General features: G+C 43.2%; 2 protein-coding genes and 1 long non-coding RNA gene across 6 annotated transcripts in view; 1 reads left to right on the forward strand and 2 right to left on the reverse strand.

The window, feature by feature from the left end:
* Positions 1–17713: 17713 nt before the first annotated feature.
* On the reverse strand, positions 17714–78820 carry GNB1L (G protein subunit beta 1 like). 4 transcript variants are annotated; one of them, XM_048514991.1, is made up of 9 exons: positions 78619–78819; positions 63432–63511; positions 48159–48300; positions 46315–46440; positions 43403–43565; positions 37459–37557; positions 30976–31191; positions 21933–22204; positions 17714–20563 (listed from the first exon to the last, which is right to left on the reverse strand). In XM_048514991.1, the coding sequence occupies exons 3-8, from the start codon at positions 48272–48274 to the stop codon at positions 21938–21940; spliced, it is 987 nt and encodes a 328-aa protein (XP_048370948.1). In that variant the 5' UTR covers positions 48275–48300; positions 63432–63511; positions 78619–78819; the 3' UTR covers positions 17714–20563; positions 21933–21937. The 4 variants fall into 4 exon arrangements, with proteins under 4 accessions (XP_048370948.1, XP_048370952.1, XP_048370950.1 ...); XM_048514995.1 differs by lacking the exon at positions 37459–37557 and having other exon boundaries at positions 78619–78820; XM_048514993.1 differs by lacking the exon at positions 63432–63511 and having other exon boundaries at positions 78619–78710.
* Positions 78821–114050: 35230 nt separating this feature from the next.
* The window catches only part of TXNRD2 (thioredoxin reductase 2), a 53209-nt gene continuing 23080 nt past the window's right edge, over positions 114051–144179 (reverse strand). The window contains exons 9-18 of the mRNA XM_048513907.1: positions 142735–142754; positions 141353–141444; positions 138022–138196; positions 128354–128490; positions 125217–125312; positions 124648–124740; positions 123369–123440; positions 122006–122103; positions 119078–119301; positions 114051–114407 (exon numbers count right to left, since the gene is read on the reverse strand). Of these exons, the coding sequence (XP_048369864.1) occupies positions 119178–119301; positions 122006–122103; positions 123369–123440; positions 124648–124740; positions 125217–125312; positions 128354–128490; positions 138022–138196; positions 141353–141444; positions 142735–142754 (907 nt within the window). The 3' untranslated portion in view covers positions 114051–114407; positions 119078–119177. The remainder of the gene's footprint in view (positions 114408–119077; positions 119302–122005; positions 122104–123368; positions 123441–124647; positions 124741–125216; positions 125313–128353; positions 128491–138021; positions 138197–141352; positions 141445–142734; positions 142755–144179) is intronic.
* LOC125442533 lies at positions 129282–129547 on the forward strand. The gene is made up of 2 exons (XR_007246009.1): positions 129282–129465; positions 129508–129547. It is a non-coding gene; the product is annotated as an uncharacterized LOC125442533 (long non-coding RNA).

A 144179-nucleotide genomic window follows, 5' to 3' on the forward strand; every position in this document is an offset into this window, starting at 1 on the left:
TTCTATTCAGGATTATTTCACAAGTGGCTTTGTTTTTTTTTTGAAAGCTCGTAATTGCTCTGTGTAACAAATACACAAAATGTAAATATCCAGAAAAATAATATTTCCACTTGCCTTAAAAATGTCGACCAACTTCCTGATCCTAAAGGATTTCATGGAAGTAGATGTCAGTGATATCAGTGGAACTTGCATTACATTAAAGTATTTAAGTTGACAGTGAAAAGTTCAGAAATAGTTCATTTTTTTTAACAGCACAGGTGCAAAGATATTTAGAGCAGGTCGCTGTTCTCAAGAATGCTTCCCTCATATCAGGATCCTAAAGCACAATAACTTGGGAATGGATCAGAAACTCCTTAGCACTCTGGGAGCACCGAGAAGAAAATGGTGATCATGTTCCAGGGATTCACACATGGCCCACGCTTAGGGTTGGATCCAACAACTTTTCTGTTAGTGAAAAGGAAGGATGGGCTTCCCTTTGATTCAGGAACGTATTCCAGAGGTTTCAGAATCTAAAATTAGGGAATCCATACTTCATCACTCTACCAGCATGGCCAATTGGCCATGCTGACAGAGGCTGATGGGAATTGTAGTTCCTGAACATCTGGAGAGCCGCAGGTTCCCTACCCCTGCCTTTGACTATGACTGAGAATCATGGGACCTGCATGGACTCCTGCAGGTGAGGTGGGATTGTAGCAAAGAAGGGAGGTGCACAAGATGGCTGCCCAAGCTGGATAGATCCAACCCAAAACGTGTGAAGAACTATTAAGGGCACTTAGGATTTGGTGTCTCAGCCATAACCCAATTTATCCTGCCCAGAAGTGTGGAAAGCTTTCCGCTCAGATCCATTCCTGATGCAGGCTTATCCATCTGCAGCTCTGAAGAGCTGTGAGCTCATTTTTCTTAATGGCAGCCTTTAAAAATATGCTTGCTATCTTGACCCGCATCTAGCCTAAACATACCCAGGCTTCAGGGTGTGACTTCCTTCTTCATGCCTCTTCACTCCAAATTCCACAGGCTTCTTCTTGCTCCAAAGTACATCCCCTGCCTCCCCTCCCCCTTCTTTCCTTCTGGAGATGCTGCTTTGCTACCATAGAGTAACTTCAGCCCCCTCCTCAGCCCTGGGCTCTCTGTTTCCTGAAGCGTCTGGCAACATTAAGAAGCGCAGGCAGAAGCAAATTTGTTCCTTAAACTTTTCTCTTTTTTACCATTGCAAAGTCTGAATTCATGATAAAATGGTGTGTGAGAAACATGCAACCTTTTTTTAAAAAAGGAAAAAAAATAGTATTTGCAGTGAATTGTGAGTTCTTTAAAGTATCCGACTAAACCATGCTGTTGAATACTGTTCTTAAGAAGACTGGTATAATATTGTCATGTGCGCATTGCTCGCGAGCTCCACATTGCTTGTCCATGTGCCCTTCTCGCTTGGCTTCTGTTATTTCAGAAGGGATTCCTTCCTGTCCGTGGATCAGTGCCAAAGCTGTTGGTCAAGCCCTTTTCACGATGTTGGTATATTTATTTTTCTTTCTTTCCGCAATTATGCAATTTGTGTTTTTCTTCTTTTTGATTGTTGCAGTGTAAGAAAAAAAGGCATTCAATTCAACCAAAGAGTCATATCTGCAAAGAATGTAGATAATTTGTAGATATTTGTAGATATGTGTAGATAAAAAAGTACCACAATTACATTGAAAGAAAGGTGGACAGTAACGTTTATAAAAAGTTTTCCTCTCCTTTCATTCTCCCTCTCTCTTTTTTATTGCACGATAATCCGGGTATTGTGACCTGTTGTGGGCTATGAAATCAATTTGCTGCTTTGAGGTGTAGAAAATCCACCCTGGATTTATTCTCGTTCAAGGGTCCCTAACATATTGGCCATTGGAGATTTAATTGGCTATGCTGATTTTTAAAAACATTGCGTTGGCAGCAGCTGACACCACAACAGAAGGATCTTCACTGTGCAACTGAAAGGAAGCTGCAGCCGACATTTTGTGGCTGGCTCCGATTCCTGCAGCGGCTATTTTGTGGCTGTGCCCACCACTGTTGAGATTTTTTTTACTCCTTAAAATAGCAGAGTACACGAAAGCACATAAATGTGGCAGAGAGTCACCTGATTTTTGTGATGCATTAAAACCGAGTTACACATGGAATCTCTTTATCTTTGCAAAACTAATATGCTTCCTTTATTGTAAGGAATTCCATTCTAAACAGGATAGAGTAGAGATAGGTTTGTAATCTAGTCTAACTAACTAGGTTGGATGGAGATGCAAGATCCATGCCCTGTCCTCATGGTGCCAAGATGGAGAAAAGAGGTAGTGCAGGGAGAGAAAGTGTAAAAGCAGAAAGAAGATAGTTTTCACCAGGAGTAGCCACCTGCATAGCAAGTGTATAGCAAAAAGAACAGCAGAATGGAAAGGATGTTTACTGTCCTGACCTATCTATCTCACTAAGACAGACTGGCAGGCCTAGATCTACTGACCAATCAGGACTTCAGAGTGCCATAAGGAGGACACCCTGCCCAATAAACTAATGTACTGGTGTGGATGGACCTGGGTCAAAGGGCAGGGATCCTCTCTGGCTTGCTTACCTGCAGTGCTGACTGACTTAGCTGGCAGCCTCCCACTATCTGGTGAAAACAGCAAGGAGGGGCCTCATTTGCCCTCATGTACAACTAGGGTTGCCAACCTCAAGGTAGTGCCTGGAGTTCTAAAATTACAACTGATCTCCAGGGGACAAATTTCAGTTCACCTAGAGAAAATGGCCACTTTGGAAGGTGGACTCTATTGTGTTATACCCCACTGAAATCCGTCCTCTCCTCAAACCCTGCCCTGCTCAGGCTCCATCCCCAAATCCCCAGGTATTTCCTAATCAGAGTTAGCCAACCCTAAGCACGGGCCTCTGTGGGTGGTACTTCTCATGCCAAGGATCATTTTGGAAGTCTGTCTGCCAGCAAGGAAGTAGCAACCCTGTGTTCACCACCTGCAAGCAGTTGTGGGATCCAAAAATTTTAATAACAGGTTCCCATGGTGGTGGGATTCAAACAGTGGAGTAGTGCCAATGGGGCATGGCGGGGCATGGCGGGGGCGTGGCCAGGCATTCCAGGGGCGGGGCATTCCTGGGCGGGGCTGTGGCAAGGACGCAGCCGCTGTGCCGGTCCTTGGATGGGGAACGAATGCACGCAAGTGCAGGCTGCCACGCACCTCCTGCTAGACTGCTTCAAGTTCTGCGCGCTACTGCTGAGGAGCAGAGGAGGGGCGTAACTAAGACAAAAATCACGTGGCAAAATCACCAATTAGTAACCCCCTCTCTGCACACACAAATAATTAGTAACCTACTCTCGGGAACCTGTGAGAACCTGCTGGATCCCATCTCTGCCTGCATGGTGCTGTATTTGATCTCTCCTCTATTGATTTAAATGCCAAGAGGCTAGTCACATTTTGTTCAGAATTTTCTCAGTCCCATCTACCTCGCAAGGTGTCTGTGGTCGGGACAGAAAGGGAAAGGAGTTTGTAAGGCACCTTACAGGAGAAAAAGCGGGGTATAAATACAAACTACTACTACTCTTCTTTTTCTGATTCCTTGCACAGGGGAATCAATATCTAACCCCACAGGTAGAACTTTCACATGGCCTCAGTCAGTGATCTTTTCCCCTGCAACCCACTTACACATCCTGCTATGCAAAATAGTGGGATTAGAAACTCAACAATGCATTCCTGGGAACAGAATCATCGAACGAGATGGCATCAAATACAAAGGTGGCTCTGAAGAAGTTGGACATGCACGTTGGAGGTGTGGAAGGAAGCTGGGGCTTGCAAGTCCAATCCCAAACAATGAGACAGGACTGTGAAGAGCTAACATTTATTTACACCTGAATCATGTCAAATGGGTATGAAGCAACGGAATAAAGCAAAGGAATTGGGTGGGGGTTGCTTAATCCTCCGCTACTCATGAAATACCTCCTCTGGCCTCTTTTCCAGAATTGTTTTTCTAATACCAGAAGCTAACCCAACTGGGAGAAAAACACTGTTTCGTTTTTCTGGCTTCAATGCGGGAAATCCCAGCAAAGGCGGCAGGAGCCATCCAAAATGCAAGCATGCGACTGAAGTGCCGGCGCCCTCTACAGAGCAATAGCTGCATAGCATGACAGAGGCGGTCCAGATGCTACGAAAGTGCTGAAAAGTTGCTGGGCAGGAGGAAGCGCAGCGAGGGGTTTCTTGTGCTCTGGAGGCAGATATGCGAAATGAACACAAAGAAGGCCCTTCTTAAGACCGAGAGAAGTGGAGGCTTTGGTGGGGTGGACGCCTGTTCATTTGTGGTCCCACCCCCACCCCCTTCTCCCAGAGACTTCACTTGGGAAACATTAGATAGGCATATAATCCAGTACCATTTACATCTGGCCTCAGAATTTAACAGTATGTTAACACTGTATGTGCTGAAAAGAAAGTTTTACAAAATCCCATATGACTGATTTACAATCTACGACTTCCTTCTGCCTCTGGGCTCCCCTCTTCACACTTCATTTGTAAACGTAGACATCAAATGCATATTACTTTCCTAGCTTGTGGGCCACAGCAGAGACGAAAGCATCAATAGATCCTGTTCTAAATATTGATGGCTACAGTAAGTTATAGTTAATAATGCTGATGTGTGAAGGGTTATTTTAGAGGGGAAGGAGAAGGCCTCTTTCACCATCAAAATAGCTGAATAGATCTAATTCTAATTCTGATGGAACCATTTACCCCCAAATCACCCCCTCTTCAATCTCTTTCCCCAATGTTCTGTTTTCTAAGACCCCAGAATTTCAACTTGGGACCTTTTGTGGACAAAACCACCATTCTGCCACTCAGCCTCTTGAGCATACTCCTTGGTGAATGTACAGTTCTGGACATGAACTCCAGAGACGCAGGGCTGAATACAGATAAGTTAGTGCTACAGTTTGACGGTTAGACAACAGAGGAGTTGCCCTTCGGTGCTTTCTCCTCCCCTGCACTAGAGAGCAGAAGGGACGCCCTGCTTCCTGAGTAGTTGGACTTCAATACTGAAATATGACAGTTAAGTTTTTTAAAACAAGGACTATATATAGGGATACAAGGCAACCAGGTATAAGCAGTTTGAGTATAATTTCAATAGGCACTTCATAAACCGTTCATAAAGATTATTCATAAAGATATATTGTGATTGTTTAACTGGATATAAAGGTAATAAACAAACATATAATGAGAGCATGTCATAAACATTGTCCATGAGGCACGAAACCTGCAATAGTCATATTGCGTTCCAGTCAGTTGAAAGAGTCAGTATCACCAATATTCAATGACAATGTTTATGACATGCTCTCATTATATGTTTGTTTATTACCTTTATATCCAGTTAAATAATCACAATATATCTTTATGAATAATTTTTATGAACAGTTTATGAAGTATCTATTGAAATTATACTCAAACTAACTGCTTATACCTCATTGCCTTGTATCCCTATATATACAGTCCTTGTTTTTTAGGCTTGGCTGGCCTCAAATTTTTCAGTATTGGTTTGACTGTATATATTTGCTGATCTGTTTAATATGTGCTGAATTCAATGCCAGTGCAATCAGACAGCACTGTTACGTCAGGGTAGCTGCTTGGCATCTTTCAAAAGGAAGGAGGAAATGGAACACTGGTCATAATCCTGTAAACTGGATACATAACTTTTTTGTGGATAGCACACTGGTAGTAGAAAGTGCCTTGAGAGTCACAAGTGACTTAAGGCAACCCCATTGAGTTTTCAGTGCAAGAGACATTCAGAGGTGTTTTGCAGACTTCTGTGTTGGGACCATGGGTTTCCTTGATGGTCTCCCATCCAAATACTAACCAGGGCTGACCTTCCGAGATCTGATAAGTCTGAGCTAGCCTGGGCCATTCAGGTGAGGGCAATAGTGCTTTAGCCTGGCCCCCCGAAATTGGTATTCCTAGGAATCCTCCAGATTAACAAAGCTGCATGTTTATTCTACAACAGTGACTCTGCTCAGACATGTTGGGAAACCATGTTTAATTAAACAAACTAGTGCGGTCGCCTGAATGCAGATCACTCTGCTAACTTGTCCTTCGAGTCAGCATCTAACCATAATTAAAATAAACCCTGCTTCTGCACTATGTTTGAATGGAGCTTTTTTTAAAAAAACTGCTTCACTAATTCAGTTGTTTCAAGCAATGTTCCAGGGACACTGGAAAAGTACTTCTCTTTGCTTTGCCCCTTACAGCTCTAGGGCTGTAAATGACACCCGCTGCTTCTCTCTCATCTTATTGTTCCAAACAGGGGTCTGCAACCTGTGGCTCTCCAGATGTTCATGAACTACAGCCCCTGGCAGGGGCTGATGGGAATGGTAGTCCATGAACATTTGGAGAGCCACAGGTTGCAGACCCCTGGTTCCAAATTATGAAAACTCAGTTTATAATAATTTGTGATACTGGAAATCCTCGCTCAGTGGACCAAGTGATCAGGAGAACTCACCAGGGCAACTTCCAGATTCAGAGGCAGGGGTTGTTGGGGGAGGAATTACACATTTGAATGCCTTCCCCCATGTAAAATAAAACCTGTAGAGAGAAAGTAAGCACATGATGAGAAGCTTTCTTCTAGACCACTTCCTGATCTGCTAGCTTTTTTATGTTCAGGGAGTATGTTTCCCTTAAAATATGCCTCGTGCCTCTCAAGTGTTGCCTCAGACGATTCTCCCGGCTGTCTGCTTCAGCTCTGTTAACAGACACTGCGCCTTGGCAGAGCCAGCGTTCCGCTTACTACATTTGCAAATCAGACACACATGCATGTGTAATATACCTATTATATTCCCTTTCATAGCCTATGACATTCAAACAGTTTGTATATGTCACATATGTTTTGCATATATGGACAACAGATTCGGCTGACTCCATCTGCAAGGAAATTAAGATAAATGGAAGTGTTTTTCCTCTTTCCATATGGGAAATTAAACGTGTTTCCAGATCCTTGTGAAAAGAAAAATATCAAGAACAGCCTATATTAAAATAATGACTATAAATTGCTCCCATTTATTTCCATTAAGCCTATACTTTTATAAACCAACAGCTATAGATGTGTAAGAGAAGAGAATCCCAAAATGCTGACATCTGAGGATTGCTGAGCCATGCAGGGCTCCCCAGGGCAGGAGGTCCACATTTGTCTTGCTAGATTGGGCACCATTTTGTAAAAAGGCGTACAGTCAAAAAGCAAAACTCCGTCAAGATGCTCATATGTCCTCAGGGTTTAACTCCCTTTTCCACCACACTCAGTAAAAAAGAGAATGGCTGTACATGTCAGACTCATTTAAAGAATGCCAGTATACTGTAGCATTTGGGAGGTCAGGCTAGGATGGGGGAGACCTGGGTTCAAATTCAGACTCTGCCATGAAACTTATTGGATGGCCCTTAGGCCAGACTAGAGTTGTCAGCAGGAGGACAGCAACCAACAGGAGACTCGCTTGTGAGAATCTCCAGTGATGCAATGAAGTCCAGCAAAATCAGAAGTGATGCCACAGCGATCCTACCACTGCAATGACATCACTTCCAGTTCTGATGGAACGGAGTGATGTCATCACCCCAAGATGCTGGCAATCACCCTTCCCATTTCCACTTAATTTTTTCCCTCTGCCCATCTGAGCAGCACAGGGAAAGACTGCCAGCTACAGAAACATGGCAACTCTAAGGCAGACACCCAACTCATCCCACAGGGTTGTTGTGAAAATAGAGGAAAGATGAGCCATGTATGCTGCTGCCATCCCAAGCTTATTTGGCGCAACGGAAGGTGGGAAGTTTAACATTTAATCAAAAGGCACAGCCCTAGGTCATGTGTGTTCCCATGTTTATTTTAAAGGATTATTCCCCACTTTTGCCCCCATTGATCATTTGTAAAGAGAGACAGTGTAGTGTAGTGCTTAACGTGTTCGACTAGGATCTGGGAGTAGGATCACCCGTCTCCAGACAGGGCTGGGAGATTTCCTAGAACTACAGCTGATTTCCAAACAACAGATATCCATTCCTTGGCTTTGGAGGGTGGACTTTATGGCATTAATCCCACTCAGACCCCTCCCCTCTCCACCCCTCCTCCCCATACTCCACACCCAAATCTCCAGGAATTTCCCAACTCAGAGTTGGCAACCCTAGGGGTTCCTCCAGACTTTACTGGGAAATCCACATTTATTTATTTATTTATTTATTTATTTGTTTGTTTGTTTGTTTGTTTGTTTGTTTGTTTGTTTATTCCGCCCTATCCCTGAGGGCTCCGAGCGGTGTACAACAAAACTAATACAAAATCAGGTTCGGGAGCAAACTATACAATTAAAACAACAGCAACCCACAGAGGCTCCATCCGTGTGGGTATTCGTTAAAATGTACTAAGTTTCATTAAAAACAATGGTTAATACCACAGTAGAAGGCGTCCGATAAACCCGTTTTCTTAAAACCCTCCCCAAGGGAACGGCCGAACTCCTCCATAGGAGAGTAACCTAGATGTAACAAAGCAGGGGCACCATACTCAACGGCTGGTTGCTCCAAAGGCCCAGCGGAACAACTCAGTCTTACAGGCCCTGTGGAATTCACCAACATTAAGGCAAGGGCGAAATAGCCACACTCTCCCCTTTAAATCACACACCCAGCCATTGTGTTATATGAGATGAAGAAGTATGGGTAAAAAGAATGACAGAACCAAAAAAAATACATTGATCTGCCTCTCGAGTATGATTTGGGAAGTGGCCAGTTCAACTTTTTGTTGTGCATAATATTAAATTTCTGCACAAGATTTGCAGCAATGACCCCAGTGAAAGGAATGAAGCATCAACAGAAACAAAAGCCAAGATTTCTAACACCTCTCCCAAAGAAATGACTCCCTGACCTCCATTGGTTTCTTTGCATTATATATGTATAAAAAGAACGAAACAAACCCCAAAGCTGCCACCTTATAGCTCACAAGAGCATTTTTAAACATTGAACAGAATGGGTCCAGCTCAGACATCATGCAAAACCTTGGTTTGATTAAATTGTAATTACTGTGATTGCCAAAATGTGGGTTGTCTATAGTTCATTAGGATTTGACACACCAGAATCTGAAAACTGCAATCTGAAGGTGGTGGATTCACTGCAGTTAACTGAAATGAGAGTTTCACAGGGTTCAAAATATAACAACATGAGAACTGATTTGAGAACTGTATTACCAACAGGATTTATGCTCCTTTCTGATAAGATAAAAATGGCTAAGCGTCTAAATAACTCTAATGCTGAAATCTCTGAAGCTGTTGCTACATTTTTACTCTGTGTACTGCAAGTTGTGCAATAATGATCTTTTTATTGTATTTGGAATTCATGACACACACCAGTTTTATGCCTAATAAAGGTTTTGGATTGGATTTGGAGTTTCACAGGATGTACCATGACAGACATCCTGGATCCTGGCACTGCCTTTGCTTCAATGCAGTCTCTGCAGGGAGGTGTGGTAAAGAGTGAAAATAGTAACAGCATTTGTTCAGGCAACCCAGGATCCGAGTGACTGTAATCTGTGTATGGTGTAGTGGTTAGAGTAGCAGATTTGGATCGGGGAAACTCCGGTTCAAATCCCCACTTTGCCATGGAACCTTGCTGAATCTAACCTCCCTTGCAGGGTTGTAATGAGGATCAAGTGGAGGACAGGAGAACAACATAAGCTGCTCGAGGCCCCTGCTGGTGAGAAAGGTGGCATATAAATGAAGTAAGTAACTCCTGGTTTCACATACTATTATTAAAAGATACAAGGGGTCTCAACTGAGCCGTTTTGTTGCAGCAACAGAAGCCAGAGTTTCTGTAAGGAATTTGACCACCAGAAGTGGCCTTACGCCATCAAGGCTGTGGCATTGTAACACCTGTCTCTCTCTGCAGTTGTAGGTTTTCCCGCCTTTTTTGGAGACTGAGCAGCCTTTCAGGTAGCGCGTGAAGGGTTTTAGCTTAAGTCTTAATATTGTCCCACACTATAGCAGGGATTTCAGTGGCTTATCTGCTTAGCCCAAGGAATTCCTGAAAAGTGAAACCAGCCTTTTTATTTAAAACACAACCTCCTTTTTAAAGGCACCAGTGAACTTGGGCAGGTTCAACATATACAAAGATTTATGGAACCCAAAGAGATATTAGGAGATATTTCAATAGATGAAAATCAGGCAGGAATAAACTATGTACAATCGTCAGTCCCAGTTACAGGCTTAGAGACTATTTAGTCTTTCAGACAGATTCCGCATGGGCCAAAAACAGCAGTGTGAAAACAGTGTGAAAACTGTGTAAACCTTTTATACCGTTTTCACACTGCTGTTTTGGGCCCATGTGGAATCTTCCTCAGTTTCTTAGATGTTATGAAAGACGTTTTTTTCCTAGCATGGTACCATCTTGGCTTGAATTACTGAGGTGTTTCACAGAGTTTCTGGGTTCTTGCAGACTGGTACCCTTTTTTTCAGTACACCTGGTCTATCCTCTGTTAGATATCCACTTTACAGAAATCTTCCTTGTGAGGTAACTTAAGCAGAACACTAATACACCAGACAGAGAATCCTCCTTTGAGTATAATTCCCTTTCTAACTGGCTTAGGGATTCTTCTTCTATCTCCCAGAAGGTACATTCCCTTCACCCTTTATTTATGGTCATTTTAGAAAGTCTCTCTCTCTACCATTCCACCTCAACCGAGGCCAAAGTAAATTTCCAGTTCTATGGTCTCTGTGTCTCTGCTCACAACATATGCTGACACACAATATATTTCAGGTCAGATTCACTCTCTGACTGAAATTCCCTCAGAGTAGATTTTCCACAGACACAGCGAAGGGATTGGATGTTCACTAGCAGGAAGCCAAATCAAATCTCCCTCATCTCCTTCCCTTTCAGAGGCCCCTTGCGCACATGCAGAATAATGCACATTCAATCCACTTTCACAATTGTTTGATAGTGGATTTTGATGTTCCGCACAGTAAAATCCAACTCCAAGGTGTTTTGAAAGTGGATTGAAAGTATATTATTCTGCATATGCGGGCCAGAGAGATAGCTCCGTCCTTTCCTGGTAGGTTGGTTGCTCCATCAGTCACAGCACAGATCAGCTTACTCCATCAGAGTGCTATCCTTCTCCTATGAAGATTTTTCTTTTCTTTTTGGGCTGCACTTTGTTCCTAGCTGCACTTTAAAACCTTATTTACCTACACAGCCCATCACAAAGGCCTTGGTTCCATTGTTCGCGCTGACTGGCAGTGGTTTTCCCTGGACTGCAAACAGATAGGGGACTCTGCGTCCTGTGATTGTTTAACCAGAGGCTGGACTTCCTGCCTTCTGCATGCAAAGCTGCTGCATTATTTTAAAATTTATGCAAATATTTATCATTCACTGTTCCCTCTGCTGCCTACAAACCCCCATTTCCCCCTTGTATTTATATGAGCAGTTCAAGATAATTAATACCACAGCATCCCCCATTACTATGTAAGGGTGTGAAAGCTGGGCAGTGAAGAAAGCTAACAGGGAAAAGGTTGATTCATTTGAACTACTGTGTTAGAGGAGAGTTTTATGGATACTGTAGACCTCCAAAAAGACAAATAAGTGAGTTCTAGATCAAATCAAGCCTGAATTTTTCCTAACGTACGGTGACCAGCCGTCCCGATTTTCACGGGACACTCACGCTTTTGCTTAGAGTGTCCCGCGTCCCGCCGGGCTTATGCCATTGTCCCGATTACGGACAATGGCCCGCAGCAGCACACTGCCTTTTGCGGCGGCGCTCCCCAGTCAGGGAACAGGGAAGCGCCCCAGAAGGTGCCTTCTGGGGCGCTTCCCTGTTTCCTGACTGGGGAGCGCCGCCGCAAAAGGCAGTGTGCTGCTGCGGGTGCGCGCGCGCGTGCGCCCCGCTTTCTAATACGAAAAATCTGGTCACCTTATCCAAACGGCTAAAATGACTAAACTGATTATTGTACTGTGGTCACTTTATGAGAAGATGAGTAACTGGAAAAGACAATAATGCTAGGAAAAGTTGAAGGTAGCCAGGAAAGAGGAAGGCTTGACATGAGATGGATTGACTTCATAAAGGAAGCCAATGGCCTTCAGTCTGCAAGGCATGAAGAAGACCGTTTATGACAGAAAATTTTGGGAGGACATTAACTTGTAAGGTTCCATAAATTGGAAGCAACTTGTTGGCACTAACACTCACACTCACCAGCAGATGCAGCCAGACCATCTGTCCACCTCAGTTCATATTGTCTACTCTGGCAGCAGCTTTCTAATATTTCAAGAGAAAAGTCATTTACAGCATTTTCAACTGGAGGATTGTCCTTGGGTTGCAAAGCTCTTTCCCTTAACATATTACCTAGCAAATTTCCTTCTATCCATTCAACCAGTATAATCTACTCCAACTGGCGCCACCTATTTTCTGGCCAGGGCCTTCTTTCCTAGCTCAGATGGCCATTCCTCCTCTCTGGTGGTTCTCTGCCAGGAGTTGAACCCAGCATCTTCAGGATGCAAAGCAGTGCCAGCTACTAGCTATCCCATGAGTGAGAGCCATTGGTCTGTACAAGATTAAGTATATATTAGCTCTACTGACTGCTTAACTGCCAACCACAAGAAAAGAGAAAGAGATGGAACCAGAAACAGAGGCGGGTGAACTTTCCTGGAGTCTTCTAGCAGCCTCTCACATATTTCTTCCATTTCAGCTCAGAAAGAGGCCTTTGATGATATTCTCAACCCTGCATGTTGGGAGCTACATCGAACCAGATGAGCTGATGAGATAAACCTGAAATATTTCAATGTCTCTATTTTGTCAGATGCCAAGCCTTGCAGGCTGGCAAAAGAACGGGCAGGTGTGGGGAAGAGAAAATAACTGTCTACTGGAAGAAAAACAAGAGACATAGTATTTCAGAAACCCAAAACCAGCTTCTAATATTTTCAGGCCAAATTAACCAGTTTACTTCCAGCAATAACACCCCAGAATTCACCCCTGATCTTTGAGGTTTGCTCAGAACCAGTTAATCTGGCTAATTGACTCAGGTTCCAGCAGCCAGGTTTTCAAAAAACTTGAGATATGCATTTGGCAAGGAGAGCAGTTACAGAATGGAGGGCGGGAAAGATATAGTGATTACGGTTAGATTGCCAGTAGGGTGTTTGTGTTGGTGTGCGTTGGGGGCGGGGGGTGGTTGGTAGAGCCAGGAGAAGTTTACAAAACTTCTTTTGTCTCCCAGTCATCTCTGCTTGAACTCCCCTTTCTCTCCCCTTCTAGAAAGCAACATGTACAGAAGTAGAGTTGTGGGGAGGAATTTGTAAGGATGCCGGGATTGTGGCCAATATCCCTGGCAGTTTGAGGAGTGGGGCAGGGATGGAAATGACGTTGCATGATGTGTGACATTCTCCCACTATAAGTGGGTTCTTGGCAACCCTAGACAGGGCTGGGGGCCAGAAGGGGAGGAGGGTTCTCTCCCTTCCACCTTCTCTTGAGTTTGCCATCTTCCCTCCCTCCCTCCCATAGCCATTGGGTGTCAACCTCCAGAACAATAGCTGGAGATTTCCTGGGATTACAACTCATTTCCAGGCAACAGAGATCAAGTCATCTGGAGAAAATGGTCACTCTGGAAAGTGGACTCTATGGCATTTATACCCTATTGAAGTCCCCTCCTCAAACCCCACCCTTCTCAAGTTCCACCCCGAAAATCTCCAGATATTTCCCAGCCTGGAGCTGGAAACCCCATCAAGTCCTCAAATTTGCAGGAAGAGGATGAGGAGAGAAGGGTATAGATTTATATACAATTATTACTTTTTAAAAAATCCAACTGTTACCCCAACCACCCAAGGTGATGCATACAGACAACCACACCCTGCTTCACTCATCCAGCAACCATGTCAGGTAGGTTAGGCTGAGAGAGGGACCTCAGTGTACTTCACAACACACTGGGATTGAACCCACAAAATCAAAGTTTAGCACTTGCTCTGCCATCTTTGTCACTGAGGAAGATAATGCAAGAGGGGAGTCTGTGTTTCCCGCCTCCTGTTTTCAAGATGGAAGCCTCTACTGATAGGTGGCTTTTGGTCACAAGCTCCTGCTCTGGTAATCCACTTAGTCCTCATCTCTGTTGTGATTTTTAGAACACGTCGACACACAAAGGAACTCCCTCACCTGGTGGTGGATCCAGATCCTCTGGGTTCACTTGTGTTCCCTGTGGGAATCATCTCAAGAGACATGAAAATGGGTTCCTGAGTAAAGCAGGGCTTTGGAATCTCTCGTACAGTTCAATGCATGTTCTTTTTGTAGCAACACTGCTGATCTAGACACCTTTTCAACTGCAGAATCATTCATTGTAACTGTGAAGCCTGATTTGTTTCTTTTAATTGCTGGTTGCTATGACATAGTGGCTTTACTACAGTGGTGGCGAACCTTTGGCACTCCAGATGTTATGGACTACACTTCCCATCAGCCCTAGGGGCTGGTGGGAATTGTAGTCCATAACATCTGGAGTGCCAAAGGTTCGCCACCACGGCTTTACTACAATATGGACCCAGATGCTTGCTACGTGTCTTTGGGCACACAGACACACATTCTCGGCCTAATTTACCTTACCTGGCTGTTGTGAGGATTGGAAGAAGGAGCTACAGACATCGCAGTGTCTGGGTGTGACTGTACCTTCTCTCTCTTTGGAATGAAGCATCAATGCACCGGCTGCATAGAGAGCGGATCAGCCTTCTATAGGTGCACTTTTGGTTTCCTCCTCTGAGGTATTCTGTCCCAGACTGTATTTTGAAGAAAAAGCCTGAGGAACAAGCCCTCTGTGGTGAATGTACATGCTTTTGTGCGGGACTTCCATCTCACTCTGAGCTGTTGTGGGGGTTTATTCCCTCCCAGTGCTATACATCAAGCATTTTTGGCACTTTAATGTATGGAAAGCCCACAGTTGAGATTGTCGCAACCTAATGCCTGCATAGTGAAGGGTTTTACCCATGTGATTAATGGTGTGAAATATATCTGGCCATGTTCTTACTGGCGGTGCTTTATTCCAGCTGTGCTGTAGAGCTCAGCTCTGTGGGAAAAGAACACAATCAATTAGGTATCAAGCGACTCCAGCAGAACTTTTTAAGCGCCGGGTTTCTCCGTCTTCACACAAACTGCACTTCTCAAGCCGATGTCTTCTTTGTGCCTCCGACTCAAAAATCTCCTTCTGTCCCAAACCTGGTCCTGTATCTGCCCATTTTATTTATTTTAAAGAACAATGCTTTGAATATATAGGGCAGTTGTTTTTAGAATGGTTCTGGTTGCCCCTTGAGATGAAAAAGAACCCAAACGATCACGGAGATTGGATACCTTTTCTACACAGATAAAAGGTCTGGGGCTTTTCAATCTACCCCCCACCCCTCCAAAAAAAATAATGATTAAATGGAGACCAGGAACAAAATTTATAAAATGACCTAATAGGGAAAGCAGTTAAAGGGAACTTCTCCTCCTCCTTGACCCTGAGGATCCTCCAATGAACTTGATTGTTCAGGATAGACAAAGGAATGTTTTCATGCAATGCATAACCAATGTATGGAACTCACTGGCACACAATGCAGTTATAGTTAGAGGAATTTCATAGAGCATGAATCAGATTCATGCATGGCATACAGCACTGTGTAGTGGTTAGAGTGCCAACCTTGGATCTGGGACAACCAGCTTTCAACCCCCATTGAGCTATGGAAGTTCACTGGGGGACCTTGGGCCAGTCATTCTCTCAGCCTAACCCACCTTGCAGAGCTGTTGTGAGGATAAACTGAAGGAGAATAGAACAGCAGAAGCCACTTAGAAGTAGAAGAGTTTGGATTTATACCCCCCCCCCCGCCTTTCTCTCCTGTAAGGAGACTCCAGGTGGCTTACAAGCTCCTTTCCCCTCCTCTCCCCACAACAGACACCTGTGAGGTTGGTGGGGCTGAGAGAGTTCTGAGAGAACTGTGACTAGCCCAAAGTCACCCAGAAGGAATGCAGGAGTGCGGAAACACATGTGGTTCACCACATAAGTCTCTGCCGCTCAGGAGGAGGAGTGGGGAATCAAATGTGGTTCTCCAGATTAGAGTGCACTGCTCTTGACCACTACGCTACATTGGCTGGCCTTCACTGGGGAGAAAGATGGGGGTACACTTGAAAATAAATACATAAATATTTGCCAGTAACTAGAACACTAGTTGAGAAGGTAAGGTGGTGTGGCATAGTCCAATCTAGTCAGACCCTGAAAGTTACACAGGGTTGGTTCTTGAATGGGGGACCACCAAGGAAGACTTTGGAGAGGATGATCTTTTTCTGGGGTCACCATAAATCCCCTGCGACCTGGAGGCACTTTTCACACATGGTAAACAGATTGTCTAGGATAGGTGAGGGATTGTAGCTTAGCCTTGACCTGGCATGCTTGCTTTCTATAGGCAGGGATCTATTTATTTCTTCTGGCAGGAAGGTGTATTCATTTACACGATGTAGTAATAGTGCAGCCAGATGTTGACTATCTTGGTGAGAATTAGACCTTAGAGCTAGCTTAGAGCTTTAGTTGTAGTGGATTTCTCAGGCACGGTGATAAACAGCCGTGCGTACACTTCAGAGCAACATGCAAATAGACTTTGAAGGCACAGGGAATAAGCAGTAATTTTGAAAACCGCACGTCCTGCCTGAAATATGTCAGTAATCTTGCAGTTGTTAAAAGCTAAAGCACGGCACGGTTTATGCAATTGGTTTTAATTAGAAAACTGCCAAGGGCAAGCTCGAATGCAGGAAATCTTTAATTGGTCTGCACATATAAATTACATTTTTTTTAAAAAAGTAAAGAAAACAGCTTCATAATTCCTGTGTTTCCAACAAATCTCAAAATGTAGACAAGTTTAGAAGCGCCCAAACCAGTCCCTCCCCCACAACGCATGTTTGCATTTAATCATTGGAAATGTTCCGGGCTGACTGCAGGGGATGGCTCTAGGTTTGGGCCCTTTTTTTTAATTAAGCAAAGTGTGAGGTTTTTACTTTACAAACGTAAAATAATGGGGGGGGGAAGCATCTTGCAGGGGGGTTTGAACATAACTGCAGTTTCAAAAAGTAGGTTATATTTACTTTCACTGACGTTTCAGTACTCAGGTCGTTCACAGATTTGGCCATGTATGCATAAAATTGGGGGAGTGGGGCCTAAACACCATTGGCCTGGCTTTGACATGCACGCACACGTCTTTATCAAGGTTGTCCTTGTTGGAAGTGAAGGACTTTACGCTGTTTCCTGCCTCAACCTACAGAGGGGGTTTTACTAGAGAGCTTAGGGATTTGACACCTTTACTCTATCATACTGGTTCTATCCCTTTGATGTTAGACTGATACACTCAGGGACTTCCTTCCTTCCGGCTTCTTCCTCGACCCTTTCTCCATTCTATTCCTACCATGCCTAGAGAGAGGATGGATGCTCCACGCATCCATCTCCATCCAGCTAGATTAGGATAGCATAGTGACTCTATCTACCTACCTTTCTATCCAGAATGGAGTTCACTAATAAATACTCTTTTTATTAGATTAGAAACTACAACTGACTGACTTTCTTTTTGTGTAAGCCTTGCCGCGACATTACGGGAATCCATCATCGCCACGTAAGCACGCCTGCATCGACGGTGGTAAGGCTTCTACAGTTCTAGCCACCTCGCGTCAGCTTGCTAACTACGAATAGGGATAATCTCCAACTACCAGGAGCACTTATCCCAACAATCCTCACAACCACCCTACAAGGCAGATCATCATTATTTCTGTTTTAGAGAGCAGTAGTTGAGGCAGGTAGAAAATCACTTATTCAAGGCCACGCTGTGAGTAGGAATCAAAGCCCATCTGAGCAGTGGCCTTGGATACTGAATTTCACAAGCTAAAGAAATGCCTGCAAACCTCCTCAAACGCATCCTGGCCATCCCCACCCCCCTGCCCCGCAGTCATTTCCTAAAGTTTTGGTCATAGCTACATTTGCCTAGAAAAGCAGAGATATACCTGAGTCTGTGGACTATATACCACTTGCACGCATCTACACACATACTCAAACAGTGTAATGGAGAGCATCGAGCCAAAGATAAGTCATTTTTTTTCTCCTCAGAAATCTTAATACGTGGGAGACCTGTGGATATATTTATTTGTGAGAAAAGGCTGTGAATAAAAGCGAGCATAAGACTGTCAAACTAGCACTGGGGACAGCCAGGTTCCCATTCTAGACAGGAGAGAAACCATGGGCTGATCACTTTTCTCTGAGCCTGCCCAACAGGGTGTTGTGAGGATGAAAACAGGGAAGCGTGCACACCATCTGGAGCTCCCCGGAAGAAGGGCAGAATTTTAAAAATGTGAGAAATAAATAGGAATCAAACTTTACAATAATTCATGATGACGAATAACCTAAATCCTTGCAAATGTTCAGTAGAGTTGTCATTTGTACCTTCCAAAGGGTTGCTTCAAATCATTTGATGTCAGAACCTGGGGCGAACAGGGTATGGGAGCTGCGCCTTCATAGGGATGACCTTGGAGATTTCCTTTCCTTTGGCAGCTCCTAGCTCTAAACACAAGTTCTAAGTCCTCCAGTTGGCTCAAGGGGGCAGAGGATAGGAACTTCCCACAACAGGAGGAAGAGCTTTGGAACTAATTGATTCATTCACAGGAAACGTCTGGGGGTCAGAGATCAGCGTCCCTTTCCGCTGTGATGAATAGCCCGTGTAATTGGTGGACAAATGCTGGTGTTCGAGATTTATTTCAATTAATTGAGGAACGCCAGTCGCCTTCCCATTCTAATCGCAGGATCTCAGCCACCCACTTGCTGGGAGGGAGGTCAGGTGCCTCAATTTAGCTGTCATGTTTACGAGACTACAGGTACCACGACTCACTCCTTTAGTTCTGCCAGGTGAGGGTCAGGGGTACATCATAAAGCTGTTTCAAGTCTGGATTTAGCACTGTAATTTGGTACTGGTACTGTCCACATTCAATTAGTCCCAATGACAATGGTGTACTGACTAAGAACAGCGTGGTGTTAAGTTTGATTCCCTACTCCTCCACATGAACTCTTACCTAGTAAACTGGATTTGCTTCCACATTCCTACTGTGTGACCTTGGGCCAGTCACAGTTCTTTGGAACTCTCTCAGATCCACCTACCTCGCCAGGTGTCTGTTGTGGGGAGAGGAAGGGAAAGAAGTTTGTAAGCCTCCTTGAGTCTCCTTACAGGAGAGAAAGGTGGGGTATAAATTCAAACACTTCTTCAAAATAGTTGGGGCACACCCTCGACCCCTACCAACACAAGAAGAGCTTTGAATTTTCCAACAAGAAAACGCATATGTTTCTCTGCCCCCTCTCCTTTGTTTTCTTATGAGGCAGATAGCGTAGAATACTTATGATAGCGTAGAATGTCTTATGATGCAGATAGCGTAGAATACTGCATTAGCAGTGATTCCTTCCTTCTCACCCAGGAGCCATGGACATTGGAGTTTGGGGTGTTAAGAGAAATCTGGCAGAGAGGCAGTAGCATCTGCACTAAAACCACAGTTCCCAGTATCGGGGTTGGGGGGGCCATGACCGACAGGTAGTATAGCACCGGCATCAATGTGTGAGACAAAGTGTGCCATCAAATCACATGTGACCCACTCTGACCCTGTTAAGTTCCACCTCATGGGGTATTCCAGGCCATTGCTTTCACATCCTGCATGTGAGCTCCCAAAGGCACCTGGTGGGTCACTGCAAGTAGCAGAGAGCTGGACTAGATGGACTCTGGTCTGATCCAGCTGGCTTGTTCTTATGTTCTTAAGAGATGACCAGAGATGGTTTGCCACTGCCTGTCTCTGCATAGCAACCCCAGTCTCCCTTGGTGGTCTCCCACCAATAATCAGCTTCAAAGATTTGTTAAGATCAGGCTAGTCTGCACTATTAGAGTTTGTGAGTGACAGCTGGTAGGAAGTATTTGTTATAGTGTTGGGAGACATGGGTTCAAATAGTCTGGCAGTCCTTCCCCCTGCCCTGGTTACAGGGAAGCTAGCAGAGAGTTTACCAACTGAAGGGCTGCTTCTATGAGTGGGCATCTTAACCCACAACCAAGTCCTCTGGAGGGAAGAGTTTTGTAACCTGGACTACAGAAGAAACGTCCAGCAAATCTCCCAAGTAACTCTAACCTAAGTAAAAAACACCCATTGACTTTAACTGTAACTGAAGACTGCAGCTATACCATCTGAGTGGTAGGACATGCCAGAATGGTCTCCCCTCCCCTGGTCCTCCAGCAAAGTTACAAAGAAGAAGTTGTTTTGGGCATACCACACACCCATTTTAAAATTACATTATTTTGCCTTTTTTTTGCAATAGCTTGAGAAGACACTTTGGATACAGATTGTAGTAGGGCAACAAGATGTCAATGAATGGATGAATCCAGGAAATGAGGCCCCCAGTCATGTGCCCTGGAAGGTGGGTGGGGGGGCAAGACCTGAGGTTGTGGACTTCATGTCAGAAAATGGGGTCTCTGTTCCCATTTACAAAAGTCTGACAAGGATAGTTTTCCTGCTGCCGCCATCGGTGTCAACGAGAACGATGTGTCCTACCAGCTTGATTCTCCTGTGAAAACATACTCTTGAAATTATTATTATTATTATTATTATTATTATTATTATTATTATTATTATTATTATTATTATTATTATTATTATTATTATTATTGTTTGTTTGTTTATTTGACTTTTATACCGCCCACCCCCTGAGGTCCCTTCTGAACATGCAGAAAAATGCACTTTCAATCCACTTTCAATGCACTTTGAAGCTGGATTTTACTGTGTGGAACAGCAAAATCCGCTTTCAAACAATTGTGAAAGTGTATTGAATGTGCATTATTCTGCATGTGCAGAACGGGCCCAAGAAGGGGAAAAGGCATTAAAGGGCTCTCCGGGATCTTTACAGTGACCCCAGCAGAGGCAGAAGTTTCTCTTCCTCCTCCTCCCTTTCTCTTGATTGATGGCAAAGCTCGGGGTGACAAGAGATAATGAAATCTGCACATGCCAAAGGCTGTCCCTTGCCACATTCTTGGCTGCTGCTTCCAGTTGAAAACTGCCAAGAGTGTGAACAAATTAAAGATGGCTCGAATCAGAATGTACAGGGAGGGGCAAAAGATAAAACCCCAAAATTCACATGCGCTGGGGGAGGGAACACACCTGAGCATGGTCTAATGTTGTAAAGTTTAAATCAAGAGTGCTTTGCATACATATCTCTGCAGAAATCTGACTGATTCAGCCCAGACTTTATCTGTAATCTTCATTAGGTTGGGAAACCTGCTTACAGAAGCAGAACTGTGACAAAACAGACAAGAGCCGTTGTCTGGTTGCTTCCTTCAGTTCAGTAAGTCCTGCTCCATCTCTTGCAACTGGCACTTGGTGGTGGAAAGGGCTGTTGAGCCACAGCCAACTTACGGTAACTATGTATTGTCGAAGGCTTTCACGGCTGGACTCAACTGGTTGTGGGTGGGCTTTCCGGGCTGTGTGGCCGTGGTCTGGCAGATCTTGTTCCTAATGTTTCGCCTGCATCTGTGGCCGGCATCTTCAGAGGTGTATCACAGAGAGAAGTTACACACTCAACTGGTTGTGGTGGGCTTTCCGGGCTGTGTGGCCGTGGTCTGGTAGATCTTGTTCCTAATGTTTCACCTGCATCTGTGGCTGCTGGCATCTTCAGAGGTGTGTCAGAGTGATACACAGGGGATGCCAGAGCCCTGCGAGAACCCAGAGGGTGGGGGAGGGGAACAGGGTGATCTGGAAAAGATTATATTTGCCATCTGTTTTTTCCCTAATGTATAGTACTGTATTTTATAGTACTGTAGTTTTAATTTTTGTATGGTTCCATTTTTAAGTGTTTAAATGAATTGTTGTGATCCGCCCTGGGCCCTGTGGAGATAGGGCAGGATATAAACCTAAAAATAAATAACATAAAATTTCCAAACCTCTTTCAGGTTTGATTATATATCGCCCAGACACTGATACGGTAATCTTTGGAAGCCGCGGCCATCAGTCTTTGGCTGGGATGACTGTGGTCTGAGAAGGCCACACAGTGGACAGCTGCAGTGTGATAGTCCAGTACAGCTAACGGTTTTAGCTTCTTCCAGCCAAAGATACGGATGCGGTAATCCCAGCCAGCAGTGGCCAAAATCTTCTTGTCTGGTCTGAGGGTCACGTCAGCAATTCCAGGATTGGTAAGCTGGTATGTCTGCTGAATCTGAGAAGAAAAAGTTATAAGATACTGAATGTGGCGATTTGAAGGGTTGCTAGATCGCACAGCTAGAGGAAAAGATGAAACAGGAAACAGAAACACTCCAAGGGTGTTTGGTATTGAGTATGGAAATGTATGTCAGCAAACAAAACAAGACAGTCTCTACTGCTATACTTCGCTGTCCCCCGTTGTATTCTCATTCTTTCACGACAGAAGCCTGCTGATCAGAGCGGTCCCACGTGTTTACTGAACGTGCGGGAGAGAGAATGAGCGTGTTGGCCTCACCCACGACATCCACAGTCAGTGGCTAGGGGCAACTGCGCAGAGGAAGTACCTCACAAACTGTCCCTTTCCACGATCAACAGCACAGCATCGTCGACCATGGGGAGGGAGAGGACCCTGAGGAAGAAGAGTAGGTTTTTATACCCCACTTTTCTCTACCTTAAGGACATCCAGCATGGTGTAGTAGATAAGAACAGTCAATTCTAATCTGGTGATCCAGGTTTGATTCCCCTGTCCTCTCTAAGAAGCCTGCAGGGTGACCTTGGGCCTGTCACAGTTCTCTTAGAACTCTCTTAGCATCACCTACCTTGCAAGGGGTCTGTTGTGGGGAGAGGAAGCCACTTGGAGAAGAATTTAAAAAGCTGGTTTTATATCACACTTTTCTCTATCTTTACAACTGAAATTAGCTTATAAATCACCTTCCCTTCCCCTCTGACAACAGATACCAGATTAGAGTCTGCCACTCGTAACCACTACACAACACTGGCTGGATGTGTTCACTTAAACAGATCAGCAAATATATACAGTCAAACCAATACTAAAAAAATCTGAGGCCAGCCAAGCCTAAGAAACATGGACTGTATATATAGTGACACAAGGCAATGAACTAATTGGTATATGCAATTAGTTTGAGTATAAAGTGTCTTCATCCACTTGCTGGAGCTGCTGCTGTCTACTACCACAATTCGTTTGAATATTTTCTACTCATTGAATATTGATGATACTGACTCTTTCAATTTATTGGAACGCAATATGAATGTTACAGGTTTCTTGCCTTATGTACAATGTTTATGACATCTTATACAATGCTTTTGAGAATTTGTTAATAAGTACAGTCCCATTACACTTCTTATTTTGCCTAAGTGCCCTCATTGTATGTTTTGTTGTTACCTTTATATCCAGTTGAATATTACTTATAATATAATCACAATATATCTTTATGAATAATCTTTATGAACGGTGTATGAATTATCTATTGATTTTATACTCAAACTAATTGCATATACCAATTAGTTCATTGCCTTGTGTCACTATATATACAGTCCATGTTTCTTAGGCTTGGCTGGCCTCAGATTTTTTAGTAGTGGATGTGTTCACTGCAAGCTGCTTGTTTGCTGCCGTAGCTCAAAGAAATCTTCTTGTACAGTGATTGTCTGGAAGTTTTTTTTCTCTTTGGCAGCATCCCAAGGTCCCATCATGATAAAAGTCTGAAGCCGGTGAGGTTGGGGCACAAATGCTGGACAGAATTTACTGTCTTTAATCTCTGCCCCAAATTCTCTGCCTGTGGACAGGCTTTCATTTTCATGACAAGAGAGAGAGAGAGGCTGTAACTCTGCCTCCCATATTCTTTTGCCAATGGAAACTGTAAATGTCCTCAAAGAAAAGAACCTTCACATATCTATATAATTTTCTATACTATACAGCGTGGTGTAGTGGTTAAGAGCAGGTGCACTCTAATCTGGAGAACTGGGTTTGATTCCCCTCTCTGCCACTTGAGCTGTGGAAGCTTATCTGGTGAACTACATTAGCTTGTGCACACATGCCAGCTGGGTGATCTTGAGCTCGTCACAGTTCTTTGGAGCTCTCTCAGCCCCACCTACCTCATAGGGTGTTTGTTGTGAGGGGGGCGTGGAAGGGAAAGGAGTTTGTAAGCCCCTTTGAGTCTCCTTACAGGAAAGAAAGGGGGGATATAAATCCAACTCTTCTCCTCCTTCTATAATAGAATTACAGCACAGGGAGAGCTATAGAGCCCCCTTTTCCTCTGTGTGGTCCTGATTCAAAGCAAGGCTGCACATTCTTGACATTTACATTTAAGAGACACCAGAAGCCCCGCGATCTCTGTCGTGTTTAGTTTGACCCTTACTCTGCCTCACAACTATGCTGACTGTGGAAGTCAAATGGAATTCTCTCACAACTAGGCTGACCGGGGAGTCGAATGGAATATGCAAAGCTGATGTGGAGACAGCTCTGTCGGATCACCTCTATGGGGAAGAGGGCACATGCTTGGTTTCCACTTCTTGTGCACAGATGGAAAAGTCATTCTGATCAACAAGCTACAAGAGTCACGTCCGGTTTGACAGGCCAAAGCGTTACAAAAGGAAGCCTACGATTGCCTTTGAGGGGTTGAGCTGTAAGTCATAACACGTGTGATGATCATCTTTCTTCCTTTTTTTTTAAAAAAAAATGCATTTATATGTTTCTGGTCCCTACCCACCTTGAGCCTTCAGAGGAAAGAAGCTACTTGGGAAAAAAAATGCAAACATACAATTTCAACCAATGTCTGGCTGCTCCAAAGCACAAAGTTGAAACAAAGATTTATAAATATTCAGAATTAGCAAAGATACTGAGATACTGCAGGAATCCCTGTGGGACATCCGTTCTTCCAGGGTTCCAATTTCTAGTGTTTATTTTACTTACTTATTCTGAAAATGTATATCCTGCCTTTCTATCAGTAAAGTCCCCCTGATTTAAATAAACACAGAACAAATCTTACATGACCACAACAAAAACATCAAATATCAGCTGAAAACAGCATATAAAAGAGAAGCAGAAATAAAACTAGTAAAAAGTCTGAAGTCCACAGCATACAAAAAAAAAATCAGGAATAATACCCCAATGTTCTGATTAATCTATCAATAAGACAGAGAATGAAAAATAAACAGCTCTAACAATTAAAAGTTAAACCCGTGAAGCACTCGGGGTTCTTGGGAAGGAGAGACTACAATGGCAGAAGGTTAATAGTTTACATTTACTTATGAAAATGTTAGTAATTCTGCAGTGAACACATTGCTCTGATTATTCTCGGGATCATCTAGTTTTTACTACACTGCCTTTTACCTGTGCCATTCCACTATACTTAGGCAGCTGTGGTTTGCCTTGTTTACTCATTTGATAATCCTAGTCCATTTACATTGCTTACTGGAGGTTTCATGCTGTATGATTACATTTTAGAAAAATTCTGTAACACACCTTGAGTCTCCGTGAGAAAGGTGAGCTATATATTTATTTATTTATTCATATAAATTTCTATACTGCCCCTCCCCTTTTGGGCTTGGGGTGGTTCACAACACAGTCTTAAAAACTACATAAAATGCAACAAACTGTAGAGATACAAAACAGTAATTTTAGTTTAAAGCCTTACATCCGAGACGACTAAGATGGCACTCCCTATAACCAACGAGTTTAAAAAGCCCTAAAAAAGAAGTGGAGGATGGAAAACAATTTCCGCCTGCTAGAGGGGAGGTGGCAATGGTGAGGGGGGAGGCCAGAGTTGATAAGCCTTTCTACCTCAATCATACACCTATTGGAATAGCTCCATCTTACAGGCCCTGTGGAATTGCATTAGATCCCATAGGGCCCAGGTGTCATCAGACAGGGGCTTATTCCGCACATGCAGAATAATGCACTTTCAAACTGCTTTCAATGCTCTTTGAAGCTGTGCGGAATGGCAAAATCCACTTGCAAACAGTTGTGAAAGTGGTTTGAAAATGCATTATTTTGCGTGTGCGGAAGGGGCCAGAGTGTTCCACCAGGCCTGGGCCCACTTCCATGGGGTTTATGGACAGCTTATAGAAAATCTATTCCAAACCAGTGTATGATTAATAGAAAACTTCTCAAATTCATAAAACCATTTTAAACAGTTAAGCGCAACAAACTACAAGCACCCACAGAGATCCTGAACTTCCATCAAAACAAAACTGCCTCATGGACCTTCCTGAAGGACTTTCTGGCCTCATCTGGAAGCTGCTGGAAAGAAGAGGGGCCACAACCAAGGAGGCTGGCAGATGAGCCAAAGCAGAGATCACATCCCTACAAGAGGGAGCAGCCAGAGCTGCTGGGAAGAACAAAGTTGTCATGCAATTTCACACAGGGACAGATGGCCTTTTAAGATGCCACACTGCCCTTCAAGTGTGTGAGGCAAAGGATTAACACGTTGCTTCCTAATGTTAAGAAGGGGCTGTGGCTCAATTGTATAGCATCTGCTTGGGATGCGGAAGGTTCCAGGTTCCAATCCCCATCATCTCCAGTTAAAAAGGATCTGGAGGTGATGCGAGAGACCTCTGCCTGAGAGACCCAGGACAGCTATTGACAATCTGAGTAGACAATAATGACTGAGACGAACTAATGATCTGATTCACTATAAGGCAGTTTCATGTCTGTGTTGAAACTTGTAGGCTGCTGACTCTTTCTTTCACTCATCGTACATCAGAAAGCTGGTGCTTGTTGGTGGCGGCTTTCTGGGCAAATGCATTTGCAGTCGTTTAACATCTGGGCAAAACCATGACCGTTCAGCCACCCGAGGAAGGCTCCTGCACGCCTCTGCCTCCACCTAAACCATTACCCTGAAATTGCATCAGCCTAACCAGTTCCTTCCCTCCCTGACAGAGGCGGCCTCCCCATCAGTCTTGGAAGTGACCGATGAAGGCTCCGGCGAGCCTCGTGAGGATAAGAAGGGCTAGCTTCACTGGCTCTTCACTTGCACACTGGAACAACGCCACCCAAAACAGAGTTGCTGTGCCGTCATTGCGTCACATCTTTGGATAGTTGGTTGCCGGGCCGGAGCCGCTGAAACTCTTCAGAGTAAAAATAATGTGCCACTGAGTGGTTTTTCAAACACCGCCATTACCTCAGGAACATGGAATGTCAAGGGAAAGCCCCATCTGGTTCGTATTATTAATCCAGTAGTGGAGAGGGTGGAGGAGAACAACTTTGTGCATTTGTGTCTTGGAGTGGGTTTTAGTACTTTTGTTGGGCAGACAACTGATCAGGGAAGGACAACATTAGGAACGTGGTCCAGAACCAACGTTGCACAAAAATGGATTGGGATCACTCACTGCAACGATATCTAAAGCTGTTATTTATCAAGACACCAGTCGCCGTCAAGTACAATGAACAAGGTCACTGAGCTTCGTCAAGGGCTCGAAATGAGAATATCCCTAGCTCACAACATGCATGACTGTACTGCGAGTCTCGCTACTTTGCCCTCAGATTTTTACTGGGTTTATACGCAAAACTGAGATATATTACAAGCGTGACAAGTACCTACTGGCCACCAACAAGATCATAGAGAGGTCAGGAAGCAGGCCATTGACTCCTTTTCGTCCAGCGAATTCAGAAAATAAAAATCTGATCTGTTCTCCTAAGACCGCACCATTTCAGAATGTATATATGTAAAAAGGGGAGAGGGGTCACGTATCAAGAGTGTCACAAATGTTATCTTGTGGAAAGGGTTAATACTGGAGAAGGCTAGGTGACAGCTTTTCTTCTTGGCAGGCTAACTTTCGTCCCACAGAAAGATTTTCATGTTGGGGGAATATGTAACAAGGCAATCCTGTTATCTAGAATGTGCGATTCAGCACTACTGTGACCAATTGACTTCATTGGAAGTTATTCCCTTATAAGTATGCACAGGACTAGAGTTTCAATTTTGTTTTAAAAATGGCGACTATGTTAATTTATCCACACTGCAGATATCTAGGCATTGTTGAAATGACAGAAATACAGAGGGCTCTCACCTTTTTGCATATTGTTTACTACCCATGTGTGGCTTCTTTGGTATTGCAGGAATACGACCTGGAATCTTGCCCTCAATGAAGCACTACTTAACCTTTTGGCATTGACACTTTATAGATCAGCGTACAGATTACAGCGTGACAATTACCATCTGGTGTCATTATCTTCAAGTCAACCACCACCATCAAGTACAATTAGCTCAGGAGGTGGGATAATGAAACAGCTGTTTTGACAAACGGCAATGCTGCACTGCTCTTGCAATTTAATAAATCACCTTTCCTACTATAGACCGGCATGTCCAAAGAACCCCAACCAAGACTTCATTTCAGATCACAAAGATCCAAATCCCATTAGAACGGTTTATTTTTTTGTTTATTTTTTAACTGGGTGACCCAAGATGGCTCAATGTATCATAGAATCATGAAAAGGGACATGAAATGGGACATTAATCCCTCCTTTTTAAAAAGAAGAATGTACCGGTAGCCCATTCTATGTCAGAAGAAAAGTTTGCTTTAAAAACAAAACGTATTTTTTTAATAAATGGTGTAAAATGATCCAGAATATAGACTCCATATTTATTTCCACATTTTTAGTTGCCATTCCAACCAGAGGTGCTTAAGGCAATGGGTAAATTATAAAACCTGATGTTAATGAAACACTTTAAATTCCCAATAAAATATTATTTAAATACCAGAATGATCTAAATAAGAAACCAACCCACACTAAAAACCATGCCCAGCTCAGTTCATACCTGAAAATAAGTAAACTTTAGCTGATAATGAAAACTGTAAGGGCAAGACATAAGTACATTAAGGAATTCCCTACTATGCTATATAAATACCAAAAAAAACCCAGACAAAAGGTTAAAGGTAGAATGTGTTTCTTTAAAAACATATAAAATTATGATGCCAAAAATTCTATGAAATTGGAGACAAGTACGGGGGGTGGGGGGGGGGGGGAGAAAAGCTTTACATTCTCTGGATGTTTGTTCATATATCAAGACCTGTCGAATTTCCAGCATCTGAGAGCAGCACATTTTTTACAGGAAGAATGAAACCCTGAGCAATGCAATTAGTCCATTAACTGCTGTTTGATGCTATCTTCCAGGTTTACAAAAATGGTGACAGACACGTGCTAACTAAATGCAAAGACAACCTCCAGGTTTATGGTATGCTTCTAATGTGACCTTGAGAATTAGAAAAAAAAATCCTCCCCTTAATGCATGGAACAACTGTGGATTGCATCTTACCACATGTAGTAGGCCCAAAGCTTAATTAATTGTCTGATGGATACTGGTATTTTCAGAAGTTAATATAGTCTCAAGATTAGCAAAAAAATCCAGATCAAGAACTTGCTTTGCTGAATTTATTTCCAGTTGAGTTACACATAAGGTAATCCTCAACAGAACTATATCCTTCTAAGTTCATTAAAGTCCATGGGCTTAGAAGACTGTACCTCTGCTTAGAATTGCATTGATATCCTGATAATAGGCAACTGATGAAAGGTGTAAAACCAGACCCGTCTCAAACAAGGCAGACATTCCCTGAATATTTAGTAAATGGTAAATTAATCCAGAGAAAAAAAGATCTTCAAAAACCAGACTGATGAGGACTAAATATGCCCTCAAAAGTATGAAATGTTGGGGAGTGCCAAGCATCCGCTAAAGAAAACGGAAGAGAAAAATTAGGTTCCTTAAGTCCCTCAGAGATTAGAGAACTCTAGAAGGGAAGATTCTGAGTGTGAAGGGTAGGATTTCCCAACTGTGTCTTCCTACAATTCCTCATGGGCCCCAGGTGGTTATATTTCTAACAGCTGGAGTTTGAGAAGTTATATTTCTAACAGCTGGAGTTTGAGAAGTGACGGGAGTCTATAGCTTCGCTTGTTTGAACAGGTATGGAAACTTGCTCTAGCACAGATACGTTGGTTATTGTAGTATCTTTATTATCTTACATTATTATAGGCTGTTTCCGCACGAAGGCGGAAGTGGCCGGGTCGGCGTTTACGACGCCGACCCGACGACGCTGGGACCGTCCGCACGGACGGTCCTGGAAACAGCCGGGCAGCCGACGCCGCTGAGCCGGGCATGCCTGGTCAGATAGCGCTCGCCGAGGTGTCTGGGGACATTTCGCTCACCTGCTCCAGTGGCGAGGGCAGGGTATGGTCCCCAGGCCTCGGGCGACGACCAGAGGCCCGGGACAAGGTAAGTGCCGGGTGGCGCGTCAAGCCGCTGCCGCTTGCCGGCAGCGGCTTCGGTGGCGCTTCACAAAGAGCGCTTCCAAGCGCTCTGGGAAAATGCCGGCTTTGCAACGGGCGGGCGGCGCAAGGGCGGCGCGGCTGCGATGCAGCTGCGCCCCCTGTGCAAATGGCGTTTTTACCGTCTCCAGGCTGCCATTCATTGCCCGTGCGGAAACGGCCTTACATTATTTGAACTGAAATATTTGCTCTCCATTTTTTTATGTCCATTGTTTTGTGGGGTAATTATGTTATCATTACTTGTTATTGAAGAAACACTGACTTGTGTATGTATCTGTGTGTATTTCCTCTCCGTTGCTCAAATTCAAAACTCATTTATAAAATCCGCAATTGAAATTTGTAAATAGATAATAGCACACAGATTTCATTGTCCCATTTCCTGCGGTAAGATCCTGAAAGCTAAAATACATACCTAGGGAAGAAAAAAACCCTTACTGCATATGATCATATACTGCATATTATCATACTGTATCCAACGAAGTGACAATATTTAGGTATACAAGCTAGGTTTTGCGTACGATAAGATCTATTTAGAATTTGTATAATGAAAGAAAGATAAGAAGTTCAAAAGTATCCCCAGCTATAGCCAGCTTCTTCTGAATCACTAGTCTGTGATTAATCAGCAAGGGATCTCCAACAACTGCACTTCATGACTAAAGATATTTTCAGTCTATCAAAAGGTAAGTGCAAAACAGAACAAATGGCACAGAGAGGGCAACAGCACTGACCTCTAAGTTCTGCTGCTCACTTTGGCTCCAGATACACAGCATCTTCTCAGACGATCCCGACACTCCCTTGGCCTTCTCCGAGTCAAAGTCAAGGGCCATGATTGGCTCCTGATGACATGTGAGTCGACTCATCCTTTTCCCCATTGACAAATTCCACAGTACCACTGACCCATCCTCGTAGCCAGCCAGAAGGGAAGGATATGAACCAACACTAGGCTGATGGAAAAACACAGCACAAATGATCAAAATGCTTTGTGTAAAATCCACCAACTGGGTCCAAAATGGCCAAGCCAATATTTGGCGTGCCCGAGACTTCAAAAGGTAATACTATAAATCAGTTGTCCCAACCCCACCTGAGCCCTGTGAATATCCAAAAGAACTACAATACTCAAGAACCTGTTTTGATAAGTAGGCTGATTTTCAGGGAAGGAAAGGACCACTGGAAAGATGATATCTGCACAATCAAAACATTCTAACCCTGATTGTTTCAACATCTCAATATGTTTATTCACAGTCTGGATTCCCCATTACATGTAATAGTAGAGTGGATGGGCTTGTGGCAGTCTAAAAGGCAGCAAAACCAAGCCAGTCAAGCATGCAGAAAAATATAACTTCCTAAACTAACCAAGAGGAAGTTGATGGAAAAAGGAAGTCAGTTGAAGACTGAATAAGTACCAGGAAATATATAATGTTGAGAACAGTTGAGATCTGAAGGGGGGAAACTTTGTGGTGGTGGGGTGGTGGTGGTGGTGGGGATGGAATGATCTGCAAGCCCCTGACAATATTCAGAATGAGAAGACTTGAATGAGGAAAAGATTCCAAATCCACTTCCCCAGGTTGTTCCAACTAATACTGAGGCTCGTGGTAAATCCACAGAGAAGGTACAATCTCCAGGTGTGCCGAACCATATTCTTTGTAATCAAGATGGAAGACTGCCTCCCCTGCAACAGTCTAATGAGGAACAAAGCACACTTTAGAGGCAGAAAATGTTGAGAATACAGTGGAACCTCGGAAATCGCCGATTTCGGTTTTCGCCAGCTGCCACTGGGCGTTAGAACGTCTCGGATTTCGCCAACAGTCTCGGATTCCGCCGACGTAAATTGCGTAATTTATGCAATTTGCTACGCTGTTTGCACATGCGCAAACGTCGCATATGCGTAAACAGTGCAGTTTTGGAAATCGTCAATTTCAGATTTCGCCGATAATCACTGGATGGATTATCAGCAAAATCTGAGGTTCCATTGTAGTTAAGTATCTGTTAAAGAAGGAATAAAAAGAAAACCAGAGGGACATGGAAATTGGCCCGCTCAAACTCCTTAGAGCTTATATCCTGCAAGAGAATATTTGGGTGAGGAAATATTCCAATTATCTCTCCCAGACAAACAATCATATCATGCTTGGCCCTCAGCTTGTTAGCCAGTCTTAGTCATAACATATTCTATTCTCCCCCCCGCCCCAAGATATTGAAATGCTCAAGATAAGCATTTTCCCAAACCCCATTGAAGAGTCTCTCTCTGCACCCCATCCACAAAAAACTTCTGAGCTCCCAAAGAGTTAACATGGCCAAGTCCGACTGTAACCAATTGAGAGATATTTTGATTAATGATGTCACAGGCCAAAGGGCATGACACCCTGGGCAGTCACCTAATTTATTTAAGCCTCTGAAATAACTCAAAGAAAGGAACGTTACTGGATTACATGTCACACTTAAGGAAAATATTCATCATTGCACTCAGCGAAAGAATAATGACCCTGTAAATCGGAAGGCTGCTGATCGAATGAAGACTCCAAGTTCTAATAAAAGAAAATTAAAAAACACACGCCTGTTAACACTGGTCATGGCCTTAAAAGGAGCAAAGCCAGCCAAGTTGGCCCCAAACTCGACTGTGCTTCAATAACAGAGGCACTCATCATTGGTTCCCTTGTTTCCAAATGTATTTTTAATTAATCTTGTGGAGATTTTAAAACAAGATTGAATATTTTTTTTTAAAAAAAAGCTTTTTGAGCATTTCATTTATTGCTCCAGATAATCACACACCTGATTTCCCTCTGTAACTCATTCAAGCTAATCTTAAATTCACATTGCTCAACTATACATTTCAGCAGCAATTGTATTAACAAAAATGTGTGGTCCTGAGAATTTTTTTGGGGAAAGAAAATAGTGTTGCTTGAGCTCTTGCTTCCAAGGTCAGCTGCCCTGCCTCTAGCGGTCTCAAAGTCTGTGTTCTCTCCTGGATATAGTCAGCCTTGGGAAAATGCCCACCGTTGGGACCAGTCAAAAGATGAATGACTTGGGACACCAATGGCAGCCACGGGTATGAACCAGCACTGAACCCAAAAGGAAGCGCTAATTATGTTTAATACAGTGATTAGGATATCAAACATCAAGTGCCATAACCACCGAAGTGTCACAATATGCACATAAGCCACAGATATAAACACAATGTGTGCAAAGTTAAGAGTCGCAGAATATATACTGACAACTGTACTGGTAGGCTGGGTCCTAAGCAGTGGTGGGATCCAAAAATTTTAGTAACAGGTTCCCATGGTGGTGGGATTCAAACTGTGGCATAGCGCCAATGGGGCTGGGTGGGGCACGACGGGGGCATGACCGGGCATTCTGGGGCGGGGCTGTGGCAAGGATGCAGCCGCTGCACCAGTCCTTGGGCAGGAAACGAATGCACGCAGGCGCAGGTTGCCACGCACGCTGGTGCACCTCCTGATAGACTGCTTCAACTTCCGCACGCTACTGCTGAGAGGAGGGGCGTAACTAAGGCAAAAATCACATGGCAAAATCACCAATTAGTAACCCCCTCTCGGCACACACAAATAATTAGTAACCTACTCCCGGGAACCTGTGAGAACCTGCTGGATCCCACCTTTGGTCCTGAGTCCATAAACATCCGCAGTATTGTGCTCAGAAGAATAAGTAGAACAGAAGTACAAGACAGTTGGTCATTCATTAAATATTCTCCTTTCGAAAGGGTCTTGCACTGCTTTGTCTGCTTTCTTTTCAGTTTCAATGCTGCAGGAGAATCTTTATTGCTGTCCAATGCATGTTCAATTCCTTTGGGCTTAGCAGCGCACAGATGATTTTCTAACGCTAGAGAATTTGTGACGCTTTGTGACTATTGATGGTTTTGTGACACTTTGATGGTTACAGCACCTTATGTTTGATCTCCTACTCACAGTATTAAACGTAATTAGCGTTTCCTTTCGGGTTCAGGGTGGGTTCATACTTATGGCTGTTATTTATATCTGAACCTGTTTTTGTTTTGGGTGAGGAAACCAATGGACCAGGAACAGAAGCAGTCTGCCCGACAGGGATATAACTCATCCTTTGAGAGCAGAATTGTCCCATGTTCAGTTCCAGGGCTAGGAAATCCTTTGCCAAAGATCTGGGAGAGCAAACACCAGTGTAAGCAGACAACACTGAGCTAGATGGACCAAAGCTTTGACTCAGCATAAATATGTTCATTGGTCCATCTAAAGCAGTATTGTTTGCTCTAATTGGCAGGCATTCTACAAGTTCTCCAGCAAAAGCTCTCTGTATTCTCAAGACTACACCAAATGGACCAATGAACTTGTTTGCCTAGGAAGAGCCGATGTATTTGCTCGTTTTCTTGAAATCTGGCAAGCTGATGTTTTTTATTTTCACTGTTGCTGTGCTTGCAGGGTGTCAAACTTCAGACTGTTGTTCATGTAATTATTGTTATATATTCTTGTTGTATTTTTACATTATATTTGTGTGAGAGAAAAACTTCTGTTCATGGAAGGAAACTTGAAAATGGAAGTTTCCTCAGTTTAAAGGAACGGCAAAAGCTCATCTACTGTTCTTGCTAGATATTTTAAGGAGCATTCCTTCAAAGTGTGGTCAGACTGTACATACGCAGTCTTCTAAAAGTTACATCCTCTCCTGATATAGAGAAGTGGGAGGAGCTGAATTTACATAAACAAGAACCATCTTTCTGTAATTTTCCCACCAGGCAAGGAGCTGTGTTGTGCAATGGTGAAAAGGAAAATAAAATAAAATTAACGGGGGATTCATGTAGAAACTAGAAATGCAGCGAGAACTTTATATAAACTGCAGTAAGACATGATTCCTGCCAAGTCGACACCGACTCTCCTCCTCTTTTGACAGTCTTCCAAGTGACTCTGTATACACGATAAAGAGTTAATTAAAAGAGTATTTTTCGTGAAACAAAGATATGATTAAGATTGCGCCAGTCGAGAAGCAGCTATTGGTTCACTGGGGGTGTTGCCGCGAGGTTAGGTGTGAGTGACTGAAGCGCTGAGACTAAGAAGAGGCAAAGGGTGAGAGTAGGAGTAGGGAGTCATGAAGGGGAAGGAGGAGGAAGAAGAGGAGGAGGAGGAGGAAGGCCCAACAGCATGAGAAACAACCCCATGTGGTGCAGACTCATACTGTTTCTAACAATGGCCCTTTCCACACAGACACTTTAAAATGTTTTAGGACAGGAAATAAAACATTTCCTCCCAGGAGTTCTGCACTCCTTTCCCCCTCCCCCCAAAACCCTCCATGTTTTATTTGCAGCCTCTAAACATTTTCAATGCATCCTCTTTCCCAGTGATTCTTTTGGCTGAAATGTTTTTTAAAAGGCTTCATTTGTGTGCCGTCTCTTTAAGACGCCGTTTTGTGAGTTCACTCCATGCCTGCAGAAGCCCTTTGCCCTGTTTTTGGAGCATTTCAGAGTGTTTCACAGATTTCTGGGGCTTAATCTTCACAGCATTGGCTACAGAAGACTCAGGGAATGGCAGCATGAGGCTGTGAAGCATGGAGCACGCTGATTGTCCGCATGCTGGGAAAAACCAGAAAATGAATCATTTTAAGGGGGTGAGTGCAAACAAAAGGGAGGATTTAAAACGTTTTACAAACCTTTTAGAAGATTTGTGCAGAAAGGCCCAGAGAAACAAGGAGTAGAGTGAATGAGGCGGTTCTTCCTATGCCAGGTCACCGTCTTAGGAAGTGACCCGAGTTCAAGTGGGCCTCTGAAATAACCCCATCTACTAAACTCATGGAGATAATCTGTTACAGCGTTATGGGGTTATATCATCAAGAAAGAGCTCACAAGCAACTGCCCAAATGCATGAATTAGTCCACCCAAGATATGAGGAAGGCTGTGATCTTCAGACTTCTCCAGACAAGGGTCACCTACATGGTTCTCCCATTTATCCTCGCAACAATCCTATAAAATGGGTTAAGAGACAGCAAGAGACCCAGGGTCACTTGGTTCATGGCCTCATCTGGATTGGAATCTGGATCAGAAACCTTACCAACTCCACTCCACTTGCATTCAAAATAGGCTCCAGTGCCAAGCACAGTAGGGAAAACAACAGAACGGGAAATCTGATCTGATCTGAGAAAACCTTAGGGCGGGGTACTTCGTTCCCTGGCTCTGCTGGGGATTTTTCTAGACTTCCGCTCACAGGTACCAGAAGAGGAAAGACTTACACTCCATGAGATCGTTTTTAAGGGTGACAAACAAGGCCAATAAATGTGTAAAACTCTCAACAAACTTTGCACCCCAGGCCATTGAAAAAAAATATAAGAAACAAATATCACTCTGTGATACTATGGATTAAAGGGCTTTTGAGCTCAAAGACTATTTTGACATTCTCCTGTTATGTACTTACAGAGTCTTAGTCTGTGAAACCGTACTTTGTTAACTGTATGTCTTCTTATATTCCAAACCTGCCACTCTCTTTGGCAGATTCACACAGTTGCTACATAGAGGTGGTTTAATTACTGGCCTCTCCCAGTTAAGGCATCTCAAAGAGGAGGAAGGGCAGACTCCTTTCTGCTTATTTATTTATTTCATTTCTCCTCAACGCGGACTCAAAGTGGCTTACATCATTCGTCTCTCCATTTTATCTCCACAACAACCTGTGAGGCAGGGTTAGACTGAGAGTGATTGGCCCAAGATCACCCAGCAAACTTCCATGGCACATGTGGGGAATCGAACCTGGGTCCCCCAGACACTAGTGATCCTGCTTGCAACCCTGGAGAACCATTGCCGTTCAGAATAGACAATACAGAGCAAGATGAATGGACGAGTGGTTCTGCTCCCTACCACGGTGACTTCAGCAGCCGTGGAGATGAATGCCTAGACCTTGAAACATTAAATCAAGTCAGATTGTCATCAGTTGGCCGGTGTGCAAAGATGATCCAACGTTAATCTTCCGTGTGTCTGACTCACTTTCTTCTCAACGGATGGAGGTGCACATAAACACTGCCACGCTACACTCTGCAGGGAACGTTTTGCAAAACATCCCGCATTATCTGGAAAGCTCTGACAGTTAGGCGAAGGATGTTCCCGTTTCCCTCCCACCCATAATAAGATAATTACTTGATTGCTTTTGAGAATCAATCAACATCACTCGGAGTGAAGAATGATTCATGAGCACCATATGAAAAACGAATCAGAGGGGAAGCATTTCCAAATTAGCAAGCTCCCGTTGGCTTACCTGCCACAGTTTGAGACACAGGGGCATGCCCAGTTTGGCATCTGACTCTGGCTTCAAGGTACAGACTGATGTCTTGGACGGCAGCTCCAAAACCCGAACCTGACATTAAAATAAACAAGTTGGGTTGACCAGGTGCCAGATATGGGCATGAGTCTTCTAAGGTTATTTGAAAGAGGATGGTGGAGGCTTTTGTTGTTGTTCGAAAGAGGATAGGTGGGAAGGATAGAGATTGACACAGACAATGTCAGGAAGATTTAAACCCTCGGTAAAGGAGTCCAGATCCACCTTAAAGATTAACAGATCTGCATTAACTTGCACGGACTAGGGTCCACCTCACTGTGCATAAAGCAGACCCCAACTGACTACAGGAGGTTTGACACTCTCTCTCTCTCTCTCTCTGTTTTTTTGTTGGTGTCCAAGGTTCAACTGGACTCCAATCTTGCTCTCCCAAGTAAGTGGAAGAAGAATAAGAATTTGCATTTATATCCCCCTTCTCTCTCCTATAGGAGACACAACAAACCCCCTCTGAGGTGGGTGGGGCTCTCTCTCCTACAGGAGACACAACAAATCCCCCCACAACAAAAACCCTGTGAGGTAGGTGGGGCTGAGATAGCACCGAAGAACAGTGACTAGCCCAACGTCACCCAGCCAGCATGTGCTGGAGTGCACAAGCTAATCTGGTTCACCAGATAAGCCTCCACAGCACAAGCGGCAGAGCAGGGAATCAAACCCAGTTCTCCAGATTAGAGTGCACCTGCTCTTAACCACTACACCACACTGGACACAGGATTGCAACCTTAGCTGCAGTTCAGCAATGGAACTGCGAATGACCTCTCCCAATGTCGGCACTCGAGTAACCTTTGCAACATGTTGCCGCAAGAAAGGGTGATGGTGTCTGGCTTAGATACCTTCCAAAGAGAAGCAGACAGACTCATGGAGGGTAGCTCAATCAGTGGTTCAATGGAACTTCCAGGTGCAGAGGCAGCATACCATTTGCTGCGGGGGGGGGGGAGGCTGTGGTCTTAAGTAAGGGGTGTCAAACATGCAGCCCAGGGGCCAGATGCAGCCCCATATCAGACCCACAAGCCCACTGAATCAAACCCCTCCCTCGCTCCTGAGCTGGCCTGCAGTGGTCTCGCCATTCCAGGCACCCACTCACTCCACTACTGGTCCAGCCCATCGAAATCACATTTAGTTCCAGTCCGGCCCTCGTAACAAATGAGTTTGACACCCCTGCCTTAAGGGCCTTGTTGGTGAGACTTCCTTGAAGCATCCAGATGATCGCTGCAGGGATTAAATGGATTAAATGGATCTCTGGTCTGATCCAGAAAGGATTTTCTGATGTTCTTGAGTGTCCCATTCATTCATCCGGCTCCGATTAAACTGCAAGAGCCTACAGAGGTGCAGAGCCCCCTTCTCCTCTCATTCTTTCTTCCCTCTGTCACCTCCTGATCTCATTCCTGTTTTCTGAGCATTTCTAGGGCAACATCTGGGGCAACAGCTCATCCGGTTTGCGGAGGCTACAGACACAGAAATGGCTGGAGGGGGAGCCTCTCCGTTCACTAGGCCATAAAAAACCCAGCACTTTCACCCTGAAACCTGCCTAAACCAGAAAAATCAGCAAGGCTAAGCTGGAGTCTCGTCTGATCAGTTTGTGGATTTGTATTACAAGCACCCAAGGTGGAAACAGACACCCACATCTTTAATTTACTGCTGATGCAAGATTGGAGTAGGGAGATTAAGCATTTTTAAATACCAAGGGCACAATTCTGCAGGAAATTCTGGAGGGCAGGCACCATTGTCATGAAGGCAACTTGCCCAAGAGCTTTAGCAGTGCTCTCCTGCAGTGCCAATTCATTTCAATGGAAATGAATAGACTGTAGACAGTCTAGCCGCCCTGGGGTTTCAGAGTACAGAACTATTACAGGTTGCATCTACACAAGGGTCCCAACCTTTCTGAGCCTGCCAGCACATCTGGATTCTGACATGGCATGGCAGGTGCAGAAAGAAAATTGCCTCCTTTGGAGGTTTTTAAACAGAGGCTGGATGAAGAAGAAGAAGAAGAAGAAGAAGAAGAAGAAGAAGAAGAAGAAGAAGAAGAAGAAGAAGAAGAAGAAGAAGAAGAAGAAGAAGAAGAAGAAGAAGAAGAAGAAGAAGAAGAAGAAGAAGAAGAAGAAGAAGAAGAAGAAGAAGAAGAAGAAGAAGAAGAAGAAGAAGACGACTCAAAGGGGCTTACAATCTCCTTGCCCTTCTCCCCTCACATCAAACACCCTGTGAGGTGGGTGGGGCTGAGAGACGTCAGAAGAACTGTGACTAGCCCAAGGTCACCCAGCTGGCGTGTGTGGGAGTGCACAGGCTAAACTGAATTCCCCAGATAAGCCTCCACAGCTCAAGTGGCAGAGCGGGGAATCAAACCTGGTTCCTCCAGATTCGAATGCACCTGCTCTTAACCACTACGCCACTGCTGCTCCTGAACATGTCAGGGGTGCTTTGATTGTGTGTTCCTGCGTTGCAGGGGGTTGGACTTGATGGCCCTTGGGGTCTCTTCCAACTTTATGATTCTATGAGGGGCTTAGAAAACTTGTCCTAGGAAATCAGGATACAGACACAAGCAAAGTGGTTGGCGAAAAGCTAAGGGGGTGCTTTGTCTGCAGTTTCTTCATCAATGTATCCCATATAATGGAATTATCTCCCATTAGACACTCTCTTTTTCAGCGATCCCCACTTTAAAAAAAAGAGAGACATTCAAATCCCATTAAAATGTGAAGAGCTACGGTATATTCAATAGGAGCACTTTGGATATATAAAGAAATCCTCTTAGTACAAATACAGCTGAAGACAAATAGTCACCTTGGGTCTGTGGCAATGAAGCATCATTTTGGGCTTCAGCAACAGTCAAAGGCTGATTGGAAAGGGGAGGCAGTGTGGTTTAGCCCAACCTTGACAGATCTCAGAAGCTAAGGAGCAGCAGTGGCATAGGAGGTTAAGAGCTCATGTATCTAATCTGGAGGAACCGGGTTTGATTCCCAGCTCTGCCGCCTGAGCTGTGAAGGCTTATCTGGGGAATTCAGATTAGCCTGTGCACTCCCACACACGCCAGCTGGGTGACCTTGGGCTAGTCACAGCTTCTCGGAGCTCTCTCAGCCCCACCTACCTCACAGGGTGTTTGTTGTGAGGGGGGAAGGGCAAGGAGATTGTAAGCTCCTTTGAGTCTCCTGCAGGAGAGAAAGGGGAGATATAAATCCAAACTCTTCTTCTCCTAAGCAAGGACAGTAGTTGCTTTGGAAACCACCCAGGAAGACCCTGCAAAAGAAGGCAGTGGCAAACCACTTCTGCTTCTCATTTGCCTTGACACCCCCTGCCAGGAGGGCTGATTGAAAGGCATGTTCCCTTTCTGCCAGGAAGACCCCCACCTCAAGGGAAAGATCAGCCTTGCTCTCTCCACCGGCTAGAGAACATGATGCCACCGGAAACTTGATTCTGTTCTCCCAGCCAGGAAAAATTCTGCTGTTACTGCTCGTTTCCCTGGAATGGCAGACACAAACGGAAGGACTCTCTGCTTTGCGACACTGGCCGGAGGACGAAGAGGTTTTTAATTTTCATTTTGTTTCAATTTGTTGTAAAGCATTTTAGATATCACTGGGCAGAAAAGCAGGAGCGTAAACCACTAGAAGATATAAAGTAGCAATGAACTGAATCAACCCAGCAAGTCCAAGCGTTTCTGCATCTTCACCGGAGCTCAGCCAGTAATGAAAAAGAATGCTACTGTCACTTCCGTTTTATATCTGATGGCTAGTTTTCGTTATTTGGATTGCTAGCTACTCTGAGTGCTCTGAAAGCCGAAGAATGGTCAAAATCTCTCTAAAAAAATAAAGGCTGCAAAAAGCAAACCAGGCGAAAGTCAGCAAAACGTTTGCTACAGCAAGCAGGACGACAAGGTCCACTTGGGAGAAGCTGACGATCTCAGCCAAGGAATCTGCGTCAGCCTCCAAAATAAATCCCGTCTCACAGATTTTGACAACCGTAACGTAAAACTCAAAGTTCTGTGATTATATGTATACATTTTGTTTTGTTTCGCTGAATAGGAGAAAGCGTTTGTCTTTGCCTGAGGTTAAGAGCATTCCTGGGTGGCGAAAGGTGGCCACAAGACAAAACACACCCAGCCCCTTGCACACATTTATTATGCTCCTGAGATGTTTCTGGCAAATTTGGCAGGAGAAGCGCATGTAAATCGTAATTGGTGATTCAAATGCAATCAAGAACAAATAAATTCCTGTTCAGATTTTATTATTCATAGACTGAACTTGCTTCTAAGGCAGAATTACCCGCTTTGGGCACCAGCCAAGCATAAGCACATATTAAATCTTCATGTTAATCATACACTTCAGTCAAGCCTTGTCCCACCATGTTACTGATTTGAGGACGCAACACCCCTTTTTTTTTTTAAAGGAGCCCACTCCGATTTTAATGGAATGTCTGACACTCTGCTAATCTGAAGGTTTGCACAAGGGAGACATGAATCTTTTTTGTCCGGCGAGACAGCAAGTCCAGGATTTCAGACTGGAGAGTTCAATATAAAATCTGGATTAAAAAAACCCTTCCTATTCTTTAGTTGGGAGAATTTCATTATTATTGTATTTGTGTAATACAAATGAAGGAGTCCCTAAAAATGACATGGGTTCATTTTTTGCCTGGAAGAATCCAAGGAAGAGGGTCTTATGGACATGGTGGTCTCCCCCCCCCCCCCGCCCCCAAATCAGTTGGTTATCAAACCTGAACTTTCCCTAGAAACTATAATGATTTAACAGTTTTGGTCACATTGTGAGAAGGCAACAGTCACTGGACTGGCGGTACTGCTAGGCAAAGTTGAAGGCAACAGGAAAAGAGAAAGGCCCAAGATGAGATTGACTGACCATGAAGGAAGCCACGACCCATAATTTGCAATACCTAAGCAAAGTTGTTAATGATAGGCCATTTTGAAGGACACTGATTCAAGGTTACCATGAGTCGGAACCGACTTGATAGCACTTGGCACACATACACTCACAACCAAGGACAGTGGTGGCGAACCTTTGGCACTCCAGATGTTATAGACTACAATTCCCATCAGCCCCTGCCAGCATGGCCAATTGGCCCTAACCAATTGGCCATGCTGGCAGGGGCCAATGGGAATTGTAGTCTATAACGTCTGGAGTGCCAAAGGTTTGCCACCACGGACCTAGGAAGAGGTCCACTGGGTCAGACCAGCGATCTTGTTTCCTACAGTGGTCAACCAAATGTCTCTGGAAGGTCTACAAGCAACCTTCAAGGAAACAGTCCACACACATTTCAGGTATCAAGTATTAAAATATATTCTGCCTCTGAACATGGATGGTTCATTTACTCATCATAGTGAGTAACCATGGCCATTATCACATCCTGTGGCAGAGAGTTCCACAAGTTAATAAAGTCTGGTATGAACCTACAGTCCATCAATTTTTTGGATGCCCTGGCTGTTGTAGAACATGCAGAAAAGGGTCTCTCTATCCCCTTCCTTTATCTCATGCATAATTAAAAAAAAACCCTATCATGCTCACTTTAGTTACCTTTTTTTTCTAAACAGAAAGGCCCTAAAGGCTTTAACCTGTTCAACTCTTTAGATTCCGGGAGCAGGATATGCAGCAGGGTTATCGGCTGCAAATATTAAAATGTCAGCTAGAGCCACGTTAGGAAAATTCCATTAGCAGCATAAGAGCTTCATCATTTTCTTGGCAGACCTAATTAGTAGACACAAAGAATTCCTTGTGTCTCTTCTTGAGAAGTTATTTTACGTAGATTATGATATTTCCATATTTTGGACCACCTAATGCATGAAGCAAGAGCATGCCAAACATTATCCTTGCTCCAGAGACACAGTAAAAAAGAAAGAAAGAAAGAAAAAAGACAAGGAAAAAAGATCACCCACCTCTTCTAAGTCCTTGCCCGGCATAGCCATTAACCAACGTTTCTCTGCCACTTCCAAGAGGGAGCATTTGCAGAAGCCGGCGTTCTCTGTGCAAACAGAGCTTGTGACATCCTTCCTTCCTTCCGCCAAGTCCCACAAACACACGTTTTGATCACGACCCTGGCTTTGAGCATGAACATTATGCATCAGATTTACTGAATCCCCGTATCTCAACTTCTGTGTACCTTTGGCATCTGTGTACCCTCCGTGCCATCATACAGAACACCCCACATCACAATACACGAATGTCTAATTGCTTTAACATTAAGGCAGACAACTGGTCCACCTGGTCTAATCCGGTAGCAATTTCTAGTGGTCTCAGGAAGGTTTTCCCCTAGCATCTGCTACCCAAAATCCTAGTACTAAAAGTGCCACAGATTGAAACTAGGACCTTTTGCATGCAAAGCAGGTGAGCCACAGTTACTTCTTAAACTGTGTGCGTGCATGTAAAGTGCTGTCAAGTCACAGCTGACTTATGGTGACCCCATAGAGAGCCAGCATAGTGTAGTGAGTAAGAGCAGGTGGATTCTAATCTGGAGAACCGGGTTTGATTCCCCACTTCTCCACCTGATTGGCAGAGGCTTATCTGGTGAACCAGATGTGTTTCTGCACTTCTACATTTCTGCTGGATGACCTGGTCACAGTTCTTTGGAACTCCCTCAGCCCCGCCTACTCCACAAGGTGTCTGTTGTGGGGAGAGGAAGGGAAAGGAGCTTGTAAGCCACCTTACAGGAGAGAAGGAGACTCAAGGTGGCTTACAAGCTCCTTTCCTTTCCTCTCCCCACAACAGACACCTTGTGAGGTAGGTGGGGCTGAGGGAGTTCCGAAGAACTGTGACTAGCCCAAGGTCCCCTAGCAGGAATGTAGGAGTGCGGAAACACATTTAGTTCACTGGATAAGCCTCTGCCACTCAGGTGGAGGAGTGGGGAATCAAACCAAGTTCCCCAGATCAGAATCCACCTACTCTTAGCCACTACACCATGCTGACTCTTAAGCAAGTGTTTACTCAACATAAACCAGTGATCTAATAAAGGTTTCTGTCTCACTTTCTATCTATTATGTTTTGCATTTTTCCAAAGGAAAGATGGCAAAAGTATTCTGAAATGACTTATAAGATTGAAAGTTAAGGGATCCTTCTAGAGAGAATTGTAGCCCTGGAAGATTACAGGTATTTCCAGGCAGACATTTTATGGGGTAGCATATGTGACATGAAAACCATGTAATTATGTTGACAATTCAGATTTAAAATGAGTCTTCTGAGGTGCTAATTGTGGTTATGCAGACGACAACAAATATAAATGTTAATATGGTCTGCCGCAGAAGATGCCTTTTCTCAATAAACATGTCAAAACATCTCCAAGTCGGAACGACCCGCTGGCAAACTGTTCCAACGGAAGGCGGAACATCAACTCAGTCAAAGCAACAACAAATCTTGTGGCATCTTAAAGATGATTGCAGACTGATTGCAGCAGAAGCTTTTAGGGACTTGAGTCTACAGTGTCAGGTGCGCAAAATATTATCCTCAACTGACGGACTGTTTGTTTGTTTTAACAGTTCGTTCCCCATCTTTCAATCAAATGACATCCAACCATGCAGCTTCCAGACAGAATGTAGCTTCTGGCTTGTCTCTTGCGGGGGGAGCGGTTTTTGCGTCAGAAATCAACCGCCAATTTTGATTCAAATACCATTGGGAAATTTCAGATCCAAATACAGCATTCTGGCTGATTGCCGGACACTGCAATCCTGACAGGTGTGGGATAGTGGAGATGACTAGGAATGGTGCCACAAAGGCAGAGCTGTGCCACCTCCACAGGGGCATTGGGCAGCATGGAGATGCCTGGTTTCTTTTTTTAAACCGTCCTGCTGTCAAATTGCCCCATAAGTGAAACAGGCTTACACCACACAAAAGTGTGGTGTAAGTCTGAAGGTCAGGAGGGCGGTATTCCTGGGGTGGAACGCCAATAGAAGTCGACTACCATCAGCTTCACTCTTAACACCACAGCCTGCCCCTTCCTCTACACCAGGGTCCAGTTAGACACCAGTGTAGCTCCATGGCGGTGCCCATTTCCGGGTCTGCTTGCTGCAAAGCTGGAGGGTAGCTGGAGGCTGATGTGTTTGTTTCCCCCGCGGGCAGGGATGCCCCTTATGCTGGCAGAAGGGGCAAATGTATCAACGTGTCCCTTTGCCACTTCCTAAGGCCATTAAGCCCAGCTTCCTCCTGCATCCGGATCAGGCTGCCGATGTTACACGTTTGTCGCTTTGTTCCCAATACCAATAACTGACAGTGGAAAGTGCTGTCGAATCGCAACTGACCTATGGTGACCCCAAAGAGTTTTCAAGGCAAGAGTTGTTCAGAGATAGTGCCCATCCCCCTGGCCCCAGGTGGGCTGAGAGTTCTGAGAAAATTGTGACTGGCCTAAGGTCACCCAGCAGGCTTCATGAGGAGGCGTGGGGAATCAAACCCTGTTCTCCAGATTGGGGTCCACCACTTTTAACCACTGCACCATGCTAGAGCCCACAATACCAATAACTACCTAACCTTAATAACACCAGCCAGAAATATGTGAGCGCAGCAGAAACTGGGATGCTGCCACGATGTTCATGGTAAGATGCTGCGTAGGGATTCAAACAGGGTCAGGCACTCAGTTCCACATTTAACCCCTTCAGGGCTTTCCCCCCTGCTTCTGCATTCAGAAAGCTGTTGTTGGAGTGGAGACTTATATACAAGGTCCCGCCATTATCCTGAAAGGGTTTTTAATCAGTTATTCTTCTCTTTAGGCCCAGATCTGCCACATTTCAAATCTGCATGCCAGATCAGCACAGATATTCAGAACCTCTATAGCATATTGTTTACACGCACATTATATACAAACCTGAGAAGCGCGTTTCGGTTGCCTAAAGTTTTCACCCAGAACACTGATTTTCCACTGTGACCACTCAGCGTTCTGTCAATCCGGCGTGTCTTTATATTCCAGATGTGGATCAGCCCATCTGAAGACCTTACACAAAACAACACAAGGAATAAAAAGGTGATTTATTCGGGAATGCATCCTTTTCCAACGGTGCAGTCATAAACAGAGTTACACACGTCTAATAAGCCCACTGATTACAATGGACTTAGAAGGGCGTAACTCATATTGGGATGGCAGGCCCTGTTCCGACAGCACTGGATGTGCAAGTAGGTTACTGGTCAGTAATTGGCTGACGATCATAGAATCACTTTTCCTTTTAGAAAAAAATTAAGATTCTGAGCCTACTACATTTCACATCAGATTTCACAATCTTGTAAAGCAAAGGGTTAGATTTGAACTAGTCCTTTAACCAGCCCTGGCCTGCACCAAAGGACCAGATGTTTGAGCAAAAGTTAGAGGAGATCGATACTCTGTTCCACATAAAGATGATAGTAGATCGTATATTCCTCTGGCACTGAATAAAGCATGGGCCTTCTTTGTTGTGGAATACGCTGCCTGGGTCTACCCCAGCTTCCCTCATCCGTTTGAAAATAAAAATACATTTTGGCATAAATGCTCTTGAACCAAAGTACCATGTTCTATAATGCACAAAATAATGGCTTTGATAAAGGAAGGGTGTTAAAATGGATGATAATTCTCATATTGGGTCAGGACTATATTTTAATGCAGAAGCATACAACTTTCTCAACTGCTGCACTTCAACTGACCAAATTATCATCTTTATGTAGAACACAGTATAGTACCAGTGTAGCTCAGCAGCACTACCTGGGATGCAATTCCTGTTTAGCTTTAAGGCATCATCTGATTGGCCTTGATTAAATGAACCCAGGGGCTACCATAAAACCTACTCAGCTTTGGCTTTCACTTTCTTGTCAAATTGGACAATTAGTCATGTTGACTGACCTAGTCCAGAATGAATTTGAGCTCCCAGGTCCCCTGACTTTGCCTTACTTCACTTTGCCTTTTGCCTCTGGCTCCTGTCAGACCACCTTCCTCCATGCTACACAATCCAGAAAAGGAACCTGGGCATGTAATCAATTTGTTGGAGGTGGTTTGCCATTGTCTGCCTCCATGTCCCAACCTTGATATTCCACAGGGAGATCATTTGCCAGGGTCCAAGGCTGCGAGTGTGTGACTGGCCCAAGGTCAGCCAGCAAGTTTCCATGGCAAACTGGGAATTTTTGAACCTGGGTTTCCCAGATCCTACCTTGACACATTAACACAAGGGTGTCCAACTCTGGCGCTTCAAGGGTGTCCAACTCTGGCTACCAATCTTGATCCTCTTTGATCTGAGATTGCAAATGCCTTAACAGTCCAGGTGCTTGGGAGCAACAGCTGCAGAAGGCCATTGCATTCACATCCTGCAGGTGAGCTCCCAAAGGCACCTGGTGGGCCACTGCGAGTAGCAGAGAGCTGGACTAGATGGACTCTGGTCTGATCCAGCTGGCTTGGTCTTATGTTCATGGACTACAATTCCCATCAGCCCCTGCTGGCATGGCCAATTGGCCGTGTCAGTAGGGGCTGATGGGAATTGTAGTCCATGAACACCTGAAGCGCCAGAATTGGACATCTCTGCATTAACCACTACACCATACTGGAACCCACTTGGTAATTACCAAGCCATGACTGAGGGGAAGAGAAAAAAAGCGGGAATGAGACACAGGCTCCTCTGGATGCGTTCACAGAATAACAAAACACAGTTCAACGATATCTGAACTGCCGCATATTGTCCTTCCTGCACTCACCCCGAGAAAAGAATGGGAAGCTCAGGTCCTGGATCTGCACAATGAAAGCACAGAGTATTGACTGCATCATTCGCCCCTCGGAGAACATACTGTGGATCTGGAGGGGGGAGAGCCATAACGGTCCAAGGTATAGAAACAGCACCTGTGGAAGAAAACAAAGCAGAGATGAGCACAGCTCTTACTGGGTGTATTTTATCCATGTCCTTTATTGCTGACCAGAATATGCCCCTCTGAACTTCAGAAAGGAAAGGAGGTACATTTTTAAATAAGTAAAATAAATCTGCTTTAGGATTACAACTGAGATGTAAACTGGAAACTGAGGCAGTTTTCATCCCCAATCCATGTTTAGATTTAGAGGTTTTTGTTTGAGGGCCATGATGAACTACATTTTGAAGGTATGGCTGTGTGTTCTTCCTGGGTTTTGATAACTGTCTATTATACAGCTTTGGATCAGGGGGTTTGCTGTCACTGAATGAGTTCTACCCTATTATCCTTATGCTAAGCAAAGAGGATGAGTCCCACGCAATTTAATTCACTCAATCGTCAATATTTATGACACTGCCTGTCAAACTTGCACGATTGGTAAGATTCAGTGGATTCAAGATTCAAAGGAGAGATTCAGCGGTGTCTTTATGTATCACCCTTATTACAATGCTGTTACAGAAGATCATGTCGACACTAAGGGTCCTTTTAACTCCACCATGGCATCAATAACTTTGCAGAGACCTTAAAAATGGCAGCAGCGTAGCTCTGTAAGTATTTTGTTTCTGTGCCATGACTCAGAGAAAACAACAGCAAAAACCAGCCACTGGGTGTTGTCCTTTAAGGACAGGAAGGATTTTGAAGCAATATTCCAGAAGAGGGAGGGAGCAGAGTCACCCCACAGGCTATCTAAAATTACAAGGCAGGATTTAAGAGAGATTTCTCCCCCTAATTACCAACACAGAGTTTCGCTGACAGCTAAGTCTGTGTGTGAATATGGGGAGGGTTTCAACTGGCGTGAAAACGATGTTCTAAAATGCAAGTCTTTTACAAAGACACTATCCTTTAAAAAAAAAAACCTTAAAATAAAACAGGGAAAAACAGATGCAAATATGCTAGACCAGAGGTGTCCAACTGTGGTGCTTCAGATGTTCATGGACTACAATTCCCATCAGCCCCTGCTGGCATGAAAGCGCCAGAGTTGGACACCCCTGCACTAGACCCATTTCTAAAGTCGAATATATTTTTGTTTGCCGCATAACTCCAACTCAGGGGTCTGCAACCCACGGCTCTCCAGATGTTAATGAACTACAATTCCCATCAGCCCTGCCACTTGGGCATGCTGGCAAGGGCTGATGGGTATTGCAGTCCAACATCTGGAGAGCCGTAGGTTGCAGACCCCTGCTCTAACTAATGTTAACACACTATACCTGGGTAGATCAAACTAAATCTTTCTTTGTAGTTCTAAATCTGTAATTTGCTCATTTTTGTTGAGAAACCAGATTTTTACCCGCAAATGGCAGAAGATGGCTCACATATACTTCCCCGAAAAAGGCATACTGGAGCTTGGATTAACTAGATTCACCATACTGCATGATAATTGAGGCAATGCCCAATTGATGCCACCAACAGAAACAGGAATAGCCTCACAAGAAAAGACTTGAGCCTGTATAGCCTTTCAGTCCTGCTGAATTTTTTCCGTCATATCCGTCTCTGTATCTCTGTCAAACAAAGAGAGCCCTTCATGAATCACAAAAAATGGGCCACAGTCCATGAAAACATGTGCCATAATGTCTATGTTACCATAAGGCCCTATTATATTGAGCATCATGTAAAACAGTTTTCCACCATAAAATAACAAGAAAAGCCTGCTCCAAGAATCTTCCTGTCCTTTAAAGAAGTGCCAGCCGAAGGATTTTATTTACACCTGTTAAAGTCACAGAGCACTAGATATACAAAACAGGTAGACGTAATGGAGAAGTTTCTCACAGTGAGAATGATTGTCCATTTGTTGATGATATCTTTAAAAGAATTAAAAACAAAAAGCATACCTGTAGAATAATTAAAGCCAGAGCCGCAATAAGCTCAAAAACATAAAAAACAGTCATCAATACATGCCACAGAAGGGAGTGCTCACTGAGGGAATGCCAAACAAAACCAACAAAAAAGCCTTCACCTGCTGGGAGAAGATAGGATGAACAGCAGTTGCCAGGGATGCTAAGTTTAGGCTGTTCTTGCATTGATCAGAGGGCTTGATTAGATGGCCTGCATGGCCCCTTCTGCACACACAAAATAATGTGTTTTCAAACCACTTTCACAACTGTTTGCAAGTGGATTTTGCTATTCCGCACAGCTTCAAAGAGCACTGAAAGCAGTTTGAAAGTGCATTATTCTGCATGTGTGGAATGAGCCTAAGATTCTATTAGATGGCAGCCAGTGGAAGTCAGGATGTTGCCAAATCAACAAAAGTTGCCTTCAGTCAGGTGATAAAAAAAGCCTTCAATGAAATGTACAGGACATTACAAGCGCATTTTCCCACTTTCACTGGTTGGGAGAGTCATTTCAGAGCTGTGGTTGAGTGGAAGGATGTGGACTATACATAATCCCAGATTCAAACCCAGTTAAAGTATTTCAGGTAGAAGGTCTTAAGATTCTGGAAAGACACTGCCAGTCAGAGTGGACAAGTTTGAGCAAGACATCATCTAAATCAACATGAGGCAACTTGATTTGTTCACAGATATTCATGCTGGTTACTAGAAAACAGCATGTTCGAGTTACTAGTATGTCCTATGTGCCGGGAATTAAATGAATTTACAAATCAGTCAACAGACCACAAAATAGTTTTCTGGTTTTCCTCTTAGCCTAATCAAGATGCAAAGGAAGCTGGACAGGAGAAAATGGGAAAGCAAAGAGCCACGTATCAGGGCCAAGCTTCTTAAAGGGTAAGGCAAACGGGAAAATAAGTAAATCGGAACCTCTCATCACCCCAACGGACCGACTGAAGAGACCCAATCTGAAGAATATGCTGTGTCTTTTGAAAAGGGTTCTTTGAAACTGTGGATATAATGCAAACTCTTTACCAGTTATGCCTATAGGGAGCAATCTATATTTTGAGAGCTAAAGAATCCAAACAACTGGAATGAAGGTTTGGTTTGCACCAGCACTTTGAAGACCGGTGTGTAATTCTTTAATCTTACTTTCCATTGCAAGGAGGGCACCTGGTGGGTAAGGAATTTCCAAAGAATAACAGGGATTTCATATATTTGATCAGTAGCACACCTGGATGTGTCAAATACTTTGCAGCAATAATTACAGTGGCACACCTGTTGGTTTAAGCTCCCAATTGGTTTGCCAGATGTATCCAGAGAGATTTATTTCTGGTGTACCTGACACTTTCTTCCCTGGATCTTGGGTCTTGACTAGGCTGGAAGTAAACATAAAATCATATTTTGCGTCTTAGCTCAAAATGCTGGGATTATTACGCTGTAGGGGAGGTTGGGGGAGAGGGGTTGCACGATATTTTACCAGCGGTTTTGTTTTTGCTCCAACGTGTGATGGAAATGCATGTGACAAGAGTGGGAACAGGAGGATTGCTGAATTCTATCAGAGTTTTTCCTGTGGGAATCAGTTGATGTTTTTAATTCTTGGTGTGGGTTTTTTTAAAGGGTTTTTTTGACATCTGCATATTTCAAAGCAATGAATTGGAAACTTAAAATTCCTGCGATATGGTGAAATTACAGCTCTGAAATTCCATGGGTTCTTTGAGAAAGGATATTTGCAGGGTTGATCTGAGACATTAAAAGTGCAGTCCCAGACAGAGTTGCTCCAGTCTAAGCCCACTGAAATTAATAGCTTAGGCTGAAGAAATTCTGCATAGGACTGCACTGTAAAAACATACAAAATAGGTGAAGCAAATTTGTTTTTCTGATCTTCTTGGTGTTGATGGAGCAATATGTCAGGTTTTGAACTCCAAGAAGAAGCGGTCTCTTGCTGCAAACTGCACATGCTGTGTCAGAACTGGGCTACTCCATTAGCCAGCCTGGTGCAGTGGTTAAGAGCGATGGACTCCATCTGGAGAACCAAGTTTGATTCCTGCTCCTCCACATGAGTGGCTGATTCTTGTCTGGTAAATAGGATTTGTTTCCTTGCTTCTATGCATGAAGCTTGCTGGGTGACCTAGGGCTAGTAGTCACAGTTCTCTCAGAACTCTCTCAGCCCCACCTACTTCACAAGGTTCCTGTTGTGGGTTTAACAAACAACAAATCCTGGGATGCTCTAGAGCAGGGGTAGGGAACCTACGGCTCGAGAGCCCCATGCGGCTCTTCTGCCCTTGCACTGTGGCTCCATGAGCCAAGCCGCCGGCCCCATCCTTGCCCACCCTGCAGGCAGCAGGGCGGGCGCACCAACTGCCCGCGGTCGGCTGGGCCGCGCTGTGGACTTCCCCTCAACGGCCGGTGAGGCCGAGCCGCCGGCTTCATCCTTGGGCACCCTGCAGGCAGCAGGGCGGGTGCATCCATGCGCTTCTCAGAATTAGCAGAGTAAAAGGTAAAAAAACCCCAATATATACAGTGTTATCTTTATTTTAAATGTCAAAAATTATTTGCGGCTCCAAGTGTTTTCTTTTCCTGTGGAAAACGGGTCCAAATGGCTCTTTGAGTGTTAAAGGTTCCCTACCCCTGCTCTAGAGCAAATGGCCAGGTTTTTATGCATGGTCATAAACAAACGATCTTAATTTTGCTTTGCATTTTGTCTTTCAATTTTTGTATTTTATTATAAATCTTTGTTTTATGCCATTAAAGGTTATCTGTATCTTTACCTGTTGTGGGGAGAGGAAGGGAAAGGAGTTTGTAAACCACTTTGATATGTGTTATGATTACGAAAGTGGGTATAAATCCAAATTCTTCTTAAATGATGCAAAATCCCATGGTAGGATCCTAGTTTCAACAAGCTGTACACAGCAGTATAGACCTACAACACATTTTCATATAGCTTTAAAAAATTACAAAAATGGTGAGGTGATTAGGATTTGTGGCAGCAATAATTTTAAAGTGTGTATATACGTGTGAGTGTAGTACCAACAAGTTGCAGCTGACAGCAATCCCAGAAAGGTGCTTTCCAGGCAAGAGAGAAGCAGAGGTGGTTTTGCCATCACCTTCCTCTGCAGAGTCTCCCACGGCAGCCTCTCATCCAAGCACTGACCATGCTCAGTTTCCAAAGTCTAGCGAGATTCAGCCATACTATATTATGCCAGTGTGGTGTAGTGGTTATGAGAAGGCGGATTCTAATCTGGAGAACAGGGTTCGATTCCCCACTCCTCCACCTGAGTGGCAGAAGCTTATCTGGTGAACCAGATGTGTCTCTGCCCTCCTGCATTCCTGCTGGGTGACCTTGGGCTAGTCACAGTCCTCTCCGAACTCTCTCAGCTTCACCTACCTCACAAAGTGCCTGCTGTGGGGAGAGGAAGGGAAAGGAGCTTGTAAGCCACCTTGAGTCTCTTTGCAGGAGAGAAAGGTCTCCTCCTCCTCCTTCTTCTGCCACATCCTGGTTATAAGTCTGGTTATAAAACCCTGAAGGCTGAAAAATAAGCCGGGCTTCTAAACATTTGGGTTAGCTCATCAACTGAAGAAAATCTGTCAAGGCCTGTCTTAATCCCTTTGCAATACTCTGAAGATTACCAATCTGCTCTTTGACAGATTCATTCAGACAGCCAGGTGGGACTCCACCCACAGGGACTTACAGCCAATACTGTATTTGAATCAAGAACATTCACATGATCGCTGGAACGCTTCCTGATGTTAGTGTGGGTACACGTGTATCTCATTACGCAAAGTCTCTGGTTTAAAAAAATGTGGTGAGGGTGCGAAAGCAGCATTTGTGTCCCCGCAGCCAGATGAACCACAGTTCAGGATTACGACTAACCTTAAAGAGTTTGGATTTATACCCCACTTTTCTCAACTGTGAGGAGACTCAAAGGAGCTTGCAGACTCATTTTCCTTCCTCTCCCTGTAACAGACTCCTTGTAAGGTAGGTAGGGCTGAGAGAGTTCTGAAAGAACTGTGGCTAGCCCAAGGTCACCCAGCAGGCTTCATGTGGAGGAGCGGAGAAGCAAATCCAGTTCATTAGATTAGCGTCTGTTGTTCACGTGGGGGGGGGGGAGGTGCCAAAGCTGCCTTTCACAACAGATGGCAAAAGTGATTAATACCCTGTTTTCCCGAATATAAGACATCCCCTGAAAATAAGACGTAGTAGAGGTTTTGCTGAAGTGCGAAATATAAGGCATCCCCCGAAAGTAAGACATTGCAAAGTTTTTGTTTGGAAGCATGCCTAACGAACAGAACACAGAAAAATAAGACATCCCCTGAAAATAAGACATAGCACATCTTTGGGAGCAAAAATTAATATAAGACACTGTCTTATTTTCGGGGAAACACGGTAATACCCACCATGACCATCCACGATAGTATACAACCATATTCCCTCAGCCAAGTAGGTGTACACTAAAACCTGAGCTACTTCCGCACTCCCTGCCCCAGTCTGCTGCTGCTCCTGCCACCATTTCCTTACCTAATCACTCAAGAAAGGGAGGAAAGAGCAAGTCCTCACCTGCCATTTTTTTCCACCTCTCTCCATTTCAGCCACACCCCAAGTCTGCTTTCTCTGGCTCTCTCTTGCACTTTCTCTGTTATCAGTCCTTATCTCAGGAATCCTTTTCCTACAGATCGGCCGCTTCTTTGCATGTATTTGAGTAACTCTTAAAGGATTCTCTTGCACAGGCATTCCCAGACTAATTTTTCTTCCTGTTGATGACATTTTTTTCTGGGAGTTTTTTTTAATTCCTTCCCCCTTTCCAATCCTTTCTCTTTTCCCTAGATGGCTTGTGCCTTTCACGGTGAGGCTGGGAAGTCGCAGCAATCTTGGAGTTGCTGGGCCAAGAGCCCTCTGCACTCCTGGTGCCAGGAAAGCGGCTACCTGGTCGGAACTGGGCCACAGCTAGCGTTACCAGCCGCCAGGTGAGCCCTGGAGACCTCCCAGAATTACAGCTGATTGCCAGATGACAGAGATCAATTCCTCTGGAGATGATGGCTGTTTTGGAAGGGGGGGGTTGGTGTTATGCCCTACTGAGATCCCTCCCTCCCCCAAATCCCACCCCCCTCCCCAAGCTCCACCTCCAAACCTCCAGGAACTTCCCAATCTTGAGTTGGCAACCCTTGCCATAGCAATGATGACACTAAACAGCCTGCAATTATATCTGTTGAATTATTATCACCATGATCCAGGTCCAAGACAAGCCACCCTGTAGCATCACCAACAGGGTAGGTCTGTGGTGGAATTCTAAAATTCCAACCACCGGTTCCCCCAGCCCCACCGTGCACCCCCTCTGCCGCCCACTTATCTGGTTGCTGTGCTGCACCCCCTTTCCAATGTTGGGGGGGAGGTGAGGGAAGTTAGCGGGGGCGGCGGCGATTGGCCTGTGTGCCTCTGGGCCGGCAGCACAGCTACCTTGGTGGGATTCCAGCTGGTTAGCTACCAGTTCAGGAGAACCGGTGCGAACTGGCTGAATCCCACCTCTGGGTAGGAGGTACATGGCTCATTCTGCTCCTGGATGCTACTTGCTCTCCAGGACAGTAGCCCTGTTCACCCCTGGTATCTTTTAGCCTGTGACCCTTTGGACGAGGGCCCTTTGTGATTTGCTCCAAGTATAAAGTGCCTACCTGAAGTTGCTATTTCCAAACATTTTAGCAAGAACACAACTGAAGCATTTTCTACGCTAGAATATGCTAGCAATTTCTCCATTTAATTCAGTTTCTCATCACTTCCTTGAATTGGGAGGAGCCATACGAGAATTGTTTCCAAATTGCATTTGGTACAGACTGCTCACTTCAACATCACTGAATGCTGTGCTCTGCGTTTACGTTTTGAAGGCTTACTGCTAAGTAAAGAAAGGTATGTCTAAGATATACTTGCAAAGTACAAAGAGATCTGGATCTTTAAATGCAATTATTAATCATCAGGCCAGGAACTAATTAAGTTAAGTATTGTAGTTTGGTACACTTACAATTGAAATCACAGGAGAATTAGTCCGTATGCTGCAGCAAAAACAAGAATGTCTTGTGGCACCTTAAAAGCTTATTCATTGTGACACACAGGTTCATAAGCCAGAGCTTTAGTTTAAATATTCCTTGTCTTGATTCACAAAGACACACAGTCACTGCTTGTAGAATATAACCATTTTAAATACCAAGCAGCTTTTTTCTCCATTTTTTTCTCACAAGGACTCTGGTTAGGATGACAGTATGTGACTGGTCCGAGGTCACTGATCCAGAGTGGGTCTGCAAACCATGGTTTGAATACAAAACTAGTAACGGTTTGCCTGACTCAGACGACAGAAACACTACAGACAGGAGACAAAAACTTTGTACAACTGGACAGAGGGACTTTCCCTTTCCAAGCTCACAGCCAATTCCTGTTCCTCTATGCTATCATCTGAACCTTGGAAACAGTGCCTCAGCCAAAGGAATCGGATGGAAGGAGATGAATTGTCCACTGAATAGCAACACAGTTGAGTTTTCAGAAAGTATTTCAAGCAGCTTTTATCAGCTTCCTCTCTCACTAACACAGACAAAAAGAAATGCTATTTTGAGAGTAAAAACAACCCCCCAGAAAGTAACAAAACAAAAACCAGCAAACCTTATATCAATGAGGGATTTTCAGAAAATTTGGAACCTGAGATGTTGCCTTAAGCATCCTTTCCAAGTGTTTCCATCTGCGTGTTATGAAATTTCACTATAACTATTTTCCATATGAAAACATGCATTCAGCATGGGAACAAGACTAAGAATGATGGTAATTATTTTTAGGACACCAACAGCATATGGATCTCATTGCCACATATATTTTAGTCACAGAAACCCCAAAAAGCTATTAATCTATGTGTACGCCCCTTATATTAATGTAAACATTAATCATTCTAATACTCCTTGTGTGCCGCAGTGATCATTTTTTGCCTGTCTCTCATTTTGACACATTCACCTTCAGCTATCAGCTGGTTGACCTTTTTCCAAACATTTGCACCACTGAAAATCTCCCAAAAGCTTACAGCCAAATATCCTGGCAAAATGCAAATGTCCACGTCCCCTTCCTCCTAAGCCAAGGGTAGTTTCGAGACACAGAAAAGCCCTGCATTTGGTATGGCGCATTGCATGCGCTTTGAAACATGTAAAATTTAAAATGCAGCATGAAAACAGCTGAAACTGAACAGATTTTTTTTTCCATACGCAGGTTTAACTTTGTAGATTAGGGGGAGAAAAGAAAATGCAGCTGTTCTGTTTTATGAAGCCATAAATTCCCTGATAAAATGCAATGATGAAATTTAAGAAAGCCAAAACAAACCCCGCTATAATTTAACTCCGAGGCCCAGGGCTTGTTTGCACTACTTTCTTGCCTCAGACTAATCTCAGTTTGATGCAAACAGAATGCACATCTAACCCACCAGGCCCCTGTGAATCACAGCTGGGAAGTCCTCCAGCCAAGGGGTCAAGCATGTGGAGACAGAAACGCCACATTTGCTAGTCACTCGGACTCAGTCCCTGCAGTTGACTCGGTGGTGGTCCCCGGCTCCTCAATGATGCGGCTGGCCTCCACACAGGCCAGGACTTTCACAGCGCTGGCCCTGGCCTGGTGGAACACCCTCCCACCAACTGTCCGGGCCCTGCGGGACCTTGGTGAGTTCCGCAAGGCCTGTAAGACTGTGTTGTTCCACCTAGCCTTTGGAGTGTCCAGCTGCTGATATGGTTTAGCAAACTCAGGGAGCTCCTGCTTTGGCACTGGTACAACAGAGCTCCTCATATTGAGGGGCCTGCCGTCCCCCCCTTCTTGGGGTGGGTTTTTAAATTGAGCCTGGACGCCTCTTGTTTAATTTGCTAATTGTTAGCCGCTGTTTTTATGTATTTTAAGATGTTTTATTGACGGAGCCTATGTATGTATTGTACCGGATTTGCTCCTGCTTATTGTTTATATATTATGTTGTTCACCGCCCGGAGCCCTCTGGGGATCGGGCGGTATAGAAATTGAATAAATAATAATAATAATAATAATAGCCTCTCTTTCATCTCTCCTCCTATGTCCATCTCCCCAAGTGATGAGCGTGTGACTTCCCCATCTTCTATTTTCTTTTTAAGCCTCCTTACTAAGTGTCATTGGCCAGCGCTACTATCCCTAGACCTTTGCAGATGAAGATTTGGTGAAATCAAACCAACTTCTGAAACTCAGCACACCAACCACACAAATATGGGTCAATGAGTCCAGGGAGCTGTAAGTCAAAGAGGTGACTTACAGCTCCCTGGACTCATTGTCCAATGACTATTTAACTCATACTCTCCACTGCCTCTGTGCCTTCTCCATCCTTTGCCTGAGATTCTTCTTGCCAGTCCACCATCTCACTGTCTCATCCCTCTTTCACTCACGTCTCTATCTCTTCTTCATCCTTTCTAACTTCGCATTTTTTCCTTCCCATCTGTGTCCTCCCCCCCCGCCAACCTCCATCTTCTGTCTTCCTTTATCAACTTCCTCCCACCTGTTCTCAGGTCTTTGTCTCTCACAACCACTCTGCCTCTTGGCTCCCTCACCTCCTATCCTTCTTCCCATTAAGCTACCTGGTTTCTTTGGTCTCTGAGCACTTTGACTACTAACAGCTCACCTTGGTGCACTTTCTACCCCTAACCAAACTGAGCTGCTTCTCCAACAGGGCACCTGACGTTACCAGTAATCTATTTCTGACAGGAAAACACTGCAGGAAGAATGACCAGCCTCATTATTTCTACATCTTCAGTGCCTGGCCAGTTTCCTGACCAGCCAGGAAAACTCCAACATAAGGGACTGTTAATCTCTGAACTGCTCTCTCCAGGAGCTATTTACCTTATTTTTATTTTTTTTATTTATAGCCTGCCTTTCTCACAGGGACTCGAGGTGGATTACATATAATGAGTCAACAAAATGAGACATTGAAATGAGAGGGGAAGACTCTAATCTGGAGAACCGGGTTCAATTTCCCACTCTTCCACATGAAGACTGCTGGGTGGCCGTGGGCCAATCTCAGTTCTCTCAGAACTCAGCCCACGAGGCAGGCAGGCAATGGCAAACCATCTCTGAATATCTCTTGCCTTGAAAACCCTTATGAGGTCACCGTAAGTCAGCTGTGACTTGACAGCACACACACATCTCTTTCTCTCTCTCTGGCCCCTTCCGCACATGCAGGATAATGCACTTTCAATCCATTTTCACAACTATTTGCAAGCGGATTTTGCTATTCCGCACAGCTGCCAAGTACATTGAAAGTGGATTGAAAGTGCATTATCCTGCATGTGTGGAAGGAACCTCTCTCTCTCTCGCACACACACACACACACGGTGAGCTAGTGTTCCCTGCCTGAACATTCCCACTGAGCGTTTTCCCCACCCCAGTACCACTCTCAAATATCCAGAAATTCCCCAGACTAGAGGTGGCAATCCTAAAGTCTACCTCCATGAAAAAAGCACAGTTTAAAAAAAAATCATCCTGAGTACTGAGATCGAAGGTTAACATGTCACTGCAATTTGTGGCTAAAGGCACAGGTGCCCTCCTCTGAGCACCCCCACATTCACAGCAGGTGGGGAACCGGTCTAGGCTGAAGCAACCCAAGCGAGTGTTCTGCGAGGATCAGGTGGGCTTAAATGAGAACCGTGTGGATGTGCACTAACAGAAGTTCACAGAAGAAAGGCAAAGCTCCTTGCCTAATTAAAGAGTGCAAAAATGCACAGCATTAGGTGGAAAAGGGGTTGTGTGCGGATCCTTCCCTGGACGTTCAGGCTTAGGAGAAAATTCAGGTCTGCACACTTGATAAATCATGGCAATCTGGCAGAAAATTGATAAGCCGGCAGCCACTGAAAGATTATTTTGAGAGGGCTTTCCAGTTCAGCCACGCCAAGCCGTCTGTCAGTCAGAGATCAGCCAGCCAAGCCCCCTTAATTAGGGGTGCAGCCACAGCAGGTACAAACCTCTCGTACGCAACAGCAAAATAGAGTTCAAGATGTCCTCAGACAACACGGGTTTAATTAAACACCTTCCGGACATTTTAGCAGACGTTTCCTGAAACAATCTCATTTAAGGGAAAGCTCTTTTTTTAAAAAAAGAAAAAGATGACAGAGAAGAAGCACATCAAGTTGTTCATTTCAGATACTATAATCAAGGCCCGAACGGCAATTAAGCACTCCATAATTTCCAGCAATTTAAAGCTGCTCTTCACTTGAAAACTAATTAATTCTAGACAAATATTTTTCCCATGACAAAGTTTTTTTTTATGATTACCGGATTGATTTGCTTTTAATTACTCTTTAATTAATCTAGCCTTTGTACAACATTAGAGTATTTTTCTGGCATCTGACCAGTGGAGATAGTAAGCCGAATGCAATTTGGTTACGCAACAGCCTGACACAAAAAAAGCCACTTTCAACGCCCCGTTTATTTATTTGCCTGTTCTATTACTTTTCTTTCCCACCCACAGGGCAGAAGAACATGATACATGATAGACACCCGATATCATTCTTTCCTTCTAAAGGTAATCCACATTGTTTTGGGTTGTTTTTTTTTAAAGCATTTGACTTCAAGAAGAGTGATGTCTTTTGTACCAAAAATTATAACGCTTTATGAAAAAACTGGCAAAGAATTTAATTTGTCAGCTAGAGGCATCATAATTCTTTCTGATTAAAATTAACCTAATTGGACTAAGACTGACTCAAGCCCCATTTTTCAAAATGAAGTTTCAAACAGGTATCATTCAGAAAGGTATGAACATTTTGTTGTTACCGACTTAACCTTAGATAAACTTCCCAATGCTTATCATAAAACCTATCCCGAAACAGAAGCATACAAGAAAAATGGATAAGATCAGCCAGTTATTTATTTAGAAAATCTGTTTCCCGCCTTCCTGCTGCAACAGTGGCACTGAAGACAGCTCTCAAAATCAAGTAACAAAAAATCTGAAGATTTAAAATACATAAGCAGCTAACTTCATTCCATTATTCACAGAAGAATAACTGCAGTGAATATTAAAATGAATGAAAAAGCATAGGTAATAAATTAACTCTGATCGTCTTAGTTTTCCCAGATTCATGCTGCGGTATTACTGAGGACTTGTGAAATGCCAGAAAGCACTATAATAACATAAAATTCCAAATGAGATATGTTGAGCGTCAGGGGGGCTGCATAAAAGTTGGTACTCACTTGATACAAATCCAGTTTGCTAGATTTCTGCCCACATCTGGCTTTTTCTGACACAGTGATGGCCTTTCAGAGTACCAACACTGTGGTTATGCCAGAATTAGTATGTAATAATTAATATGGGTTTTATGATATTGCTGCTGTGCTGTGTTTTAATGTTGTTTAGGATTCTGATATTTATTATGTATTGTTTTTGTTGTTTCCTGTTGTACACTGCCCAGAGCCCTTCAGGGGTGGGCAGTCTAATAAATTTAATTAATAATAATAATAAGAAGAACCCAGATTTGGCAGAAACCAAACAAAAAGCAAGACCTCGAATACATTATACAATATTACTTTTGGCAAGCTTCATTCTTCTTATCAGGTACGAACTGCAATCAACAAAGACATGGCATGAATATGGTATGATATGAATTCCAATTTCCTTTTTCGCTGTGTATGTGCTATGATTTGCCTTGAGGTTAATGAATGGCTGGCAACCCATTCCAGCCCTCATTTAAATAAGCTCGCACAAATATGATGCTGCTCTGTGGTAGATGATGAAAAAAGGACGGAAGGGGAAGGTGCCCTGCAGAGACTGGGAATGAAGGTGCAAAGCCAAGATGTACCCCAAGGCCAAAAGATACCAAAAAAGGAAACTTGCAGTGAAACTAAATGAAGTTTCATCAGTTGAACCATTCGGCAATATACGAACTTGAACTTCCAGCCTTTAAATGAGTTCTGAACAACTTCTTGTTGTGGCTGAGCCAGCGGGAACGGAACTGTCAGTCTTTCATCAGATAATCAGAACAGGTCGGGTTCCAACCAAATTTACGGAGGACTTTTACCTGCTCTATTATCTCAAACCAGAAAATCTAGACCAAAAGCATGGCCACATTTACCACAAAATGGAAATGCTTGTAAATATTTAAACATTAGTTAAAATGCCTGCATTGTTAACAACAAATTAATAATTGAGTTGTGTTCCTTCGTTATCAATCACCACTGTATTTCTTGGCCGGGGTGGGGAGAGATAACAAGGTCAAAATTGGCAAAAGGAAGGAAGCAGCATCAATTAAAAAGACATCATATAAAAACCTGGAGAGCTCCTTCAGTTGCAAGTGAAAGGTTGTGATTTGGTAACCAGAGGGTGTCTTTAGCTGTTTTTCTACATGATCAGATAATTCTAATTATACGGGCAGGTGCTGAGATGGTGAGTGAAAGAAGCTATTGGACTGCTATATAAGAACAACTGGTGTATCATATCCCGGCCCTATCTAGTTCTGTTTCCCACAATAAAATGTCTCTGGGCAGCCCTCTCAAGGAAGTATCTCTCATTGTCATCTCCCAACAAATAGTATTCAAAGGCATTCTGCATTTGAAAACTGAGGTTCCATCTTAACCACCATGGCTAATAAACACTGATAGATGCCTTCATAGATTTGCCTAATCCCCTTCTATAGCAATTTATTATGGCTATCACCTAATCTTGAGTTACCAGATTCCATGATTTAATTATGCGTGGTATGAAGTGCTTTCCTTTGTCTCGAATCTGCTGCCAATTGGTTTCATACAGGACCTCAACAAAAACCTCTTTCTACCCCCTTTCTCTAAAATACTTAAGTTCTTAAGATCTGAAAAATCTGCTGCCCTGGTTGGTCAATTCTAAAATGACTTTTCTGTGTCTTTATTTTGATCATATGTTTATTCTCTAATCACTATGGCAAGTGTTCCTGGGGTTATTTGTTTACAAGACCCCATCACAGCAATAGAAAATGGGTATACTTTACAGGGGGCTAGGTGTCCAGAAAGGCCTCGCCTGGGATTGCAAGCCTGTTGCTATATGATCTACTTAATGCCATTTCAAGAAACAATACAGAACATTCTCTTTCATGGCTCATGCGACTGTACTATCGAACAGGATCAAAGGGAGAGATCCCATATTACAAGTATATACCAGGTTTTAAAAAATGATGCTCGGATGTTGCTCATTTGGAATGTGTGTTTTTCCCCTGTTGGTATGCAACTGATGACCTCTGTCTTTTGTCAGTACCTTACCTGTATTGTACTTGTTGAATCTCTAAAGGAGAGCCAAAGTTCTAAATCATCTTCCGTTTCCAAGAGGACAGCAGGCACAGCTAGAAAGTGGAAAAAATGACTGTTGTCACTGTGACAGGAAGGAGTCAGCCACGGCTTAATTCCCAAACCACCGTAACTGCCACCAAGACGAGACAGTGATACCTCATTGACTTCGTTCCAAGTAGTCCAATCAGATTCTCCATCTGTAACTCAAACTTTAAAACCTATGACAATTTTTGGAAATGGGATTAATTTAGTCATTTCTGAATCAAAGACTTATTTCATAGCTTCGTCCCAAATCCTGTATATTGTTAGAGTCCCTTTCGCCCTTTGAAGGCTTAGTGAATGATTGAAGCTTCTACTTTCTGAGAAACAGATAACACAAGTCTAGTAATCTGACTCTAAGCCACTGGATAAAGGCAGTTTGTTTCCTCTTAGCCCATCTGTCAACACCTCTTCAGTAATTAGTCCTAATTATTACAAAGGGCTAGCCTCTCGTTCACATTATTAAATCAGAAATAGTATCATAGCCAGGTATCTTTCAACGCCCACCAGACCGGTGACCTTCAATTTCATTGAATCTTCTATCAGTATCCGCCTTTGGAAGAACCTAGGCAGTAATTTTAGCATCAGCTTCAAAAGATGCAGATCCCACAGTGGAATTCCAGGGATGCATTCATGTACACACCCCCATCGTATGACAGGAGGGGAAAAAACCCAACACAATTGACCTTTGCATTGTTCTGTGCACCAGAAAATACTCATCTTTGTTTTGTGTAACAGAACTTTTTATGGGTTTCAGATCTTGCTTTGGAAAAGATGTCAGAATGGGAAACTATGGCTGAAAACGACTGAAGGTCAGCAACCTTTCAGCTCTTGAGGCTGTGTTCACATGACCAGAGTCCCACACACACACACACCCATTTCATGTGAGACTTTCTGGACAACTGATTTTCCCTGCTGCACTCAATAAAAAATAAACAGGCTTTGTAGTCCATACTTTCACCATCTCACATAAAATAGACATTCATACCCTGAAAGAGACAATCAGATAATTGATTAGAAGCTGGTACTGAAGATGCTAAAGAAATTTTTATTTCATGGTGGAGAGGATGTTTTGATATTGTTGGATGATATCTGAAGAACCTGAGTCTACCATCAAGAATTTGCCTATGCTGGGTTTTTGCAAAATCTTTAGTGCAGCAGTCACAATTCAGCAGAGTTGGGCAAGTTTCAGATTCAGCTGTGCTGGATCATGGTGGTTTTACTACCAATGAAGCAAATTGCAACTTGCATCTGTCATTGGTAAAAACAACTACTAGTATATTACAAACAGATTTATTCTTCAAAAACAATAATACAGTCTAAACATTAATACGGTCTAATAACCACCCATGATTTTATGAAGGTTGATGACCCCAAACCAGTATGCGAATGAGCTTAAAAGAAACCTCAGCTTCATATATTTCAGCCAATCATCCTTTGCAACTATATTCAAATCACGATTACAAACCTCAGTTTGTTCCTGTTCGGCAATCCACAGTTTGCCAATTTGGATGCAATAACAAAAGATAGTTTTCAGTAAAGCAGCAAGTAATTAATTTGTTTGTGGCGTGCAAGGGAAAGATGGGACATACAAGGGCAAGGCTTCTTTTAGGATCATTTACATGCCCCCCAGTCATGGTTTACCACTATGCTTGAACCACAGAACAGTACAAAAAGTACAAAAGGATCTGTACCCATACAAAAATGGAACCACACAAGATAAAATTGTACACATTTGGTAGGAACAGTCTTTAATAAATTAAAATTCTGTTTATTTTTCAATATTCTCTTATCATTAAAAATACCAAATAAAAACAGCATTCTGGCAAGAGCTCATGAACGTGCACATTCTTCAAGTCGAGTGTTTATGACAGCACTTTAGGCCAAGTAAATTAGATCTGCTGATACATTCTTCATGGGTGAGGTTAGCGAAGTTTTTTGTCATATAAATTTATGTTTTGCAAAATGTTCTAACCTTTTTCCTGGATTATATGGCTCATACATTCAAATGTTAATTCTGAGACCCTGTCCATGAGGCATGTCAAAATGACAAATGAAAGAACTACATTATTAAAAAAAAATGAGAGATGAAAAATACAATAAGATGACTGGTTTTTATAAAGAAGACAGCCACCTAAAACTACTAAGGCAAATAATAGTTGTTTTAACATGACCAGGATTATACATAAACATGGATACAGAAGGCCTGACGGTCATATTTTTAAAGATACAGGTCTGAACCTTTCAGAAAACAGTATAGGGAAGCCAGACTCTTTTATTCTCATTTTGCTTATTGGTACACGTTTATGATTTGGCAAAGCAGCTCCTTTTGCATAAATTGGATATTTCAAACATTAAACGCATAGTTTATAGTTAATTGCCTTCATCGAAGCCACCGTTGTAAAAATCTTTATGAAAACTTGGCTGGTTTTCATGGGCTAAACTTGTAGGTATTTTGCTGGTTCGGCTACATTTGTAATACCCCCGAGGGCCTTGGTATGGAATGTTGTCTGTATGATCTTATTACAAATCTCTCTAAGTAGTGCTGAGGACCTATTTAGACTCGGGCCTTCGCCATTCGTCCTCTGTGCATTCAGGGTTTTTGAATTACTTATGGCCTTTGGCTCAAAAACTAAACATCTCCCATAACTTGGAAAAACATGGTATCCTGAGTAGTTCAGTGCAACGTCAAGCTTATGATTTGCAAAACCGTTCAAGGCTATCTAACGCAGTCCACAGCGATCACCTTTCTCGACTAAATGGAAGGTGGTTGTGAAAACTGCTACAAGGGGCAGGGCATGGGGGGGGGGGACAGAGAGTGCCAGGCAACAAAAACAGGAGCAAGATTGGACACATAGCATATTGAAATGATAATGAAGTCTTTATCAGCACACCACATTCTTTGCCAAATATTCATTAGGAGCTCAGATCGAGCCTTTAGAGCAGGGGTCTTCAAACTATGGCCCTCCAGATGTTCGTGGACTACAATTCCCATCAGTCTCTGGGCCAAATGGTAGGGCTCATGGGAATTGTAGTCTATGAACATCTGGAGGGCCATAGTTTGAAGACCCCTGCTTTAGAGACAGAGGAATAGGTGGGCAAGTACCTGAACACAAATGAAGTTGCTTTATGCTGAATTAGACCACTCTGATCATTACCATCTATGCAGATTGGCAGCAACTCACCAGGATCTTAGATAGAAGTCCTTCACTTCACCGACTCCCTTTTCCTTTTAACTGCAGATGCTAGGGACTGAACCTGCAACCTTCTGAATACAAGGCAGAGACTCTTCCAATAAGCCACAGCCCCTGCACAGAAATGCTCTGCTCTGGAAGCTCAGCATTAGACCTTGCCACTATCTCCAAGATATACACTCCAGCTGTGCTTATCTGCAACAGGTCCTGTTTTTCAGATTCTGACCCTAGTAAATTGCAGTCTCTCTTTTTTTGGGGGGGGGGGACATCTTATGAAAACATTAATAGTGCCACTTTCTAGAGTGGCCTGCTGTGCCCACCCTCTAGTCACAAGCAATTAAAATGGGGGTACTGGTGGTTGTGGGTGAGAGGAACACATTTTGCCTCCAGTGCACAGACATCTACATGAACACTAAAGGGATCATGTAGCATGCAGATGCTATGGTCTTTTTTTGCATCGATGTGCATCTATTCCACAGAAATAATGCTTTCCTAATTTGTCTTTAACCCAGGGACTGAACCTGGGTTGTCTTTAACCCAGGGACTGAACCAATTGGTCATGCTGGCAGGGGCTGATGGGAATTGTAGTCCATAACATCTGGAGGGCCAAAGGTTCGCCACCACAGGAGTAGAGCCTTCAGCAACGTGCATTGAAGGAGGTGAGTCTTGACCATGGATTAGAAACGTGACCCTATATTCATCTGTGAAACACTGAAGAAAAACGCCTCTCCCTGCTCCCATTTATTTATCAAGGTATTTGCAAAGCACTGGATGACATTTTTGCAAATGCAGCTAAAGCAGAAATCCCAGCCTTTAGAAACACGCACAACAAATAAAATCAAACAAAACCTTTAAAACAAAATAAGCAGCAGAGCAGCGTACATCAGCCGACAGTGTTTCTCAGAATGAAATACCATGTAGAGCAACTCCAATCTAAATTCACTGAAATGAGCAGATTTAGATTCCAGTAAACTTTGCATAGGATCACACTGCTAGACACTTCCAGGGGCCTTTCTCCAGTCTAGCAGCTAATGGAGGAAAGTGGGAGGGAATTCTCCAGCTCTGGTACCACTAAGAAATTCTCTGACTTTAGTACAACTAAGAAAACATCTCCTTGCCCCTTATGAAGGTATTTTTCTCCATTGCACAAAGTTTCCTTAATGAACACATGAAATTCTGACCCGGCTATGTAACCCCAACATCCTCCAGTCAGCACCTGGAGAAGTTATCAACATTAAATCTCCCCACAACAGCGTCATAACTGGGGAAGAAAGGACACCAATAACCAGACTTGTAGAAAGAATAAGAGTTTGGATTTATGCCCTGCCTTTCTCTCCTGCAAGGAGTCTCAAAGTGGCTTACAAAGTCCTTCCCTTCCTCTCCCCACAACAGTCACCTTGTGAGGTAGGTGGGCCTGAGAGAGTTCAAAGAGTACTGTGACTAGCCCAAGGTCACCCAACAGGCTTCATGCGTAGGAGTGGGAGAATATATCCAGTTCACCGGATAGGAGTCCGCTGCTCACGTGGAGGAGTGGGAAATCAAACTCGGTTCTCCCGATTATTATCCACTGCTCTTAACTGCTACACCACATTGGCTCTCACCAGATCATTAAATAATATGGTGCAATAACATGCCAAGCAACTGGCAGCTTCAGATGTAAACATCTGATACCCACAACTGGAAGGTGGAATGACAGGAAGCATTATTAAATAACAACTAGGTAAACTTCCCTCCCGCTTTTTCCATCCACAACCTTTGGGGTGCCTGGCATGCAGTGCCAAGATGGGAAGCCCATTCCTGCATGGCCTGAGTTACCCACAAGACCAAGATACCTTGCCTGGTCTTCCCTTCCCCAGCATCTGTCATGCAGATAGCTTGCTTCTGCCCCCATAAAGAGATTAACAGGTAAACAATGATTGCAGCCAGGAAAGAGCTGCTCCCATCTTCAGCCCTGGAGAGGGTGCTCCAGAGAAACAATAGCCACACTAAGGAGAATGTTTCAAGGTGTTCCCCACAGCACAAAAACTAACTTGATTCCTTCCTCTAACTAATTCTCACTGATCACCTTAGTATTCATGTAGTTTTGTCCCAAAGCTGAAATTCCATCAGCTTCACCCTAAAATGTAATTAGCCCCAAGTATCTCTGGTGCTCAAATGATTCAGCCCAAGCACCCAACACTCAACGCTAAGTACCCAATACTTAAACCCTAGCACCCTCCTTTGTCTCCCCTCCAGAGAACAGGAAATCTCCTTTGTCCTGGGAGATTAAGCTCTCTTAGCATGGCTAGAAGATCCAATCTCTCCTATAAAACAGGCCCTCGCCCAACACTCAGTGTTCAGTGTGTCTCGACTTCTGGTCTGGACTGCTGGTCAGTGTGTCTGGACTGCTGGTCTGCCCAGTGCTTCTGAGCCTGCCATTGGGTTCAGTTGTTCTTCCTACTCTGCTTCCTTGGAGCCTAGTGCAGGTCACTGGACTCTGCTTCACAAACCCAAAGTCACCTCAGGATCTGGGAAAGGGCAGCCTAGAAATCGAATGAATGAATGAATGGAATGAAGTATTACCGCTAAGAATTCCCCCAATTCCTCTGCTATTCCCAACCTATTCCCTCAACACTGCTTTTATCCTTGGACTGTGTATGTGTTCTGCTGCTTTGATTATTGTGTCCTTGTGTACCCCTATCATCCCGTAATAAAACTGGTAAACTTTATTTTGCTCCTGTGGATTTCTTGCAAAAGCTGACCTTCATATATATAGGCAACAAAGATTTCGAGCTTGCCCAACTTTTTGCTAAAGCCATGAGTCTGCTCTCACTGATTCCCCCATTCTAGAAGGGACAAAAGCCCACCATTTCAGGTAAGAATACCATTGGGAGAAAGAAAGACTATACAACAGCAATAGCAACCATATGTACGCATGATCCAAGACCCAAGCCTCCCACTGTCTTTCTCCTGCAGCAATTAGCACTTCCTAGGCTTAAAGTCGGGAGAGAAGCTTGCAGTCATGATTCCAATGCTGCCTTGTAGCTGAACCCATTCATGGGTGCCAAGTCTCCATGCCTAGTCGTTTGTCCCTAAAGGGAGAATCTTAATTAACTTATCAACTTATTTTAATAACTGCTAATTACAGTGGATTTAAAGAGGTGATGTAACATGAAGGGAAAAAAAACTTTTTCACCCATATCCACCCATCTAATAAATCTCTGACTTTTATAGAGATCAAGCAAACAAACATTGGTTTGTACAAGTCTAGCCATTCCATCCCATAACCTCATTAAGCCTCTACTGATTTTTTAAAAAAATCAGTTACTGGGAAGTATGTAATAGCAAGCTTAGCACCAGAGGGTATATTTCCCAGGTAGAAACATAGTCATCCTTATGAATAAACCAAGTTATTACCCATGTGAGCAAAGTTTCCGATAGCTTTGTTTTGGGGATGGAGTAGTCCCAAGGACGTACGCTCGCAAATGGAAAAAAACGTGCTATAAAAAGCCATCCTTACATAAATGGAAAAGGAAACAACCGACTCCTCTAATTGTTACATTGAAAAATAGGGGCTTCTCCAATTCCAGCTAAACACACACACAAAAGACACAAAAGAAAAACATGGCTTGTCTTCAGATTTCCACTTTTTCACAATGGCTCCCACGGCATTTACAGTTTTAGAGTTAAAATGCATGAATCATCACGCTCCAATCTGAGAGCTGTCAGAAACAAAGAGCAAAGGGAGAAAGAAACAATTAGATGGACAAATGTAAGCTCTCTGAGATAACGTGCATGTTCCTCAACTTCACTAGTTTGTGGAGCAGGCTTTATAGATAAGACTTAGTTACCCTTCATTAGCGACAAACTATGAGGTTTATCTGCTGTTTAGCACTTTAGCCGCAGAACGACTCAGCCTGTGGATAAACAGCCAAGCCCTGACACACTACCTCAATTAAAGAACAATTAATTCCTCCTCCATCCATCATGGAAGAATATAAAAAATTGACTGATATCTTCTGGGGGTTAAGATTTCAAAATCATGATACGTTTCCATTGTGAGTATTGTTTTCATGGTGTTATACTGTTCCCAAGGTGGGGAAACTTAATTCAAGAAAGAGCTGAATGACTCGGAAAATGTATCCAAGATTTGCTGTTGTTCAGAGGACTTCCAATGTCGAATATTTCAATTCAATTCAATTCAACCTGTCGAATATTTGTTGTACACAGGCTCTGTAGTACAAATAAAAAATAAAATGCTTTGAGCATTTTAAGGCCGTCAGTGAGAAACAAGGCATTGGTTGAGCTCTTAGGAGGGAAATAAATGTGTCCACAATCAGTATTTGCTGAGTTATGGATATATACGATGGCTGAGTTCATCTTATGAGTTCTTCACCAGTCATGCCATCCATAGGGCTTTTAATTATCTGGCAATGGGCATTTTCAGTCATGGTACCCAATCCCGGGAAGGGTTCACCAGAGAACGTGAGGAGGGCCAGCCAGAGGTGTAGGGAGGCAAAATGGTGCCCGGCCCAGCCTGGTCTCCTGGGAAGCATGGTTTCCTGGGAAGTGTAGTTCCCATCAGATTGCAGGAGAGAGGAATTTCCTGGTGGGAAGAGAGAGGAGTTAAGGGGCAGGAGGGAGGAACTAAGTTAAGTGGGGGGGCGCAAGGCAGATTCCCCCCACGTGCCCGGGACATGGCGGGGGGCCCCCACCCCCTTATAGTTCCACCACTGGGGCCAGCACAGTGTAGTGGTTAAGAGCAAGTGGATTCTAATCTGGAGAACCCGGTTTGATTCCCCACTCCTCCACATGAGCACTCCTCCACATTTCACCTACCTGGTGAAATGGTTTTGGATCCTGTTGAGCCTCCCCACAGGTAAATAACATTTTTAAAAGGATGAGTCATTCAACTGGCCACATGTGGAAGTGGATAGGGTTGCAGGGCTCAAAATGAAAAAGAAGCAACTACCCCAGGAAAATCCATTAATGTAAGAAGTGAAAAAACTGATCACTCTAACAAGACATTGAAAGAAATTAGGAAATGTTTGGGAGTAACGAGGAGAGTTAGGGATGAGGTTGTGTGAACCAAATGGGTGGATCTAACCCCATATTCTTGGCACAAGCACCTCTATGTTATGGAATATGCATCTACTAAATGAAGCCACTGCTGGTACCTCCTCATCTAAAAGACACACGGAGCTAGCTACATCTTTGTCAGTCAGTAGTGACGCAAAGAAAAATATTGTTGGGCTAAGTAAAATAATGAAAGCCTAATCTGGCTTTTGGACGGGTATCTCCCATGTTAGCTCAAGTGTATTTCAATTTCTGGGAAGATTAAATAAAGGGAGTTTCTCCACCCTTTCTCATGCGGACCATAAAACAGATTTATTACACAAGGTTCTGGTCTGTGTTTTTGTTGCTGGGCAGGGTGATGGTGGGGGACAAAGATTAAGGAAAACTGTGGACCGAGCTCATTTACAACCAGGATTTTCTTTCTAATGAATTCAGAGCTAAAGTTTGGCCTTCTACTTTAACCTCTGGTCATTCTTTCTGTCTTCAGTAATGTCAAACAGACTACCACACCAGGGAATATACAACCTCTGCAGCTATCTGGTGCTGTCTGGAGAGTTTTCCCTAATTTTTTGAAGCGACATCTTTCTCTTAATGTTCAAAAGGAGATATACTGGGGGAGATCAGTCCTTTCTGTAAATTATGTCCTTTAAACTCAGATGCACACAATCCTTCGTTTGATTATTAATATTAAAGAGTGGCTGAAACACGACCTTTTCTACATCTAAATAAGGACAACCAGACCCAAGTGAGGTTCACTACAGTGGTCAGAGTGCTGGATTAAGATAGGGAGACACAAGATCAAATCTCTACTTCGGCATGAAGTTCACACTGGGTTGTCACAGGATGGTCTTTGCCTCCCAAGCTAACCTACATCACAGGGTTGTTGTAAGGGTAAAATTCTTGGAGGAAGAACAAGATAGAACTGTAAATAACAACAACAACAACAACTACTACTACTACTACTACTACTATTACTATTACTACTACTACTACTACTACTACTACTACTACTATTATTATTATTATTAAAAATCCTAGAGCACAGCACAGGTCTATGAAACAAGTACTGGGGATTTAGGTCAAAAATTGTGCCTCAAATTAAGGAACAAACTCTGTGTTTCTTCTTAAAGAAGAATGTGATTGGACTACACGAAGTGGAACAATGTAAACTTTATAGGAGTCCATTTACTTATTTATGTGACCAACTCATAAAACAGGCAAATTCTTATACATTTCCATGCTACATTGTATTTTGCTATCTAAAATACTTGTATCTCACCCTTCTAGGGTGAGATAAAAGGCAGCCAATGGAGAAATATAAAATTTCCAGAAATTTTAAAAGTTTAGAAAAAAACAGCTTTTTCCCCAGGAAATAACAGAAAGTTGGAAACAAACTGAAATATATTTCATGCTAACAGGCCTAAACTTATTTTACACTTCAAGAACATAAAATCCATCATTTGTAACTTAATTAGCATACAAATTAGATTTTCAGCATATGCAACTGAAAATATAAATTCCTCAGTTTTCTACAAAAAAATTCCAAATATACTATGTGTGAGACAGCTACAAACTGTGGTAGGCTCATCATATGTATCCTATTGTAGGCCATGGTATGAGAGTTTTTTTTTCACTGCTCCCCCAAATTTCCCCATTGGAAAATCTGAACAAAGTCCTTGGAGGGAAGTTTTTTCAATTCCTCCCCTGATGCTAAGGCATTCTCATCATTACAGCAAAGGTAAATGAATGGCATGCCACCTGGCTACACAACCATGGGGCAAAGGCAAAAAATCACCAGATCCAACCGAACAGCAACCACAGACTCTCAGAATACTTGTCATTAAATGTTCTTTCAAACAAAGAAGTTTTAACTAGGTGTCAAAATCCAGAGAATGAACCAAGATAATTCATCTAGACAGGCTATTCCACAGCTTAGGCACCACCACCGAGAAGACTCTGTGCCAGAAGGAGGAGGAGGAGTTTGGCTTTATAAGGAGACTCAAGGTGGCTTACAAGCTCCTTTCCCCTCCTCTCCCCACAACAGACACCTTGTGAGGGAGGTGTGGCTGAGAGAGTTCCAAAGAACTACGACTAGCCCAAGGTCACCCAGCAGGAATGTAGGAGTGCGGAAACACATCTGGTTCACCAGATAAGCCTCTGCCACTCAGGTGGAGGAGTGGGGAATCAAATCCAGTTCTCCAGTTTAGAATCTACCTGCTCTTAACCACTGCATCACACGGGTTCTCACCACCTGCCAGATCTAAAGTCAGGGATTCTTGAGTTTTGGAATGATGGCTTCAGCAAATATCCAGGCTCATATGGGAGAAGATCAGTTTATCAGACAACCCTGAGGAGCATGGCTGGAAAAGCCAAGAGTGGCTAGGAACTGACCTTTAACCAGACATAAAAGAGAGATAGTAGAACCGCATATGATACTCTTCTAAGCTCTTTGGAGGAAAGACAGGGTCAAAATGTATCAGACGGACAGAAATGGTGATGACCAAGTGGGAGTCTGACAGGAGGTCAGAGAGAAGATACAGTTCTCGGTTCAAATCCCTGTGAATCCTACTGAGTTACTGGGTCAGTCACTTTCTCTCACTCTAAAGAATCTCCCAGTTTGTTGTGAAATAAAATGGAGGAAAGAGAAATCTACATGGTGCTCTCAGCTTACTGGACGAAGGATAGGACAAAAATACAATAGAGATAATTAACCCCAGTCCAGTTGATGATGACCTCAACCTACCAAACATTCTAGTTCATTCCCAAGCCACCTCTGCCAGTTTATTACTAACAAGAAAGTGTATAAAAATACAGCTGCTGACGGCGGCTTCAGAATGTATATCGACAGCCTTCAGGGAACCCATATCTGGGTCAGATTTTTATTTTTCTCCTACAAAGTTTGCCCTCAAGTCCCAGCTACAGAAAACAACCAAATAGCATTTTGAAAGATTAATTTTACTCTGACTTTTTTGGAGATGACTTTAACTGCTCCACAGAGGCTAATAATTTTGACATAGCTCACAAGTTACAATGGGTTTTGAGCCTGAATTAATATGAAGCACTTCGTTTGCACTGCCAAATGCATTTTTGTACATCAAAATTTAATATTAAAGAAGCTGTAAATCTATACATCTGGGTCTGCTGGATCAAAGTAAGTTTTCCTCCCTTTTGGACCTCTCCCCAATATATTAAATTTGAGTCAGATTCTAAGTTTATGCAAATTTCCACTTGATGGAATAATAATTCAAGAAGTGGTAAAGTTCAAATGTTCACTGTTTCAGCACTAAAGACTAAAGTTTCCTTTAATGTGAACAAAACAAATACATCTTGGTAAAAGGGATCCCGAGACTCAGTTTTGTTGACTCCACAAAAGCCAACTCGTTACAGCTGAATGGTTCACGATTTTTATGATGCCAGTGGAACAAATCTGTGTGCTTTTATGGATATGCTTATGGAAAATCTGGACCCCAAGAGAGGGAAATATGGAAAATGCATGAGAATACACAGTCCAACATCATCTGTAATTCCTGGTTTGTTCAAAAACAATGAAAAAGTACAACTGTGTGTATGCACACAGGACCAGTCGTGGACCCTGCTTCTTAGAATCATAGAGTTGGAAGAGACCCCAAGGGCCATCAAGTCCACCCCCTGCAATGCAGGAACACACAATCAGATCACTCCCAACATATGTTCATCCAGCCTCTCTTTAAAAACCTCCAAAGAAGGAGACTCCACCCCACTCCGAGGTAGTGCATTCCACTGTCAAATAGCCCTTACTGTCAGGAAGTTTTTCCTGATGTTTAGGTGGAATCTCTTTTCCTTCACCTTGAACCCATTACTCCTGGTCCTAGTCTCTGGAGCAGCAGAAAACAAGCTTGCTCCCTCACCAACATGACATCCCTTCAAATATCTAAACATGGCCACCATGTCACCTCTTAACCTTCTCTTCACCAAACTAAACATCCCCAGTTCCCTAAGTCTCTCCTCGTAGGGTATGGATTCCAGACCTTTTACCATCTTGACTGTACGTCCATGAATGCGGTATATGCAGACATGCTTAAGTTCCCCACCCCACCCCATGCTCATTTACCCACTCCTTATATACTATCTGAACAGGGCTCATGTTTAGTGGCTAAAATAAGCCATGTGATTTTTGACAGCTTTTAAAACTGAGAGAAAGAGAGCAACAGCTAAAAAAATAAGATGCACCCTGAATGAGCTTAAATACCAACAGATCAATTGACTCAAACAGAAGAGCTTCAAATCCTAGGCAATTTGGAATTTAAACACACTGCAGTTCCAGGAAGCCAGTAATGGTACGATGTCTCTAATCAAAATGCTTTGAAATAACCATTCACCAGCCACAACTAGCAGATCATGTCCAGGCAGCCAAAAAGGGAATTTTTAGGGGGGGAAATAGTACTTTTTAAAGAGTTGCCTGTTTGTTTTTTGTTGTCACCCCCCTGCTCCATTTTAAACCACAAATAATTAAAATAATATATGCAAACGGTCATGGCTAGCTTAAAAAAACCCTGTTGGTTAGTAACTTTTGTGGATTTATTTGTAAGGCTTTTTGATAGGTATATAACTAGTTTTATTGTGTATTAGTCATACCCTATACAGGTGAGCAAGTTCCACACTGTAAATAAAAACCAACAACAATGCAAAAACAAAGTCATTATTAACAAAACTTCAACAGAAAAGGAATGAATATGGCACATTTCCAACATATAGTTGGAAATACAGAGATGCTTCTGCAGTATAGAGATGCTACATAGAGATGCTTCTGCAGTACTGAACTGCACAACGATTTGATTACCGAACTAATATTTCATTGTACAGTTTTATAACTTTGTTACTGATCCAAATGGCCCCATCCTCTTATAAGTCTGAAGTATATTTTAAATTTTATTGCAACAATCTGGTGGGCCACTGCAAGTAGCAGAGTGCTGGACTAGATCAGGGGTCTGCAACCTGCAAATCTCCAGATGTTCATGAACTACAATTCCCATCAGCACCTGTCAGGGGATGATGGGAATTGTAGTTCATGAACATCTGGAGAGCCACAGGTTGCAGACCCCTGGACTAGATGGACTCTGGTCTGATCCAGCGGGCTCTTTTTTATGTTCTTAATCTTCTAACATTGGCTATTTTGAGCTATCTGCAACAGTAAGGGCAGATGTTTATGTGGAAATAAATTATAGCTGCAATCCTATGCATGGGAGCGGAGACTTGCAAGTCTTAGCTCTGCATATCTTTCGGCTCTACATGTGACACCAAGGCACAACATTATCCTTGAACTGGTCACATTCACTAATTTTAAATGGGAGGTTGATTTCCTAACACTTCAACGGTCTATGCCTTTGATTCCCTATTTTTACAAGAGAGACAGTAATAATGTGTTTGCCTTTCTTACAAAAGTACCATGGGATCTACAAAATTAAATGTTCTCCCCACAAAACCCCCAATTGTCTACATGATTCCGAGCAGAAACAACAATATTAGGATATATGGCTCCTTATTTGTGATTACTCAGTACCAAAGCTAAAATTACTGAGTCTTCCACATTCCCCTCTAAGTTTTCCAAAAGTACAAATGAAAAACACTATTACTCACATCTCCATATTACTGAAAAGACAAAGCCAGGAGAAGTTCAGGAATCTGTCATTTCCCCCTCCTCCCTCCCCTATTAGTTAAAAGGCCACTGACCTTTTCATTTCCATTCCTGAAAGGATTGCCCTTTTCACTTGCCATATTCCTGTGCTACACCAAACAATACACAGAAATTCAATAGGAAAAGTTTTCATTCAAAAAGCCCTGCTGAATCAGACCACAGGTACATTTACTCCAGCATCCTGTTTCCCACAGCAGTGAACCAGAAGGCTCGGGAAGTCTACTAGCAAGGCATGAAGGAAGAGCCTTTTCCCACTGCTGCTTCTCAAGAAACTGGAATTTAGAGGCACACTGTGTCCAAGCATGGAGACTTCCTTAAAGCACGGAAACTTCCTCATCCCCCCCCCCCCCATTAAATTACTTATCATCTGATTTATTCAGGGAAGAAAAAAAGGTGGGCATTTGACTGCACCAGTCATTCCCAACTTGGGTTACGCATACCCCCAGGGGTATGCACCAGAACATTGGGGGGTACATGAAAAAAATTACACAACGGGTTTGCCAATATGGGGTCCAATTTTAGGCAAATGGGTTGCCAAGGGGTATGTGAGTGAAAAAAGGCTGGGAACCACTGGCCATTTCACACTACAGGTGGGTTAATCATTCTGGAATGCTATATATTAAAACCTCCCAGGAAAAAGAGGATGAGCTCACCTTTCCCCTGCTGAACTAATTTTCTAACTGCATGAATTCTTCCTTTAATGTAAAAGAACATTCACAGTTAGAATCCATTACCTACAGTCTGAACTGTCGCATCCTATTCCACCACCTGATCTTCTGGCATGTGCAAGCCAAGTCTGAGCTGTTGGCCACGACATCCTAATTCCATAATTTCCCTCCAACCACCTCCAAATCATTGCATCCCAATGAAAATACTCAAAAACTTGTTGACTCTCTTTCTGCTATTTTGCTGTACAAGCACAGGAGAGGAGTGATGAGCAAGCGATCTAAAGAGTTCCTCGCTTAATACTGCAATTCTCAATAGATTGGGGAAGGTTTCACCGGTGGAACTCCTTCCTCTTTGGTGCATTTTAAAAGTCTGTTGGCAAAGGGGAGTGCGTGTGAAACAGCAAACAGCCAAAGGGTAGTGGAAGAAAGTCCCCTGACCCCACCAGCATCGTCTCATAGTGACACCAGTCCTTGTCCAGTGATGTTCTACCACAACCCTGCCTCCCCCAAGATACAGCCCGTTATCTCACCGGTGCTGCCTTTGAAGGAGGAAGGGGAGGAGTCAGATCTGTTCTTCCTTCCCCCTCTCCCGGGTTAGAGTCACGTCTATAGCCAAGAGGAGGAAGGAGTGGAATAATCGCTCACTCGGCGATCCACAGGCGAGCAAGAAGAGCGCCGAGCTCTGGAACGAAGGCGGGAGCGCGTTTTGTCACGTGGCAGCGAGATTGACAGCCCAGCTTCTCTTTTCCGCTTGCCTGTGTTTTAACGCGCTTGGAGTGGGTTGAAGCGGCGGCGCATGCGCAGATTGCTGAAGGAGGCTGCCGCTGCAGAAGGATAGATTGTACTGGAGCGAAAGAGGGATTGTTGATTGAAATCGTCAGGAATGCGGGTTTGTGAGCGCGCCTGAATGAACTGGATGCTGGATGGTACAAAGATGCCAGTTTTTGCTGGTATCTGTGTGTAGTCAAACCAGAAGTGCTTTGGGAGATTCATCTTGAGGAAACAGGAAAGGGCATTCAAGCCTTTCACCATCCCTACACATTCTGCACTACATTATTCAAGATTTTCTGTCCCTTGGCTCCATCATAATCCAAAAGGGAGACTGCAATCAAGAATACACTGCCTTGGGAGAGTGGTGGAGTCTCCTTCCTTGGAGGTTTTAAACCTGCTGGGCAGCCATCTGTTGATGGTGTGTTCCTGCATTGCAGGGGGTTGGACTGGATGGCCCTAGTGGTCTTTTCCATTTTTATGATTCTATTCTAAGAAATCAGAAGATGACTGAGATTGGTAAGGGCATCCTTGAAGGAGCTAGAAAAGATTCTGAAGTGTAAGGCTGTGTCGCTGGCATCCAAGATCAAGTTAATTCTTACCACTGTATTCTCTATTACTATGTGTGTATGAAAGTTGTACAATTAAGAAAGCAGACTGGAATAAAGTTGGTTTGTTTGAAAGAGAGTTTTCAGGGTTCCGTAGCCTGCCAAAAAGACAAATAAGTGGGTTCTAGGTCAAACCAAGCCTGAACTGTCCCTCAAATCTAAAATGTCTAAACCGAGGCTATTATACTTTGGTGACATTATGAGAAGATAAGACTTACTGGAGAAGACAATAATGCTAGCAAACACTGAAGGCAGCAGGAAAAGAAGAGGACCCAACATGAGATCAAGGAAGCCACGGCTCTCAGTTTGCAGGATCTGAGAAGGCTATTAATGATAGGACAATTTGGAGGTCGTTGATTTATAGAGTTGTCATAAGTCAGAAGAAACTTGACAGCACTTAACACACACATATTAAGGATCCCAATTTGACTTCTGTGCATCTGAAAACTACGTTTGAAAAATCATGGAGGGGGGGGGGCTTTGAACACCATCCTGCAAACAACTGGTTTGGGTCTCAGTGCAATCCTACAAGATTCTTGGAAGTATTCCCCATTGGGGTTTACCTCCAAGAGAGTGTTCTTAGGCTTACAGCGTGTGACTGATTTAAAAGATAATATATGTCCTAACATATAATGCTTTCTTCCAATGTCAAGTCTGGAAGATGGCCCTCTGTCTTGACTCAGCCAATCTAGGTAGGTGGACCCATGCCATGATGCCATTGAGACTAGACTACTGTAAGGCACTCTACATGGATCTGCCATTTAAGTCAACCCAGAGACTCCCATTTGGTACAGAATGTCACAGCTTGGTCATCAGGAGCTAGACCGGTCATTCAAATTACACTCATTCTGCAAGCACTCCACTGGCACTCATCAGCTTCTGTGTTTAATTCAAAGTATTGACTATGACATACAAAGCCCTGCAGGGCTTTGGACTCTTTCATCTCCAGGACTGCCTCTCCTCCTATGTTCTCCCATGACAGCTTCATTCATCTGTTCAGGGCCTTCTGCAGATGCTGCCCTGCAAACAGACAACATCAGCAACTGCCACTACGTGTGCTTTCTCTGTTATGTCTAGGACTTGGTGGAATGACTTATTTGAGGAAGTCAGGAAGGCTGCTACATTCTGCAAATTAGGTAAAACAGTTGTTTGGAAGAGCTTTTGTGTAAATTTATACTATAAATAATTTATGGAGGTGCTTTATAAAGGGAAAGGAGCTGTTTGGTGCACATAGTACCCTAGTGTTTCTTTTATTTATTTATATTCTGCTTTTCTCCTCTGTTTGGACTCCAAACAGTTTCTAGAACCTTGTTATCTCATCATTCTCCATAGGAACTAAAATGACTAAACTGAGACAATTGTACTTTGGTCATATTATGAGAAGACAAAAGTCAGTGGAAAAAAACTAGGAACTTTTCTGTGAAAAGTTGATGGCTGCAGGAAAAGAGGAGATGGGTTCATTCAATCAAGGAAACTACAGCTCTCAGTTTGCAAGATTTGAGCAAGGCCATTAACAGTAGGATGTTTTGGAGGACACTGATTCATAGGGTCACCATAAGTCAGAAGGGACTTGATGACACTTACACCAAGGTCCAATTGCAAAAATTCATATCTTATTTATTTCCCGTTTATAAGGGATTTTACATGTATAGCAAAATTTTTACTATTCTAATAATAGCCCCTGCCACAATGACTTTCCCTGATAATGATTTTTAAATAAAGGATAGGCCTCTCTTACCCCTCCCTCTACAGCTATATGGAAACTAAATAATCACACTGCTGAGGGTGGAGGAAAAGATGCCCCTGCCATAATTCAACATCTTGTGCAATCATTTAAGACAAAGGAGTCATCCCCATAGTGAAACCGGCAGCTTTGAAAGCAAGAAAGTTATATCCAGTAATTTATGACATACATCCCAGTTAATTCAAAATTTAAAAATCTAAATAAAAATCTGTTTCTTAGAATGCTGTCAGCCCAGATAGTAACACAGGCAGGAGGTAAAACAGAAAGTTCACATTGCAATGGTACATCCTATTTTAGGAAAGTTAGAGTTGATCCCATGCTGATACCACCTAGGCCTAGCCCAAGTGAGGGACACAACGGAGTTTGACATACATTTTGCAGGTCACCAGTGCACTAATTCAGAGAGCGGATCACTTATCCAGCATGTGGATACAACCTTCATTGTAAAACTCCATCCCAGTATTCATTGTTTAAAGTAGTTTCTGCCCATCCCACAGATTTTCTAATTCATTATTCTGCAAAACAATAACATACCCCTCATCACTAAACCTAAATGCAAATTTGGTACTTCTCTATGCTTACAAGAATACAGGGGTCCTATATGCTTACAGGAGTTTAGTAGCCCCAGAATTTAGCACTTGGCTTAAAGGCTCAGGTGCTTAATTATGGGTGATTTGAACAGTCAATAAAATAAGAACCAGCTCATTTTTGTGAGCTTGCAGTGTCTAGACATGTTAGTTATTTAGTCATTTTCCCTACATACTTAGCCTCCGTAGAGGGGATATTATTTCTGTTTCTTCTGTTTTTTTTAACCATCAGACTTGCAGCCAAATAAACCTTCAGTGAGACCTTCACCCTATTGTCTACAAAGTAAACATTCTTATTGTGGACTACTGCAAGCTCCTTAGGGAAAGCTTTAGGTCTGAAATCCAAAAGACACACTGTGTCCTTTTAATAAATTTAATAGTGGAAACCTTTTATTTGCCCATTCCTGTGGTGTCATGGAGGTTTTCAAAGATTCAGGTTTAGGTTTCGGGATTAGGTGAAACTAGAGCGTTTTAAACCTCTTTAGAAGGTTAGGATTAGGCCTACATCAGGCCTAATACAGCCTTTCTGTGCAAAGCTAAATTAAACAGCAAGAATATTTGTTGCACTTTAACTCACAGGTGTTTGGCAGCACACCAGAATGCATAAAGGAACCACTGGAAGAACCATGAAGGCAAAGCTGTAGAAACATGAGCATTAGCTAAGTACTGCCATATCACTTGCAAATGTGGGGTCCCTCCTCACAATGCACTTCGAAGTAATTTTAAGCATGGATATCATTTTTATGAGCACCTCTAGCATGAATGCGAGTAAATTGAAGATCTATGACACAGATGGATCAAGGGCTTTATTCGGGTATCACATGTGGGTAATTGCTGCCTGTTTTACGGCAAATGAATATTTTAGCATTGGCAAACAGCTGATATCACTGAAACCCCTTTGTGTTACTAAATTCTGAACTCCACTCTTTGCTTTGAGTATCATTTGCAGTGATAGAATGCCCCAGGCCAGACATTTCCAGAAGGGAGGGCGCTAGATCTCCAAACGGAGCATCAAGAAGTGAAGGCTGGCAAAGGAGATCAAGGGAAGATCAAGGGGAGCTTGAGGAAACTACCTTACGTAACACATGACCAACGGATACCAACTCATGGTGTTTCATGGATGTCAACCCTTTGATTACTTCATAAAAAGCGGCATGGGGTGGTCTCCATTAAGATTGTACGTTAATTCCAAAAATGTTATCCCAGAATGCATTCAGTATTTCCCAAAGATGAGCAAAGAGAAAGAGAGAGAGATCAGTAAGCACAGAAGTGTCTATTATTTTGTTCTCACAACTCTGTAATTAAAAACATACCGTAAGTAATTGTGCTGTCCCAAAGCACCTTGACAGTTCAATCCCTCAGGATTCTTTCCTGGGAGCAAGCCCCTCTGAAAAACAGATAACTCACTTCTGAATATCTTGCTTAGAGTGGCTCCCTGAGTGGAAGACCCACAGAGAAGCCAATGTTACAACTTTCCATGGCCCAGTTTATGATGGACATTCTTTTTTCCTGTGTTCATAACAACTACTGGCTTGAACAAGTGTAATTGGCTGGCTTGCCAGAAAAGGAATTGTTTATATACTGCCATTCAACGCACTGAAAGGTTTACAGTGGTAGTTTGCTTTGTTTTTGCTAAAGTGGGCTGGGCAGTTGTTATACTTTGGCCCTACAGGAAGGGCTGTCGGTATTCCAGGATCTCACACAATCATAAGAAAAATATGAATCATGGCACTAGGCTCATAGCTCACATTCCTGTGCCATGTTCATTTTGAAGAAACATTCTATCCCATGCAGTTGCGAAGGTTAGTTTATGAATTAGTTGTGAACAAGTGGAGGCCTGCAAAAGTCATGGGTGGGAAATCCCATCTCCCCACTCAACACAGCTCCAGGCCTCCTCTTCTCCCCCTGCCCCCCACCAGCCCCACTCACTTGCCAGCTCAACCTGAGCATGGCAAGGCCTCCTTCCCACAAGCCTCCTTCTATTGCCAGCTTGCCTGGAGCTGCTCACCTGAAGCCAGAGAGGAAATCTGTGAAACCAATGGGGGAGGGGAATCTCATCTTCCCGTTCCCCCATTCATCTTCCATTCTGGCTGCAGCTGGTTGGGCCTGCTAGGGGCTTCAAGGAGCCACCATAATCACAAAGGGAGCTGCAAGGGGCATCTGAACTCGGGCATCTTTGGCATCTGGACTCGGGCATCTTTGGCAGGGTTTGGGTCTCTGTTGAGTGGTCCATTGTTGTTAAGAAGCTGTTTTAAGTTGGAGGGAGCTAATGTAAATCAGCTGTAGGAGATAATTAATTAAAGCAATCGGTTTATAAGATTCAAAGGAAAAATGTCATAGTATCATAAATTGCACATAACTAAATAAATGAATTTGGTAGAACTCCATGAGCCAGAACATATTAATAGGCTTTAAAATACACCATATTCTTCTTCTTTTAGAATATGTACTGTCCAAGCAAACACTTCAAAGAATACTCTTAATATGTGGTAGGGAGTCTAATTGCAAGGACATTGTAAGAAATGGTATCTAGAAAACACTTGATTTACTGCCTAGGAGATGCAGGTGACTTGACCTTACAATGGAATTGGTTCATATACAAAGCAAGGATTTTGCTGCTCCTTACTGAGTAAAGAAAAACACAGACAACACTATCAGCTACTCAGCCAAGGCTATAATCATAAAACAATGAAAATATGTGAGAGGCAGGAGAGGCTAAGTGGGAGTTTTCTTTCACACATGACTGTCCTGCTCACCAAACGAAACAACAGAACTGGCATTCTGAATGTGAAGAAGCTTAAACAGCCATTCATCACCCAATAAATCTCCATTCTAAAAAAGTCTCCAGCCCACAAATGAAGTCCAGTTTATTGATGAAGAAATACAAAAGTTTCCCATGTAGCTGCAGCAGGATGCCATATTCGCCTCCAGAATGGCTGTCATCGTAGACACCAGTTGCGGAAACACACTAAAACCACTGGTTTTCATTATATGTAATTACAATCTGTTCAGTCTTCCTGTGGAGATTTTTGTAAGCATTCTGCCTGCACATGCAAGCACTCAGCAAAATTCTGTGTCTAGCACTGAGCCAGGAAAAAGTAAATTCTGACATAATGTCTTGCCCAAAGTCTTTTGACAAGTTTCGTAATAAACAGAGATAACCCAAATAAAAATATTTTGAAACAAAATTTTCTGAGGACGCTCACAGTTTCTGAGAATGCTTAGGGGAGGAGCACGGAAAATAGAGAGTTGGTTAAATGAAAAAAAAGGCAGAAACAGGAATGCTAAGAGCTTATTGTATGCTGGAAGGAAAGGTTTTGGGTGTAGGAGGAGTTCTGGACTACTTTTCCCCACACAAAATTTCTTGCGGAGCCTCAAACTGTTCCCTGTCATTGCAAATATGGTGGCCCTATCACATTCTCTAGTCTAGGACATAAAAATCCAGTTATTCACAAATAGGGTTGCCAACTTTTGATTGGGAACTAACTGGAAATTTGGAGGGTGGATCCTAGGGAAGAAGGAGTTTGGGGAGAGGTGGAACCTCAGCAGGATATGGTTTGATAACGTCCCCCCTCCAAAACAGCCATTTCCTTCAGCGCAACTGATATCTGTTATCTGGAGATGAGTTCTTTTTCCTGGAGATCTCCAGGCACCACCTGGTTGGCAGTGCTATCCACAAAGTAGGTGCTTTTGCATACTTCAGAAATTCCCCAGTTATGCAGAAAAAAGCCTTTGTTAAAAGAAAGAGAAGACAAAAGAAAAAAGCCTTCCCATATGAATTTAGAAGCAGCCCTGAGACAGTTGAAAAATTGACAGTTGAGAGTCGGTTGGTGACAGTTGGAAGTGATCGTTTGAAAAACCAGTAAAGTGCTCAGAACTGCAGTAGGCTTTGGAGGGCTACAGGCTGAACCACAGGCCTATATCTGAGACTGAGGGGAAAATATAGCCATACAGTGATATAAAACAAAGAATTGTCCACAGGGAACAATGAAAAATCATGTTAAGTCAAGAAAAATAGAGAGGGAGCAACGCTGTAAAAAGAACTAAAAATAAAAAGTACGTTCAGGAAAAATGGAAAAGGGGAAAAAAAGCCACTTCGGAAAATCATAGATAAGCTGTGCACATCTGGTGAGTTAACAGTTGTGTAGAGGCTGAAAAGAAATGGAAGGAATCTGAGGAGAAATTAAGGATATGAATGTGAGGGCAGACAGAAAAAATTAATGGTGTTTAAAAGAATATTCACAAACTACCTCCAAAGTGGCAGCAAAATACAAAGTAAGCCTATAGGCACTTTGTTCAGTTCCCAGGCATTAATATTAGTCTAGTAAAGACTGACATTAAAAGTGTGTGAAAATAATCTGACTTGGAGGGGAGAGTGCATGGGAGGTTTCTAAAATAGATTCAGAAGATATTTGAATGTATATTATCAAGCAAATAAAAATACAAGCAATAATATACAAAAATCGTACAGTATAATAAAGAGAGGTAGAAGGAAGCATTCTAAAATATTCGGTAAAAAGAGGTGGGAGACATTGTTAAGGAAAGTTGTTTTCATATTTAAAAACAGGAACAGGGAGTAAAGGTAGTTCTGAAGGGGGAAAAACCCTCAGATTCATTTCAAGCTACGACACAAGGCATGAATGACAGTCCAAAGTAAAGAGACATAAGGATGTGTGGGTGATTTTTAAACAAAAAGGAGATGTTTTTAACAAACAGACTGAAAGGAAACAAAAAAATGAAAATTTTGTTGTCATACAATTATGTTACTTTTCTATATGGCTGAGTAACTGTGGCGGTCTAGGTGGCTTACAGCGAAGAAGCAGAACTTTTTTTAAAAGTAGGGAAACACAAGAAACAAGACTTTACCTATAAAAACAAATTAAGTAGAAAAAGAAATCGTACTTTATACAGAAAAAAAAGACAAAAGCTAAGGTGTAATTTTATTGAGCAGCAGAAATAAGAAGCAAAGTGTATAAAACAGTAGTGTTGATAGAGTTTGTTCAGACTGTTGCTTTCTCTACATGCTAAAAAAAACAACCAGCACCCTTCAAAGTGCTAAATGCACCATCAACTTTTAATGTATGGAATTTAATATGTGTCAGTATTACTCTGGCAAAAATGAAAGTCGTGAGCATTATGTAATATACTCTCACAGTCAAACGGTACCCGCCCAAGTTTTTTTGTTTTTAATCTCTTCACTATGAGTGTCGGCTTTCATGAAGTTTACCAGACAATATTCACCAGTTTAATAGCACATTTTCTTTTATATCTATAGGGGTCAATTTAAAAATTATCTCCTAGGTATAGAGCACATTCTTTTCAAATACAAGTAACAATGTATTATAATATAGTCAATCCATATCCTGGAGATCAGTTTGCATCATCCTGATCTCTTTCAAGTGAAATATTTGCTATTGATTTTGTAAAAAAAAACAAAACAAAAGAGGGAAGATGTTGAGTCCCAATCTCTAAGGCAGCAAAAGGGTCCACCCGCATACCACATTAGGGTATTTCATGCTTTGTGGGGTTTTTTTTTTAAAGTTGTGAATTGATAAACCCTATCCCCACCCACACTTTAAAAAGGCCCCCCTGGCATGATAAGAACTGGGCATACTTGTTGCCCTCAGAACAGAGCAATTGAGAACAGCTTTTTAAAAGGGGGATGGAAAAATTAGCCTTTTACATATCTTGGGTGTATGTGTGTATGAATAAATATCTAATAATTTATTTCCTGTCTTGTTTACTCTGCAGTTTCTCATGGACCCCAAATCACCATGGAAAAGCAAATCATCAGTGTGAAACAAAACAGGATTGAATGAAATGTCACCAAAAGCCTAGGTAAATACGAATGTTTTAAACTGGGCATCCACAGATCTATAATACGGTGGCCAGATGTCTGGATAGAGCTGGGAAGAGAATTCTTAAGTTTAGGAGCCACAGTAGAAAAGGCTCTATATGCTCTGAAAGCGGAAATATATGGAGTAGGGCTTCAGTAGATGATGACATATGGGAGAGGTCATACAGAAACAGATAGTTCTAGAAACCATCATCTTGAGCCATTTACAGTATCATTCTAAACAGAGCTACCCCCCCAACACAAAGAATACCCTATTAAAACATAATTGCCCTACTACTGATAATGCCAAGTAGACCTCAGCAGCAGCTGCTTTATGAAATGGTACATACTTTAACATGCCATGGTGTGCCTTGGTGTTTCTCTACTAGCGGTGGTGAAAAGGGCTATCAGGTCACAGCTGACTTATGACAACCCCATAGGATTTTCAGCGTAAGAGATGTTCAGAGGTGGTTTGCCATTGCCTGCCACTATGTCATGACCCTGGAAATCTCCCATCCAAAAACTAAGCAGGACCAACTCTGCTTAGCTTCCAAAATCTGACAAGATTGGACTAGCCTGGGCTATTCAGGTTAGGGTTTGTTTTTCAGAAGAATAACTCTGGAAACTCCTATGACTAAGGCGTACAACTATTTCTAGCAAATGCAACAGGGACTGGGAAATAATGGGTCTTCCTGATAAATAGGAACAGTTGGAACATACTTTCAATGAGTGAAATGAATGGATGGATGCTAGTAAAACCAGCATTTTAAATTGTACCCCCTGCCCCAAAACAACCCAGTAACCAGTGGAGGGCTGTAAGCACAGGTATAATATAATCATAATTATAGGTTATAGTTAAGAATTAGATTATCTCTTATACATTGAGGCTAAGCCATTTAACATAATCAATGCCTTGAATCACACCAGGACCATAGCAAGGAGCCATCTTGAAACCAGTACCTCAGAAGAAGGTTAATAAAACAATAACAAACCTTTATGCACTAAGAAGAAATAAGCAAACAATTGAATCCTTTGGTTGTAATATTGCAGGCTGTAAAATTATTGTGAATCCCCCAGTACACTGGGTGGGCGATGGGGAGTGTTGAATATGGGTGCTTGTACACTTTTGTCTCTGGAGAGTATTTACCAAAGGCACTGAGGAGGGCAAGCTCCCCCAGGCTCCTGATTCCTTCTAAAATGTTGGATCTGTATCAAACCCCCTGTATTTCCCTGAGTGCAGGCTGTTGCTGTCATTATATCGAGGTCTCATTTTTATTTAATACCATTTAATGGTCTCATAAAATCTGCACATGTGAATGGAATAAGCATCATTAAACTGTGCAATACAACCCTCTGGGAATATTTTTTAATGTTTATATACCTCTGGGTTATTTATTTATTTATTGCTGAAACAAATCCTGATGGAAAAATTTGCAGACGCCATTGTACATGAAGACCAGTAAGTCAAGGAGCTGGGGTGGGGCCAAGGGGTGCTGCTGAGACATTGTGACTGGCTTGTTTGAGGCCACCTAGTGCATCTGTAAGAGAAGCATGGAAATTAAAAAATACTAGACTGAAATAGATTTAAAGAAGAGTAGTCAGAGGAGGCAGCCAGATTCTTATTCATTTTTTCAAAACTGTATGCCATCTTTCTCTTTAGCGCACACAGCAACAAACAACAATTTAAAAATAGAACTTTGTAAGAAGTAGCTCCTGCTCTCTCAGAATGGAGGTAGGTCTGAAAACAGAAAACAGAAGAATGCATGACATCATAGAGCTGAAAGAGACCACAAGGGCCATCAAGTCCAACCCCCTGCCATACAGTAACAGACAATCAAAGCTCCATCCAGCCTCTGTTTAAAAAACCTTCAAAGAAGGAGACTTTACCATTCTCCAAGGCAGTGAATTTCACTGTCAAACAGCCCTGTTAGGATATTCCACCTAATGCTTAGATGGAATCTCTTTTCCTGTACCTTGAACCCATTACTCCTTGTCCTAGTCTCTGGAGCAGCAGAAAATAAGCTTGCTCTCTCTTCAGCATGACATCTCTTCAGATGTTAAAACATGGCTATCACCTTCTCTTTGCCAAACTAAACATACCCAGCTCCCTGAGGCCCTGTCTGCACGGGCCAATTAAACCCGGATAACACTGATTAAAAACCCAGGTTGGGGGGGAACTTCACACAGATCCCAATCCTAACACGGATCTGCTCCGCGTTTTTTCCCCCCAACCCAGGTTTTTCAAGAATCAGGTTATGTGTGATTCTTTTGTTTTAACGTGGCTTGCAGCCGCAGCCAAGCAAACATGATTCTCGAAAACCCTTTCCCTGGCTCCCATCTGCAGAGCCAAGCAGGGGGAACGGGCCGTATCATGGCGTGGGGGGTGGGAGGTCGGTCCTGCATTTCACTGCAGGCAGAGGAAAAAACCCGGCAGGGAAGAACCAAAATGATGCGCCTTCATGCAAAGATGCACATGCCGACCAATGCACTGACTGTCCACAGGACAGCCAGCCATGCAAAGGGGCTGGGGCAAGGACAGATTTATATAACTCGCCTTTCCCCTGCTTTTATTAGCCTGTGCGGAAAGGACCTAAGTCTCTTCTCATAGGGCATGGATTCCAGACCTTTTACCATTTTAGTTGCCCTCCTCTTGACCCGTTCCATCTTCTCAATATCCTTCTTGAATTGCAGTGCCCAGAACTGAACACAGTATTCCAGGTGAGGTCTGACCAATGCGGAATAGAGAGATACTATTACATCCGTTGATCTAGACACTGTACTCCTGTTGATGCATCTGAGAATTGCATTGGCTTTCTTTGCTGCCGCATCACACTGCTGACTCATATTCAGCTTGTGGTCTACTAAGACTCCCAGATCCCTTTCACATGTAGTGTTGTCAAGTCAGGTGTTACCCATCCTATATCTGTACATTTCATTTTTTCTGCCTAAGTGTAGAATCTTACAGTTATCTCTGTTGAGGGAAGCCATCTTGGTATGCCAATAATTCATGCTAAGGGACTGCACAGACAAATACTACAGCCATCATAGCACTGCAATAATTTTCCCTATTAAGCTGCTGTTAATATGGAATGTTTTGCAAATGAGGGAGAAATGGGCCCCATTTTCACAAACTTTTCTGCTCTTGCACCTATATACCACCCATAAGAACTAGAAAACAACTTCTGAAGGGGGATAAAAGAAAACTGATGTTCTCAGGGTGACTAATTTGGTACTAGTTGCCAGTTTTCACCCTAGTGTGGTAAACCCTTCGATATGCAGGTCACATAAAGCCTTCATAATTGCAGCCTATTAAAAATTGCCTGCCAACATGTGATATAATCACATTATTACTTCTTTGGCCATTTGCCAAAAATCCGCTGCTATTAAATACCACCAGGATCAGCAAAATCTGAGTGAAACCTTAGCAGTGCCTCTGAACAAATCCTCAAACTAAATGTGATCTCTGATATTGTTTTAAAAATATTAAAGCAAGATTAACAGCCTAATTAAATAGATCTTTGTCTTTGGTAAAAGTGAATTCTTTGCTGAATTTATCTATCTGTAGATATAATTGATCACCTCACTTGCTGCAGACAGCTGCTAATAAAAGAAAAAATTACATTGTTGATTTTCGGCCTCAATCTTGCGGAAAGAACAAATGCTCTTAATGACAGATGGCGTGATTATGAAAAAATTCACTTTGCCACCAGGCAGCACAATTCTCGTTGCAGCAATTATTGTATTAGCTAAGTTGTTGAGAAGTTCTGTACACTGGGGCTGTTTTTTAAAAAATACAGTAACATTCTTCATTATTTGGCAAGTTTTCCGATGTAACAATTAAAAACATGCTTTGAGCCTCAAAATGAGCACGAGATTGCCAAAACCGGCACCCCCTCCCCCTGAGGGTTTTTGACTTGCAAGGAAAGAAAATCAAACTGTTTACTTTTAGGATAACACATTAATCAACATTTCACGTTGGTTCCAAGCGGTGTCACGGCCGAACAGCTGTATTCCAAAATGGTTTATAGCAGGACAAAATCTGACAAGTTGGGTGTCAAAATTTCTGAGATCCAAATATGTGTTTGCTTTTTGAGGTAAGCGGTTATTGAGCTTTAAGGCTTCATGGATGTTTGGTGGGCCCAGGCAACCATGGGGAATGAAGTATTAAAAGGAACAGTAACTTTTGGTTTCCCTTTCCAGAGTAGGACATTGCCAGTGGGAGGTCATTGGGAGGTTGCATCCTGGAGAACACTGTCTTAACGAGAAGACTGACTTGGCCCTCAGGCAGAGGCATATCTAGGGAAAATGTAGCCCAGTGCAAAATCTGAGTTCCCCCCTCCCACATGGGCAGCTGCCCTCCCCCACCTCCCCCCCCCAAACCAACTTTTTTATGCACCAGGCCTTGAAGTCAGTGTATGGACCAGGAGGAAGGAGGGGGGGATTTTCCACCCCCCATGTAACTAAATGGCCGCAGCCCGAGGACATTAGGCCCTATATGTCCCCCTGGACGGTACACCCCTGCCCCAGCAGAAAGAACTTGTCTCCATCCACAAAACCCACACATTCATCCAGAAAGAATAATATAGTTGACTGCTCAAGAACTGCAGTATCAAGGAACAGGGAACTGTGGCAAGTGACCAGAAGTTTAAAGCACATTGCGATACTGTGCCCCACCCCCACCCCACCCCAAAACAAACCACCAGCCAGGGAAGACCAGTTTGACCCCAATAGAATATAAATGCTCACTTTGTTCTGGATATCATCAGTTTGATGACTGCCTTCTCCCTTCCTATCCCCATACCTTTCCCTTGTATGACTTATGATGTGTGCATTCAAGGACAGGAGCCTGTGTCTCTTCATTTTTGTAAGCTGCTTTGCAAGACACTTATCTGACGATGGTGATACTCATACTAATATTATTACTGCTAATAATGTTGTATCAAAACCTGTACATGGTATTCCAAATATGGTCAGACCCTTAATTTTTATAAAAGCCGTTATTCTATGGACAATGTTATTTTCAGTCTTTTCTCCCAGTAATACCTGACACTGAGTTTGACTTGAAGTTTTCATTCAACCATCCTCCTTAGTCTCAAGATCTCTTAATTCTGCACTGTAGCCAGCTTGAGCCTTGCTGGAAATATTCAGGGTGATAAAAGACAGAATGCTTGAACATATTATTTATTCATACATTCTGTGTTATATACCACTAGAAAATAAAATAAAGCCATCCTGGAGACTGGGAAAGCATTTCTTCACATTCCTCTCCTTCCCACTGCCCATTGTGGTTTGCCACTATTTCCATATGGGAAAAAAACTATCTAGCTGCAGAGAAAGTTTACTTTGACTGACCCTGTTGCCTTTCAAACAATGAAATGTCATGGCCATGGAGGTATACGGCAGAGTTGTTCCCTTAAACAGCTGACTGAAGGATTAAATGAATCCTGAGAAACAGCTAAAAACAAAACCTGGATATTTCAGTGGAATCATTCCTATGGTGTTTCCTGCAGCTCAAAGTTAACATCCCTATCAAAGTGTATGGAAGATTACTTATTTTTCTTCTGGCTACAAAGAAAACAGATTATCTGTTCCCTGCAACCCTCACTCCATTTTTGCTCCCCCAAACAGTTATCTACTATAATTTGAACTGTATGCTTCAGCAAATCATCTTCTATATCTATAACAGTGTTTACATGTAATATCTGTGTTTATTTATTTAAAACTTTGATACCCACTTTAAACTTTTTACCTGGAAAATCACTAACACTCCAGAAAATTACAATAAAATAAATTACAATAAACTCCACATACACTAAAAATCCGCAATCACACTACAGAATAAATAAACATAGTTTGGGCATTAAAATAGCAGCAGAGTTTATTATCATTCTCCAAAAACATACAAGGAAGTCAAGGAGTCAAAGAGCCCTTTTGAAGAAGACCAAAGATCTGGCTAGTCCAGGAATCAATTTCTAGTAGTGGCCAACAAACAGCCCATGAGAAATCCACAGACAGGTCCTGGAGGTGAAAGCATCTATCCCTTTAGCTGTTCTCAGCCACTATATTCAGGGGATCATTGACTCAAGAAGAAGAGGAAGAGGAAGAGGAAGAGGAAGAGGAGGAGGAGGAGGAGGAGAGGAGGAGGAGGAGGAGGAGTTTGGATTTATATCCCCCCTTTCTCTCCTGCAGGAGACTCAAAGGGGCTTACAATCTCCTTGCCCTTCCCCCCTCACAACAAACACCCTGTGAGGTAGGTGGGGCTGAGAGAGCTCCGAGAAGCTGTGACTAGCCCAAGGTCACCCAGCTGGCTTGTGTGGGAGTGTACAGGCTAATCTGAATTCCCCAGATAAGCCTCCACAGCTCAGGCGGCAGAGCGGAGAATCAAACCCGGTTCCTCCAGATTAGATACACGAGCTCTTAACCTCCTGCGCCACTGCTGCTCCAGAACATGAAAGTTCCACTGGTCATCCTGAACCTATCTGCCAGCATGGTGTAGAGAGGTTAAGAGTGGTGGACTCTAATCTGGAGGACACACTCCTCTCTTTTTGTTTGTTTTTGAGAAATGTTACATGGGCTCTACTGGGCAGTGAGATGTCCCATGCTTCCTGAATTTGATCATTGGAAAAACTTTTAAAAAATATTAGCAGGATTTACATAGAGAGAGCATAGATGGAGGCAAAGGCATACTCCATCAGGGCAACAGAACCTCAGAGTAAGGTCTGCACTGGAAAATTCTATTATACTCCAAAATAATTCACACGTCGTTCACACCTCTTTCCCTGCTTCCCTGTCTCTCTCCCCACATGCATTTCTTGATTAAAATATCTATATTTTACTTGTATGCTTGCAGGTTGTCTTTTCTTCACAGATACATACACACTAACCTTTTTTCTTCAAATAGAGTAGTACCATCATTTCTCTGAACAAGAGACCTTTCTTAACTCTCAAGGAACATTGGCATTAGTTTGCCATAGAGCCTGGCTCCAGTGGATAACTCATTCACCGTCTTCATGCAGCAATCTTAACATTTTTTTTTCAAAAAACAGTTTTTGGACACAAAAAGCAACTAAACTATAAGCACAAGAAAATGCTATTCACAAACCAGATAACATTCCATTAAGGGCTGAAATGGCCTCACACGGTTACAATCATCCTTCTGCCCAAATAGTTTAAGCTGATTTGGTGTGTTTCATTTGGGTTTAAAAAAATTTATTGGAAGCATAAATACCTACACAGGTCACCAAACCAAACATACTGAGTTAGATCTATTATTGACTTTTATGGAGGCAAATATCCCACAAGTCTGTTTTTTATTTATGAGCTTACTGGCATTTAAACACATAATAAGTGGGAGTGTGGTTTCCACATCTGTAAGGCTGATGCCCAGGATAAGCTATATCCTAGGATTAATCTGGGCACCCTCCAAAGTACTAAATAGGAAACATACAGCTTGGTTATCTCAGAAACTTGCTGAGACCTAACCGCCAACATTTTACCACAACATATGCTAAATAAAGAGGGTAGCTTGGTTAAGAAGACGCCTATTGAAAGGTAATGCACTCTCTTCTCCCAACAACTGCATTGTGGGTAGCATCAGCAAGGGTCAGCCAACTTGTCAGGGTTACAGTGCCATTTTTATTCTCAACTGTATGTAATACTGCCCAGTTGGAAGCCGTAGTTGGTTATACCTCAACTATCCCTGTTTAGCAGGGACAATTCCAGTTTCCTCCTCCCTGTCCTTTGTAATTCACTGCCCCTGTTTTTGCCTAATGGTGATGCCTTATTAACAGTTTGCTAGCACAAGTTTTGCCTTGACCTGGATGGTCTAGGGCCGGCTGGCCCAATCTTGTCATATCACAGAAGCCAAGGCCCTAGTTAGTTGTTGGATGGGAGACCACCAGGGAAGTCCAGGGTTGCTATGCAGAGCTAGGCAATGGCAAACCACCCCTGAATGTCTCTTGACAAAGAAACCGTACTGGGTCACCTTAAGTCTGCTGTGACTTGATGTCACTTTACACAAACACAGTGTGTATTGCTGGAGCCGTTCCTCAAGGTTTTGCCCATACAGCAATCCATGTAGCCAGATAAACTGGTTTTAAAGGGCTCCTGAATTCAACTAATTGGCCACTAGATGATTTGTATTTGGGAAGGTCCGTGGCTCATGGGAGCATGGCTGTTATATGTCAAAGCCCCATGACCAATCCCTAGCCTCTCTGGATGAAGGATCTCAGGTAGCAGACCGTGGGAACACCTTTCCCCTACCTGAAACCTTGGAGATCAGTTGCCAGTTAACAACTATGTACAGGATGAGTCAATGGTCTGACCCCATATAAAGCATGTTCATGTGCAGCCCAATATATGCAAACCAGTTTGATAATTAAAGGTATGAATGGAAAATATTTCTTCCACATTGTTATCCCTGATGTATGTAACTTTTTGGCAATGACAGAGGAAGAAGTAATGCCTTTCATCCTGGCTTGATGCTGTGCAGCACAGCCAGGTACTGGGGTGTTGGCTGCATTGGTGCCAAACTCCTAGTGCAACAGTGTGTGGGCAGAGTGTCTGGCTTCCTTCCTTGTGGAGGCCTGGCAATAGTTTTCAGTGCCGATCCATAACACCTCAGCCTCAGGGGTTTCTGGATCAAAATCTGAAGATTCTGTATGTCAAACAGCCATCTGTGTGAGAAAAGAGAGGAAGTGGCAACACCAGAGGGTTGAACCAGTGGCCATTAATACAGAGGATGAGGCCTTCTCAACGAGGATATCAGAATCCAAAATCTAGTATATCAATCCCTCCCCCCTTCATTACCTGGAATAATTTCCCGCATAGCAGGTCTGATCCTGACAATGAATGACGCACAGTTGGCCATAAAACATGTCACATCAGATTACTGTAACATAGGTAGGAAGGAATGATTCCGACAGCATTTAAAAAACATACACAGAAAGGTAACAAGAAAATACAGAATACAAGAAAATACATTGCTTGAAATCTCTTGTACTCCAGCCATGCTATTTTAGTTCTATTCAGAGTTGTCACATTCAACTGAAAAACTAGCAAACAGAGGAAGGGAACACTTTTAAACCATACCAGCTATTGGTGGATTTGTGGGATTCCAAACTCTGGGCTCTCTGTTGTGCTCTAAGAAACTGTTATGACCAGGGATAAAGAACTTAGTGATATAACATCACAGTTCACAGGACAATGTGCATTTTCTTAAGTAATGTTGTGTGAGGAAAAAATTATGCCCATAGTCATTTCACAAATATATGACAGCTGATCTAAAACATTTTCAAAACATTTTAAGTGACTTAGAATAATAGAATCATAGAGTTGGAAGAGACTACAAGGGCCATCAATTCCAACCCCCTGCCATGCAGGAACACAAGATCAAAGCACTCCTGACATATGATCATCCAGCCTCTGTTTAAAAACCTCCAAAGAAGGAGACTCCACCACTCTCCAAGGCAGTGAATTCCACTGTCAAACAGCCCTTACTGTCAGAAAGCTCTTCCTAATGTTTAGATGGAATCTCTTTTCCTGCATCTTGAATCGATTACTACATTTCCTGGTCTCTGAGGCAGCAGAAAACAAGCTTGCTCCCTCTCCAACATGACATCCCTTCAAATATTTAAACATAGTTACAGTGGCGTAGTGCCCAGGAGACAGCAGGGGCGTCTTACACCGGGCATGCACCAGTGCAGGGGCATGGCAGGGGTGCTCAGGGGAAGGTGGGGGCATGGCAGGGGCGCAGGGCACAACGTACCCCAGGCGCAGTTCCCCCTCGCTACAGCTCTGCATAGCTATCATGTCCCACCCTTAACCTTCACTTCTCCAGACTAAACATCCCCAGGTAGATGAATTGAATGCTGTGGACGTGGCATACCTTGATTTCAGTAAAGCCTTTGACAAGGTGTTCCATGATATTCTTGCAGGTAAGCTGGAAAGATGTGTTTTAGACAATGCAACTTTTAGTTAGATGTAATTGGTTGACTCGCCAAACCCAAAGAGTGCTCATCAATGGCTCATTTTCATCCTGGAGAGGAGTAGTGGAGTGCCACAGGGTTCTGTCCTGGGCCCAGTGCTATTCAATATTTTTGTCAATGGATAATGAAACAGAGGGCATGTTAATCAAATTTGCAGATGATACTAAATTAGGAGGGGTAGCTAATACCCTGGAGGACAGGGGCAGGATTCACAATGATCTGGACAGATCAGAGAGCCCTAATCTGAAAACTTTCTGATGAAGGAAAGAGATGTTAGTATGCTCATGTGAACAAAGGAAGACAAGAAATTAAAATTAAACATAATATTGTGTGTAGCTCCCAGTGTAACCTTTATACCACACATTCTTTTTGGTCATGGTTACTTGATTTCAAAGGCCTCTGATTAAAATGTGCTTGTCCTTGGAAATATTTATTACATGGCCAACACCTTTAGCAGCCCTAATGTTGTCAGCATTATGGTTAGGAGCCCTTTTCAGTGATACAAGGCAACATATTCTCAACTCACATCAAACAGTAGGCCTCATTATCACTATGATGCGATGCCAGCAAATATTTACACAGGATAAAGCAATGGCAGCCAATTCTTTAATATAACAAAAAGGGGAAAAGAAAGAGAAGGAAACTTTGCCAAGTGGTCTGTGAATATCAGAGGTGGAGGAGGAGTTGGGATGTGGGCTGCTTGTACCCATCAAGGCTAAGCAAAGAAGGAAGCGACCCTCTGAAAGAGGCATGGAGGAAAATGAAAGATGGCTCAAACTTGGTTGTTTTGATAAAGGATGCTGTGCTTTGGCCCTGGGAATGTGGCAGACCATTAAGGAGGTGAATGAGCAGTCAAGGGGCACGGACAGAACAAGTGAGCCGTGGATGGTGCAAGTGGGAGGTCAGAGGAAACACATCGTTAGTCAAAGTCCAAGGGAAAAATAAAAATGTGATAACAAGCGAGTAGGCAAGTTATTTGTGCATCTCTCCTCCTCCTCCTCCTCCTGCTCCTCCAAGCAGGACTTTGACTCTGTACTGCTCTCAAAATACTCTGGTGTTAACTTCCTTTTCTATTTAGAACAAGTCAATCTGTTGAGTTGTAAAGTTGCAAAAGCTGAATTGTAAAATCTGTTGATGATTGGGGAAGGCAAGGGCAAACCACCCATAAACAAAGTCAGCCTAGTAAACATGGTGACCTCATGGGTTAGTAATGACCCTGTGCTGTGCTTTGCCTTTGTTCCCTTGTCAAAGAAGAGGAGGTAATATGTTTGTTGCATGTATTTCGATTGTGTTGTACTTGGCTGCAGGGACAGGGAGTTGGTGCTTTCTAATTGGCAAATCTACTAACTCCCAAATTTAGGAAAACTCCATTGGGCTTTATTTAATGTCCTACCTTCTATACTCTTGGAAGGGAGATAGCTTGGTGTATCATACTAGGAATGTATATGCCCTTTTGCAAGTGGGGAATTGAAACTGTTGAGCATTTCCTGTTGTATTGCCTTTTGTTCTTTTAGATTTCATTGCTCCTGTTCTCAAAAAAGCCTCAGTTACTTCACAGCAATCCTATAGTGCCTTTTTCCTCTCAAACCATCAGTCTTGGATCATGGATAAGGTGGCCAGATTTCACACAGCTGCCAGAGACTGTCATAGTTCTGTATTAATTCAATGTATTATATTTGCTTGTTATAATACAATTTATGTATTTTTATGTAATGGTAATGTTTTTATTTGTGCTGATCTTTGAACACAACAAATAATTCACTTTCAGTTCAGTACTTGGCTACATTTTCCAGCAGTAAAGCTATTGCCTTGGGTCAGTTGTATGTGCCTATGCAATATTTTTCTTGCTAGATGGAATTCTTGCTCTGATCTTTGCCTGCGTATTGCTTCTTAAGATATGACATGCCTTCCTACAACTTCCAAATGAAGAGTAGGCTTCTGTAACCCTCTTAAGGAGTCTCAAAGCAGCTTACAATCATATTCCCTTCCTCTCCCCATGACACCTTGTGATGTGGATACCAGTCTCCCAGTGGGACCTGGGGATCCTCTGGAATTACAGCTCCTCTCCAGACTACAGAAATCAATTCCCCTAGACTCGGATGCTTTGAAGTCAGGAGCATAGCTATAGAAAATGGAACCCGGGGCAAGGACTGAAATTGTGCTCCCCCAGTGGCGTAGTACCAAGGGAAAAGGGGGCACGAAACACCGGGCACACCCCCTTGTGGGGGCGTGGTGAGGGTGTTCCGGGGGGGTGGGGCAGGGCATTCTGGGGCATGGCAAGGGGCATAGGGCGCATGCATGCCCCGGTATAGTTCCCCTTTGCTCCACCCCTGCCCCCCCGATATTCTGGAGTGGCAGTGTCCAGGTGGGGAAGGGGGATGCCTCGATTATTAACTGAAAGGATTTAGCCAAGGAATCCTTAGGAGCAAAGCTGAGTCCTTTTAGTTAATTACTAGGCCTTCCCCCCATATATGTATACCATATACAGATGTAAATCTCCTTTGTTGAATCAGGACATATCTTATTTTCTTGAAAAGTGAAAGAGGCAGTGCGATGTAGTGGTTAGAGTGCTAGACTAGGATGTGGGAGACCCAGCTTCCAATTCCTTTGCCATGGAAGCTTGCTAGATGACCTTGGGCCAGTCATACTCTCAGTAACCTGCTTCACAGGGTTTTTGTGAGGATAAAATGGCGGAAAGGAGAACAATGTAAGTTGCACTGGGGAAAAAATGGGGTTCAGATGAAGTAAATACATAATAAAATCAAAATAGGGCATTTTAGATCATTTGCTTGCAGGTAATTTCAGCCTTAAGGCTATAGTTTACTTATACTTACTTGGCAGTAAACTGTCTCAAGTGGACCTTTCTTCTAAATATAGAATAAAAATATAATCTGAATGATTTTTATTATCGGCCCAATACAATATTTTTCTTTCATGTGCCTTTTGGAATAATATCCACAAAGGAATACTTATAGAAAATGTATGTAAAAATGAAATGAAAAAAAAATCCTTACAGCTTATGTAGGATAACTAACTAACCTAGGCCCCTTCCGCACACACAAAATAATGCGTTTTCAAACCACTTTCACAACTGTTTGCAAGTGGATTTTGCTATTCCGCACAGCTTCAAAGAGCACTGAAAGCAGTTTGAAAGTGCATTATTCTGCATGTGCGGAATGAGCCCTAGAGACTGAGATCTTGCTTGTTTCACAAAACCTCCTTGCAGAATCTAGGAGGACTGAAAATAAATTAACCTGACCCATACATCCTATTTGGAATATAACCTTAAGTGTATTCATGAAAGAAAGACTTTGTAGTTTACAGCCCATATTTCTTTCCAGGTTACCCTAGGAAGTGTGTAGTTCACAAGGATAAGCAGAGATTCTTGGCAATTCCCTGAACTACGGTTCCCCCTAGCTACCAGCTTCCCCTCCTCTCTGTTCTAGTCCCCGCGTCCAGCCTGCCCCTCAAGAGCAGTTCTGCCTGAGCAACCTTTTTGGTCCCGGGCCCGATTTCTCCCTCCAACTGTACGCCGTGCTCTGCTGTGTTCTTGCCCCTGCAATAGCTCATCAAAAAAAGAAAATATTGCTCTCGCAAGACCTGGCTAATGAATGCAAACACTCCAGGATGACTGACAATCCCTTTAGCATTTATTTTTAAAGCATCTAGAATTAACTTTTATTTTAACAACAGTATTAACGTGCAATATAATTAAATAAATGTAATCATGCTAATCTGTGCCTGGATGCATTGACTCTCTTGTGACATCGACAGACACAGTGGGAGAAAAAGCATCCAAGGTCCGCTCACCACAAAATTTCTGGCTAGCAACCTGATGAAGTTTTGCAAAAACTGTTGAAATTGAACAGCTACTTCAAAAGACGTACAGTATGCAAAGGCTGATCCGAGCTTTTCACTGCTATGGCTAGGGGAAGTTTAAACAGTATCTTTAAAAAAACCGAATACCCTTTTCAAATTCTTTCATTTAATGTGGGTAAATTTGCAAAAGGCTTGTGAATCAGAACAGGGAAGATTGGAAGCATGAAGCACTAGTCTCCCCACTCACCCCCCTACCCCACCCCACCCCCCGTCTTAAAATGAATGAGTACAATACATTGAAGAAACCTCAAACTGGTGTGAATTATGTGCTGCAAAAATGAGAGATGGACTTTGGTTACCTAAATAGCAATTTTTCAGGATTCCAGAGCATCATTTGCTCTCTAAATTGTTTCCTGCTTTATGCCCAGTAATTCCACCTTCTTGCATTACTAGAATCATTAATCTGGTCCCTGAAAACTCAACAGTGATAGAAGGAATAAAACTGGCAAGATTTCCAAACCGCTGTGTTTAAAGAGCAATGTCTTCCGGATTATTTAGAAGTCTCTCCTGCCAACAGCACGTTAGGATTATTACAAATTCCTCTAAGGAAAAGGCCTAGGTTTCCGGATATTTTCAGCTGTGGTTACACAGCTTGCTTTAGTAGAAGGTTGGAAAAAGTGCATTTCTTTTGGTAACCAAAACATTAAGATGCAGCAGTAGGAAGACTGGTTTCAAGAATGGATTTAGATTTCTTTGTCCTATTGGCAAAGACTTTTAATTAATTTATTTTTTTAGCTTAAAGAGGTTGAAAATCTTAAGGAACAAAGTACATCATGCACTAGGAGATCCATGGATTAATCTCGGTTTATTTATTTACTTATGTTATTTATAGTCTGCCTTTCCCACTGAGACTCAAGGCAGAATACCCAAAGTCAGTTGGTGTAATCGCTAGGATGATGCATCTAATAAGCAATGTAATAGGCCTAGGAACTTAAAAATTTGAAACAGATCTGTCATTTGAGAAAAGTGTTAGTATTAAACATGACAAGTCCAACGATGTAGACCATGCTATTACATCAGTGGAAACAACATTCATTTTCTTGGGCCAGTATATTATGATGTAGCCCTATTTCCTTTTCTGAACAATTGTGTTTTACATAGGATGCCAGGATGTTATCAAATTTTGTGAGTAAGCTGGTTTGATTAGAAAGTTGAAGCTCTGGACAAAATTGTCAACCAAAATAGTTGATTTTTTTTCATATAAAGGCCATATAATTTATATATGATATAAAAATGAAGTCAAATGCCATGAAGAAACTAATAAAACTAGAAAGAAAAAAATGTTCACAACATTTTTTTTTGTAAATTACCACCGAGGGGCTACTAGGTGGCTGTAAAAAACCTGGAGAAACAGTGATGAAAGGCTGAAGCAACCATTAGAGGGAGCAGAACGTGTAGAAAGAGGGCAGAAAGCCTAATACAACATGGGTACACAAGTGACATAAATACCAGGTCTAGAAAAACCCTAAACCAGGAACAGGGCATGGGGTAGAGGCATTCTCCAGCTGTTGATTGATCCGTTGGAGTAAATGTACAGTTCCCCCTTATGCTTTGTCGCTCATCCAAATCAGCCCCCCACACAGCTGGTGGCGGCTATTTACAATTAATATCCAAGATATTTTAATACAGTTGACAAGCCTGGGTCCGGACATCTCTGGAGATTTTGGGGTGAAGCCTGGGGAAAGAAGGGTTCGGGAAGAGTGTGACCTCTGTAGGGTACAATGCCATCAAGTCCACTGCCAAAACATCCACTCTGTTCAGGGGTGCTGATTTCCAGATCCCACCTGGAAGCTGGCAACCATATATCATTCAGCTTCCTGAAGGCCCTGTTGTATAGCCTTAGGAATTCAAAACCTTTCAACCTCAGTTTGGGTAGAAACTTGTGAAAAATAATCACATGCAAGAAGGATCTGCAGGGCAGGGAAAATCCCCTTCCCCTCACTGGTCCCTACTGTCCCCCTGGTCCTACTCCAGTTTGTTCCCCTATATCAGGTTTACTTAGCAGCCCAGCTGCTAAACTGTAAAACACTGTCCTCAGATTTGGCTTGTCTTGGTCTTGGGCTGTTCTTTTGAAGAAAGGGTTTTGTTGTTGGTGGACAGAATGCTCAACAGTTGTCACAAAAGTTAATGTTGTCATGTATTTGGTTCCCTAGACTCCCCTACAGGAAACTGTGGAGACCCTTTCCCTGGAACAGATCTTTTCCTCCAGGATACCGGTTCTGGCAAGCTGTACAATCTCCCTGTATCTTTCTAGTTAACAATGCAGAGCACCCTGTTTGAACAAGACCAGTCTCCATTTTCACGCTTCCCTGAGGGGATATCTATTTTTCTCATCATACTCTAACTTTTCTAACTGATGCAATCAAATCCTGGAAACCTGCCCTCCTCAGCTTATGACCCAGCAGCCTCTTGGGAATGATGTTAATTTTCCACATCGAGGCCCACAGATGGCAGGACGTGCTCGATCTTGCCTATCGGAAGCAAAACGGGCAGTGCCTGCGGGATCATGATGGCATTTTCCAAAAGGATCAACGGTGAAGATCGAGACTGACAAGGAAGGGAGAGAGGGAGGGAAGGAAGGAAGGAAGGAAAGAGAGAGGAAATGCTGGTGAAGAATTTTGGCCTAAGTTAATTTGTAAAATGTTTCACATAGGAAAGAAGAAACTGAGGATCTTAGCCCTGGCTGTTCACTAGTTGGTTTGAAGCCTACAGTGGGCACCATGGCTTTATGCAAAATCACAATTCTCTATCTGTCCAGTGCAATTAGGACAGCTGAACTCTCAATAAGAGAGTCTTTGGCTTCCCTGCTGTATTGGAGCAAGGTTTGTTCTACTTTCATCAATAGCCAACGTGAAGCTGCTTTCTACTGAATCAGATCCTTCCTCCATTTGCTGGAGTACCGTCTACTGAGACTGGAAGAGGTCTTCTGCAACCCCAATATATGTGTGCCCTCAACTGGAAACTGGACTTCTTGTGTTTTGGAAGTTAAGGAAGACAAGGTGATGGATTTTTCCTATGGTTTCCCCACAGCATTGGGTACTTAGTGATAACCTTTGAATGTGGGTTATGTTCATTCAGCTGCTTTGCCTCAAATACAAAGACATAAATTGAGTCTTGGCCACATGAGGCTGTCCGCATGAGGCTGTCCACTAAGAGCTTCACTTGAAAGAGACTACTACGATATGCTCCCCTCCAAACCCACATTAACTCATCAAAGAAATCTGGAATGATGTAAGATGATTCAGCTGGCTGTTACTGTTTATCCTACAGATGTCTATTAGAAGTGTCCGCTCTTCCCACAGCATGCATAGGTTTGAGACAAAAGGGAAGAGGGTCCCTTTTGATCAACATTTTCATCAATTATGGTAATGTGGGGGTTGCTTCACCAGCTCAGAGGGATAACAGGCAGCACTGCCCACACTCTTAGCCAACTGTTTGCACTCAGTGACGCCAACGCATAGCCATATCTGATTTGCTATGTAGCACTAGGAGGTTACCATTCTCCCTACATGATTCCCTGATTGGTTGGGACCATCTATGCAACTTCTGTGTCTCTTTCTTCAGCTTGAGAGCATGCAACTGACTTTAAATCACTTTACCAAATTAAAGCTGGAAGCGTGGGGCATAGAAGGTATTAAATTGGTGTCCTGGCCTTCAAGCTTCAAGTTGAAGGCATAGTAAGACCACAGTATAACTGGGGGATTGTCTGGAAAAAAAAGGCAGTTCACTACAGATTTCCAGCACTTACTACAGAAGTTGACAATTTGGCCATAAAATCTGATAGCAAGAACTTAACGTTCCTTGTTCGCCTCAACTCGTCTTTTTTTTTTTGCTGTTGTTATTGTTCTTCACTGCTTCTTCCCTAATGCTGGAAAGATCACTATGCTGCTGTCATCCTGACATGTCTTAAGGGTTTCATGTCAGGCCCATTAGAGATGAGCTCACTTTCCTTTGTTCCAGCAACAAGCAGGGTCCCATCCACATCTACTAAGCACCAATAGGCTGAGCCCATGTTTTCTTAAGGTGTACACGACATTAAAAGCCGTTTAGTCAGATGCCTAATACCATAACACTGCTAGGGCCTTTGTCACGTGTGTCTTTTTCATGGCAAGATGACTGACGTGAGGCGCAAAGAGACGCTGAAGGGGAATATCTCACTTGGCCCATCAAGCCTCTGTGTTCGAGGATTAATTCGAAGAATAGCTGACAATGTTGACTCAGAATGGCACAATGGAGGTATAATTAGCCCTCTGATGTGCGGCGGACAGAAAGACTCACGGTTTTTATACCTCTTCGTGTAATTACATCCATTCTTCTTAAAATGCTGTCTTAAAATGAATGTTCCTGCTCACCTGATTGTAATTTATGGTTAATGCTGAAATCTCTGGAAGACTACCTGTGGGCAAAGAAGAGTAGGATAATTAATAGCACTTAAACCACCTATGTAAAAAGAATACTGAACTCTCATGTCTTCAGCAGTCTCGCGTATGGGACACATGTACACTGCTGAGAAATAGCTCCTCTGTAGTATTTTATTTGTTTGTTTGATTGATTAGACCATCACCACCACCACTCCATTTGCTCAGGCTTGGAACTGGCTTACAGAATCATTCCTCAATATAATGACTTTGTTAAAATGTTACATAGCAACATACCACAATAACAGCAAGCCAGTCATAGCACCGTTAAATAATGTGATGATGGGAGGAAAGAGGGAAGGGGAAAAAAGGGGGAGTGGGGAGCCAGCTAGTAATTGATAAATACCACTGCTGTCCTCAACCATATGGTGTATGATGCTACACCAAGATAATGAGGCAGGTTCAGAGCCCCTTAAGCATCAGCAGTAGAAGAAGAGGAGTTTGGATTTATACCCCACCTTTCTCTCCTGTAAGGAGACTCAAGGTGGCTTACAATCTCTTTTCCCTTCCTTTCCCCACAACAGACACCTTGTGAGGTAGGTGGGGCTGAGAGAGTTCAGAGAGAACTGTGACTAGCCCAAGGTCACCCAGCAGGAATGTAGGAGTGTAGAAACACATCTGGTTCACCGGATAAGCCTCTGCCACTCAGGTGGAGGAGTGGTGAATTAAACCCGGTTCTCCAGATTAGAATCCACCTTCTCTAAACATAAGAACATAAGAACATAAGAACAAGCCAGCTGGATCAGACCAAAGTCCATCTAGTCCAGCTCTCTGCTACCCGCAGTGGCCCACCAGGTGCCTTTGGGAGCTCACATGTAGGATGTGAACGCAATGGCCTTCTGCGGCTGTTGCTCCCGATCACCTGGTCTGTTAAGGCATTTGCAATCTCAGATCAAAGAGGATCAAGATTGGTAGCCATAAATCGACTTCTCCTCCATAAATCTGTCCAAGCCCCTTTTAAAGCTATAAAGGTTAGTGGCCATCACCACCTCCTGTGGCAGCATATTCCAAACACCAATCACACGTTGCGTGAAGAAGTGTTTCCTTTTATTAGTCCTAATTCTTCCCCCCAGCATTTTCAATGAATGCCCCCTGGTTCTAGTATTGTGAGAAAGAGAGAAAAATTTCTCTCTGTCAACATTTTCTACCCCATGCATAATTTTGTAGACTTCAATCATATCCCCCCTCAGCCGCCTCCTCTCCAAACTAAAGAGTCCCAAACGCTGCAGCCTCTCCTCATAGGGAAGGTGCTCCAGTCCCTCAATCATCCTTGTTGCCCTTCTCTGCACTTTTTCTATCTCCTCAATATCCTTTTTGAGATGCGGCGACCAGAACTGGACACAGTACTCCCAAGTGCGGTCGCACCACTGCTTTATATAAGGGCATGACAATCTTTGCAGTTTTATTATCAATTCCTTTTCTAATGATCCCCAGCATAGAGTTTGCCTTTTTCACAGCTGCCATGCATTGAGTTGACATTCCCATGGAACTATCAACTAAGACGCCCAAATCCCTTTCCTGGTCTGTGACTGTTAGCGCTGACCCCTGTAGCGTGTATGTGAAGTTTGGATTTTTTGCCCCTATGTGCATCACTTTACATTTTGCTACATTGAACTGCATTTGCCATTTCTGAGCCCACTCACCTAATTTATCAAGGTCCGCTTGGAGCTCTTCGCAATCCTTTGTGGTTCTCACCACCCTACTACACCACGGTCGTAGAAGAACCTTCTCTGCATTGGATGGCTGGATAAGCATGACTTAATTAATTCGGATACCTTCTTCTCCAATGAAAGATGAATTTTCTGATTTATGTACAAAGCAAAATGAGGAATAAGAATCTTGAGATGCCACTTCAAACTGTATGTGGTAGATGGAATTTTGGAATCTTGAGATGCCACTTCAAACTGAATGTGGCAGATGGAATTTTGGAATTTTCGCTTACAAAAAAACCCTGCCTACAAGTAAAAACAAAACTCTAGGACATCAGATAGAGTAGGAGCAGGGAAGGTGAGAGGAAAGGAAATCTCAATGCAAACTGCATTCTAATGGATGGTGCAGACCGTCTTGCTAGTTATTCTCCACCTTCAGTCAGAGAGGTAGGAAAGATGCTTTGGTCATTTCCTGTAGCCAGGTTGCCACTGCCTTATGCCCCAGTATCTTTCCTGCCTAGGCAGAGAGTGCTCCAATCTTGTTTTTGTTTTGGCTTTATTCTGTTAGAGGAGCCTATCTTATGTGCTGAGGCTTTGGTCCCTTCCAGTGTTACTTTAGCTTCTGACTAGTTCAGGCAGTTTGTAGTTCGGTTGTGTTGCTGTTGTTTGTTCCTTTCGTTGTGAGTCTGCTCGGCTGGTCAAGATACTGGGGCGTAAGGCAGCAGCAACCCGGCTACAGGAAGTGACCAAAGCATCTTTCCTGCCTCTCTGACTGAAGGTAGAGAATAACCAGCAAGACGGTCTCCAACATACAGTAGAAGACCCCTTCACGGTGAGTATCCAATGGGTCGTTTTGTTGCAGGAGGTTGTTTTCTGTTTGCAAGTGTATTTTCGTGTAACAGCACTCCCTGTCCATCTTTCTTTTTTTTTCACACTTGCAGCCTTGACCTCTGAACTGTTTACTTGGCTCAGTTTTCCTAATTGTATTGTTCTGGTGGTGGATGTGGAGCTTCATCATAGCTGCCTTTGCACCCTCCTTGTCAACTCATCCAACTCCCCCTCTTCCTGTAAGATCACTTCCCACCAAAACCCAAAATTTTAATTTAATTTTCCTACCTCATACCAGTCCAACTAAAAAAACTTTCCCAAATTGTCCTCAGTTTCTTTTTCTCAGAGAAAAAGCCAGTCTGAACCATAGGAGGACATCAGCCAATGGAGGTTCCATGATGCCCACTGGCACCACAATGGGGGGGCGGGGCTCCTACTCTATGAAGAAAGCAGAGGATCCAACAGGTTCTCACAGGTTCTCACAGTAGGTTACTAATTATTTGTGTGTGCCGAGAGGGGGTTACGAATTGGTGATTTTGCCACATGATTTTTGCCTTAGTTACGCCCCTCCTCTCAGCAGTAATGCACAGAACTTGAAGCAGTCTAGCAGAAAGTGCACCGGCATGCGTGGCAGGCTGTGCCTGCGTGCATTCATTTCCCGCCCAAGGACCGGCGCAGCGGCTGCGTCCTTGCCACAGCCCCGCCCAGGAATGCCCCGCCCTCAGAATGCCCGGCCATGCCCCCGCCGTGCCCCGCCCAGCCCCATTGGCACCACACCACAGATTGAATCCCACCACCATGGGAACTTGTTACTAAAATTTTTGGATCCCACCACTGGAAGAAAGGGAAGTCCTTGAGTATCCATTTTCTGTAGCCATTCTAGGACTTAAAATTTCAGCTAAACTCTATGGTTTCTCAGGGTGAATTAATTTATGTAGCCTAATGATCAGTTGTAATTCCAGAAGAATTCCAGGTAACCATATCCCTCCAGCTGCTTGTCTCTCTCTTCATTTCTTGGGCTGTTTGTTGGCAGTTAGGTGTCACTTCTGAAACACCATTTTAAAAACTTCTTTGTTGCCAGAAGCTTTTAAAAAGCCTATCTTGTTGCACAGACGTTCCCTCCCAGAGTTTCATGCTCGAGCAAAAGGTAGGGCTAACCTTGACATCTGGCAAGTCTACCTGCAAAGTTAAGAACCAACTTTCTGTGCCCTCATTGAGGGTTTTGAAAGAAAGATCAAAGGCAGAAAGTGTTTTATACAAACAACCCGGATAACTGCAAAGTAAGCTCTGGAGAGAAAGCGTCACATTTCAAATGGAGCAACTCCTTCAATTAAGCCAAGGTGGGTAGATTTGGTTGCTGGTCTCTTGTCATCTCTCCTCCTCGTTTGCATTTTTGAATGACGCCGCAGGTCTCAGTTCAGCAGAGCGTGAACCTCAATCCATCCATGTTCATCAAATGACTTAAAATGCAGGGTTAGCCGTAGGGAGTTGTGCAAGAAATGTCCAGGGCACCAACTCAAGCACAAGCCGCAAGTGGGTGAGCCATGCAAATAGGGCAGTGGCACATTCTTACACAGTTCCATTCATTGCCACAGGAGAAAATCCAGGCACCTGGTATGATATGCATGGCTTAAGAAGATGATGATGAGAGAATGGGTATGCTTCATTGAGGCCTCAGAGACCCAGCCCAGGCTGAAAGCCTATGATTCTGTGTCTACATGGCAGAAACTTGTATTTGATGAGTCCTAAAACACTGTTTCTCTCTCTCTCTCTCCCCTGTCCCTGTGCCCCATGAGCTCTTCTGAAATGCCTCTTACTCCAATAAAGTGGAGGGAAAGTCAGCTCAGAGTTTTCAAAAGAGATGCTTTGGGAAAGAAGTAATATGTAGGACACCAGGAAACAGACCATACCAGAACAGGGACCACTGACCTACTCAAACTGATAGCAGCTCTCCTTGATCTCAGGGGAAGGAAAAGCCGGCTGTTGTGGGTTTTCTGGACTGTATGGCTATGGTCTAGTGCTGTGGTGGCGAACCTATGGAACTTCAATTGGGCATGCTGGCAGGGGCTGATAAGAATTGTAGTCCATGAACACCTGGAGTGCCATAGGTTCGCCACCACTGCATTTAACGTTTCCCCCACATCTGTGGCATCATAGCATTATATGCCTCTGGACAAGCCAGTCACAGATGCAGATGAAAGGTTAGGAGCTAAAACCACCAGACCATGGCCATACAGCCTGGAAAAGCCACAACAGCCAGTTGACTTTGGCCGGGGAAGCCCTTGACAATATGAATAATGGCCATCACTTGCTTGATGTACTGAAAGGCAAATCTATCACCCCTCCCGCTTCATACATGAACATGTGATCATCAAACATTGGTGCTCAATTAAAGTGAATGCAAGCTGATTAGGTTATACAGGAGTAGATACCCAGCTGTGGCTAACTGGTAGCTAAATGGAACTTCCATGTTCCAAGGCAGCATGCCAGTTAGTAGGTAACAAATAACAAAGCAAGCTCTGTCTGTTCCTTCCTTGTAGGCTTCTGGATAGCTTCCAGCTGGTTCCTGTGGGAGGCAGAAGACTGGACTACATGAACCCTTTTGTTTAATCCAGTCAGGCTGTCCTTTGCAAGCGATAAAAGTAACATGATAGGACCAGTTTGCTCTGGGAAACCCAGACCCCCACCCCTGGAATAGTTGAAATCAAGGGATCCAGCTAGGGTTTAAGACAACAAAAATTTAGCTGCGGCTGAAGTCAGGTTTAATGGGCAGGTCTTTTATCACATGGCAATTTCACTGATTTTTGCTAAAAGTTACATCCTTTGAGACACTTTTAGACCCGGCATTACCCATCCATTAGTTGCGATTGGAGGGGGGGGGGGGGAAGGTGTACAATACAGTCTGTTACGCAATGTATTTTATTTTTATGTCCACATTTTAGATGTAAATAAATGCTTTTGTTTAATCCCGGGACTGCTTTGTGTCAAGGGAGTTCCCTCCTTAGCCTGCCTTTTCCAAGAAACATTATCAACATGCATTTATCATGAGTGGATCTGTTAGCCCTCATTAGTTGGGATAAACAGGCGAGCATTTGAATCATTGCTTCTATGCCTTGGGGGCCCTCTCTGTTTTTAAAAAGTAAAAATGTAAGGAAGTTCACTCTGCTGTGGTAGAGAAAATGAGGTTACTCATTAAAGATGTTCAGGCCAGGAATCAAGCATACGACTGAGTCACCTGTGAAAGGTCTTTGAGCAAAGGACAGAGGAGTAGCGTTGTATCGCTGGTGAGGTACCATTCAGAGCTTCCCGTTTTCTCCTGTTCCATCCCATTCCATCTATTTAATTTTTTAGAATGTTTATTTCATTCATTTTATATGCTACCTTCCCCTTATGAGCTCAGGACAACTACCAACATTTTATAAAACATTAAAATCAATATATAAATAACATTTATATCTCAGAAAAGGAAGGTGATCTCAGAAAAGGAAGTGCAAGATCTATTTCACAGAAATAGGTGATCTCAGAAAAGGAAGTGCAAGATCAGGAAAGGTGATCTCAGGAAAGGTGATCTCAGAAAAGGAAGTGCAAGATCTATTTCACAGACAGAAGCCTGGAAAAGCACCAGGAAAAGCACATTCTTCTAACCAAACTAAATCAGCTAGCAGTACCTGAGCATATTTGTAAGTGGATCACAAGCTTCCTAACAGATAGGAAACAGCAGGTGAAGCTAGGAAAAATTACATCAGACACCTGTAAAATGAGCACAGGGGCCCCCCAAGGCTGTGTACTTTCACCACTTCTCTTCTCTCTGTATACCAATGACTGCATCTCAAACGATCCATCTGTTAAAATACTGAAATTTGCAGATGATACAACAGTGATTGGTCTCATTCGAGACAACGATGAAACCGCATACAGACGGGAGGTTGAACAACTAGCCTCGTGGTGCCACTGGAACAATCTAGAACTGAACACACTTAAAACCGTAGAAATGGTGGTAGATTTCAGGAGAAACCCTCCCATCCTACCTCCTCTCACAATACTAGACAACACAGTATCAATAGTAGAGACCTTTAAATTTCTAGGCTCCATCATATCTAATGACCTAAAATGGTCACCTAATATCAAAAATGTCATCAAAAAAGCACAACAAAGAATGTTCTTTCTGCACCAACTCAGGAAGCTCAAACTGCCCAAGGAGCTGCTGATACAGTTCTACAGAGGAATCATTGAGTCTGTCATCTGCACCTCTATAACTGTGTGGTTTGGTTCTGCAACCCAACAAGATCGACACAGACTTCAGAGAATAATCAGAACTGCAGAAAAAACAATTGCTGCTAACCTGCCTTCCATTGAGGACCTGTATACTGCACGGGTCAAAAAAGGGCTGTGAAAATATTTACTGACCCCTCGCATCCTGGACATAAACTGTTTCAACTCTTACCCTCTAAACGTCGCTACAGAGCACTGCACACCAAGACAACTAGACATAAGAACAGTTTTTCCCCGAATGCCATCACTCTGTTAAACAAATAATTCCCTCGATAATGTTAAACTATTTATTATATACTTATTATATAATTACTGCACTACTTTTTTCATCATTCCTATTACCCATCTCCTCCCACTTATGACTGTATGACTATAGCCTGTGCTGACATTTTATTTTATTTTATTTTATGATTTTACATTTTATGTTTTCATTACTACTGATTGTTTCCTGATTGCTTACTAGACCTATATGACAATCATTAAGTGCTGTACCTTATGATTCTTGACAAATGTATTTTTCTTTTATGTACACAGAGAGCATATGCACCGGAGACAAATTCCTTGTGTGTCCAATCACACTTGGCCAATAAAGATTCTATTCTATTCTATTTAAGTACAGCTCTACCCATACTGAAATCTACACAACCAGATGGCGAAGATCATTAAAAGCAGTACTAACTCCTTGGAGGGAAAAAAGTGGCAGAAAATGGAAGAGATTTTATTTTGATTTTATCAGTAAGATTCGAGCAGCTGATGGAAGCCAGGAAACATAACGCAAAAAGGTATGTATGGACACCCCATAGGGGATCATTATGATTACACATCAACAATCATTCCCCAAAATGACATACCTCACTTTCATCCCCTTCAACATGTGAGGAACAAGAGCACATGGAAAATGTTCAAGATCGGACTGAGCCATCACCTTTCTAGAATTGTGTTCATAAAGTTAGAGAGTAAATCTTATAAATGATTTATTTCAAATATCCTAATGCTAAACTTTCAAACCATAAGATGAAACAATGCCTGATACTAGGATCCAAGCTATTGTCCCTATCCTTCCAGATTCCAAATGATATTGGTGAAACTATCATATGGATATGGGAGACTGCCACATAGCTCTCCACCATGCCTGGAGCCGTATCTTTTCCCCAAGGAACATCCACAGTAAATTGTAATATCATCTGTATTTTTTAAAATATCTGTGAGCTTCTTCAGAAGCCAATTTTCTCTGAAAATCAGGGTAAAAATATAAATGTATGGAAAACGTATCTGGACTACATGCACAAACCCGCCATAATGTTCACTCTGACACAGCCAAGAGACCCAAACAGAAAATTCTCTTTAAAAAGCTTCCACAAATACAGTATTAATGAGAGGAATACACTAGGGGAAAAACGTTATTTATTTTTTCATCCAGTTGCCAACAATAAATGTCACGTGTGTTGATTAAGGACCCAGCACACATCAGACTTGTCTACTCCACTGTGTGGTTTAATACACAAGACATCATTAGCTGGCATCCAACGGGGCAGCCTGACTAACTGCATTTGTTCGGATGAACGCACATTTTCCAGCTTTGCACACACAGGAAATAATCCGAATCATCCATCAGGCTGTTCAAATCAGCGTTAGCCAGGCCGATATTGTTACAAAAAGCCATCCCTGGAGAGCACAAGGCAGAATCCATCAGGAAAGGAGCGTTTCCCGGTCTCGCCATTGGTCCCAGCCCATTGGTGAAGTTCTAGATTTACACATACAGAAGAGAAAAGAAAAAGTCAGCCTCATCAGCAACATTACATTGTGCTGGAATGCAAGACTGGTGACCACTGAACCTCATGGGAGTCTGTATCGTTATTTTAAAACAACAGAAATAAAATACTTGCATTAGGAAGGACTCAGAACAGCAGTGTTAGATAGAAACGGTGTGGATTAGTGTCACACACCCCACGCTGTTTTATATTGTGTCCCACCAGACCTTTCTGCCTGGCAGCAGCACACCAAACAATTAATCAACTCCCCTGCTCTGCATGCTGCCCTTGTCCCCGATTTTGTGCAGGGCTGAACCACAAGCCTAAAGATTGGCTTTGCTGTGATCCATCCACACTTCTCAGTTTTTTCTCTGTTCTGCACTGATTCGGGCACCGATCTTCCTTGCCACGCATGTCAGCACATGTCACTGATGTCATTATGGGTAGTGTCAGAAACCTGACACCCTTTTGGAAAAAATGTTGCACGTGTGTTTTAATGATGGTACACACGATTGATTTTAAAAAGCACCCCATAAGAGGGACTGAAACTTCTTCTGTGTGGGGAGAATGGGTAAGTGGGGAAAAAAGAAGGACTTGTGACCATCCTTTTGAGAGCCACAGTTTCCCCCGCTTGCAAGAGAGGCATTGCTTGCAGCTCTTTAAAAGGCTGTCAAAACAGTAATTTCTAAACAAGGGCGTTTGCTCAGGACTTATCAGCAAGCCAATGTACTAACACTAATGCGCTACATAAAGAAAAAAAATGGTGTGCTAGTATTTTTATGTAGAAAGGAGAGGAAGACAACTAAGCAAAGAGAAAAGTCCTGTGGGAGAGGCATCATCCACTCAGTGTCAAAGTTAACAAAGGTGCTTGGCTTAACTACAGATCAGCAAATAAATAAACATTAGTACATTGTATAGAACATTTTTAAAAAGACAAATGCAGACAGGAAGTTCAAGGGGGAGGGAACATGTAGTATTGATGGGGCGTGGATTAGCACGGTGGATACTATGGAGGCATACGGTTGCATGGACAACAAATCTGGGAAAAGCTTTTCACACAGAGTCAATCTGATTAGGTCCATCTCTAAAAGGAAAGCTCAATGGATAACCACTTGAGGAAGAAATAGGGAAATCATGACTACAGCCTGAATGAACTTCGGAATGGACCCATGAACATGCAGAACATTTTAAAAAGTTGTGATCTCATACAGCAATAAATCCAGCGACAATAGAGCATGCATAACAGCTCAGCAGGAGAAAAGCGGATTCATCTTCCACGTCAGGCAGACCTTCAAAGTTGGCACAACAACCAAGATATTTATTGATGAAACCAAGAAGAGAATATTAATAAGGTGATGCAGTCACCTAGTGCCCCCATGAGCTTGCTGAGACCAGCTAACACATGGAGGCTACATCCTGTGGCCAGAGGTTCTAGAGAGACTATGCCACGCTGGCCCTCCTGCTGCCGTTCCTTAGTGCTCTCCGGTTGACAACAGGCAGCAGAAACAGGAGCAGCTGTCTGCTTCCTTGCTCATCAGCTATCTGTTTCCAAACTGGGCCATCATGCCTCCTCCTCCCCGTTCCCCAGCCGCCGAAACATCTTTGCAGTCAGCCTACATGAAGATCACATCACAAAACCAAAATATTCTCCCTTTGGCAGGAAAATGACCCTGATGTCCACAGCAAGGCAGATAGCCAGTAGCCTTTTTGGAAAACTCATCCCAAGAGAAAGTGACTGGGTTTTATTTATTCTAAGCTCTTCTTCTCAGCGTGAAAACAGCCACTGCAGCAATGTGTCCATTCCTAATTGGCAAGCTCACATGCTGAAATTTTGTCACAGGAAGGGAGGGAAATAAAGAGAAATAAAGGCAGCATTCTCCTTAATTTTCTTTAAAATTTCCCCTTTCCCCTTATTTCCTTTTTAAGAAACCACCCGACCCTTTCTTAAATCCTGCATGCTCTTCTCTTCTGCACATTAATTTTTAAAAAGCTAACCAAAAGAAAGCGAATTGAAAGAAAGCACATTCGTTTTAAAAAGCTTTCTTTCTTTCAAGAGATACAGCGGAGCCAAGCTTCTGTGGTTGCACTGAGCCAGTGGGAGAAGACGGGGCACATGATAAAGTGATGTTTTTAAAGAAATGTAAGCAAAACAAATGCTATTAAGACTGACATTCTAAGAAAGTTATTTCAAGATATGGCAGGAAACCAATCAAAGATTCTCCCAAGTAGCAGTATGGTTAAATCAACACCAAATGGACCACACTCTCTTTCTTCCTAGGGGTATTTTGTACGCTTGCAAGTTTCAGCAAGTAAGATCAGTAAACACGAGGCAGGATGGCGAATGCACGGTATGTTAAGGTTACCTTTCCCCAGACAGCAGACTGAACCCGCCCCCCCTCATCTCCCAGCAGTTCTATACTTACACAATGTTACATTTAGGGGTGAACAAGAACTGATCTTACGATGCGTGAAAAGGCCCTTCTTCTACCTTACAGGAAACCAGAACATTAAGCTCTTATCCAAACATGGACAATAAGTGCCTTTTCAAAGGATATACAGGATGAATTTGGCTTTGCAACCAGGCTACTGAATTCTTGCCTCAAATGAATCAGCACCTCCCCCTCCTGGCCAACAAGAGGCAGTTCACAACGAGGACAACTTTGCCGCAACCGGGACAATGTTGAGGCAAGACCTTGAAAGTGCTATTTGCAAACAGGTGCCTGAGCCAGGTCCAGCAGTGACCAAAAAAAGGGGGAAAAAAGAACAAGGTGCTTGTAGGGATCTCCTTTGCAGCAGTTTTGAGGTCTGAACCAGGAACTTGTACATTTTGCTTCTTTGACAGTTTTATTTATTTATTTATTTATTTATTTATTTATTTATTTATTTATTTATTTATTAAACTTAATATACCGCCCTATCCCCGAAGGGCTCAGGGCGGTGAACAACACAAAATCAAACAGAAAACATAAAATCTTAAAACAGGTACATTCTAAAATAGGGCCCACGAAACCCATATACTACCCTCTTCCAAAATTTGAGGATGGGTCCCAGTGATGTTAGGGGACCCTACTAGCAGGGGGGAAGGGCGGGACACCATCGGCGGCTGGACTCTCCAAAGGCCTGGTCGAACAATTTGGTTTTACAGGCCCTGCGAAACTCTCCAAGGTCCCGCAGGGCCCGAACAGCTGATGGTAATGTGTTCCACCAGGCCGGTGCCAGAGCTGTGAAGGCCCTGGCCCGTGTGGAGGCCAGCCGCGTCATCGAGGGGCCAGGGATCTCCAGTAAATTTGCCTCTGCTGATCGCAGAGGACGAGCTGGGACATATGGGGTAATGCGGTCCCGAAGGTACGAGGGTCCCAGGCCGCGTAAGGCCTTGAAGGTCAACACCCACACCTTGAACACGATTCGGAATTCAATGGGCAGCCAATGCAGGCGGCACAGCACAGGGGAGATATGTTCACGAAAGGCGCCCCCTGTGAGCAACCGGGCCGCCGCATGTTGCACCAATTTCAGTTTCCGGATCAGGCACAAGGGAAGGCCCGCGTAGAGCGAGTTACAATAGTCCAGTCTGGAGGTGACCGTTGCATGGATCACAGTGGCTAGGTCAGTGTTGGAGAGAAAGGGGGCCAGCTGACGGGCCTGACGAAGATGGAAGAACGCAACCCGGGTTATATGGGCCACCTGGGTCTCCATTGAAAGAGACGAATCCAGGTGGACCCCCAGGCTGCGAACGGAGGGGGTCGGCGCCAATATGCCCCCCCTCCCACACCGGCGGCTGGAAATCCCCAATCCCACTTCCACAACCTTGTGCTACAAGACTGGGGTTGCTTTACCTTGCTTTCGTCTTTTGACTCTTACCACAGACTCTCCATTTCAGCACAGGACTGCTTAGCCCCTTGAAGACCAACTATTTTCTGGCTTTACCAAGCAGTTTCTTTCTTTTTTCCCCTTTTAAAGTTTGAGGATTATGTATAGCAACTGCTCAGCCACTATAAACCAGCTGAGCTGGCTACACTAGGTCGCTTGGCTCACTACAAAAGTTTTTGCAGGCCTATCTGCAAGGTTAACAGCCCAATCCAAAGGAGGGGGGACACTGTAGAGCAGCGGCCACAGCACTATCCCCAAAGAAGCAATCAGTGTTGTGGGTGCCAAGGGAGATGGAGAAAATCCTTCTATCTCCTGGAAAAAGCCCATTGTTGGGAATGACTTTTAGGTGGTGTAAGCATGTGCCATAAAAAGGGGGAATTCCTGTGCCAAAACTCCTATGGGAGCTGACTAAAGTTCCCCCCACCTGTGGCGCAGCCTGTTCCAGCAGTGAAGCACTGGCCCATAGGCCAACTCTCAGATTCCGGTGCCATGGAGCTGCATGGTGCCCCACTGCAGGCACCGCTGAGATAAGTGCCTCTTCATTGGCATCTGTGCCCATCTGCACAGCGCTGGTGCAAAAGCTTTGGTGCAGGGATTACACCACTTCCAATATCCCCCCCCCCCTTTAACTTGCATCTATAAAATGACCAGATTTGCTGCCTTTCAGTAGTGTTCCCCCCCACCCAATCCTTCTGGCGCTCTGCAAATTGTGGGAACAAGACCCTTTGCAAATCCTGCTTTATCTGCTTGCAAGCTGATATACAGCTGCAGTTCAAACAGGCTTAAACTATTGTACCTGTAGCTCCAGGCCTTGTGTGTCTTGATGCTGTCCTGTGCTCTTTATACTGCTTCTGCCGCGTGCTCTTTCATCGGCTACCCAGGGATGGCAGCTAACCTCAGCAGCTGGTGACAGTGGCATCTAAGCCCGACCGCTTCGAGATGTGCAGCTTAGTGACTTCCTCTGCGCAAGTCGGGTGAATGCCCACTGTCTTCAGCATCTGTGAATAAGTGGCGCCACATCTGTAGAGAAGGAAGAGGCAATGCTAATGGCGAAAAACATGGATGGGTAAAACATTCAGAGAAGGTAACAGTGGAGTTTGAGACATCTGGGAAACCTCCCAAGTCTCATCCAGCAATGGGAGACTGACAGTTACTCTCGCACGATGTCCTGGTCTTACTCTGATGGCTGTGGCTCAGTGACACAATACTTGTTTTCCATGCAGAAGATCCCTGGTTCAATCCCTGGCATCTCCCAGGTTCTCAGCGGCAGATGGCTGGGATAAAGCTACTTCTGTCTAAGGGCACTTCCGCACATGCAGAATAATCCACTTTCAATCCCCTTTGTGGCTGGACTAGCCTAAGGTCACCCAGCAAAACCCACTTGCAAACAATTGTGAAAGTGGATTGAAAGAGCATTATTCCTCATGTGCGAAAGTGCCCTAAGTCCTTGGAGAACCACTGCTTACCGGTATCAGAGTGGATAGCACTAAGCTAAATGGACCAATGGTTGGCCAACGCAGCATAAAGGTAGATTCGTACTTCATGCTTATATGTCCCTGTGCAAGTTCCTAAACTCAGCTTTTGTGCCCAAGCACTAGGTAAGATCAGCTGAATGCTACCACTGTGAATAGTAGGGGGACAAGATGCTGTCTCTCTGTTTCATCAGGAGCAGCAGTGGCATAGTGGTTAAGAGCAAGTGTACTCGAATCTGGAGGAACCGGGTTTGATTCCCCGCTCTGCCGCCTGAGCTGTGGAGGCTTATCTGGGGAATTCAGAATAGCCTGTGTACTCCAACACATACCAGCTGGGTGACCTTGGGCTAGTCTCAGTTCTTCGGAGCTCTCTCAGCCCCACCTACTTCACAAGGTGTCTGTTGTGGGAGAGGAAGGGAAAGGAGTTTGTAAGCCACCTTGAGTCTCCTTCCAGGAGAGAAAGGTGGGGTATAAATCCAAACTCTTCTTCTCCTTCTTCATATTTTTGGATTTTGCTTTCTCCATCAAAATAGAACAAAGCTAATTCTATGTCCTCCGAGCCATTTTAAAATCTCTGCAGAAGTTAGATTTTACCTGCAATTCTAATGTCCTACTACTTTCAACCAGCTGAGGGCAGCAGTGACAAGGAAAAGGTACACTCCAGGCAGGTCTAGGAACTGCCAGTCACCCCTGGAAATTAAAACCCGGTGCTAGGTTTGAGGAGATAAACTTCAATTTAATAGGAAAATATTGAAAACAGTTTATCTGAGTAAGAATCTTTTCTGTGCTTTTTCAGAGCAGGGCCCTGCTTGTTCATAAGAAGCATTCATAAAATAAGTTTTGTTTCCATACAAGGGGTTGGTCTATAAATGCACAAATAAAAATCCCACTATCCTTATACCCCCTCTCTCACACCTTTAAAAATTCAATTTTTATTGAGCATCAGCTAAAGGGCTGGCACATGTTTCCCCCCTTCCTAATCCCCACAACCCCAATGAAGTAGGTTAAGCTGAGACAATGAGAACATGATTGGTCCAAGTTCACCCAGTTTAGTGGCTCAGCGAGGATTTGAACTTGACTCTCTGCGGTCTTAGTCTTGTTGCTCTCACCCCAGCATCTAGCATTCAGAGGTATACTGCTTCTGCACAGGGAGGCTCCCTGTACCCATCATGGCTATCAGCCACAGACAGATCTATCCTGCATAAGAGGCTTCAACTTTCTCTTCCCAGTGTTATATACCTAAACCAATTCAAGGGATCCTACCACTCTTGTTTTTTTTTTTTTTAAGTCTAAGAACACTGGAAATCTGATTATGAATGTTTGGTGTCTCAGCCCTGAGCAGGGATTTAAATCCAGGTTTACTATGCCCAAATCAGACCCTCTGGTCATAACACCACACTGCATCGCAGCTGAGCTATACACTGGCTCACCAGCTCTGTCAACTGAACACTTTCGTTATTCAACCTCCTTTGGTTCCATTTCCAACCCAGCCATGGGATGCCGCCTACCCTTCTTCCCAGATTAGTATCCTGAATCTGCAAGCACACAGATTATGCCAGCATTGCATAAATTCCCACCACGCCCAGAACCGGCACTTCAGGAGGGGATGGGGCAGAGCCAGCCCTCTTAGTCGTTTTGAACCATGGAAGTTTTTATCAGATCCCCCCCTTTTTAGAGTTCTAGTCACTCTCATTTAAAAAATCCATGCTGCTCCAACAAGTGTGTGTGTGGGGGGGGGGGGGACCTCTGAGCTTTGCTATAAACCTTTGATGACTGCTCCTTTTAAAAGAGATGCCTTCCCACAAAACGTAATCAACCCAAGCTTTTCATCCCTTTTTCTGTCTGTCTGTTAAAAGTCTCTGCATGTTTCAATGATCATTTTTTATCTAGGGAACAGAAAAAACTGGGAGAGTTTTCCCTTTGTTGCATTTTGAAGAGTTAACAGCTGCATGGTGAATTTGATTTGGGGGGGTGGGGGAGGACGTTCGACAGTAGGGTTTGCCAAGAAACATATTTCAGAAATATAAATACAAAAATCTGGTATGTCCGTCACTAAGCCCAGTATTTATTAATAAAGAACAGCCATGTTTTTAATGACAATATAGGAAATGAGACATAAAAGAAACCTAAAACATTAGTTTCTTTTTTAGCCTTGCCAAAAGCAATCCACTATCATTCACAATCATACAGTAACAACAAAAACAAAAAAAACAGCTTTAGAAATTTCCCCTCCAACATTCTTTATTACTTACTTGATTCCAAGGGCAAATCCTTGAATAACTTCGCCTGCATTTGGACCAATGAAATGAAGGCCAAGGATTCGCTGTTCTTGTGCACGTGAACACACCATCTGAAATTAATATGTGAGAAAGAGAGGAAAGGAATGAGAGGCCAATTGAGTTGATCCAATTAGGGCCATGCAAATTACATTACACAATGAAGAGCCAGATTCGAGTCCAGTGGCACCTTAGAAACCAACAAGAAGTTGGGAGTATAAGCCAGTAAGAATCAGTGGGGCTGCAGACCAACACAGCTACCCTCTGAAATATTACATAATGCATCCTGCTTCCAGTGCTCTGATGCTCAGGGCTACATATGCATGGTTGTGAAGCACAAGGGTAGATATGGATACATCCTCAGAATTATTGCTCCAATGGAAACAACAATGGCGTTGTTCGTGGGTGCTTAATAAATAGTTTGCTGCTTTTGTTATGTTCTTGACAAAGTAAGGCACTGTAGAGTCAGCGTGATGACCCTCCACCATCTGTCAGTTCTTTTTGTTTAATATTTAAGAGGTATTGTAGAAATATTTAATTTTATTTACTTTTTATAGCCCACCTTTCTCACTGAGACTCAAAGCAATTTCACCGTTTAAAAATGCACTAAGAACAAAAAAAGGGGGGGAGGAAAAGAAAAAAAGAAGACAACCACAGTGAATAGGGCTGACTTACAAAATTAGAGCAGAGCGCTAAGAACAAGTCTGAATTGTGCAACTGGAGAACAACTGGTGAACAATGCAATAAACAATGTATTGTGCACAAGTAATTAATAACATAATAAATAGCTGGAAATTTACTCCACCAGGCTTTGAGAAAAAGGCTACCTGCACATTCTCATTATTTTCAGGAGAATATTTGGTAACATCTATATGGACATTAAAAACTGCCTTATGTAGAATCAGACCACTATCCTGCATTGTTAATTTGAATTGGCAGTGGCTTTTCAAGGTCTCAAGCAGATGACTTAACCCATTCAACTGAGGGACATCCGTAGGCTTATTAACAAAGAGATCCTTTACGTGAACGTGCCAGGGATTCTTCAACTAGGAGACTTCTGTATGCAAAACCCATTCACTGCCACTGAGACACTATCCTTCCTCAGACCCCAGGGAAGAAAGTGGGAATGTCATCTTCATCGAGCAGCCAATGGTAAACGGGGCAGTGGTCTGGTAGTGAGCAGTATGGAGGTGGGAGGAAGGGATTACAGTTGAGGCTTGAGCCAACCCCGCTGCTCTCTTGCAATACGGTAGCTCATGCACAAAACAAGCTGCTGATCAAGGACATAGACTAGAAGATCATTCCTGTTAGAACGGTGGTGAACATTAGCAACACTTACTTTTATGTAACACTGAGCAGCACCTCTTTCAGGCACGTTAAATTCCAAAGGCTTATAAAATGCATGGTATACCTGATTGAAAAGAATATGAAAAAAAGAATACTTGCAATTAGTATTTTGATTTATTGCAGTTGATATTTTGATGCTGCCGTTGCCAAAAGCTACTTGGAGATACAGAGGCTTGCTGACAACTTTATGCAGGGAGGAAACCCACACCCGTAGGAAATATCTTGGCACCCAGGTGATGCCGGGCTTTTTATTTAGATCCAATTTTCCCCCTAACAAGACCTCAAACAGCTTACAGTATCATTCCCTTCTCCTCAAGTTATTCTGACAATCATCACACTCTGAGATCGTGTTAGGCTCAGAATACCCTGAGTCGCCCAGAGAGCTTCCATGGCAGACTGGGGATTTGAACTCTGTCATATTTCTGGAAGCCCAGTCAAGATCTTCCCATTTTGCTTCACTTTCAGAAGCTGAGCCTGCCCACACACCCCTTTTTAATGTCCTCTGTGTTATTGTTCTGCTTATATAACCCACACACACCTGCTTTATGATACCTGTATCTTTTATTATTAGATTATTACCTTTAGCTTTGCCTCTGGTCATGCTGCTGGGCACTTCATCTCCTATTCCTGTGCTCAGAATGTTGCTGGCTCTTCCAACCTCCCTCTTTCCCAAGGCTAGCTTGGCTGTGCACAACTATGGCATGAGAGCTATGTATCTACACATTTTTATCCCACGGTTTCCCAAAGAAGAAGAGTTGAAGAAAAATTTGGATTTATACCCCAGCAAGGAGACTCAAAGGAGTTTACAAACTCCTCTCCCTTCCCTCCCCACATCAGACACCTTATGACATAGGTAGGGCTGAAAAAGTTCTGAACAAACTATAACTAGCCCATGGTCACCCAGCAGGAATGTAGGAGTGGGGAAACAAATCTGGTTCACCAGAAAAAAAGAGTCTGCTGCTCAAGTAGAGGAGTGAGGAACCAAACTCAGTTCTCCAGATTAGAGTCCACCTGCTCTTAACTACTACACCATGCTAGCTCATGCTGGAGCTCATAATAATGTACATGGTTTTCTTCTCCTCCTGTTCATTCTGAATGGTAGGCTGTGCTGAGAGTGTAACTGGCTCGGGTCCCCTAGTGAGCTGTGCACTGTGTAGATTTGAACCTGGGTCTCTCCAATTCTACTCCAGCCAGTACTCCAAACTCACTCCATCAAGAGGGCAACGCAACTCTGCAAGTTGGTAACCAGGCCAACAAGAGATCTAGCATACCTCTATGTTATCTGGCCCCAAACGGTCTGAGGCTTGTTCTTCTGAGAGACCAACACATCCATATTCCAAGGGTGTGAAAACAGTAGTTGGCACCTACGTAATATACAACATGGTTACTCTCAAAATAAAAGATCATGATGCCTTTCCATTCCATTGCTTAGGGTCAGTTTCTCTGTAAGTTGTGCCAATCAGCCTTAAACCTTTCTCTGGTGAAGAACTGCTACAAAACAGCTAACCTTATTCAAGCCCACCCAAGAAAACTCCAGTGCGGAACAAAGATTCTCTGTGCAGCTTCCCAGGTGGGAGAACTTGGGCAATTTCTTAACATCAAGCTGCAAGGATTGACACTGTAAAGAGCTTTTAAAAAAACATTTAGAGTTTTGCTGATTAGAGTAAGTGCAGTTAGCAATTCCTCCACCCACCCTGTTGAATCAGATGTCAAATCAAATAAAAAAAGAAACAGAAGAAGAAATCAAACTTATGATCCTGCGTGCACAGAGCAGTGGCAGCTTGTACTCTTTGCAGCAAGTCGTCTTAAAAGGTTACGGAAGGAAAAGTTAAATACTCACATTGTCATAATCCATTAGTTCTTCAGACTGGCCAAACAAACGTCGAGCCAGAAGTTTTCCTGCAGCAATCGCAGTCGGTGTTAGTTCAGGGCGACCCTGAGAGAAGAAGGCAAAAGTATCTCTATCAGCTTGAAAAGGATGCCAGAACAGAAGGGGAGGAGCAGCAGCAACCCCAGCACCTCTGAGATGCCGACCTGGTAGTCTGAAGGGAGATCCTTTAGCATTCCTATACTTCTTCCCATGTTCAGAGTACTTCATGGGCCTCATCTTGATGTAATCCTTACAACAGCCCTTCAAGGAAGGCCAGTAATTTTTATCACTGTATTGTCCAGGATAGTTTTGGGTGAGAACAAGAGAAAGTGGAGAGTTCATGGCCAAGATGACATCTGAACCAACAACTTCCCTTGTAGTTTTTTTTAATTCTCTCAGGTATGGGAGCCTGCTAGATAATATAAGGTGTATATTGCACCTTTTGATTCACACGGATCTATAAGGCAGCTCACAACAAATTTAAAAACCAAAATAATGCCTGAAAATAAGGGCAACGAAACACAAAGTCTACACAAAAGACATCACCACCAACACCCAGTTCAGATTCAAAGGCTTCTCTAGGAGTTAAGTTGACATCTACAGACCAAAGCAAAACAGGCCTCCCTCAGAATGAAAATTTATCCCATCTTCAACCCATTATACATTTGCTGTGTGGAAGGGGCCTCAGAGAAGACAGCCCTTAAGATACTGTGGATGAATAAAGATGAGAGAGAGAGCTATAAAAAGAAGTCATGAAAGAAGCTCAGAAAGATTTGGAGGGAGGGCACTCCACATCCTTGGTACAGCTACTGAAAAGCTCCCTCATATCTTTCACCCTTCTGAACCTTCTATGGTGGTAGAAAGCAAAGCTGATACGTGACTGTCTTGAACACCGAGGTTATGTTGGAGAAAATAGTTCTCTAGATATCCTGGTCCCAAACTCACATATTATGATGAATGTCAAAAGCCTGCAATGCCTCCACTTTCTACCAATGTGGTATAGTGGTTAAGAGCAGGCGGATTCTAATCCGGAAAACCGGGTTTGATTCCCCACTCCTCCACCTGAGTGGCAGAGGCTTATCTGGTGAACCAGATGTGTTTCCATACTCCTACATTCCTGCTGGGCGACCTTCAGCTAGTCACAGTTCTCTCGGAATTCTCTCAGCCCCACCTACCCCCAAGGTGTCTGTTGTGGGGAGATGAAGGGAAAGGAGTTTGTAAGCCACCTTGAAACTCCTTACAGGAGAGAAAGGTGGGATATAAATCCAAACTCCTCTTCTCTCCTCCCTGCAGGCTACAGTTTTGTAATGCTCTGTCATTTTAAACATGTCAAGATGATCTGTTCAGCTCTTTCCAAACCAGCATTCTTACTTTCAAGATCTGTAAATGTCATTTGCCAGCTGAAAGATGCCCCCCCCTCGTTTACTTGAAAAGCAGCTGTCAGTCACCTCTGTAGCAGGAAACGGAGATGTTATTTTGGCATTCCAGAACTGAACAAGAGATTGGAGGAGAAGATAAAATTGCAAAAACCTCTGGCTTGCGCTCCATAAAGCCTGACTAATTACTAAAACATCCCTGGAAGATAAAAGCTCAGTTTTTCCTTCAGTGGCTTGTATACTTCCTCACAAAACACGGTTGATATAAACACTCACTTTGCACTTTTGCAGGGGACTGTCTGATTACTGTTAATCTGAACGGTTCAAGATTTTCATCAACATTTCATCAACATGTCTCCCATAAGAAGGGTTGAAGTTGATACGAATGGAGCCTAGAAAGACACTAGAGCATAGGTGTCAAACTCGCAGCCCTCCAGATGTTATGGACTAGTCGTGAGTTTGACACCTGTGCACTAGAGCATGCATTATTACATTTTCCTTATGAGCCCTTTGGAACAGTCATGCTGGCATGGAAGGGGGATACTGGGAAGATTCCTACTCCCACCACTGGGTCCTGATGAAGGTGAAAGGAGATGTGCTGACCTTGCTGGGGAAGGGTATTAGGAGCTGATGGAAGAAATACCATTACTATGGTTGCAGCTACTGAATGGACAGCAGAATCCAACAAAGATGCTGATGATAATATCCCCTGCCAGTGCCAGGTACCATGATCCAACAGGTACCTGCAGTGCACAGCTGCAAAGAGCTGCAGCTGTGGACCCAGCATCTCCATCCACCTCTTCACAGCACCCTGTGGTAATAGCACTACATTCTCTTCCATCAGAGTTCAGGGTTGGGAGCTGGAATCTTGGCACACAACCACACAAGCCACTGCTGTTCCTGACACGTGCATGGATGCAATGGTGCACCAAATATTGTTTTAGAAGAAGAAGAGTTTGGATTTATATCCCACTTTTCTTTCCTGTAAGGAGGCTGAAGGTGGCTTATAAGCTCCTTTCCCCTCCTCTTCCCACAACAGACACTTTGTGAGGTAGGTGGTTCTGAGAGAGTTCCGAAGAACTGTAACTAGCCCAAGGTCACCCAGCAGGAATGTAAGAGTGCGGAAACACATCTGGTTCACCAGATAAGCCTCTGCCACTCAGGTGGAGGAGTAGGGAATAAAACCCGATTCTCCAGATTAGAATCTACCTGCTCTTAACCACTACACCACGCTGGCTCTTTTAATCAAGAGCTTAAGAGAAGACCTATCAAATATTGTCAACAAGACATTTGTGGAAGAAGTTGCATCCTGGGATCTGCTACAAAGTGGCACCATGTGACTTCTGGCCTATTCCCAGAGACCAGTTTGATTTGATACTTAAATTGCCAACATACTCAAACCCTAGAAGTCTCCAGTCTTTAAATGTGACCTCAATGGCAGCACACCAGTTTATTCTACGGACACAACCTTTCCTGGACTGATAATAAGACTGTGCCCAGATATTAGGCAGCTTGATAAACATCAGTAATAATCGCCAACAAGAAATGTTTTGTGTGAAGGAAATTACAGCTCTGTGTGCTTAGTATAAGCTCTGAGGATCTCAAAAATGAAAATGAAAAAGATCTAAGTATCGATATATACTACAGCAGGACAACAACTGGGCACTGGTTATTAATCAGGTACAAAGTAAGGCTTCCTGTTATTGTAACACAGTCTGTGTAGCCGCCTACCTCTGTAATGTCTCCAACTGCATAAATGTGAGGAACAGAAGTGGTCTCACTTGCATCAACAATGATCTTTCCCGTTGCAGAGTTAATTTTCACGCCCACGGTCTCCAAATTAAGGGTCTTGGTGTCAGGCTGTCGGCCTTGAGATGAGAGGGAGAATTTGGCTTTTAAAAGTTAAGATTTTAGAGCACTTTTAATTATTTTAAATAAACCCCTCCCCTGAATCTGTCAACGGTTTCTAAAATCCAGACACAAATCAGTTGCCTGAAAAAAAATATAGATAAATAGGATCAGTTCTCCAGAAGGATCATATTTTATATCACAAGAACATCAGCAGGCTTTCCCTTGTGGCTTTCCCTTTCACGCTGAAATGCAAAATAAATAACACAAACAGATGGCCCCTCCAGGATGGTGTTATCACACTGGTGTCATAACACAACAGATGGCCCCTCCAGGATGGTGTTATAACACCAGTTTTATAACACCATGGCCCCTCCAGGTAATGATAACACCTGTGTTATAACACCATGGTCCCTCCAGGATGGTGTAATAACTGGTGTTATAACACCATCCTAGAGGGACCATGGTGTTATAAGACCATCCTGGAGGGGCCATACTGTTATAACACTGGTGTTATAACACCATCCTGGAGAGACCATGGTGTTATAACATGGGTGTTATAACACCATCCTAGAGGGGCCATGGGTTATAACACTGGTGTTATAACACCATCCTGGAGGGGCCATGGGTTATAACACTGGTGTTATAACACCATCCTGGAGAGACCATGGTGTTATAACATGGGTGTTATAACACCATCCTAGAGGGGCCATGGGTTATAACACTGGTGTTATAACACCATCCTGGAGAGACCATGGTGTTATAACATGGGTGTTATAACACCATCCTAGAGGGGCCATGGTGTTATAACACTGGTGTTATCACTACCTGGAGGGGTCATGGTGTTATTACATTGGTCTTATAACACCATCCTGGAGGGACCATGGTGTTATAACACCATCCTGGCGGGACCATGGTATTATAACACTGGTGTTATAACACCATCCTGGAGGGACCATGGTGTTATAACACTGGTGTTATCACTACCTGGAGGGGTCATGGTGTTATTACATTGGTCTTATAACACCATCCTGGAGGGACCATGGTGTTATAACACCATCCTGGAGGGGCCATGGTGTTATTACACCATCCTGGAGGGACACTGCTGTTATAACACTGGCGTTTTCACTACTTGGAGGAGCCTGGTGTTATAACACTGGTGTTATTACACCATCCTGGAGGGATGTGCCCTTCTGACTGGGGCTTGGAAGCCTTTCCACACTATCCATTATACATGTTAATCTGGTACGGTATAGAATTGAAAGAAACCATGCTGGCCTCACCATTGACTGTAAAGAAAACGCTAGCATCCCGACCAGGGAAGAAATCTAAAGGAGAAATATCTTATAACTTTACAAATCTGCTTAAGTTTTTAGAGACTATATAGGGAAAGATAGGGATGAACATGCTGAAGAGGAGTGGGGTAATCTATCATTTTACGTTTGATGTGAACTTCAGAGAGATAGCACAGCAAAACAGAAGGGGAAATGTGTTTGCGTTCTTGAAAAAAAAAAGAGAAATGCTTCAGGTCTTTGATGCTAATGTGGGAAATTATTAAACAAAAGGAAAACCTGGCATCAGTGGAGATCTAATTATACATAAACATACAGTTCGCTATTTCCCCCCTGCAAAAATACATCTGCCATAAAGCCAGCTTACCCCCCACCCCCACCCCCAAACAATGTCACATCTAAATTCCTGGGTAAGGACTTCTGTGGATTAATTTCAGCTTGTGAAACTGACACTTCCTCTGGGAATAGTGACTGAAGCTGTCGGCACTAGGCTATCTGTCTGTCTTCCCTTTGGCTGCCCCAAGGGACGCTGATCCACTGTTCCTTTCTTTGCCCTATGCTCCCCAGTCCCGATGCTATCAGGCACCAAAAATAATAAACCTCCCAGACCTTATCATGGCTCGGATGTGAAACAACTTCCTACTGTTGTATTTCTTTGTGCATTTAGAATAAAGTCTGGAACGTTGGCAAATGGGTAGCTAACAGGAGGTTTCCTAGTTTCTTCTTTTCCTGCCCCAGCAGAGCCAAAAGCAAAACTTAGCACGCAATGGCAGACACTTAAAAAAAAAAAAGTAAAGGCAAGAAATAGCCATAGATCTCCCCCCTCCTCCCAACAGCCTACCCGCAGATTAGTTTTAAAAGCTAAAACGAAAACAACAGCTGGGATGTTCAAACAGGCAGGATAACACTTAACCTTTCCATTCCAATCTCGCTCAACATCTGCATGCATAACTTGGCATTAAGACTGAAAGAAGTGAGTCAAAAACCTTAGCCGGTAAGCATGAAACCTCATCCGTTCTCCCACGTGTGCCCAAACTTCTGAAAACAGCAACAAAATATTAAACTTAGGTTGGATTTTTATTGGCGGCTGGCCATACCAGCTCTGATTTCTCCACTAAAGCATCCATTCAATGCCATCCATTAAGATCATAAGCACTTTCTAGAATGCCTAGAGGCTTGGCTTAGAAAGCCTGAACATGTTTCAAAGAATCTTGAGACAGCAGAGGGATAACACAGCAGAACACAGTAGTTTGGATTCCATGGACTTGCTCTACTAACAGTGGCACTTCCCCCCAGTGCAAGGAGTCTTCTTTCGTCACAAGACCAGAATGGATCCAACTTAGTGGCAGGTATCTAGGGTTACAACCTTGGGTTAGTCTCAGAAGTAAACTGATAAACAACGTGGCAGTGGCTCAGATAATGGAAAGAAGCTCTACCAATATAATACCCAAAAGATGGGATGGAGTCATAGAATCATAGTTGGAAGAGACCGCAAGGGCCTTTCAGTCCAATCCCCTGCCATGCAGGAACACACAATCAAAGCACTCCTGACAGATGGCCATCCAGCCTCTGTTTAAAAACCTCCAGAAAGGAGACTCCATTACCCTCTGAGGTAGTCTATTCCACTGTCGAACAGCCCACATGTGTGAGGATTGTGCAAGCTCCAGAAGTGGATGCAACATTCCCATTGCCCTTACCCCCCATGTGCGTGTCTGTGCAGAAGGAACCCTGTGTTGGAAAGATATACTCCTGCATAGTTGCTTACATGCTTAAAAGATATGCTCCTGCATAGTTGCTTAGATGAAACACTAGACATGATTGACCATCGTGTCCAGTATTTCAAATTGCAATCCTTGAATAAACCTTTTAAGCATGTAAGCAACTATGCAGGAGCATATCTTTCCAACACAGGGTTCCTTCCGCACAGACATCAGGAGAGATCTGAAGTACCATAGGCAATATTAATTTTGCATGTGGCAAGCTTTTTCTTCCAGTGGGGGCCCACTGCAACACATTCCATGCCCAGCCTTTTTGGTAAGGGTTTTTTTGCGGGGTGGTATGCATCCGTGGGCTTCCAGTGAAAGCGGAAAGCCCAACTCACCAGCAGAATTTCTGCTGGCGTAGGCCCATGCCACCTCCAGAAGGGATTCTGCCCCTCTGAATTAGACTGTGGAGGCTTAAATGCTTACTTTTATAACTAGGGTGATTTTAGTTCAAAATTTCAAGAGCATAAAAGCAAAGAAACAGGACTTTCAAATATGATTTCATTTTTATCCACCCCCTTTCCATTATGGAGATGTAGGAGGCTTATGTAAGATTCCTAGGAGGTCTGTTGTCCAGACACTGGCCAAACTCACACTCGTTTAGCTTCAGTAACATAAATACACCATGCACTTTCCTGTGTACATCGAAAGATAATAGTTCCTCCTGACATTCCCATCTCCAACCAGGGAATCTCATGCTTCATTTTCAGTTTAATCAAACACATTTCAAACAGGTAGGTAGACATAAGATCAATATGACCTCAGCGTCATTAGCAGTATAAGCCATCAAACCGAAGGCATGGTGAAATGTTAAGTTTTAACAAAGGGGCCAGACAACAGAAAGAAAGCCGTAAAGTTAAAAAAATGTGCAGAAATGGACACACAGAAGATGAACAATCTCAAATTATGAAATAAAGATTTTTTTTAAAAAAAACTGAAAATGCAGCTCACCACCCGTGAAGGAATAAATACATTTAAAATGCATGTAAAGATTAGATTTGTTCAGGTAGTTTACTTTCCATGTTTTCTAGACATCTCTGTCAGTCATCGGGCTGTCACCAAGGACAGAGCTATGTCTCACACCAAGGTTTGATGATCCAGACACAATGCCAAACCATAATTTGCCCATATCGTGGTTTGCTAAACAGCTTCACACAGCTGTTTGAAATTCTAGTTTGGTTCCCCTTTCTCAATCCTGGCTTGATTGTCCACCCACAATGGCAAACCACGGGTTGTCACTACATACCAACTGTGACTTTTATTACTGCACAGAAACACACATTCTTTTTCCTCTCTTTAAAAAGACAGTGGCGCACAACACAATAAATCTGCAAGGTTTTCAAAGCAGACTCAGTCACTCCAGCGACTCTGAGAGTATCTACTTCACCCAAGCTGGTCCAGGGAGCTGGACTTACTAAATCATTTGCAAATGGTTTCTGGGTTGACAGGAAACCAATATAAGCTTTGTGGTAACTGACGAAGCCTCCGAGACAAAGCAGATCCTCGGACCTCATTTTTGCAAAGAAACAACAACTGAAAACCACCAGCAAGTTTCAAGGAAGCCTAGCCCCTTGGGAAAGATTAAATCAACTCAGCCAGTCACGAAGGCTGAGGAAAGAGAGCAGCTGGGGTCCATCCTGTAGAAGTCCATCAGTGAGAAATGCAGCTCATCTCCATCATTTGCTTTTCATGTTAATGAGCTGGTTAAATTGGCGTGTATGCCCAAGAAGAATGACATGGATGTTTCTCAGAACTTTCTAGATGGCTCTTGGTACAGCGCAACGTGATACCCGGGGCCTTGGAAGAGACTTTGGCAACGGTTAGCCAAAGTATTTCTTTGTAGCATGTGGGTTTTTAACAGAATCCTGAGAATCTTCACAACTGTTGTAAGATTCTCGGCCACCCAGTTGCAAAAATACTTTTGAGAATGTGGGCTTGTTGTCTGACCAAGTTGCTTGCAAAAAGCTTGAATCTTTCTGTCAACAGAAGTGACCTCCCATCAGAGAAAGGCTTCCAACTTTGCTAAGCAGAGCAGTAGATTTCAAGTCAGTATTTGCACAGAATCATTTCCATAGCTCTGTTAAAAGACGCCGTGTTTGCTTCTGTTTGTCCTTATAATTTGTTAATGCAAATTATACTCATCATATGCAAATAGACTATGAAAATTATAGCTTTTCTGCTCATGACATATTTACAATGTGGCCTGCAGTGGCAAATCCTCTCCTCTTAGTTGGTTAGACAACCTGGCTTCCCGTTCTCGCTATACAATGTCACATTCCTGAACAGCATCCAAAATATTTGCATAATTGGAAGGATGAAAAAAAATATGGGTGTGCTGTATAGACAGGGTTATACTATCAGGAGATTGCCCCGGAGCACACACATGCTCAGTTCATGTGGAACAGCAAACCTTGGTTTGGCAATTGCTGTCCGAGCCTTAAGATCACAAGGGGCACTCCCTTCACACACTCCAATTCCATTCTTCACCTGTTCATACAAACCATAATTTGCTGTTACATATGAACACAGCATGTTTGTGGTTGCAACTAAGCAAAAATGGTATAGACAGCCATTGGTGTCAGAGGAAGGGTAGACATTATGCAGAGGGGGAGATGAATTGTGCTCTCCCTTTAGATCCCAAACCCTGATTTATTTTGGTGGATTCAGGCAACAACTAGTTTAACTTGCTGCAGTAGATCTCTTGTTAGCTCTACAAGCTGCCCCCTTTCACTCAGCATTTGGGACTGGCTTGTTGTCAGACAGGAAATCCTCTAGACAACTAAGTTTCCCATGTCTGTTATCAGAGACACCTGCTATGGGTGTGTTGATCCAGAATAAAAACATTGAATCATACACCAGCTTCACATCAGTTTACCACCTTGAACAGCTAACTGGCTTAATCTTTAATCCTATAGGCCAGGGATTAAGGATTCCCTTCTCACTGAAAAGGGAAGAGCTTCAAATCTGAGTTTTCAGACACAAAAAGCTTATTTTTCCTAAAACTCACCAAATCCAAAGTTGAGTCCAGTAGCACCTTAAAGACTATCAAGATTTCCATAATATATACTTTTGAAAGTCAAAGCTCCCTTCATCAGAGACAAGCAGGAAAGGAGATCCTTAGGTCTTATATCCCAGTCAAAAGGTGGAAGGATCATTACAAAGATGGGAGTTGGGATGCAAAGGTCCTTAAAGGTGCTGCTGGACTTGAATCTTGCTCTTTTACTGCAGACCAGCATGGCTACCCCCTGAAATGGTCTTTAATGAATCAACACTCTCTGTGCTAATCACAGGTACATTCACAGTCCTGGTGATGTGGTCCCTCAGTATATTCACACTGTAACAAGCGGTATGGCAGGACACCCATCATATCTAACAGACAATCATAAGACGGGGACACAGCACAGTGGCAGAGGACGCAGGTGCATTCAGGAAGTTCCAACTTCAAACGTCCAATGGAAATGCTTTACACCAAGCCACACCTTTTATCTATCAAGCTCAGCGTTGCCTAGTTATACTAGTAGCAGCTTTCCAAGGTTTCAAACACAAGTCTCAGGGAATAGAGCAATAAAGGTCCCTCTGCACGAAATCCTGGAGAACTGCTGTCAGAATAGACAGCCATAGGAAAGAAAGGCCAATGATCAGGTCAGTGGAAGGTAGCTTCATGCATTCATATAGAATCACAGAATCATAGAGTTGGAAGAGACCTCAAGGGCCATCAAGTTCAACCCCCTGTAATGCAGGAATACACAATCAAAGAACTCCTGACAGGTGGCCATCCAGCCTCTCTTCAAAAACCTCCAAAAAAGGATACTCCACCACACTCCGAGGTAGTGCATTCCACTGTTGAACAGTCCTTACTGTCAGGAACCACCAAATATGCCACCACCAAAGAAGTATACCTAAGGAGTTCTGCATGCAAAAACCATTTACATAGACAGATCTGCTAAATGGGAAAAAAGGGGATGACTGGGGAAAAAACTCCCTCAAAAAATCCCCATTTTAAGGCTAACAAAACACCATAAGAACAAGTGTCATCTATTTTCCTCAGTTTCCCCTTCAGCTGTTTTCTTTTTTGTATCAACGCATCCCCTAAAATTGGGCTAGGATGATCCCTTGGGCAGGACACAGAATTTGTGAAAATGTCATCTATACTGGATAGAAAAGAAAGTCAGAAATGTTTCTCACTAAAACCAATAAATCAAATAAACCATGAAAACCACAAATAAAGCAAAAACAAAGATGTGTATAAACAAACATGAAGATAATTCATCAAAATTTTGAAACAAAACCCAATTCACACACAACTCATGGGGTACCTAATCTGGATCCAAATTTGCCTGAGAGTACATCCACTGGGGCCCTTTCCACACATGCAGAATAATGCACTTCTAATCCACTTTCAATGATCTCTGCAGCTGGATTTTACTGTGCGGAATAGCAAAATCCACTTGCAAACAATTGTGAAAGTGGATTGAAAATGCATTATTCTGCATGTGCGGAGGGGGCCTAGGAACTGTTTTTCCATCGGCACAATATAGTCTTGAGTGGCTCTCAACTATCTGCACTTATTAATATGTTAACCTTTGCACTGATTGTGCTCCATTACTTCCTTTTCCCTGGCTCCCATTCCAAACACAGCCAGAAATCAAGCTAAGTACACCTGGAATATTTAAATGTAATATATGGCTTCGCTCACAAGGGCAGGGCTTGGAATTACTCCACAGGTTTGAGGCTAATCAGATAAGGTATTTGGGAAATGTGGGGATTTGAATGATGAAATCTCATATACCAAACAATTTCTAAACTTTTGATAAGCATTAAAAGCTGCCAAAGATGCTATTTGACAAACTGATGGACAGATACTTTTCAATCTAGTTTTGTTATTTTAACTTTGCTGGTATTTTCCCCTTTTTTGGCAGGGAATTTTATGGGTTCAGAGTGTTACTCAAGGGAGCACTGAAGAACACCATTTCCCATCACTCCCTCGTGCATTCTGAAATGTTAGGATCCGGGAAGGCTCTGCCATGGGACTGTCAGATCATATAGCTTAATTCACAGTGATACTATCTACAAGTTGGAACCACAACAGGGGATAAACACTATGAAATTTCCCCTCAACTCAGTACCTCTTCCTTCCAGCATACTATATGTCCTCTGGGGTTTCTGCAGGTCACTGTCTTCACTCCCTCCTCTGTCTCACCTCAGATTTGACTCTCAATTGCTTTAATTCCCTCTGAAAGCCCTGGTCTTCACTCCAAGGACTGGGACTCAGGTGGGTCACAGAGTACTCCTGCTGAGTCACAAGTTCCTGTAAGTCATCTTGTTTTCTGCTGCTTGTTGAAAAGAGTTGCTGCTTGGTGCTCATGCACAGAGAACAAGGATCTGCTCTTCAAGCAAGCTGAGAAGAGCAGAAAAATGGTAACGCAAAATAACTCAGTGAGGAAGAGGGTTTTTTTTAGCAAAGGCTGGATCCCTCCTTTTCTGTCATGTGTCTATGTTGTCACTTCCTTTCAAATGTTTGCAATCAAGTGGGTTCCATTTTGCTTTCACACCAAGAAAGGAACTTCTGGGTCTGGAAAGGTTGAATACAGACTCTGCTAAAGGGCAATGAGCATGCTCATTTCTCAGCGTGTTTTGGCTTTATTATTTTGAAATAAGTTTTTTAAAGAATGTTTTTCTGAGTACCCAGTAAGTCTCCCAAGCATGCAGAAACCTTGTAAGTCACACTGGTTTGCTGCTCAGCTGATAGACAAAGGATTATCAAGTTTGCTGTTCAGAGGAGTGATGTGTCATGTTAGGCAATCTCTTTTCCTCTCTTACATTTTCCTAGCAAATGCCTCATATCTGTGCAGCTACGTTCTTAATGAGAGTACCATCCAAACTTAAGCATGAAAACTTTTCAGAAGCATTTTAATTTCTTTTCTTAATCAAGCTGGCTTTTGGAGTTCTTAGCTTGTTGGAGAGTTTGCCAACATTTCATATACTTTAATTGATTTCTTACAAAGGTGCAAATATTTTCCAGCTGAAGAGTAGCATGTTAAATTGTAGTCAATTGTGGTAGTTTTTCTGGCTTGGTTTCAAGGGTAATTAAACACTTACCTGTGGAGGACAGATTCAGCAGTTATCTCACAGATATGTATGACAAACAGATAAGCTCTTGAAAGGGATTTCTGGGTTCCCACGAATGAGGTGTTCATCTTGTTCCCTTCTCAGATAGGGGAACTGATTCTGATTCTGAATTAGAGCTCTCAGCAGTCATTAAAACAGCGTTCTCTAAGGTCTGGCTTACATACCCATGTTTAATGTCTAGCTACTCAAAGTATTAAAACCCATCATGTTTCAGGGGACGAAAAGTGAATCAGTTCTGTCTTTGAGGGCACAGCAGTTGGCCTGCATGCATGCATACTATCATCTGATGTTGCAGAGATGATCATGACTCGTGTAGCAGCCTGAAGTTAAGCAAAAAGGACAGGAAACAAGTTTTTAAAACATTTACCTACTGCCCACATTAGCGTATCAAATTCATCCATATCTTCTTTGCCAGAGTCGCTGTGTTTCCACACAACTCGTAGCCTGCCGTTTCCCATCTTCTCCACTTTAGTTGGGGCGCATTTCTTCAAAAACTTCGTGCCGTAGGCTTCCATGTAATCTGTTACTAAGGTGGCCATTTGCTACACAGGAAAGAGAGTTGGAGGAAGAAGAATTTGTCCTTATTAAGTTACACATATCTTGACTTCAGTTTGCAATCAAGTTGGATCTACATCCAACTTGACTCAGGAAACAGCTCATCAAGCCCAAGTGTTTCCCCAAACTATCGAAAAGCAGCTCACCCTCCCACTTCCACACACGTACTGATTCTGAAAGTGGAGATTCAACCAAAAGTATGTTCTGGAGACATCACCAGAAGCACAACAGGATTTAAATGATTGTCCTCTAAAACCCACCAGCAATAGGACAGAGTTCTCATCTGAGATCAGGGGGAGGCAGCTATTCCAGTCATGTGCTGTCACAGGTAATGGAAACTCTTTAGAGATCTGTAACATTCTAAGCTTAAGTTGTTGCTACCTGGCACTGGTATTCAAAGACTTGAATGTGGAGGTTTTCTTTTCATTTCCTTTAGTTGCCACTGATGGACCTCTCCTACATGAATCTGGCTAATCCCCCTTCTAACGCTGTCTATGCCTGTGGCCATTTCTACATCCCCTGGTCTTTACCATTATCTCACAACCCCAGCCTCTGCTGCCAAGGACCAATAGGACAGGCCATGTAACTTGGTGCCCACGCAGATGCATTTCTTCTCCCTCCTCCCGTGATCTTCTCTCTCTCCCTCTCTTTGTCTTACCTATCTGGAAAATGGGCATTTTGCAAGTATGCAATAAATAACCAAATTTTTCCCTGTGACAACAGAGCAGCCTGGTGATTGGGTATCAACTGGCTTCCTGACGCCTGTGCGACGTACAGACATGCTGTGCCAACAAAAAAGGGCAGGGTGATTTGAAAATACAACCTGATCCTTGTTAACACAAATAATTGTCCTCCCCTCTCTGGTGCGCCAGTCCTACACCTCTCCAATGTGTCGGTGACTCACTGTCCTGAAAAACTCCTCTACAAGAGCAAGCGACACCTTATTAGAAAATATCTCTGGTTGTTTGAACCAATGCCACACAGCTGTCAAACAGCAAACTCTCCTGCTGACAGGTTTATTAAAAAAAAAAGTCACTGCTGTTGGTAATAGCAAGTCAAAGTGTGGTACTTAAAAAGGTGTGTTTGCTCACTGCATGAAGGAGAGATCACAAATCTACCTAAACAGAAGACCTTACGTTTAGAATTGTTTTTTGGCTGACGTACTGCATTTTGTTATTGGTCATTAGAAGAGCAGTTGCAAATCCCACATTGGCATTAAAAAACAAAACAAGATCAAAGCATGATGCACCAGTATTTTGGTGCCAGTTTGTCCCCAACTGATTTAACTTCTGTGGTTTCTTTCATTTTTGTAACTATCCTATACAATACATCAATCCAAAATAGAGCCAGTCTAAATTTTTGCAGCCCTTCTAGAAGATGGTAAGCAGACCCGGGCATCAGACCTTTTTAGATGTTTGAATGTCTGCTATGCTCAATGAAGGTGTGATCCAGGAGATCTGTGGTTAGGCATTCTATGGAGTCTTTAAAAAGCAAACAGCAGATTTGGAAAGGTCTTATTCAGATGTGGCACTGACCTGGATGGACTAAGCTAGTTCTTAGAAGGTAAAAGAAGAAGTAGCAGTAGCAGTAGTAGTTTGGATTTATATCCCACCTTTCTTTCCTTTAAGGAGACTCAAGGTGGCTTACAAGCTCCTTTCCCTTCCTCTCCCCTCAACAGACACCTTGGCTGTTTCCGCATGAGCAGAATACAGCGTCCCAGGGACACTAAAAACAGCATCCCTGGGGAGGGGTTCGCTCGCAACCCCCGAGCGGCGCGAAGTCGCTGTTTCCGAACCTCGCTCCCTGAGCGAGGTTTTTCGGAAACAGCAACTTCCAACCGCTGCCGTGTGAACGGCAGCAGCTGGAAGGTGCCATTTCCCCCCCCTTTTTTCCTGAATGCTTTACCGTCCCTCCGACCTTCCGGCGCGTCGCCCAGGCCAGGGGAAATGCCCCCCCGCCCTGCGACTCCAGAGCGACGCGCCAGAAGGTCGCAGGGATGGTAAGGCGTTCGGGGGACGGCACAGCCTCCGCGCAGGCTGCGCCGTCTTCCCCGCCCCTACCGGGACCTACTGGGACACCCCCGCAGCATGGCCATGCGGAAACGGCCCTTGTGAGGTAGGTGGGGCTGAGAAAGTTCCAAAGAACTGTGACTAGCCCACGATCACCCAGCAGGAATGTAGGAGTGCAGAAACACATCTGGTTCACCAGATAAGCCTCTGCCACTCAGGTGGAGGAGTGGGGAATCAAACTTGGTTCTCCATATTAGAATCCACCTGCTCTTAACCACTACACCACACTGGCTCTCAGAGTCGAGCCCTGGTTAGTGTTTAGATGTGAGACCACCCAGGAAAGCCAGAGGTTGATATGCAGAGGTAGGCAATGACAAACCACCTATGTCAGTCTCTTGCCTTGAAAATCCTAGGGGCTCCCAATAAATTGTCTGACGTGACAGCACTTTACACACACAGTTCAGATCTGAGGCTACAGCACAATGGGAGAGGCTATAATTCTTTCCCCCAAAATGCATGCTGTTGCACAGTTAGAAATAGATATTTCATGTATGTGACATAAATTGTATGCCTACATTCCACATAAATTGCATACAGAGACTATGCAATGTGCACACAGTTTTCAAACAAATATATATTAAATCAAAAGTAAACAACAGAACTGAAACTGCTTGACAAAAAACTGAAATGAATGTAAAAAGAAATAAATCAGGGAACATTTCCTTATTCCAAAAATCAATGTGACTCAGGGCAGAAAGCCACCATAGGATCTTTCTGCCGATGCTCAGTGGCAGAACCACAAATTTGAATAAGCCCCAACAAATCTGAATAAGGCCCCACTTTAACAAGGGTAAGATTCCAGATTCTGACAGTGGTAGATTCCTGGCCTCACCAGTTAAAAGGAAGGATGTGGGGTAGATGCGCTGGGAAAGAATTCTGCTTGATGTCCCGGAGAACTGCTACAAAGTCAAGGCTGATGAACTTCGGCTAGCTGGACCATACTTACAGCACTCTCCAGCAGGTTTCTCAAATTCTGTTCAGGGTCACATCCCAGCACCAGTGAGCACGGACGGCGTAGGACAAGTTTCGTAAAAAGCCAACCAAACTAAAACAACAGTCAATGGTAGCAATTACCTGGTCAAATCCTCGAAGAGGGATGCTCCTCATCATGACTGCAGTATCTAATCTGAGGCCTGTGAGAAAGCCAGCGCACTCGAGGGAAACATCTGGTAAATCAACAGTCAAAGGAATGTAGCTCAACTTAAATCAGTGAGGAAGCCAGATATCCATCAGTCATTCTCACAACAGTTTTCATGGGCATTTCCAAGAATCATCATTCTCCCCGAGGTGGTTGAAAAGCACTTGAAGGAGGACAGTACCACTTTGAGCTCAAACTGCAGACGACCAACAGGGCAAAGTCGCTCCTCTGGATTTTCTCATTTCCACCCACATGCAGAGAGAGCCATTCCACGATTTTTTTTAAACAAAATGCTGATGGGCCAAACCATGTGATACTGGGAGTTTGGGACTGTACCAATCTGGACATATAATCAAGCTGCAAAAAGTCATCAGGGATTGGTCTGATATGGATAAAGCAGTCATACTGGAGAAGGAGCTGATAAATTGTTTCCCCTAACTTCTGCCTAATAAAGGTTTTTGAATTGAAGTATACATTCTGTCATAAAGCAGGAATAGGTCTTTTTTCTATCCCAGGGTCTAAAGCAACTCAAAGAAGAATTTCCCTTCTCAGTTAATTAAGAGAAGTATGTTCTTGGTCTGTTGCAAGATAAGGGGAAAGGTGGCATACAAACCCTGTAAGGGGAAGGACGGCATAAAATAAAATAACAAAACAAAACACAATATCAGATTCCAGAATGGGACCCAGCAAATTTTCTGGTGGCCAGAGAATAAATCTTCAAGATTCAGAACAGCTCCTTGGGGCTATCAGAAGTAAGATGATGAAGAAGAGTTGGATTTATATCCTCCTTTTCTTTCTTGTAGGAGACTCAAAGGGGCTAACTCACTCCTTTCCCTTCTTCCTTCACAACAAACACCCTGTGAGGTGGGTGGGGCTGAGAGAGCTCAGAAGAACTGTGACTACCCCAAGGTCACCCAGCTGACATGTGTTGGAGTGCACAGGCTAATCTGAATTCCCCAGATAAGCTTCCACAGCTCAAGCGGCAGAGTAGGGAATCAAACCCGGTTGCTCCAGATTATAATGCACCTGCTCTTAACCACTACGCCACTGCTGCAAACCCAACAAAGTAGAGCATTATTTAATAGAAATTTCCCAGCTCCTGCCATGTCATATTTGAAAGACTTGCTGTCTGTACAGTCTCTTTAGAAGGAGATGAAACAAGTCCATGTAACTGTTGAACAAGTTCCTTGGACAACATATTTGCTGCCTTTGCAGAGCTGCCTCACACTCTTTTTAATTGCTCGGATTATTGAATCTTCCCAGAAAAAATAAATATGCTGAGCATATAATAAATCATTACAGCTTTTACAAAGGATACAGCTGGCTCCAACAAGTAACCTGTTCACAGGGAGACACACAAAAAAGAGTACAGGGATGAGACTGCACATAACTAAAACAAGTTAATGTATTGTCGAAGGCTTTCATGGCCACACAGCCCAGAAAACCCACCACAACCAGTAAAACAAAGTATTTTGTAGAACTCAGGCATGATTACAGGTAGAACTGGCTTTCAGTTTCCAGATACCTTTTGACAGGTATCAGATTGCACAGGAGGGGACAGATGGAGGAAAGTGGTCTGTTAAAAATATACAAGGTTAATACAACTGACAAACCTCTCCCCATTAACTTCTAAAACAGTAATTGTAACCCATTTATTTAGCACAGGGAAGAATGTTCCCTTCTTCAGTTTTGGAAACAAATGTAAAACTTTTGGGGTGACAGTTATTCTTCAAAAACTCTGCAGATGAGAACATCCAATTTCCCCCACAGATCTACTGTTGCTTTGGCACATTTTCCTCTCCTCCTTACATACACACATACTCCTTACACTCCTTTCATTGAGTGATACTAGCTAGTTAGGGATCGCATAGTAAACTGATAACAGCACAGTGCTACACAGCCACTTCTGCTCTGGCTTTGTCAGTGTGGAAAAACAAAGCTAATTTGGAGCAAGGGCAATGCTTCCATGACTGGTCATGAACACAGTGCTAGCCCTAATTTCCTACACAATGACAGATTTCATGGGGAAAAAAGAGAAGACGATCCAAGCTGGACAGAGAGAATCCATGTTTTGTTGACAATGGTAAATATCTAATCAAATCAAGTTGGTAGAATGGAGATGTGGACCTGAGAGACAGAGATTTGTGTTTCAGGCCCACCTGAGAGAGTATCATGCAACTTCATATGTTCTAAAAAAAAAAACAAGGCTCCCGATATCTAGTAGCAAAATACACAGGAAGATCAGCATTGGTCAAGGTGAATTGGCTCCAATGAAAAAAATTTGTTTGTGACAATAGCCAATTTGAAAGGTGACACTAAAATACTGGATGAGACATCTGAAATAGCTCAACGACACACACTTCTTCTTCATCATCATCATCACTTGACTAATATGTTTGCCAGAGTGACTGCTAACAATGATCTCCTGCGGTAGCTGCAAAGACGACGACTGAAGCGGTTCTTTCCAACAAAGCAGCATAGAAATAAGACTATTCTTTAGCAGAAATCCTTCAATGATACTACCTCAGGAAAACTTGCTGCGCCCACTCTAATGAAAGTGGAAGAAAACAGAAAAATGCAATCCTTTTCACCCCAAACAATTATTTCACCTTTTGCAAATGAATACTGGGAGGAGAGGAGGCTCTTTATAAAAGCAAAGCTATTGGGGGGGGGGGGGGATTACCTGGTTACCCAGACAACAGCTAACAAGGGGAAAAATGGAGGCCAGAACAAAAAAGGTTGGATATGGATATTTTCTGGGTT

The sequence above is a fragment of the Sphaerodactylus townsendi genome, linkage group LG13 (assembly GCF_021028975.2).
Source record: "Sphaerodactylus townsendi isolate TG3544 linkage group LG13, MPM_Stown_v2.3, whole genome shotgun sequence".
Classification (NCBI taxonomy): domain Eukaryota; kingdom Metazoa; phylum Chordata; class Lepidosauria; order Squamata; family Sphaerodactylidae; genus Sphaerodactylus; species Sphaerodactylus townsendi.

Bases quoted from the DNA above. Each gene is read 5' to 3' on its own strand.
- GNB1L (XM_048514991.1), bottom strand. From the start codon at position 48,274: ATGGCTCTCCCCCCTCCAGATCCACAGTATGTTCTCCGAGGGGCGAAT. The intron at 46,441-48,158 runs GTGAGTGCAGGA...GTTTTGTGTAAG, and splicing joins CTTCCCATTCTTTTCTCGGG to GTCTTCAGATGGGCTGATCC. The intron at 43,566-46,314 runs GTTTGTATATAA...TCATGCTCAAAG, and splicing joins AACCGAAACGCGCTTCTCAG to CCAGGGTCGTGATCAAAACG.